Below are 133,139 nucleotides of genomic sequence, written 5' to 3'. Positions count from 1 at the left end.
ACGAACGGCGGTCCGGGTACCAGCTGCGAGTAGACGTCCGAATGCGACGGCTCGACGACGCGAGTCGAGTCGGTCGTCGCGTTCTCGCCCTCGTTCAAATCGACGTGGAACATGTAGAAGATTACGCCGAACATTGCTGGGCCGAGACCGTTGCAAAGACCTCTCATTCCCGTTACCATCCCTACGATTCGAGTGTAACATAACCTCAATCAAATTTAGACTCACCCTGTACAACGCCTTGTCGGTCTGGCGTGCTCAATATCGAGACAAACGCAGATATTGCCGGGTACGTAATCGAACTCAACGATGCCAACATACCGGCGGCCCACATCATCCAAGTGGTTGTACCGAATCCGTACCAAAGCAGTTGCAGCATTTCGAACAGCAAACCGAGCATAATCGTATGCTTGCACCCCAAATTCTTCATCAGCATTCCCAGACAGAGCTGGGACATGACGGCGAGCAGCCCGACCAGACCGACGAAGACCGCCACCATCGACGCGCTCCAACCCATTATCAACTTCAAGTAGACGAATATGCAGCTGTACTGGCCGGCCTCGGGCAGGTACGAGAGGAACACGGCGATGCAAAGCAGCAGAATCGTCGGATCCTGCCCGACATTGCGCAGGGACGAAAACGGATCGGCCTGCTCCCAGCTGATCGGAGAGACGCGGACCTACGGCACTCGATAAATAACGCTCGATCGCTTGGACCACGGAAACATACTACAGATAGCTTTCAGTACGACAGTTAATTAATGGAGCAAACTTATAATTTAATTAACATAGAGTGGGTCCGACTCCCCCCCCCATAATTTAATTAACATAGAGTGGGTCCGCCCCCCCCCCCACCCCCCACGGGATGAAGAGATATGATGGCCCCCCTTTGAGACTTAACTGTCATGAGGGTTCTCAGGAAAAAGATAATCAATTTCTCCTGTGTGCTGAGAGGTATTCCATACCCCCCAGACCCCTGGTACTACACTCCGCCAAAATGTTAGGGAGGGGGGGCAATCAGCATGTTTTTGCTTACTGTGTAGGAAATTTTTCCTTTTCTGGGAGATATTCCATACAGGGAAGTTCTAATGACAACGTTTTGGGGGAGAATGTACCGGGTGACCCAATAAGACTGTACCGTTTGTTGTATGACTTAGGGCTAAAAAGAATTATTTTGTAAATCGGTTATAAAAAATCGCTGAAAAATATTTTCAAGTTCTAAAAATGATCACCAGAGGGCGTAACTGCCAACTTAAATTTTAAAATTGCATTTTCTTTAAATTTTGCATAATAAACTAAGAATTTTTTTCACATTTTTAAAGAGAACCAGTTTATCTATCATTTTTGTAAAAACAAAAACTCAGTTATTTCAAAAACAAAGATGGCGTGGGGCGTTCAATTGTTTTTGCAATAACCTGCTTTAACTTCTTAACCGTTTGACCGATTGTAACAAATTTGATATCGGGCAACAAGAATATAGTTAATTTAGTTGAATCCTTCTCCGCCAGGGGGCTAGTTTTGACACTAAGATCCAATATCCTAAAAAAACCCTAAAAATTAAATGGAATGATATGACTGTTTCAAGAAAAAGTAGCCAAATAACATCCAAAGAGGCCAGTGAAAACTGTTTTTCAAAATCTCGTTCCTAATCTCAAATATTGGGAAAATGAGATTAATTAATCAATTAATTAAAATGCTTAAATTGTAACTTATTTGACGTATTTCCGGTATTTGTCGATGGCGCGAAAGATTGGTTGGAAAAGGACCCTACACTTTTAGGTAGGCCTTGGAAAATTAAACAAATGAAACACAATGCATTATAAAACAATAACAGCCGTAAATTTGTAAATTATTCTGCTGTGTTTACATTTAGAAAGTGCAGTTTTTTGAAATTGTAATCTTTTCTAAAATGCCGATTTCTAACCAAGAAGCATTTAATATGCTGGCGGCGATGGTTTGTGGTCGATTCGGATAACGCAAATAGAAGATGCGGGCAGCGATGGTCCCAGATTTTGGGTCATAGTGTCAAAACTAGCCCCCAGCGGAGAAGGATTCAACTAAATTAACTATATATTGGTTGATTCTCATTGCCCAAGGAATGCTCTTTTCAACCATACCAAATTTGTTAAAATCGGTCAAACGGTTAAGAAGTTAGAGCAGGGTCTTATGCGCATATCCAAACACACCTAGTTATAGACTAGAAACCAAATTCGAAAGAAAATTCAAAAGGCTGTAACTTTTGAACTGGTAGCCCAATCTTCAAACTGTTTGAAATTATGGATTCTACAGGGCACATTCTATAAGAAAATTTTTTTCCCCGGTCGATCTGACCCAATTTTTTTTTCGAGCCTCAAAAAAAGGCAGTGTTAATTACCTTCCTTTTTTCCAAAAATCGACTACACCAAAATTTCTTGGGGAAAAACTCTTTCTTATTAATTTTGGGGCGTAGAATCCAAAACAATTCGTACTTTTTCGATTAGACTTCTCAATCAAAAGTTATAGACTAGAAACCAAATTCGAAAGAAAATTCAAAGGGCTGTAACTTTTGAACTGGTAGCCCAATCTTCAAACTGTTTGAAATTATGGATTCTACAGGGCACATTCTATAAGAAAATGTTTTTTCCCGGTCGATCTCAGACAATTTTTTTTCGAGCCTTCCTTTTTTCCAACGCCATCTTTGTTTTTGAAATAATTGAGTTTTTGTTTTTACGAAAATGATAGATAAACTGGTTCTCTTTAAAAATGTGAAAAAAGAATGTTTAGTTTATTATGCGAAATTGAAAGAAAATATAATTTTAAAAATTAAGTTGGCAGTTACGCCCTCTGGTGGTCATTTTTATAACTTGAAAAGATTTTCCAGCGATTCTTCATGACCGATTTACCCGAGGGACAGTCTTATTGGGTCACCCGGTACCACCACAAGGTATGAAATACCCCCCAGGGACAGTGTCATCAGAAAAATTGCTGACATTCCCTATGAAAATCAAAAGCAGACTATTGTTAACATTTTAGTGGCCAATTTAGCGCCAGGGGGAAGGGGGAATACCCCCAAGAAATAGAGAAATTGATTACCCTCTCTCGAAACTGTCATGATAATTTTCAGGACAGAGTAATCAATTTCGCCTGTGTTGGAGGGTATTCCTGTACCCCTGAGACCGCTTGATGCCACATTCTCCCCTCCCAAAACGTTTAAAGGCTCTTGGAGACTATTGCACACTTCTCAAACCTCAAGCCTCACAGAAGCTTTTTGATACTAAGAGACTTGAGAAGTTTTCAGAATAATCCACGAGCCTTCGGAACCATTCAGGTCCTTAAAATCTTTAAGTGTTTTTAAATTCTGATCCCTGACAGCCTTTACAATTTTTTGAAAGACCTTGACGAGATTTTATGATTCCTTAAAAGCCTCTAAAAGCTTTTAAAAGTTGCCTACAGTTTAAGAAGTTCCCAAGAGCCTTTTAATGTACAGGTTTATCCAAGTGAGGGTTTCCAAAAACCCTCCAATTTGTTTTAGAGTGTTTTAGTAGGCTAAAAAACCCACAATACATGAGTGGGGATGGGGGCAGATCACCCAGCTAGTCACGATCTATCTGTAATATATTTACACGTGCACTTAGAGCCGCATACCTTCTCTGATATACTTTCGGGCACAGCCACCAATATAAAGAACACATCAAGTATGGCAACGGCGGTCGCCAAAGCGACCACCAACGAAATCGACCACCTGCAAACGACAAATATGAGCCAATTACGCGTACGCGACACACGCACTGCACCTACCTCTCCATTAGATACGCTCCGAGCGCCGGCGAGATAACCATACTGGCCGCAAATGTTCCGCTCACCAGGCCGTACGCCAACGAACGCTCCTTCTCGTCCGTTACGTCGGCAACGTAGGCGAACACGACACTAAACGTCACGGCGAACACGCCCGAAATGCTGATCATCGCGAAAAACCAAAACGTGTTGATCGTCATCAGCGGAATCGGCAGGCAGGTGAAGAACACGGTGACGAGCAGGAACAGTTTGCGGCCGCATACGTCGGACAGCGCGCCGACCAGAGGCGCGCTCAGAAACGACAGTATGCCCTTTATGCCCATAATCAGTCCGTTCATTAGGAACGTGTGGTCGGGGAATGTGTTGTTGAGGACCTGTATTAGGGGCATCGTTAGCAGGCCCCACGCGAAGAACTCCAAGAAGATTACGACCAGGGCATGGTAGAGACTCGGTCGTCCGATTCCTGACGTCTGAAATGCAAGGTTGTTTTGTTGTGGTTTTGATAAGGTAATCTGATGATAAGGTAAATTGCGGGCGATAAAGCGTGATAAAATGGTAAGAGTGACGTGGTTCTGCATTTAATTGGAAAAACTTCTGGAAAAACTTACCGTAACTACCCCATCTTTTGCAATTGATTTTCTGGAACGTATAATCATTCCAGCAACCCTTTTTGATGGTTTTGCCTTCATCCTCTCCAGTCTCGTGAACGTTTGTCTTATTTTACCTTAAAAAATATATCCTTTTTGATACGGAAACGCATTTTTCATTGGAAAAACATCAGATTTTACACAACAAACAACACGAAACTGGATTTTGGTACATCGTTAATTACACTGACTTTTGTATCAGCTGTCGCTGTCAGGGTTGAAACTGTCAAATGATTAATAAAATAGAGTACAGCGCGCCCTGCAGTCAAAACAATGAATCATACTACCGATCGCTAATTTACCGGCTACATACAGTGTGACCGATAAGTATTTCATTTCTTTCATATTGCACAAGTTTATGTGTAAACCGTCTGTATCTTGTTAAATACACAATGATAACACTAGTCACTAAATCAACCCCGATAATAATTTTGAGTATTTACAATAGCTAATTTACCAAACTATAAAGGTTCACTTGACACCGTCGGCTTACCCTCCCAATTTGCCCTCTATATGTCGCGACTTTATACCTTTCAGTTCCTATATTCGATTGTCTCTGCCCCGATCGCCCTCTCCTCCTTCAGGGCAGAGAAGTCGTCAATTGCTGAGAGGCGGTTTACTCCCCCAGATACTAAACAATACCTACGATCTGTAAAGTAAGGTTTGCCCTACCTATCGTAGGCATCTATCAGCTCTTAGAACTTCCCTGTATGGAATATCTCCCAGAAATGGAAAAATTGCCTACAAAGTAAGCAAAAACGTGCCGATTGCCCCCGAGGAGTTTAAGTTCTGGGGGTATGGAATACCCCCTATAAGCATACGGGAGAAATCGATTACCTTTTCCTGAAAACTATCATGATATATTAAGTCTCAAAAGAGAGTCATCAAATTCCTTTTTGTCTGAGGGATATTCCACACCCCCAGTGTTATAATCCCCCTCAAAACAATCAGCTCGTGCTGGGGAATATTCCATACCCCCCCAGTGTTACATATCCTCCCTCAAAACTATCAGCTCTTAGTACTTCCCTGTATGGAATATCTATCAGAAAAGGAAAAATTGCCTACAAAGTAAGCAAAAACATGCTGATTGCCCCCTTAAGATTTTAGAGGAGTTTAAGTTCTGGGCCTAGCATACGGGAGAAATCGATTACCTTTTCCTGAAAACTTATCATGATATAGTTAAGTCTGAAAAGAGAGTCATCAAATTCCTTTTTGTCTGGGGGATTTTCCATACTTCCAGTGTTATAATCCCCCTCAAAACGATCAGCTCGTACTGGGGCATATTCCATACCCTCCAGTGTTACATTCTCCCTCAAAACTATCACGGAGATGGATTGCTCACAAATTTGTTGGGTAAATTTAATACGCCCGAGTTTGAGTAGGGGGAAGCTCCCTCAAATCTTACTGAAAACCAGGAGTTCGAGTTTTTCCACACGAAGGAGAAAGAACCATTGATTGCGGCTCCGAAAACCCAGATTGCCGAACAAGGAGCGCAATGTTTAAGACTGGGACAGCAGTCTTTTTGTCTAAGGTATGTGGACGTTCAGAGGAAGCTTCAAGCAGCCCCAGACTCGCTTCAACGACAGAGCATATAGTGAACACGATTTCAAACAATAGGTTAACGGTATCAAACACATGAATCAGCATTAAGGTTAAATTAAGTCAATTTCAACAACAGGTTTTCAAGATTTCTAATAATCCTTGGACAATGTCCAAGATTCTTGATCAGTTTTACGGATTGTAGGAATAGAGGTCCACGTACATTTCCAGTCAACGTTCAAGTACTGTCAACTGTCACTGCCAGAGATATGCCGATTCAACTTTGATGGCGTTTGAAAGCGACAGGTTTCTGCTAAGGATCTTCCCAGGGTATATTCTTGCAGAATAATCCTGAAGTTTTTCTAATTTACTGGAAATTCAAGTGAGAATGTTACAGGATAATTGACCTATTATATACATCGTTAAACCTAGAACCTTAATCTAAATTCACTATTCCGAGTTCGTCCGATCTCGGCCGTACCTCGATTCCTTTAAGTTAGAAACGTTCAATTCGGAAAATTCCCAAGCGCCGGCTCCGTCGAACTGTAAAATATACGTATGGAATTTCCTAGAAAAAAAAAACTTGTCAATATCTCGCGTGCGATTCGAACGATTTACCATAGCGTCGGACGATGGGTTATCGTCAGGAGCGTGATGCCGAGGTTAATGGCGGCCTGGTAGATTTCGCCCTCGACGTCGATTGAGATCGCCGAAGTGCACTCGTCAAGAAGAGCGTACTTTGGTCTAAAAAGGCGTTATTATTTCACGGTCGGTAAAAAGTAGCAAGCAGTGGAGCAGTGAAGTGAATTAATAAAAAGTCCCTTAAAGGATCTGACATGAATTTAGACTCTTCAAGGTTTAAGGTTAAGTTAGGTTAGACTCTCGAGACTCATGAGACTCGGCTCTTAAAACCTCGTTAACCCTTGCATTGAAGCAGATTCTTCAAGTAAATGCTGAAAGGTTCTTAAGAGCTTTGACATACTCTTAAAGACTCGAGACCCTTTGAGTCAATTAACGCTATTAAAAAGAGTGAAAAAAACAGCGCAATCGCAGATGGCGTAACGATCTGGACAATCGCCTCTCACACTTACTTATGGTAGAAGAGTCTCGCGACGGCCATCCTTTGTTTTTCCCCACCGGAAAGGATGTCGGTCCAGTCTCTCACCGTGTAAAACGAATCTCGCTCCACGATGTGGTCCAAGTGCACCATATGCATGATCTTCCGCAGGTCCTCCTCGCTCACCTGCTTATTGATCATGTCCGTGTGCGTGTCCGGATAAATGATCTGATCGCGCAGATTCCCGATCACCATGTACGGACGCTGCGGAATGTAGAACATCGAATTTTTCGGCGCGCGCAGCTCGCCCGCGTAAATCGGCCACAGGCCGGCGAGTATTCGGAACAGGCTCGACTTGCCGCAGCCGTTCGGACCGGTGATCAGTAGGTGCTGTCCGGGATGCAAGACGAGGTTCAGCGAGGCGCAAATCACGTCGCAATTCGGCGTGATGATCGGCACGTTCTGTAGGACGATCTCGTCGGTCGAGTGGACGAGCCTGCCCTTCGGTATCGGCTGGTCTTTCTCGTACTCGAACACGAAGCCGTGCGTGTTGTCCTTTTTCTCGACGAGCGTCTTCTCGTAAACTCCCTCGCTGACCTCCTCTAGGACTGTGAACATGTTGGCGACGCGCGCCGTGTGCCCGGCGAGCTCGACGATGTCTTTGTAGCTCGACATGAGACGCTCGACAGCGTTGCCGCCGGTTAACATGAGATTTTTGGCGGTCGTGAAGTACTGGGTGCGTTCGCCCACGTTATCGACGCTAACGGTGGGCAAGCTCGTGTTTAGCTCGCTCGATTGGGCCAAATATGAGAGTTGCTTCTCTTCTTTGTAAACCTATAAATAGGAAGGAACATTTCTCTTTAAAAACTGTTGGGTCAAGATCAAAAGATGCCCCCCCCCCACCCCCGCACTCCACAATGGTTATAGGTGTTTGTGATCATCTGTCCAAAAAGTAATATAAAAGTCCTGGGTGTTGGTGATAAACATTTTGTGGGGGAAAGCGTTACCGGAGGGGGGGTGTAGGCCCCCCCCCCCTAAGATAACAGTATTGCAATTTCCTGGTCATCGAATTTTTGTATTGCTGTGGGATATTCCCCCAGACCCCCCCGGTATAAAATTCTTTACAATATTTTGTAGAAGAGGAGGATCTGATCATTTGTCCAGCTCTCGCACAGTTCATAATAATAATAATAATAACATTCCCTCACTTACCTCCTTCTTTCGGGACAGAAGAATCGGCAAGCTAACCACGATCAGTCCGGTGCCCGACCACACGTACTTCATCAGGAACTGCTCGAGCATCACGAACCACAGCTTCACGCCGAACATGTGCCGCATGTGGCGCACGAGCACGCGATACGCGCCGCGCAACTGCGACAGCTCCACCTTGTGGCCGCCGTAAAAGGCGATCTCCTCGGAGTTGGTGACGAGCCGCGAGTGTATAAATCGCAGGTATCCCTTCTTCTCGGCCTCCTGGGCGACGAGCACGCCGAATTTGGGCGAGCCGAGCTTGAGAATGAAGGCGGAGAGGCCGACGACGACGGTCACGATCGCCGGGCCGGTTATAACGTTCGCGTTGCGCGATTTCGTGAGGTTCGCGAGCGCGATCACCATCAGCAGTATGTCGAAGAGGGGCTTCGTGATCTGCGAATACAGATGCGAGACCATGTTCGCGACGGTCTCGATGTCGTCGGTGAGGCGCTGCGAGCAGTTCTCGAGACGACCGTCGAGGACGGTCACGCGATAGTAGCTCTGGTTCTTAAAGTACAGCTTGTAGCTGTGCTCGACGAGCCTCGTCCGGAGGCTCAGAGCGATACGACTTTCTAGGTACTTAATTGTGCTATTGATGAATGTGGCGGGTATCGCGATCGCGAACCACTTCAGTATTTGCATGATGAAGTTGCGCGGTTCGTTACGTACGATGTACTTGACTATCGCGCCCTCTAAATTCGCTACGTAGATACTGAGAAACGTGCGCAGAAACAGGAACAGGGTGTGACCGGATAGTAGGACGGTTTCGATACCTGTTAAAAAAGACACAAGTGTTAAAAGACAGTTCGATTACTATGTACCGGGTGACCCAAACTAGCCCCCTGGCGGAGAAAGGTTCAACTAAATTAACTAACTGATTCTCATTGCCCAAGGAATGCTCTTTTCAACGATACCAAATTTGTTACAATCGGTCAAACGGTTAAGTAGGTTATTGCAAAAACAATTGAACGCCCCACGCCATCTTTGTTTTTGAAATAACTGAGTTTTTGTTTTAACGAAAATGATAGATAAACTGGTTCTCTTTAAAAATGTGAAAAAAGAATGTTTAGTTTATTATGCGAAATTGAAAGAAAATGCAATTTTAAAATTCAAGATGGCAGTTACGCCCTCTGGTGGTCATTTTTAGGACGATTCTTCATAACCGATTTACCCAATCATTTTTTTACCCCTAAATCATACGACGAACGGTTCTCGAGATATGGCCGAGGAACAGTCTTATTGGGTTAATTATGAGACGATTAAGAATGTTCCACATATGGTTCCCCCCAACTACCCAAATGAGAGGTGGGAGATGTCCATCAGTCAAACAGTGGAAGCCCAAGTATCCGAAGAAACAGCAGAAAATTTAAGGCACCAGGAAGTTAGCGAGGTGCTGAAGACGTGGGCCGAGAAAAACAAAAGACAGTCACTGTGAAGGCTTAAAACTAGGCAGGGTTGTGTAGCTGGAGGGTAATCAATATCCCCCAGAGGAATGCCCCCCCCCCCCAATAAACTTCTTACACGAGAATTTGGTGGAAAACACCAGCGAACTAACTCAACTCGCGTGGCAGAAAGTAGTAGTGGGGAATCTGGGGGAGTCTGGAATACCCCCCAGCAAACGAAGATTTGATTATCTTTCCCAAAGGTCACCAGGAGAGTGCAAGGAATAAAAAGAACTAGTCCTCCTTTGCAGAGAGCAGTACTGTGTATCCCCAGACCCCCTCGAAGGTATGTTTTCCCCCCACAAACATCTAGTGGTAGCACTTTGTTAATTTGGAAGAAAACGCATTTACTCAACTCTCGTGGCAGAAAGTAGTACCCCCCTGGAATACCCCCCAGCAAACAAAGATTTGATTATCTTTTCCGAAGGGCACCATTAGAGTGCTAGGGATAGGGATAAAAAGATCTAAAGAGTTCTCCTTTGCCAATGGTAGTGTTGTGTAGCTGGGGGGAGCTAAGTTTCCCCCAAAAACATCTGGAATTAAGACTTACACGATAAGTAGGCAGAAACACCAGCGAACTTACTTGACTCTCGTGGTAGAAAAAAGTACGAGGGGGGGGGGGTAATACCTTCCAGCAAAGGAAGATTTGATGATCTTTTCCCAAAGGTCACCACGAGAGTGCTAGGGATAAACAGAATTAATGAGTCCTCCGCTTCTGAAGGCAGTGCTGTATAGCTATACCCCCCAGGCCCCCCTTGTAGTAGGTTTCCCCCACAAACACCTACAACACAAGTTTGGGAGAAAACACCAGCGAACTTACTGAACTCGTATGGCAGAAAGTAGTACCGGGGGTCAATCCCCCCAGTAAACAAACATTTGATTACTTTTATCAAAGGTTACTATGATAGTGCAAGGAATGGGTTTTGAAATCATTTGAAGACTATCACTCTCATACATTAATAAATACCGTTAAGGTTCTTAAAGAGCTTTAAAGAAAGGGGAAAATTGGGGCCTTTTCTAAAAAAACACGCTGGTAACATTTGAAATTGTTCTAAATATTAAAAGGTGGTTTTTCTCATTATTGTACAAGAAAAAAACTGACCTTGGAGATTTTTAAAAGCTCCTAAAAGTCTTGTATACACTCTGTTTGTCTGCCCTACAGTATTTTTCGAGCATTTAGCATTCAGTAGATCAAAGAGCTGGAATCACAATAGAAAAATGTCAAAAATGTACTATCATTTGTTTTGGATGAGCTACACGAAAACTAAATACGTACCTATTTATTTTATTTTATTTCTATTTTTTTTTGCCTTTATTTTTGAGAGGCTGCTCTACCAACCTAATCCACTATACATTTACCAATATCTATGCCCGAACCCGGATTCGAAACAGGGACCCTTAGCATCACAGTTCTGCTTTAACTGAATTGCGCCACACGGGCCGTAAGTAAAACAAAAGCATGTTTCCACTGTAATGGAACCACAGAACGCTGTTAGTCTAACAAGGGGAGAGTATTAGGTGTCCTGGTAGCGTTGCTCCGTCGTTACAATAATAAGAAATAAAAATAATACCGAAAACACTGGGAATCATAATCCGAAACAGCTTGTAGAATTGCAGCACGAACTGCACGTTCAGGCCGGGCACCAGCCGTAGCAGGTACTCGATTTGCGAACACGCCCTAGTCCGTCTCTCGACGCGGACCGGCGCCGGCGGCGGATTCGTCGTCACCAATAGGTTGTTGTTGACGCTGTCCTGCTGCGCGTTGCCCTTGCTGAGGAGATTCTCGATTAGGGGATATCCGACTTTGTAGGTGTACGCCAGGAGACACGCGGCGAGGATTCCGCCGTGCAAGTACGAGCGCGGTATGTTCAGGGATCTTCGCGTCGCCTCGGTCTTGGCGAGGAGCTTCGAGATAACCGACGGCATCGTTTCGCTTTGTAATTAAATCTAAAAAGAAATTAACCGCGACAGTGCTTTCGTCACGAATCCAAGGTATAACTCACCGATTTTGTTATCTTAATTGAATCCATTAGAGCCACTTAACACCGTTTATCACTTGTTATCAATCGCATTATGACCGGAGGAACAAAGCTACTTAATGGGAAAGAAGAAAGTGGTACGGGGAGAGGAAAGGGGGGCCGAAGATCAATCCTGAACACTACCACCATGGCGTGTACAATTTTCGGATTTAATGGCCCGAAACTTTCGGTACGCGAGTGCACAAGGCGCGACGAGGCGGTAATTTTTTTAAATCGAATTGAATCAACAATTAGCATAGATAATGCGCACCATAACCTTGAAAAGTCATTACTGACAGTTTGACGTCACCGTCACCTGGTAATACATAACCTCAATCTTGTTTCTTCGTAATGTTTAAAAAAAGGGAAAGTATTTTTTTCTCCCAAAGAAAGCCAATATTACGCAAGCGGAGTAACGGTTCATTGACCGATATATCACTTTCCTCGCTCTTATGACATTAGTCCACGATATTCCTTTGATAATCATCTACAATAGTCATAGTACGAACCGTGGATTTTATGTTACGTTATCAAACCCTGCCCCTAGAAAATCCATGTTAGGAGGGTCTGGAAAAGTCCTACTCAACTATCAAAGGGGTGTGAACAGTGCTTGCTTTCCAGACCCTCCGCTGCAATGTTCTTTCTTAAAAGCCCCGTGTTAGCAAGTACGATAATTTGACAAAACACCATCAAACTGCCCTAAAAGCGTTTAGAAAGGGCTTTGATAGCCCTGATAAGTGCCTAAAAAGATTTACAATGGAACATTCCACTGAAAAGAAAGATTTATCTGTTCATTTCCAAAAACTAGTGTGCCTTGAAGGCCGAGCACCTATTGTTGAAGATCAGTGTTGAGGGCCCCTTGCATACGAAGATTGGATTAACTTTTCCCCAAGATTACCATGACAGTAATAAGGTAATAGAGAAAGAAAAGGTAAGGTTTGCATATTAGTTTTTGGAATGAATTTTTCTCTCCTGTGGAGGAAGCTAATATAGTAAACGTTTGTCGAGTGTACCTTCAGTCAACAAAAGGACACAATTATTTCTTTCTGTCATTGTAACCTTTGGGTTTTGAGAGAAAGGTATATAGCCCCCCCCCAAACACTCCTGGAATACCACCCAGCCATTTACTGTAATGTAATCCACGAAAATCTTTATTTCAAGTCGCAATTTCAATTTTGGCTATGAACCAAATTTCTATTTTGACTCCCTGCTTCCAACAAACTAGCTACGTGATCTTCCTGCATAAAAAAATATTACAGACAGTAGAACAGTTGCACAAACCATAGAGCCGTTTCGAGAAATGTAAAAAAACAATTAGGAAATGTATCAGCAAGGTAAGGGAAGGATACATGGCATTCTTGAAACTAAAAAGGCATTTGAAACAGTGCTACAGAAAACAGTATATCAGTTATCTGAAATACTTTTTTCCCTGCACTGCCCCTTGTCCTTTAGGTCAAGAGCGTGTCAAATCATTGTCAAGTTAGCGCAATTAATCTTTTATTGCTAACAATAAAATTTATTTAATAGTTTTAACATGCATCATAAAATCGCTATTGAACTCGCTCCGGCAAAGTATAATGCTCCAATCATCAAGATACGACGTTTCTACAACCGCTTCTAAGACATGGTACACGAATATAATCGCAAACAAAAGACCTACATGCAGAAAATAAACACACGACAAATAACAAATTAATAGGCGTGATCCTTAATGAACAATCCCTTGTCTCCGGCCGTTCCGTGAATGCTTCCCGCCTGGTACTTGCCGAGCGCCGACTCGCTGTTCGCCTTGGCGCGCTTCATTAGTTCCGCCTGGCCGGCGCCGATGTTGTCGTCCTTGCCCGCCCACGCTCGCAAGACGGACGCCTGTAGCGCGCGGCCGTAGCTGAACGTTAGCGCCCACGGTCTCTTTAGCTGCACGCTACGGATTTCGTAAGGTTAATTCGAGAATATTTGTTACAATGTAAAGGATAGCTGACTTGTCCGCCATGTTGGAGCCAATATTAACTAATTAGGTCATCTTCCTTTTTTCCCACACCCCTATCACCAACAATTTTTAGGAAAGGACCATTAGACGTTTGAGTCTGGGGGGGGGGGGAGGGAGGCTGAACTTATTTAGAGAGAAGTAACACCAGGCAGGGTAGGAGGTGGAATACCACCCAGCTATTTCTAACACACATAGGAAGAAACGAATTATTCACTTCGGGGGGGGGCACACATCCAGTACTACAACTTGTAGTCTACAAGCCAGGGGTGGGGGAATACTTTTCCGAAAGGAAGATACGATGGTCCTTTATGACAAACTGTCATGGGAGTCCTTAGGGCTGAACATTTTAAGAGAGAATGTAACACCCCCTCCCCCTCCCCCCGGTCTTCCCTCTAGAGCACGAGAATCTGATGATAATACATTGTAGGAAAAGGAACACTGAATCTCCAATTCTATAATACTGCAAGCCTGGGGGGTCCTTTTTACAAAAGGAAAATTCGATGGTCCTTTACAAAAATTATCAGGAGAGTGCTTAGGACTGAACGTTTTTAGAGAGAATGTAACACGGGGAGGGGGGTGTCTGGAATACCTCCCATCCATCCCCCCTAGGACACGATCTGATGATAATTGTAGGAAAAGGAACGCTGAATCTTCTCTACCCCCCCAATTCTACAATACAGCAAGGCTGGGAGGTGGAGATCACTTTTTATAAAAAGAAAATTCTATGGTCCTTTACGAAAATTATCAGGAGAGTCCTTAGGGCTGAACGTTTTTAGAAAGAATGTAACACGGGGGAGGGGGGCGTCTGGAATACCCCCCAACCATCTACTCTAGGACACGATCTGATGATAATTGTAGGAAAAGGAACACTGAATCTTCTCTACCCCCCCAATTCTACAATACTGCAAGGCTGGGGGGGTGGAGATCACTTTTTACAAAAGGAAAATTCGATGGTCTGATGATAATTGTAGGAAAAGGAACACTGAATCTTCTCTACCCCCCCAATTCTACAATACTGCAAGGCTGGGGGGGTGGAGATCACTTTTTACAAAAGGAAAATTCGATGGTCCTGTACAAAAATTATCAGGAGAGTCCTTAGGGCTGAACGTTTTTAGAGAGAATGTAACACGGGGGAGGGGGTTGTCTGGAAGACCCCCCCATCCATCCCCTCTAGGACAGGATCTGATGATAATTGTAGGAAAAGGTACACTGAATCTTCTCTACCCCCCCAATTCTACAATACTACAAGCCTGGGGGGGGTGGAGAATACTTTCTTTTGAAAGGAAAATTCGATTGTTCGTTATAATCGTTATAATCATCATGGGAGTCCGCCCCCCTCCCAAACTCTCCTGTAGTGCGCGAGAATCTTATTTCGGCATAGACAAATCAGCTATCCTTTCGCAGCTAATATTTACCAGTTCATCGCGTTGAGATTCACGGATGCCTCCTCCTCGCTCTGCCCGCCCGACAGGAACGTAACTCCGGGCACGGCGGGTGGAACAGTGCGCGACAAAGCGGTCACGGTCGCGATGGCGACCTGTTCCGGAGTGGCACGGTTCGCGTGCGACTGCCCGGGCGTGACCATGTTCGGTTTCAATAGCGTACCCTCGAGGTAGACGTGGTGGTCGTTGAGCGCCTTGTAGACGGCGGCCAGGACGGTCTCGCTCACCTTCTGGCAGCGTTCGATGTCGTGATCGCCGTCCGGTAGAATTTCCGGCTCGACAATCGGAACGATGCGGTTCGCCTGGCAGATGGAGGCGTAGCGGGCGAGCACGTTGGCGTTCTCCAAAATCGCCTGGTAGGAGGGAGTGTTCTTGCCGATCTTGAGCACGCACCGCCACTTGGCGAAGTGACAGCCGTCCTTCTTGTATTGGGCGCAACGTTTTCCCAAGTCATCCAGTCCTACAAAATTAGTGAGGTTAAGTTCTCAAGAAACAGGTTTCTAGTCTTCCTCTTCCAAGGCTCAATGTCCTTAAAGACCTTTTAAAGCGCCAGACCCGCAAAAGTACCTCGACTCTCCCCTCCTAAAGAGGGAAGGGAATCTCTAAATTTCTACAAGGCCCGAGATAAGGCCAGTGGAACCTCTCTATAAGTGTATTATGGTTTTATGAAAACCTTGAGACTTTCGTCTATTTAGAATCTTAGGAGGCTTTTGAAAGACCTCCTCCTCAAAAGGCACTGAGCACATTCATTTCAAATACGCATACCTTGTGTCGTGCACTCGTCCTCCGACCCGAACAGCGGCACCACCCCCGTGTCGACCTTGATGCCGGGAATGATCCCACGCTGTTTCAGCAGCTCGACGAACGGCGTGCCGTCATCGGCCTTCTGGTACAGCGTCTCGTGGAAGAGGATCACGCCCGAGATGTGGTCGCCTAGGCTCTTGTCGGTGGTGAAGAGCAACTGCCTGTACTTCCTGCGATTGTCGTCGGTGTTCTCGAGACCGATGTCCGCGAGCCTCTTGCCCATGGTGTTGACCGACTCGTCGGCGGCGAGGATGCCCTTGCCGGGGGCGACAATGGCGTTCGCGATTTTGCGAAGCTCATCCTGTAGGGCAGGGGGTGGATAGTTGAAGTAGGTAGTCATGTCGTTCGGATCTAAACCGCTGGAATTAAACAAATTAATTCGAGACGTTCGCGTTGCACTTACGGCAAGAGAAGAGACGAGTGCTGGAATTCTCTCACGGAACGAATTAACAATTAACGATCGCGAGAAGGGCAAACAAGGTCGTTCAAGTCAAAGCTGACAGTCGCTTTACGAGAAATCTGCGCACGTCAGGCGGTGACGTGGGGACACTTTTACGTGGGCACGCGCGCATGATGGTTTGCATAACCAACAGGCGCGATACACACGCAACATTAATCATATCTTGCACAATTTTTTTATCACAAAATTTATGGCTAATGATTAGGTAAGAGCACTAACGGATGTTTATGTTGCAAGACGGAACTACACAAACATGTAATCATAAAATTACATTGAAATTCCACTCAGATTCCCAAGGTGGGACAGATTACGTAACTTGCACACTTTTTAGAGTTACAAGCAACTGTAGCTTAAATCAAATTGAACTTTAGCACCTCGACCTGTGTTTCTTGGATTTTAACAACCAGAAACAAACTACGAAACATGCAGAAAACACCAATCAACAAGAAAATTAAAACTAATTATTAACTTAATTATACCTAATTTACTCTTTCACACACCTAATTAGTTCGAAATTAGCAATGAATGACTAATTTGAGGTATAATTAGCAAATTGTAGACGATCAAGTCAAGTAATTAATTACAGACTCCAAATTAGCCCGGCTTTAAGGTCTTTTATACAATTGCTTTGTAATTACCCGAGCTAGCTTACTGTCAAGTTGCATACAAACAAAAACAATTAGTACTAATTTACCCAGTTAAATTCACGATGAAAATTGATACACCTAATTAGCGAACTACTTAATTAACCTAAAAACACCTTTCAGCAACTTTCTCAGAGTGGTTTGAAATTATGTAAAGGGAAACTAGAGATGAAGTTCAAAATTACTCATAATCTTCCCATAGTTTACTTAATTATTAATTAATTACGAGTAAATTTGGGCTATTTTTGCTGTCAATTAAAAATTTGTTCTGCTCAAAGTTAATCTATTTAATTTTGTGGAGACTTCATGTGCAAAATTATGCCCATAACGACTGCATATAAAAAATCAATCTCAAGGAGCTAATTTCCCGATATCTTAAAAGATTATTTTTTGGCACGTAACATGACAAACACATTTGGATTCAGAGAAGGCCGTGGAAGTCACGTATGAAATTAATTAAGCTGACAGCTCGCGTTCAAAGGTGACAAATGAAGTACCATAAATTACACATGACCGATGCGTCTCTCTCCCTCTTTCAGGGCCAAATCGAGGCACTTTTTTGTTGACGGAACTGTTTTTCATAGGTCGCTTGACACCAAGAAACTTCCTGACATTAGTTTAATCGGGGACCCATTATCATATCTCAACATTAGGCGGTCATTATGCGACACCCTGTATTATGCAATAAGCGAATGAACCAACTTTTTTATCTGAAAAGCGATTTTCTTTAAAATTTGCAAAAACTGAAAATCGCCCCCCCCCCCTCTCCCCAGCCGCAACTTGTGTTTTTTGACATAAAAATGCTGGAGGGAGAGGTACGAAGATGCCGCCGCGGCGAACAGGAAGAATAGGCGCGTCGAATAAGGTAAGGCAATCATTTGTAGCAGTCCGAGAGAGCGCGGGGGGGGGGAGATTTGTAAAAAACAAAGATACAAAGTTATTCGACCTATGGGATTGCTACTTCCTGAATTCGTAACCGTTAGGGGTGCACACTTCTCGGATTTTTTCAGGTCGGCGCGTTCGCCACGGGAGGCAAGGGGCAGGGTGCAAAGTGCGCGTGCAAGGTCGTTTTTAGGTACATTCATGAGTTTGAAAATTTCTAGAGGGCGAGGGAGAGGAGGCTAAACGTTTTGGGGGAGAATACTGGGGGGTATACAATAACCCCCAGCAAATTTGTGCTTCCCAAAGTTAAGAAATTACCATATTTCTGGTAATCAATATATCTATGCAAAATGAATCATTTTCAATCAAACACTAATTCATCTTAGTGACGCGTGAAATGACAAACATATTTTTATCTAAAAAAAAATAATTGTTTTTCATAGGTCACTTGATACCGAGAATTTAAGTGCCCTCTATTATTTAGCGAAAAATCAACTTTTTTGCCTGAAGATCAATTTTCTTTAAAATTTGGACAAAAAATAAGAAAGTCGCTGTCCGTCCGTCCATCCGGTCTGACGTGTTGAACTACATATAGGGGAATTGTCCTACAATCTTGGAACTTTTTGCAACAAGTAGTAGTTTCGCTGTGTGAAAGGGGGGAGACGTTGTTTTTGAAAGTGAACTAGGAACATGGAGGTGGGGGGGGGGGGGGGGAGATATCCTTCATGGTACTCTAATGAGGTCTCAAAGAAGGGAATTAATTTGTACCAACGAAGGGTCCTCCTTCTCGACATCTTATCATGATCGGATATAATTCCTTATATCTCAAGAACAGATTGTCAGAGGTCTCTCGATGTAGTAGAAGCGAATATCTTGAAAACGAACTGTCATAAGAGGGTACTCATAAAGGGCAAGTGAAACGTCAAGACGAGACATCTATTGGTGATGTCAAAACTTTCGGGGCAAATATTCGCAGAACGGAGTGTCGGAGGAGGGTAGTCTCAAAGAGCGGAAAGTAGTCTAGACAAGACACACATAGACTTTGAATGTATGTCAGGCGGCCTTAAAATGTTTCGAAAAAAAATTCGTCCGTAGATTGAAGTTTCGCGGTCGCGCATAGGATATTTGAGGGTTCTTCGCGGGAGAAAAAAATTCGGCGCCACTGGCAGAGACGGCTCGCGGCAGGGGCGGTAAAAATGCGTGTCGTTAGTCGATCGCAATTTTCGGAATTTGAAGCACGCACATCTGATTTTCACAATATGCGATATGTTTGTCTTTAGTAAAAGCATCTGTGATTAAAATTGAAAAAAAAATGTATTAGTTTAGAGCTCAAAAAGTGACATCATTTTTTTGTTTATCTTTCAATTTTCTTTAAACATGCATGCGCAATCCGTTTGGCGTGTGTTTTAAATCCGCATCACTAAAAGCTGGTATTTTACCGCAAATGTTGAAATACTAAAACTAAACTTTTTTTTGGTAAAGAACAGCACGGGGGGCAGGGTCCTAATCCCCTCTCCCAGCTCCCATTTTGATGAGGGGTAACAGGGAGAAAAGGTAATTGGTAGAAAACAGTTCCTTTTGTTGAAACTTTTGATTAGAATATCATAAAAGACAAAACTAATTTCTAGCCCCCCCCCCCCTCTCTGATCTCGAAAAGGAGTCGCGGTGTAGGGGGTAAAAATTCATATCACTCCTCATGGTATTCTAATGAAAGGTCTCATTAGTTTTTCCAACTATAACTTCCCTCTCCGACTACTTTTCAAGATGGTGGGGGGGGGGGGGTTGTAGAAATTGGACGGACGGACTCCTTGACCCATTCACAAAGTGGAAGTTGGGAAGGGGGGGGGCTGGTGTTATCTTTCATGGTATTCTAATGAAATTAGCGTCCAGCGTCCTCTCTCCTCATCCTCATCAAGAGCGAATAGTCAGAGGGGTCAAAGAGCGGTTGCAACGTCTAGACGAGACATATCTATTGCCGATGTGAAAAAATGCTTCTACCCCATTATTTACTAAACTATTTCGGTTTTTAAAAACGGGCTGTGTATAATTTATACTGGCGCCTCCTAAATTGGCATAATTTCTAGTGGGGGAGGAAATTTAATTTGAAATTACTATACGAGGTTAATCTCTTATTCATTGAACATAACATTGAATGTGTCTTAATTAATTACCGAGCACTTTTCGAATCAAAATCCATGCAAAATTACCTTTATGGTGCTAATGTAATTAAACGCCAATTATATAAATTAAATTTGACAGCGCCCAATTACCGAGTGGAATTTCAAGCCGTGTAATTAATTAAATTACTTACAATGTGAGGCGAGCAACTGAAAACCGATTCGCTGTCATTGTCACTTTTGACAGTTACCTACCTCGTTCCTTCAGATGCATCCTCGCCCAGTCCCGATAGACTCGAAGAAATCGATCGGTGGGCTCAACGTCGAGATCGCCCAGCACGAAGATCCGATACGCGTCGTCACCGTACTTTCCGATGCCGTACAGCTCGCGAACGTGCCGCCACTCCTTGTGGACGTAATCGTGCGACATCCGCCAGACCTGGTGCGCTCGCCTCTTCGGCAGGCCGATGTTGACGAAGTACGGCTCGAGGTCGGACGGCCGCCTGCCGATGACCTCGTGCGGATTGCGGAAGTCCTCGAGGAACGCGTCGAGGTTCGGCTTGGCCGCCATGCACGAGGTCTTGTTTAGGAAGATCGTCGCGACGAGCAGCGACCAGGGGTTGCGGTAGAGCGACTCCTCGACGAGGTTGTGCGGGGAACGCGGAGGAATCCACGCGTTCGACTTTCGTTTCGGCGCGAAGCGGAGCAGGTTCGACAGCTTCGGACGGCAGCTTCTGAGAAACGCCCGGTTGACGGCCGTAATTTTGACGTCGTCGTTCTCCGCGTAGCAGGCGGCGCAGACGCCCGCGACGAGCCGGACGTTTTCGTCGAAGTACTTGCTCAAGACAATGGGCATTACGCGCCTGGAGAAAGAAACGCCGGCGTGCATAAATTACTCGAATTATGTGTAACATAAATCGTGCATGGTGCAAGGTTACCTTGGTCTATCAAAAGCAGTCACGGCGCGGTCTTCCCAGGTGAGCAAAGGCTAATCCCATAGGATTACAGTCATTTAGATAAACTCATAATTACGGGCGGAAGTGACGGCGGTAAAATTACAGTAATCAAAGCCAGCTCGACGCGTCGAAAAAAAACGGAACACGTAGCCCAAGGTGACACGGTGATTTACGTTCAATCATTGCAGATGGATCAGTCGCCCCAGGCGAGTTTGGGTCCGAAACGCGGCCGCAATGTGCTACAACGATACAACACGACGTCCGGCGCGACGCCGCCGATTGTCCCCCAGATCAGGATAACGCCGCGCCCCAGGTCGCTCAACTTGCACAACGAAATCGCGCCGCCGAATTTCGCCACCGGCGGCGGCGAATTAACGCTAAGTGTGATATCGCGTGACCGTTCCTCGCCGCACTTCCTGCAGGTGCCCCCGTTACCGTACCAGCCGTCGGAGCGCTCGCAAAGCATCGCGAGCTGTTGCAGATGCGAGCTCGAGGAGACGCCGAAGAACTTGCTCTCGTGGCGGCGTCTGCACATGTCGCGCGCGAAACTAAAGGCGACCTCGACGACATCCGAGCTCCTGTCCGGCTTCGCCATGGTCGCGATGGTCGAGTTGCAAATCAACGAAGGCACCGCGGTGCCCGAATGGCTCTTCGTCATGTTCTCCGTGTGCACGACCGTGCTGGTGGCCGTCCACATTTTCGCCCTCATGATTTCGACGTACATTCTGCCGAATATCGACGCGATCTCGAAGCTGGAGGTGAGCGAGCTCGTCAGCGAGAGCCCGCACGAGCGCATGAAGGGCTTCATCCAACTCGCGTGGGCGTTTTCGACAGTTTTAGGTAACTTAGGTAATTGTAACCGATGCGATTTCGTAGGTCTCTTTCTGTTCTTGGTCGAGGTCGCCATCTTGTGCTGGGTGAAGTTTTGGGATTACTCGTTTACTGCCGCAATTGCGGCGACCGTAATCGTGATACCTGTGCTCGTCATTTTTGTGCTTTTCGTCGTTCACTTCTACCACTCGCTGGTGGCGCACCGATGCGATACGTCGGTCGAGGACCTGGAGGGATTGGAAAATATGAAGAAGCACCTGGATCACGCGTCTAGTCCAGTTTAGATTATTAAACAATGTAATTAAAATAGTATACGACTTCTGGAGTGCCGTATCGGGCCTTGTCTGCGCTGTAGTTGTATAATTTCCTGTTTCAAACGCTCCTCCTCCTTTCGCGCCTTTTCCAGTTCGAGCTCCGTTTCGCTTCGTTCGCGCTTCTTCGCCTCGGCCTCGCGCGTCTTTCGCTCGTTAACCTGGAGCTCGACCTCCTTTTTCCACTGCCGCCTCCTCAGCTCCTCCTCCTCGTTCGTTCTTCGCGCGTCGCCGTCGTACTCCTCGACGAGCTTGAGCGCGCTCTGCCGCTCCTCGAGCACGCGCCTCTGCTCCTCCTTATTCTTGCGCAGTTTTTCGTCGATCTGCCCCCTGACGGTTTCGAGTACGTCGCGTAGAAGAGCGGATCGCGCCTTGTCCTCCTCGAGCCAAATCTCCTTTTGCTTCTCGTAGATGTGCTTCGCCTCCGAATCGAACACGAAGTCGAAGTGCTGCAGGCGCTTCCGCTCCAAATCCTGCTGGTCGCGCGCGTACTTTAAGAACTCCTCCATGGTGCGCTTCACCTCGTCCCTCTTCCTTTCGTTCTCGATTCGCTCGGCCGTCTCCGAGTCGATCAGGCTTTTGACGAACTCCTGTTCGCGCCGTAGATTCTCGCGGACGTCGTCCGCGTTCTGCTTCAGCTTGAGCTTGTGCAGCTTGAGGTTTTCAAGCGCGACGGCGCGCTCTCGCTTGCGAGCGTCGTGCTCGACGCGTCTCTGCTCGAGGAGCTCAACCGCGGACAGCTTAAGCGCGTCCTCCTCTTCCTCCCTCTGCAACCGCTCGCTTTCCTGCTGCTTCAGTTGGAGATTCTCCATTTGCTTCTCCAACTCCTCGCGCAGCTTTCGATTTTTTTCGGCAACCTTACGCTGCAAAAGCTCCTCCTTTTCGTTTTCCTGATCGAGCCACTTCTGACGTTCGGCCAGCAGCCGGCGACACTCCTCCTCCTGCCGCTCCTTGTCGAGACGCTTTTGTATTTGCTGATCTAACCAGCTCAGCTTCATCTCGTTCAGGCCGCGCTTGCGCTCGTGGAGGCGCACCGATGGGTTGTTATTGCGCCATTGGTGGTAGAGGGCCAGTTCGGCCTCGTGGCGGCGCTTCTCCTCGTTGGCAAAGGCCACGGCGGAGTGCACGCTTTTCAGCAGTTCGCTCGGGACCTCACTACGTCTGAGCGTATCGCGATTCTTCACCATCAGCTCGACCTGATAGCTGCGCTCCTCCTCCTCGTGCAGCTTCTTCAGCTTCTCCCGACGCTTCTCCAGGTTCTCCTTGCGCTCTCTACTTTTTTTTATGTCCGCCATCTTGTCATTGGCGGCCTGGTAATAGCGCGGCGACGTCCACTCGTCAAATTTGTTATTGTACTTCTCCCACGACTTATAGTAGCGCACCTGATTGTTCCACTTGACCTGGTGGTCGTGCTCCCGCTCGCGCCGCCTCACAATGCGAGCCTCCGGATTTGGTCGCGCCGAAGATCGGCCCGAAGCTCTAGACGACATCTGCAAGAATTATAACTTCTCATGAATATGTAAAAAGGGGAAATTCGCGAGGGGGTTCCTATTAAAAAAACCGATAAGCGATTACAGAGAGCGGGGAATCACAAAGCGCGCGCGACGTCATCGACACGCACTAAAAAATCGGGTCCCCCGCCACTTTTCAAGTTCATTCATAAAATGTCAAGAGCGAATTTCAAGTGTTGCGGGTAATTAATAAACCGCACGAGGAGATAACGCGATGTTGTCATCATAAGGTTGATAAATGTCGAACGGTTCGCACGATGCAGAGCTGGCTAATTTTTGTTTTTGGTTTAGGCGTCCTCGGTCAGGGCGAAATGTGCGACTTTGAGCTGGTGACCAGGGAGGAGTGGGGCGCGCGACCTCCGACCGACGTCCAGACCATGCAGGATCCGGTGCCCTACGTGATCATCCACCACACCTACCAGCCGCCGGCTTGCTCGTCGAGCGAGGACTGCATTAAGGCGATGCGATGGATGCAGGACTTCCACCAGGTAAACCGTGTCTTCGGCAAGGTTTCCGCTAACTCATTCAATACAGATCGATCGCAAGTGGAACGACATCGGCTACAACTTCGTGATCGGGGGCGACGGCAAGGCATACACCGGTCGAGGCTGGTCGGTCGTCGGAGCACACTCGCCCAGCTACAACAACCAAAGCATCGGCATCTCCCTAATCGGCGACTGGAGAGGTAAGCCATCGAGCCGTCGTACAAAATTGCTAACGTACCCTTCCAGTCGAGCTGCCACCCCCGAAACAGATCGAGACCGCGCGTAAAGTGATCGATTGCGGCGTGCAAACGGGAAAGATACGACCCGACTACAAGCTGTTCGGGCACCAGCAGGTGCGGCAGGGAACCGAGTGCCCCGGCCAACGGTTGCTCGACGAAATTTCGACGTGGGATCATTTCTCGAAGACGCCCCCGTTCGTGTGGGTGCCCAACGAGATACCGACATAATTAGGCAATTTTTTTGTAACGTTAGCAAATACATTTACTTTTATTTCGTGTGCGTTCTTTTTGAGAAGGTACGATTTCGGTATTTCCAAGGGGAACACGCTACTCGCAAGAGCTTGAGGCAGCCAGATTCCTTGCACCATGTCACCTGACATGAATTTCCATTAAAAAAAATATCTACTTACTTTAGACCACTCTACTTCAATTTTTTTGACAAAATTTCATTGGCAAATTTTGGGAGTGAACCTTAAAAATAAAATCCCTAAACCTAGAGACCCTTACTGCATGATGCCTGATCATTAAACGGAAAAAGGGAACAGGAGAACATGAGAAAATTAAGCCAAAAAATTGCAAAGAATATTTTTGGGGGGAAGGGGGAAAGAAGAAAAAAAAAGATTCAGTGTTCCGACAATTACCATACCAGATTTTATTGCGCCAAAGGGAATAATATCCCCCAATCCTACATTCTAAGATCTTCCTTTCCTGAGGAGTATTTTCTTCCCCCATACACTTATTTGGTACATTTTAAAAAATTATGGTGTAAGTGCCAATAATAATTTTTGAAAAAGGTCCATCGAGTGGCCTATGAGTAAGAAAATACTCGTTAGGAAGGGCAGGTCGTAGAATGTAGAATTGGGAGATCTGGGGGGGATAGAATAATAATAATAATAATAATATTCTTTATTTCCATGGACACATGATTGTAGTCCATAGGATGCGTCAAAAAATACCTCCCAGCCATTCACTCCAGTGCAATAAAATCTTATGATAATTGTCGGAAAAGGAACACCTAATCTTTCTTTTTCCATACCCCCCAGACCCCCCGGTTTCGCATTCTTCCCCAAATTTATAGTGCTCTTGGGACTTAAATGAATCATCGAACGTAACACTAGAAGCTTATGGGGCAGAAAATGCTCCTTAGGAACGGAGGATCGTAGAATGTTAGACCGGGGGCCTGGGGGGTATGGAATACCCCCCAGCCCCTCCCTCCAGGACAGTAAAATCTTTGAGTATTTGTCGGAAAAGGAACACCCAACCTTTCTTTTTCCTGGGAGATTTTCCATACCCCCCAGACCCCCCGGTTTCGTAACACTAGAAGCCTACGGAGTAGAAAATGCTCGTTAGGAAAGGAGGATCTTAGAATGTTAGACCGGGGCCTGGGGGGTATGGAATACCCCCCAGCCATTCCCTCCAGGGCAGTAAGTTCTTTGGGTAATTGTCGGATAAGGAACACCCAACCTTTCTTTTTCCTGGGGGGTATTCCATACCCCCCCCAGACCCCCCGGTTTCGCATTCTTCCCCAAAATATTTAGTGCTCTTGGCACTTAAATGAATCATCGAACGTAACACTAGAAGCTTAAGGGGCAGAAAATGCTCCTTAGGAAAGGAGGATCGTAGAATGTTAGACCGGGGGGTCTGGGGGGTATGGAATACCCCCCAGCCATTCCCTCCAGGGCAGTAAGTTCTTTGGGTAATTGTCGGAAAAGGAACATCCAACCTTTCTTTTTCCCGGGGGGTATTTCATACCCCCCAGACCCCCCGGTTTCGCATTCTTCCCCAAAATATTTAGTGCTCTTGGCACTTAAATGGATCATCGAACGTAACACTAGAAGCTTATGGGACAGAAAATGCTCCTTAGGAAAGGAGGATCGTAGAATGTTAGACGGGGGGGTCTGGGGGGTATGGAATACCCCCCAGCCATTACCTCCAGGGCAGTAAGATCTTTGGGTAATTGTCTGAAAAGGAACACCCAACCTTTCTTTTTCTTGGGGGGTATTCCATACCCCCCAGACCCCCCGGTTTCGCATTCTTCCCCAAATTTATAGTGCTCTTGGCACTTAAATGAATCATCGAACGTAAAACTAGAAGCCTATGGAGCAAAACACTCCTGAGGACAGGAGGATCGTAGAATGTTAGACCGGGGGGTCTGGGGGGTATGGAATACCCCTCAGCCATTACCTCCAGGGCAGTAAGATCTTTGGGTAATTGTCTGAAAAGGAACACCCAACCTTTCTTTTTCCTGGGGGGTTCCTGGGGGGTATTCCATACCCCCCCAGACCCCCGGTTTCGCATTTCTCCAAAATATTTACTGTTGTACACCATCATTTTTGAAAATAGACCATCGAATGTAACACGAGGAGCCTATGGGGAGGAAAATACTCCTTAGAAAAGGAAGAAGTCTTGTCTCGAGCTCAGTTTTCCACTTTAAATAACTTTTAAAGGTCCATTTCAGGGCGGCGTTACAAATGAAAGTGGATACAAAAACATACAAGTCATCTAACAAATTCGGTACCTGGACACCCTCAAAAGAACAGGAGAACATAAACGAAATAACGAGAGGAGGTTTATCGCCCATTTGTTTAACCGTCCTGTAAGAAACAAATCTAAAACGTTTTAAGGGCAAAATCGTCTCGAACGGAAATTATCCGTCAACAGATGGCGACACGCGCGCGCTATTTTTAAATTTGAAATAAACGGCGCGCGGTTTGGGTTACGAAAAAGTTTCAAAGCGCCTGAAATTATCGTCGAACTTGCGGAAGGCGATTTTTGGATCGCAGCGAAGTTTGCGCTCCATAAATTTGTGTATTTATAGTAATTTTGCGTTGAAATGAAAACGTCTAAACATTTAAGACGTCACGCGGCGAAAATAGACTCCCTTCTATTTTAGAATCGGCTCCATTATGAAAATATTTATAGTTCGTAAAGTGTGTTTCTTGCGAGCTCGCTGGTAGACGATTTTATTGAATTTTCGCCAGCGAAATGCCGATCGGGAAGGGTGCGAGCACGGAGGAGAGACGGGGCAGCAGTACCGCGAAGCGCGAGACCTTTCGGCCGCCTTGGGTCAAGGAGGGGCCCGACGATCTGCGCCCGAAACCGTCGGAGTTCCTCTCGAAATCGAAACAGATGAGCAAAGATGCTGCGGCCCAAAAAGCGGAAGGTAAGCCGCATCGAATTGGGGCAGTAATCGAGTTTGTATATAACTTGCAGCGGCGAAGAAGGGCGAATCACAAGAGAACGGCGGATCCAAGGAGAGCACGTTCGTACGGCCCCAACTTAAGCCGGTTCCGCCAAAGGAACAGACGAAATTGCAATCACGAGAAGTTAAAGTGCCGATTAAGCTCAACAGTGCGGCAGAACGGAGTTATCCCGAAACAAAACCGCCACTCAAACGGAATAGTATCATAAGCGAAGACACGGAAAAGGTAATTATGTAATGAGTCGATGGTGCGTAGGATGAGCATGTTTTCAGCAGCCTCGCAATCCGATTCCGCGCCAGGACAGTTTGAAGAAGGTGGTCGCCCCGAAGGCGCCCCCGATGCCGCCGCCCGCACCCAAGCTTCCCAAAGCGACCGACCTAAAGCCGCTCAGCGACAAGCAGAAGGCGACGATCGACGCTTTAAAGTAAGTGTACAGAATGCTACTCGTAACCAATTAACATCCTCAGGGCACGACCGAAAGTACGACCCGACTGGACGGCGATGCTCAAGGAGGTCGAGAGCGGACCCAAGCTGAAACACGTCCAGTGTAACGACCGTTCGAAACCGCTACTGCCGAAGACGAAGGACGACGACAAGTCGCAATTTATCTACGAGAGCGAGAAGCCGGAGAAGGACGACTCGCACAATATGTTGCTGAAGGAGGTAAGGCCCGTGTGCTTGTGGGTGGCACATAATCCGTTGGCGCTTTCAGATCCAATTGGGTGTAGCATTGAAGAAGGTCAAGACAAACGATCGCAGTAAGCCCGTGCTGGAGGGGCTGCGTAAGTTCCGAAGACAGATGACCATCGAGGAGCAGATCATCAAATCTCAGTCGATGGCCAGCATACCACCAGTAAGTTTTTCTCACTACAAATTTCCGAAAAAACAAACACATTTACGCATATTACATCTCTAAGCCGTTTTAAGTTGGCTTTGGCTATTGATCACCCCTTCCTGTGGTGAGTGAAGCGTATTCGACCCAAAGCACCGAAGTTAAATAACGGTGCCCCAAAAATTATCGACATATCTCTTCCTTAACCGATTTAGAAGTCGCCTTAGGATGAATTACACCGTTCTGCTGTGACCGATGCTTGCCCAGTCGAAAGAACCCAACGTGGAATTTCAGTTTCCACGAGGATTTGAAATTAATTTAAATTCACGTTATAAAAGACCAAAAAAATGAACTGAGAAAAAAAAATAGTGAGGTTATGGACGAGGAAGTGGCTCACATAGATCATGAGTGACTATAACATGACACAAAACAAACCTTTGCTACAAAAAATTCGGAAAAATGCTAGGGGGTGTAACAAAGTTACGAGGTGGCTAAATTAAATTTTGATTTTAAATCTAATGTCAAGTTAAGTACGTTATCATATTCTCCTGATACATTTTTTTTCCCACCGAGGTATGATCTGATTCCAATTCAGGCGATCACAGAAACGCAAGGAAGTAAATGATTGGCAAAGTCCGTCCTATGTATCATGTTCGCCGCCTGATACAATTTTTTCTCAACGAATTTTCTGATGTAACTATCACGTTCAAAAACAATCGTATCAGGATCACGGGAAGTATTTTATAGACAGTTGACCGCTGAAATGGTTCCTTGTTGGGGCGCATACGTTGAGAAAAAAATTGTATGCCTCCTCTACGTTCTTCTTGCATCTGCTTCACGTTTCTATTGCGCATCTTTCAACTACTTTTACATTAATACCCCCCAGACCCCCCGGTTTCACAATCTCTACCAAAATATGTAGTGCGAGCTTACACATGAATTTTCAGAAGGGGAATCGAATGTGAGTCCCCAGGGATGAATATTTTGTGGGAGAATGTAGCACCGGGGGGAGTCAATACCCCCCGGGCACAAATACGACCCCGCTATACGAAAATCTAGAAAAGGAATATTGAATATTTGTTTCCTGGGGGGTATTCGGTTCCACAATCTCCACCAAAATATGTAGTGCGAGCTTACACATGAATTTTCAGAAGGGGAATCGAATGTGAGTCCCCAGGGATGAACATTTTGTGGGAGAATGTAGCACCGGGGGGAGTCAATACCCCCCGGGCACAAATACGACCCTGCTATACGAAAATCTTGTAATTGTAAGAAAAGGAATATTGAATATTTGTTTCCTGGGGGGTATTCCATACCCCCCAGACCCCCCCATTCCACAATCTCCACCAAAATATGTAGTGCGAGCTTACACATGAATTTTCAGAAGGGGAATCGAATGTGAGTCCCCAGGGATGAACAATTGAACATTTTGCGGGAGAATGTAGCACCGGGGGGAGTCATTACCCCCCCAGGCACAAATACAACCCTGCTATAGGAAAATCTTGTAATTGTAAGAAAAAGAATATTGAATATTTGTTTCCTGGGGGGTATTCGATAACCCCCAGACCCCCCGGTTCCACAATCTCCACCAAAATATGTAGTGCGAGTTTACACATGAATTTTCAGAAGGGGAATCGAATGTGAGTCCCCAGGGATGAACATTTTGTGGGAGAATGTAGCACCGAGGGGGTCAATACCCCCCAGGGCACAAATACGACCCCGCTATACGAAAATCTTGTAATTGTAAGAAAAGGAATATTAAATATTTGTTTCCTGGGGGGTATTCGGTTCCACAATCTCCACCAAAATATGTAGTGCGAGCTTACACATGAATTTTCAGAAGGGGAATCGAATGTGAGTCCCCAGGGATGAACATTTTGTGGGAGAATGTAGCACCGGGGGGAGTCAATACCCCCCGGGCACAAATACGACCCTGCTATACGAAAATCTTGTAATTGTAAGAAAAGGAATATTGAATATTTGTTTCCTGGGGGGTATTCCATATCCCCCAGACTCCTCTGACAATCATAAAATTTTCGTATAGTGGGGTCGTATGTGTGGCTGGGGGGGGGGGGATTCCATTCTCCATCAAATTGCGTAGGAACCTTCACCGAGACGCTGATGCCAACGCCATCTTAAAATGCTTGCTTAAAACGTGATCTTTCGCTGAGCGGATTTTTTTTGTGCTTTTGGCGCCAATTCCGCTCTGATCTTGGCGCAGAAAAAATGTTTCCGACAAGCCTAAAACTTCACTGTTGCATCACTATTCGTAACTTACAGGAAGAAATTGCAGATGAGGTCGACGAATTGGACGACATCGACAAAGTGCGAGACGACCTCCAGAGCACCAAGCAAATGCTCGCCATCGAGCTTCGCAACAAAGAATCGCTCGCACGCGAGAACAAGCGATTGCAGACGCGGCTAGCTCAGCTGGAGGCCGATCTCGAAAGGGAGCACTCAAACAAGAAGGTGTCAGAATCTGCCGAGACCGATGACAAGGTAAGACACGTAGAGCACGATCTCACGCTCACGCGTCAGTTTTCAGATGCTAACCACTCTCAAATCGGAAGCAGCCGACGCACGAAAGACAGCCGAAGACCTCAAGCAGAAGTTCCACGAGGCTTCCAATCAGCTCGACAACACCAAAAGCGAACTGGAAGAGGTACGCAAGCAAAAACAAGTCCTCGAGAAGAAACTGACCGAAACATTGTCGGGCAAACGCGTCTCGATATGCGAGCGTCAGGATAGCATTCGGAGGGATTCGGAAAGCGAGCTGGAGGTCGCGCACGACTCCAACGACGACGACGAGGAAGACGAAGAGAAAAAAGAGCGTAAAATGCAAAAGGAGGTGAAACAGCTCCGCAACAAACTCCGAGGCTGCAAGAACAAGGAGGACAACGCGAAAAAGGAACGCATCGCGCTCAAAACGCAAGGCAAACGGCTACAGCAGGCGATCAAGGACGAACGGAAGAAGTACCGGGGCCTGAAAAAGGAGGTGCACAAAATGGCGGCGCTGCTCAAGGATCCCGACGATAGCGACGAAGAGGAGGAGGAAGCCGACGAGGAGGAGGAAGAGACACAGTCGGAGACGGAAAGCGAGAGCAGCGAAAGCGAGTCGGAGAGCGAGGCCGAGAAGAGCGCCAGCGAGGCAGAGGACGCGCCCGTCGAGAAGAAGCGCGCCAATCTGACGAAACGCACGAAGCGGTACGAGGGACGGCTGACCGCTCTCAAGAAGGCCAACTACCTGCTCAAGACGAACGTCGAGCGACTACAGGACGACCTGAACAAGGCGAAGGAGGAGTCGAGCTCGTTACAGCAGGAGCTCGACTCGGTGCTGGCTGAATTGGGTTAAATTGCTTTTTATTGTCGCGTTAATCTTAACAAAAGCGCTCGCTAATTTAAGTTTTTTTTATATTGTTGTGTATTATAAACGTGACGTTTTCTTTACTTGTATAACCAAATGTACACATAATAAATGTAATTACTCACCAAATTGATCGGTTAATTAACAGGTGCACTTAAAATTGTAAAAACTCACATTTAAACTAGACAGCTACAAGCACAATACAAACAAACATTTTGAGGTTAGAAACTACGACGCGCGCTTGCAACGTATCGACTGTGGCTATTGTACCCACCAGTTACAAATTGTACAGAGGGAACGAAAATATGAGCCAAAGCTACTTTTTTTAGTAAATTCCAAATGCCAGATAGTGGAAGCATCGCGTTTAGGTCACTACCGAGTACGATCACAACACTAACCGCATAAAATAGTTTTAAAATCTACCCTTGAGAATGACAACCATGTGATGGAAGGTACGAAAATACCTAAAATGCCATCATTCATGATTCCATTTCTTCGATTTCAATCAAGGTCAATGTGTGTATATGAAAGAGATACGAAAAAAGTAAAGAAAGTTAACGGAGGCGCGAATGAGATGTAAGAGACGCGATAGGGTGGCGAAAGAGAAGCAAACGAAGCGCATAAGAATGAAATGAGTACGAATGAGACGTGTAAGAAAGACGCGCTAACGAAAGAGGCGAAGGGGCGCAATGAGGACGTAGGGGTGATGCCACACAAGCGCAAAGATGAAGGAAGTGTGAAAAAGACGCAAAATAAACTTGAAGAAGAAGGAGCAAGTAGAATTTGAAGCGGCGAGGAAAGTGAATGAAAAGAGGGAGTGCAATGATTGATAAAGTTGAGAGAGATGCAAAAGAGGTGCTAGGAAAAATTGAAGTAGCCGCAAATGGGGAAGTGAAAAGCGATTAGAAGTGTGGCGCAAGAAAGTGTTAAAAGAGGAGCGAATGACACGTGGAAGACGCAAAAATGAAACCTCGAAGAAGTGTTGCAGGAGCGCGAATGAGACGTAGAACAGACATAAAGGAGACGTGCGAAGAATGAAAGAAATGGGTTTGAAGCGGTGAAAAGAAGTAAAGGAAGCGCGAAAAGTTGAAGGGGACGCGAAATAAACGCAAAGACGTAAGGGAAACGGTAATGTTAAAAAAATATAATTGTGCGTAAAAACACAACATTACAATGTTAATAATATAATCAAATTATTATAAAGTAGGATCACGTCTTTCGGCCTTTGCACGTTCATTTTTCACCCTGAAATAAGTGAGAATTAAGTTAGAAATGGACACCAAGAAACCATACCTCTGTCCGCTATTGGTTAAAGCCTTCTGCTTTATAAAACTGCAGGTGTCTGTAATCTTGTGATTGGAACTGGCAAGTTTGATGACCCTATCGAATTGTTTCAGAAAGTTAGTGTACTTTTCAAATGCAAACTTGGTTGTGTCCTTCTTGGTAGAGGCCCCCGTCCACGAACAAGCGTGCACAAAATCCTTGCTCAACATGAGATCCAGGAGGTAGTACATAAGCTTAGTCGAGTCCAATTGCTTACCCATCTGCTCATAGTGACCGACAAAGTGCTCAACAAAGCCGTTTGCATACGAACTATCCCTTAGCGCCGCTTCTAAATCGTCAAAGGCTTCTTTGGTGGCAATCGGAAATCGTTGGGAAAATTCATCGCCGCCGCCGGCTTGATTGGCAGGGACTACTGCCCGACTTATCTTGTCGACTTTTAGTGTTAAGTCTTTTAGAAGTTTCAGGCAGGACTCGACATCTGCAACTGTCGCATATTGCCGATGGTCACAATTTGGAGGTGCAGGGTTCGATCCAGATCCGGTAGAATTCATATCAGCTAGAAATGAGTCCAATTTTGTAGCGTTCTTACGCAAAGTTAAATGTAATTAAACATTGTTGGATAAGGTGCGGTATGGAGAGTAAATCAACCCCAACATTTTACTCCTGATACACTCGCGATTGTTGAAACTGTTTAGTACAAGAAGATACGTAAATCGTGTCAGCTTACTCTGCATTCTTTTGTAATTTTTAAAAGTTGTCGACAATAAAAAGTTTGGAAATACATTTGCGAATCTGTGATCCTGATTATTTTTATAATAACATTAATTTGCAAAATTGGCAACCAAAAGAAAACAGCATAAACGAAGAAGAGATATTTGTATTAGGGGAACATAATATGTGCCCTCCTCAAAACACGTTTTTACCCCAGTTACTAAAATAATCTAAACACGACACTGGTTTACAATAAGGTGCGTACAGGAAGAGCGGCTTTCTCACGCACTACTTAAACTATTTGGACGCTATTTCGCGAGTCCCCCGTCAACTTGTAACGTAAACGATTCAATAAATATAATAGTTAACTAGGTGGTTCGTTATGTATCTAGTAACTTAAATGTTACATGCAAGTAACACAAAACGCCTAGCACTGTTATGTAACGGTGTAACGTAACGAATACGTCACGCTATGTAACATACATGTATATATATGTTACATGAACGTAATAAGTAACACAACGGAATGTCACAACAAATAACCCAGTTATGTATCGTATATAGGTACAAACATACATTACATTAGAGTAATATGTAATGCAACTGAAGGTTTAAGCAAATATGTAACATATATGTAACATTACGTTGCATGGGGGTTGTATGTAACGCAACTGAAGGTTACAGTAAATATGGTAGTTACGCAACAAATATGTATATGTTAGTATACATGAGAGCCTTGTAACGCAAACGAAGGCTACAGTAATGTAAAAATAACTAACTGCAGCAGTGAAAAAATAAAGATATATTCTTATAAAATAAAACAAAATAACAATTCCTAAAAATGTAGAATATTATCACAATAGATACATTTCAAATATTCATTAATAATATATATAATAAAATTATTGATTTTGGAGAGGTTTTTCTCTTGACTGTCTCAGCGTGCTTAAGCGTAACCACTCACCCACCGTCAATTCAATGGCACTTTCGCTAGTGTCGGGGAAAGTTTGCCGAACGGCATCTGCATAAAAGAAAGTTCTATAAGGCAAACTGCGTTCCCACCAAAACAGTTTTCATTATGTAAAAATAGTGCATCAATTCCAAATGCTTGAACGGAAAATGATTCGTTTTCCCAAGAAGGGAACAGCTAATCCCCAAACAAAAAAAGGTGGAATATAAATTTATACTTACACAAACACTGAACCAAAACAACACCGACTTATTTCCATATAGCGTCAAAAAGAACTTTATCTTTCGCTTGAAGTTGACTGTTGAGGTCGAGGTTGAGGTTATGTGTCCCGCAGCCGTTAACCTTTACTTTTCACTAGAGGTATATGCGTACTTCTTTTCAGATATACTTCACCTAACGAAATAGGTAATAAGAATTAATTGTATTAGAAAATAACGGTTTAACATCAAAAAGAAACAAGTTTTTACCTCTTCCCACAAAAAACCGTAGATAAACACCACAAAAATTCCGTTCATCAACCGCATTCGCGTGTCACATAGGAGATAGTAATGGCGTCTCACGACAGTACGAGACTGCGCAAAGGTGGTGTACCTATTTATGGATAAGAAAAGAAATTTTGCATTAACAACCTTGATGTACCTTCANGACCAAACAAAAGGGAATTTCTCGAACTGTGGGGCACTTTTCGAAAAACTACAGGTAGGGGGTTTTAGGTGGGCCCTTGGGCCTCCACGGTGTACTTATCCTCCGCGTGCAAAACTCACTCAATTTTAATAAATCAATTTTGAATTGCAACTTGCATTATTCGTATACCGCGCCATTGACCAAACAAAAGGGAATTTTTCGAACTGTGGGGTGCTATTCGAAAAACGACAGATAGAGGGTTTTAGGTGGGCCCTTCGGCCTCCACGGCGCCCTTGCTTTCCGCGTGCAAAACTCACTCAATTTTAATAAATCAATTTTGAATTGCAACTTGCATTATTCGTATACCGCGCCATTGACCAAACAAAAGGGAATTTCTCGAACTGTGGGGCACTTTTCGAAAAACTACAGGTAGGGGGTTTTAGGTGGGCCCTTGGGCCTCCACGGTGTACTTATCCTCCGCGTGCAAAACTCACTCAATTTTAATAAATCAATTTTGAATTGCAACTTGCATTATTCGTATACCGCGCCATTGACCAAACAAAAGGGAATTTCTCGAACTGTGGGGCACTTTTCGAAAAACTACAGGTAGGGGGTTTTAGGTGGGCCCTTGGGCCTCCACGGTGTACTTATCCTCCGCGTGCAAAACTCACTCAATTTTAATAAATCAATTTTGAATTGCAACTTGCATTATTCGTATACCGCGCCATTGACCAAACAAAAGGGAATTTCTCGAACTGTGGGGCACTTTTCGAAAAACTACAGGTACGGGGGGTTAAGTGGGCCCTTGGGCCTCCACGGCGTCCTTATCCTCCGCGTGCAAAACTCACTCACTCACACACTTGCGGAATTTGTCAACTTCGGGGACGAATTTGTCGGGGGTTTAGGGCTATTTTCCGAAAAGGGGATGAGAATTGGTCCCGGTGCCATCACTTTCGATGGCCATTGATAAAAAAAAAACAAAAAAAAAAACGAATGTAACTTCAGCCCGGTCCTAGTTATTTTTTGTTTTCCCGTTTAGGTTGGTACTACCCCAAAAGCGAATGTCCTTAAAAAAAAAAGCGAATGTAACTTCAGGCTGGTTATGTGCCCTCCTCAAAACACGTTTTTACCCCAGTTACTAAAATAATCTAAACACGACACTGGTTTACAATAAGGTGCGTACAGGAAGAGCGGCTTTCTCACGCACTACTTAAACTATTTGGACGCTATTTCGCGAGTCGGCAGTTGGTTTACACTTAACTTTGGGGACACTTTACATTTTTAAGTAAACAAACCTTTGAAAGTACTTCTTCAGGGAACGTTTGGAGCGAACACTATATACTGATTTGACTACTCACTTACTCAGAACAAATCGACATCCGCCTGAACTAATCGCCAAGGCCAGCGAAAAAGGTCGTCGGACGTCGGTATGAGTCAGTCCTCGACTTGAACCAGTGGCGTAGCTGCAGGCGCTCCCTCACGACTTGAAACAGCGCAGCCTTTCTGTTTCCCAAAACTGTTACGGGAATTCGTAAGGCATTGCGCTTTTATAGAAGAACGAAGAACTGAGGGTCTAGAGAAATACCCCCCTCCCTCCTTCACCCCGTACTCGGAGATTTGATTACCTTTTTTTAAAGGTTAACAAAGTATGAAACGTGCAGCAGGATTTTTACGAAAAATTATAGCAACGTCGAGGACATGAAAATATGTAAAAACGAGGCAGATCGTGCGACCAGGTCACCCCACCCCCACTCAAACTGTCGTGTTTTTCGACTTAAAAAATTCGTAACTCGAGAACGGCGAAAGCTACGAGTACGCCACCGCGGCCTAGGGGAGTGCGCCGAGGGTGGGCGCGTCGAACCGGGTAGGGTTTAATTTTTTAACGACCCCCCCCCGCGCGGGGGGGGGCTGTCGTAAGAGGTGAAAAAACACTTTTTCGGATCTGGACGGGAAGTTATTGGGCAACGAGGTCGATGCTTTCGAAATCCGTAGCCGTTAGAGGTGGGTAACCCCCCCCTCCCCCATCTCCGGGAGGTAGGGAGAGGGCGCAAAATGAGCTCGTTAGGCTGCTGTTGAGTATATGCGCGACTTTTTAACAATTCGTAGCGGTGGAAGAAGGGGAGATACGAAAAAACTTAACGTTGCGCGCCATTAGGCCGCTCTGTGGCACGAACTAATAGGGCGGTGTGCGAACCGCGTGGGAATTTTTGGGGGTAAAACGGATTGTCCCCCGGGAAAAACAAAAAAGGCGTTAAAGGAAGGCACAGGTGGAGAAACGTACGCGGGACGTCGAGACGCTTAAGACCCGCCGAGGTCGCACCCTCGTTCCTCCATCCCTTCCGCGCGACGTGGGGGGAAAGTCGAAAGGTTGTAGTGTCTTTGTGTATTTTAATATGCGAGGCGAAGCCGAGCAATGTGTCAACGGTCCTGTACAAGCGTGACACAGGGTGGCATTTACAGTGGTGTATACCCCCCCCCCCATTTCCTAGAGAGAGCTCTTTTCAATATTTTGGCGTTTATTCGGAGACGACGAGAGCTAGAACAATGCTGTTTTTTACGTTGGATTCCTATATCAGTTGGTCGCGTTCCAAAATCGACGGCGATTAGACTTCCGCCCCCCCCCCCTGCATTCCTCACCGCTGCGTAAAGGTAAAGTTATGGGCGCCTTAACGGGAGGACCTATATCGATGCTGCGGTTTTGCCTATTGACTTTGCAGTTCGATTGCGCTTGCGAGGCGTCGGGGCGCCCCTCTCTCACCCCACATTGCTTATAGATGGCAATTTTGGTGTTTAATCGGAAACGAGGGGGGCTACAACCATGTTGTTTTTTATGTTAGATCCCAATATCGCTCGGTCGCGTTCTAGAATCGACTGTAAATGCGCGAGGAGAGGCAGCGCAGCCTCCGATTCCGGAAGTGTGTCCTTTGTGTGTTTTAAAGTGCGAGGCGGAGCCGAGCAATGTGTCAGCGGGCCTATTTAAATAAGTGTGAGATTGGGCGTGATTGGGCCTCATCTACATTCGCGTTACTAATATACCTATGCACATGCGCAAATCCAAACTTTCTTATTTATGGAGCAATTTGTGTGATAGGTCCCTCTAATAAAAGAAAACAAAACGGTTAAGCAAAAAGTCGTACTGCGCATGCGCAAAACTCTACATTCTTATTTATGCCAGTAACTAATAAAGATTTGGTGTACAATTAAAACAGAATTAGATGTCATTTATCGTATGGAACAAAACGAGATAGCACACAGTATCCAAAACTGATTAGGTAACGTAAAAATACCCCATTTTCGACGGAATTTATGTGAAATTACCTCACGTTAGCGAAGTCTTAAAATGCCAGGCATTTTTCCCAACCTATGCGTCGAATTTTTATTATATTATTATTAAAAAAAGAATTGGATTAACCAAGAGACTATCGATATATTGGTTCTTTTTTGAGCCGAATCAAAATTCTTTTCCTTTGTTTTTCGTATTTTATAAACTAGCAACGTTATTATAAAATCAACCCCAACTACAATCACACAGCAATCAAGCAAAAAATTGATAAACTGAAAACAATAACAAACGAATCCCACTTTTCTGTGGCGCCCAACTGCTAATGGAAGGGGGGGGGAGGTATATTTGGTGTGGAATGGAGGGAAACTTGCCAAATGTTTAGTGTTAGCATTCATACGATAATTTGAGAGAAAACACCATCAACTTACTCTATACCCTTGTGTGGGAGAAGATAGTACCGGGGAGTCTGAGGGTATGGAATACTCCCAGCATACGAAGATGCGATTACCTTTTCCCAAAGCTTATTACCATAAGAATGCTAGTGGTAATATTGATGCGGTTTCCCATTTTTCCAAAGCATATTCTTTGGAACTTTTAGAGGATGCAAAAGAGGCGCGAATGAGACGTGAAAAAAAGTAATGAGGAAGTAGGGGGGAAGCAATAGAACCGCAAGGAAGTAGCTGGCCCTCCCCCAGACTTGTATCATCATCTAAAGTGTAAATTGTACCAGAACCAAGGAAACTTGTTCTTATTCAAATTTCTGAATCAGGATCACAGAAACATACCTACATCAGGAACCTGTACAAATTATTAAGGGGGCATAATTTCACAAATTGTATGAGAATCACAAAGCTGTGCATTAGGAGAAGGAGGTTTTACAATTGTGGTAGGGGTTGAGGTCTATTTTGTTTATAACTAAATTGTATCTCTCAATCTTAAAAATCGTTTACTATGACAAACTGCAATTGAAAGCAATTGTTTTTGGCCAGTGAAAGGGGGTGGAGTCACTTTTGAGGTTGCTGTAGGGAGGGGATGTCCCATCACCACAAATGTGGCATTAACAAAATACAAAAATCTTAAATATATTTCTAAAATTGCGTAGTTTACATTCACCTTAACATTCATAAAATCTCCCCAAACGAAAACGATACAATATGCGTTGATTGACGATTAAAAACACTAAGAGCCCCCGCAATTACCTGTAGCTGTTGTACTTCTGTAACAGAACTTTCACCTCGCTATCGACCTCGTCGTCCTAAAACCAGACGTTCAGCAAACAAAGCACCCAAAATCGAGATATTTACCAAGCTGTTGTCAACCATGGTGTTGGCGGTGCCCAACGCCTTAACCGCCTCCTTATATCTACCCAACGCGATCAAACACTTGCCGATCAGCAGCTTATTCTCCTTCCAATCGGCGCCCATTAGATTTTCTGCAAGTTGAAAGTGCTCGAGCGCCTCGTCGAACGTCCCGTTGGGAGGCTCGGCGAAAAACGTCGCGGCGACCTTACGCTCGTACCACTTCAAATTCGCCGACTCGTAAGTGAACCGACCGAGCATGTGGTGGAGCGTCGGGTCGCCGGCCTTAAGTCCGATTGCCGTGTCGATGTGCTGCTTGAACAGGTAACCGTCGCTGATCTTGCCCTGAATCGACTGCGTGTTCGAACGCATCCCGATCAGTATGGCGCACCACTTGTGGGCATCGGCTACCTTCGGGTTAAGCTCAATAGAGCTCTCGCACATCTCAATACCTAATAACAATTTAATTGGGGGGAAGACTAGAAGGAAATAATAACGAACATACCCTTTGTGATAAATTCCTGCTTCACGACGGGGTCGCTGACCGTCGAGATCATCTTATAACACGCCTTCCCGAAATGCCACAGTATCTCAGAGTCGCGCGGGTACTTCAGATTTAACTCGCTCAAGTTTTCGTAGGCGTTCTTAACTTTAGCCGCGTCGCCGGAGTTTAAATTTAAATCGATCTCTTGCAGAATCTAAAAGAAACGACAAACACGTTGAAACGATCCATTTATTAACGGGTATACAACAATTTGATCGTCAACAGCGACTCCCAGTGGTTTCTACACACCTGCTCGAGCGGTGTGATGGTGCTTTGCGTCGATTCGTCGTCGCTCAAATCGTAAAACTCCAAGTCGGAGCTGTCCGCCTCGTTAACGCTGTCATACGAGCGTGTGCTGAGCGTGGACGACGACGACACCTTGTGCAAATTGTGCTTTTTCCTAAACCGCTCTTTGCTGCAAGTCGAGTGTTAAACGAGCGACCAAGTGGAGCCGATTACCTTAGCTTTTGGGTGCGCAACTGCTCCAGCTCCGATTGAAGGCCGCAGACCTGCCGATCCAAACGGGCCAACTCCCGGACCATGGAATGTCTGCGACGTTCCTGGCGGAAGTGCTCCACGATGAACATGCCGGCTGCGCCCACGATACCGATAACGGCGGCCCCCAAGACGTAGAGAGCGGAATTGGAAGTCATGTTTGCGGGGTGAATGAGGTTAATCTACAGCTTGGAGGGCACCTGAAACTACACCATAGCGAGAGGCATCTTTAAAATTGCGATTAGACGACACAAACGGACTGGAATACGAAAAAACGAGGAGAATAATACATAAAAGATTGAGGGAAATGATACAAAACAAATCAAATTATCAACAGCGCCACCAAGTGGTCAAACGAGAAAGTCGATATATGTTAAAGGACGGTTTACATGCAGTTAGTATATACAAGATGTGCAGTATTTTATCCAATCTTGGAACTGATTGAAATTATTGATTCTACAGGCCAAATTCTATCAGAAAAACTTTTTTCTCGGTCGATCTCAGACATTTTTTTTCTACGGCCTCAAAAAAAGGCAGTGTATAACCTTCCTTTTTTACCAAAAATCGACTGTTCCAAAATTTCTCGGGAAAACACATTTTCTCACTAATTTTGGTGCGTAGAATCCAAAACGAATCGTACTTTTTCGATCAGACCTCTCAATCAAAAGTTATGGACCAAATTTCGAGAAAAAGTTCAAAGGGCTGTAACTTTTGATCCAGTGGTCCAATCCTGGAACTGTTTGAAATTATGGATTCTACGGGCCAAACTCTATAAGAAAATGTCTTTTCCCGGTCGATCTCAGACAATTTTTTGTGTATATATAACCTTCCTTTTTTTCCAAAAACGACTGCTCCAAAATTTCTCGGAAAAACACTTTTTCGTACTAATTTTGGTGCGTAGAATCCAAAACGAATCGTACTTTTTCGATCAGACCTCTCAATCAAAAGTTATGGACCAAATACAAATTTCGAGAAAAAGTTCAAAGGGCTGTAACTGTTGATCCAGTGGTCTAATCCTGGAACTGTTTGAAATTATGGATTCTACGGGCCAAACTCTATGAGAAAATGTCTTTTCCCAGCCGATCTTAGACAATTTCTTCCTACGGTCTCAAAAAAAGGCAGTGTATAATCTTCCTTTTTTACCAAAAACGACTGCACCAAAATTTCTCGGGAAAACACTTTTTTGTAGTAATTTTGGTGCGTAGAATCCAAAACGAGTCGTACTTTTTCGATTAGACCTCTCAATCAAAAGCCAAATTCAGATCATAAGATAAATCGCAACAAATCTACATTTCTGATTCTAAGGTTATCATGAGAGTGCTAGGAATAAACATAATTAACGAGTCCTTCTTTGCTAAGGGTACTGCTGGGTGATATTCCATACTCCCTAGACCAACCCGTGCTTTGTGCCTCCCAAAAATGTCACCGCTTAGCACTAAGGAACTCACTTTTTTAAACATTTCGGGAGAGAGCGTAGCCCCGGGTGGTTTGGGGAGTATGAGATACCCCCCAGCACACAGAACCTTTTCCCGGAAACCTACCACGACCGTTGTCAACAAATCTCCACTTACTGGGGGGTATTCCATACCCACCGGTGTTACGTTCTCCCCTAATCTTTCAACCCTTCCAACTCGATGTATGAATATCCTCCAGAAAAGAAAAATTCGATGATATTCCCTACAAAAATCATAAGCACTCATTTCCTTAAACATTTCGGGAGAGGGCGTAGCAGCTCCCAGCACACAGAAGGAATCAATTACGTTTTCCCGGAAAACTACCATGACAGATGCCAACAAAAGTCCATTTGCTGATGGGGAGGTACGTTCTCCCCCAAAACGTTCAGCCCTTTACAACTCTATTGTATGAAAGCATAGCACCGGGGGTCTGGGAGGAATTGAATACCACCCAGCACACAAAAAGAATTAATTACCTTTTTTCAGAAAACTGCTATGACAGTTGTCAACAAATGTCGTTACCCCGCTCCCCAGATACTGCCCCACCCCCAGGTCCTCCGGTGCTACGTTCTCCTCCAAACGTTCACCCTTTAGAACTCTCATGTGTGAGATGTCCCTCACAAAAGAAAAAAAATTGAAAAGAACCCCTACAAAAATCAGCATTATTTTTTTAGGTCTTTTTATGTCTTTATTGACTGGGAAGTGTTCTGTACCCCCCCAGACACCCCGGTACTATGTTTCACCCAAAAACGTTTAATATTAACAGTAAGCATACTTTTTCTTACAAATTTCGGGTAAGAGGGTAGCACCGGGGGGTCTGGAGGATATAGAAGGTGCTTTCTTTCGGTGATCCAAACGCGTTTGGATTGTCAAATCACGTTCTTTCGAAGTGTGATCTTATAATCATGATTGCTAAAATCGTGAACAAACTGAACATAAAAGTTTTATGATCACGAATTCCTAACCTATAAATGCAAGGATATTTTTGCTCAAATGTTAGGGGATAGTCAATGTTCGTAACTGAAGAGGAGCATAATCGTGCAAGTACTTCCACTTGTATTTAAATTATTTTCATAATCCAAACAAAAAATACCTAATTCGAATGCAAATGTCTACTTCGTAAACTTTACCATACTTTGATTTAAATTCGCGCGTTCTTTCGTAAAACGTGATCCTACGAATCACGATCTCGAAATCATGATTGCGAAGTAGTCGAAAGAAAGCGCCTAGAATACAATAATCATCTCCTTTTTTAATGTGAAATTTTTTATCATAATATTGTCGCTCCCTGTATAGTATGGAAAAATTGCAACGCGCAACTGACAACACTGTAAAAGTTAAAAGTGACATTTGTTTGATTTTGTGGTTAAGATCCAAAAACCGATTTTTGCGGCCTTCTCTTTTCCCTAATCGTCCAGTAATTCCCGTTAAGAAGCCCGAAATGTCGGTTTACACTCTCCTACTGGACTTTTCGGTCGATCCGAAAAACGTCAAAAACGAATCGCACCTCTCGTTGCTATCCTCGAACATCGAAAACGTTCTTCGCGACTACATCGGCAATCTCAAGTTGATCACGACACTTTCGATCGCCGGCGGTTCTTTAAACATTTACTCCGGCGACATGGGTAGCGTGATAAGTTTAAGAATTTTCGATAACGGCACGATAACCGTTAACATCGAGTATTTAAAGGGGGACGACAGCGACATTAACATACTGACGTTAGAGGTAATGGTTTTCGAGCTTAAAGGCCGTTGAGAGTAATTCGAAACTTTTTCGTAGTGTACAAAACAAATTGAACAGAAAATTTATGTAACAATAAGCTGCTTTCGGTCTAAACAATTCCCTCCGATAAAACGGGGCGGAAGTTTCGATGTTTATCTGACTAGCTCAGGTTCGGTTTACTTAAAACACACGTGTTCTTCTAGTTGTAGTTTTTGTGACACAAATCAGCTTAGCGCCTTTTTTCATATTACATTGTAGTAGTGCGATGCCCCCCGCATGTATTTTTTTCTTTAGCATGAAACATGTTGTAGAAATACAGAAAAATGGAGCACAATCTGAGAGGTTGCGGTATTTTAAACGATACCCGTTATCCGCCGATTCACAGAGGTACATTTTCCCGTTATTTCGTTTCGTCGGGTAGGTACAAGATTTTGCTAGTTCGCGATCGTCGTTCGATCAATTACGATCGGCCCGTTTGATTTTAGACGATCGGCTTTTGGAGTACGACATCGATAGTATACTGTTCGAGGAGCGTTCGCCGTATCAGAAGGTGCAGGTCGTCCATTCGAAAAGTCTAGGGAACATGCTCGTGCTCGACGATTTACAGAGTAAGGCGCGAGCGGTCCACGCCTCTTTATAGACGTCTCTGCTTGCAGATATTTCCGAGGCGGACTTGATCTATACTGAAACGCTAATGCTGCGCGGCAAGGAGGATTATAAGGACAAAGAGATTGTCATTTTGGGTGAGAGGCCTCTATTGGTTCACTTCTGAAGGACTGTCATTTGTAGGTGGCGGCGACGGGGCCTTGCTGTACGAGTTGCTGAAGGAGCAGCCGAAGCATGTGACCATGTTGGAAATTGACGAAGTTGTGATGCGGGCGTGCAAACAGCACATGCGTTCCATTTGCGGGGACGTTCTTGATCAAAAGTCAACTTCTAACTATCAGGTACTTAGATACCGTAACTGTAAGTCCCGGTGTCGGCTTTCAGAGCCTTTAATTAGATTAAGAGTCTTCGAAAGTCCTTAAAAACTAAACTATTGCTGTGGCCCCACGTTGGGCGCCAAACATTAATGCTGTGCGCCCCACGTTGGGCGCCAAATTATAATGATGTGTTTCCCTTTTCCCATTTATCATTACCAGTTGTTTAGTCGCCTTTTACGACACGCAGTGTCCTCTGCGGTAGGGGTATTCTTTCCCGGCCCTACACGGGTAAAACAAATCCTAAATATCGAAACCGTAACCAAATTTCAGGCCAACATTGTGTTTGGATTATTTTTCCCCTCCCCCTATTTTGGAAAAATGTTCACAAAATCGAATGAGACCCTCGGACAGATTTCCACCCTTCTATTTTTTTTTAGTAGATAAGCGTACTCTGGCCTTGAGATTTGCGCATGCGCCAAGCTCAAAATCATTCGATTCGGTTCTGTTTGTTGACTTGACCACTTGACGGACCTGTTTCTGTCGGCAAACAAAACTGAACCTTGAACTTGACGCATGCGCAGACCTCAAGGTCAAAGTTGTCAAAGATGTTTGTTTCGAATTTACGCATTACAGATCATAGTGGGCGATTGCATGAAATCGCTGGACCAATTCGTGAAGGAGGATCGCAAATTCGACTACGTCTTCGGCGACCTGACCGACGTGCCGATCGCCGATGATTCCGAGAGCGAAATATGGAACTTCGTCAAGAAATACCTCAGCCTCTCCTTCAAAATCCTAAAACCGACGGGCAAATTCATGTCGCACGTGCGTATACCGCTAGCGTCTCGATCGCCGTAATCCTCCCGCCCTTTATTTTCTAGGGTAACGGCGCCTGTTGCAGTCTGGCCCTCGAGAAGTACGAAAACTACCTGGCGACCATCGATCCGCCTCTGGTCGTCAACAAGTGTCAGGCCTTCATTCCGTCATTCATGGAATTCTGGGTCTTTTATCAAATTCACTTCGCCAACAAGGGATAACGATCGCTAAACGTGCTCGTGTAGTCAATTTGTAATTTAGGAAGGGTGTACAAAACAAATGGCGATGTCACGGCCGCTGCTCGGAATCGCAACGCACCTGCTAATTGTTTGCGTTGCCATTTCGAAAGTACCACACCCGCACCACTTACTCGGTATTGGGGGAAAGAGGTTGATTGGTGTATTCTTATAAGTATTAATTGTTATTTCTGCACGTTTGGTTCGTTACCGCAATCCGGCAAATTAAAAGCTTCTGAAAGCAACGCTTGTTTTATTCTCAAACACATTTTGTTAAAAAAAGCGATAATCAAATTCGGTTTGGGCCAAGACTGTAATTAAAACAACCATAAATTGGAGCAAACAAGACTGAAAAGTATCAAAAACATGAAATGTATACTGAACAAGTAAATTATAAAGAGAGAAATAAGTCAAAAATACAACAAACGTGAACTACACGATGCTATCTTGGCGACCGCTCAAATCAAGATGGCCACAACGTTAGATCGCGCGGTTGCCAGCTTTACAAAAATGTGTGAATCATCGAAGGTTGTATATATATATACACAGGGTGGAACCGCTCAAGATGGTTGTGCCTTTATATTGTTTTATTAAGTATTCATGTCGGATGACATTTTACCACCTGTTTCTTGCAAACAAATAATGCCAGATTTATGTCGAACTCGCCTTCGGCTTGCTTGGTAATTAGATACGATAGTGACTTGTTGACGCAGTTTTGATGCCATTTCTCTTCCGGTTTGGTCGCATTTTTTGACAACACAATGCCGGGAGAGCAGAAGAGGCGAGTTCGGCATAAATTTTACCACTATTTCTTCCAAAAAACGCGACATAAACGATAGTTACTAAAAGTTGACGCAGCTTATTTGATGACACTATCATCAGGTTTGACACAAGAGACAGTCCTTTTGGCCCCGGTTGTTAACCTAATGCCGAGCGAGCCGAAGGCAGAAATTTCACCACCTATCTATCCCAAAAGTAACTGTCCTGGTAGCTCTTAGGACATGGTAATCGATTTTGTCTGTATGGGACCCCCCCCCCTTCTATGGTCTCCCCCAAAATGTTTAGGGACCAAAGGATCGGAGGAGGGAGAGGGTTATGGAATACTGCCCAGCTATAAGGGGAATTGATGACCCTATCCCAAAAGCAACTGTCCTTGTAGCTTTTAGGAATCGATTGCTTCTGTGTGCTGGGGGGTATTCCATACTCCCCAGACCCCCCGGTCTGTGCTCACCCCCAAAATGTTTATACTGAACAAGTAAATTATAAAGAAAGAAATAAATCAAAATACAACAAACGTAAGGCAGAAATTTCACCACCTATCTATCCCAAAAATAACTGTCCTGATAGCTCTTGGAAAAAGGTAATCGATTTTGTCTGTGTGCGACCCCCCTCCCCCTTCTATGGTCCCTCCCAAAATGTTTAGGAACCGAAGGATCGAAGGGGGGGAGAGAGTTATGGAATACTACCCAGCTATAAGGAGCATTGTTGACCCTATCCCAAAAGCGACTGTCCTTGTAGCTTTTAGGAACAGATAATCGATTTCTTCTGTGTGCTGGGGGGTATTCCAGACCCCCCCGGTCTGTGTCCACCACCAAAATGTTTAGGAAATCGAGATGCTTATGATTTTTGTAGGGAGTAGTAGACGTCCCATACATGAAGGGTTGAAAGTAATGAGGCAGAATGTAGCACCGAGGGGTCTGGGGGGGTATGGAATACCCCTCAGTTCAGCTACAAGAGGAATTGATGACCCTATCCCAAAAGTGACTGTTCTTGTTGCTTTTACGAAAAGCGATTGCTTCTGTGTGCTGGGGGGTATTCCATACCCCCCAGACCCCCCGGTCTGTGCCCACCCCCAAAATGTTTAGGAAATCGAGATGCTTCAGACCCTTCAGTTCAGCTACAAGAGGAATATTGATGGCCCTATCCCAAAAGCGACTGTTCTTGTAGCTTTTAGGAACAGGTAATCGATTTCTTCTGTGTCATAGACCCCCCGGTCTATGCCCACCCCCAAAATGTGTAGGAAATCTAGATGCTTATGATTTTTGTAGGGAGTAGTAGATGTCCCATACATGACATGAAACCCATCGATATATAATTAATAAATGGACTGCGCGTGCCAATGCTAAGCACGGATACTGCAGATGAGAGAGAAGGGAAAATTAAGAGGCCAAGCTGTCTCTTACGCTTACGCATCTGATTGGTTCTTTCAGCAGAAGCGATCACGATCGCATTCAAATTAAATTGAAGGAACCAATCAGTTGCATAACCGTAAGGGACAGATTGCCCTATTAATTTTCCCTTCTCTCTCACCTGCAGCATCCGCGCTTATTATTGGCACGCCCAGTCCATTTATAATGATGATTATGTCGATGGTCCCTATGATCATTACATTATTACCGATAAAATATTATATATAAGATATAGCCCTGCTCGTGATAAAGAAAGGTCATTGTGTAAACTTTGTTAGGGTAACATATCAAATATTTTAAAGTGACCATAATATACCGAAAATAAAGATCGCTTCAAAAACAACAAGAACGTTAATGAATGTGTGAAGAAAGCAACAGTTGAAACATACTGCTGAAGAAAAGGAAAGTAGAAAAAGAGAGGCAGCTGACAGAGATGAAACGAGCGTGCAAGTTGAAAGTTTCAGTGAAAGATAGGTACGTTTAGCGCTATAGCATAATGTTTATGTCGGAACCCTTAAAAAAACTGGAACCGGAACCGGTCGCAGAACGAGAACCCTTAACAAATAATTCTACCTAAGTAATGCGGAACCGGTTCCTATAATTCGTAAAAGGCGGAAAGGAAGGTGCGAATGTGACGTGAAAAACGCGCAAAATGTGTGGAGAGCAGTCGCCAAAAGAATGAAAAGGCCGGTTTAGGAACAATGGAACAAAGGAAGAGGTTATAACTGAAAAGTTCTACAAAGTTACGGGTAAGACCTAAACAGATCCTGAATAACTCAAGAAAATCCCGCAAATATGCGTAAGAACATGTTCTGACCAGGTTCGTTCTTGTTTTATTCAACTGTTTTTGTTAGGTAATCCACAACCAACTTTGCAAAAGTAAGGATTGTTATATGGGTCAGTGAAATTCATAAATGTCAGGATTTTTAGTGGATCGGACCGAAAAGGCGTTCTGAGTTTTTAAGGGGGTTTATTTAAAACGTTTAAAAATGTACAAATAACATAACAAAATTGGTACTAACTAAACAAACCATATCTATTTGGACTTAAGACTACACCAAAAATTGAACTAAAACGTAAAATAAAAAAAACAGAAACCAAAAAGATCTAAACTATTTACAAATGGAGCAAGTACAGTCACAGATTCTTCATGGAAGACTAAGAGATTCGTCGCGCGCGGAAACTAATGCCTATTTACGTTGTTCATCTGAACGTCTTTCGATTGCTGAGGTCCGATGTGACCGGTCGCCAGCTGGAGCGAGCTCAGGCGATTCGCCCCCCTCACTAATCTCCACACGGCGATTATTAGCAGGACGCCGCCTAGGGCGAAGAGTACGCCAGTGATGGAGGCGTGAGCGACTGGAGGCACTTGGTTCGCCAATCGCATCAGGTTCGTTATTTCCTCCGGGAGTCCGTCGACCGCCTGCGAAAAATTGCGTGTATACCACACCGCCCACGCGAACGCGATACGTACCTCCTCGAACCAGAGAATCGGAAAGATGATATCGGGGAAGGTCGCCACCTGCTTAATGTCGACGACCTGGGAGACGGCCAGGTTTATCTGGACGCGCGCTCGCGCCGCCAACGCTGTGCCCATCATCTATCAAAATGTCTAAGTGCAACGAGTCCAAAAATCTAAAGACACTCACCGGCTGAACGTCCAGGTATAGGCGATGCTTTTCGGGATCGGGAGGCGAGATACCTTCCAGCGCGGTCCGATAGGTGTCGTCGGCGAGGTAGAAGTGGGGAAACGAAAGGAGAACCGGCGAGTCTGGCGAGTACAGGAGTTACGGCGGAAACGCCCCCGATCACCTTCTACTTACCGAACTGACAGAGAGACACGTTGAAAAATCCCGAAGGCGCGCAAGGCGGTCCGTGGGGGCAGAAGCACATGTTTTCCGGGTTTTCGTCGGCGTTGGCAAATACGTCCAACGGAGGGCTGAAGCGATACGCCGGGACGCCGTCTTTGCGCTCGACCTCCTTCTGAAATCTACACAAACTCGTTAGGCGCGCACGGTGCGGCGCGTCTCGCGGAACTCACTTCAAGGGTAGACGCCGGCACAGATCCTTGTCGAAGATATACAGGGTGGTGTTCGGCGTTATACCGGGTGGAAAGATCGAACCGTCCGACGCGAGCAGGCTGTTGCACTCGTCCGTCAGCCAGTGCGAGTAGTGCGACATTCCGTTCCACTTGTTGATCAGTCCGAACTTGGTGATGTCGGTGGCGCCGGTGAACACCGTGAGGGTATCCGGCGAGGTGCGGTTTTTCTGAAATCTCGACAATTCAAGTTCGTCTCGCGCGATCTCGCGAATACTCACGTTGTACATCAGGCCGAACTCCTCGTAGGGCAGCTTTTGCTCTTTCGGGACGACGTCCTTCGCGAGCTTCAGGAGCGGATCCTCGTAGCCCCAGAGGAGCTGCCCGACGGAAACTTCGACGAACGGTTTTATCTTGAGTATGTCCATTATGCTAGCCATCGCGAGACGCAGAAAGCGGGCGGCGTGTTTCGATTGCGATGTTGCGCTCTTAAAACAAAATTTGAGTTAAGGAAAGACCTCGAAGCTCGACGCAAATAATTCAAATAGAATTTTATATCAGGGCACAGAAGGACAAAAAAATAAGAAAATTAGATAAGCCATAAGGTAATTTGGTAGAAATTCTGAAGAAGGGGAAGCAGAACTTGAGAGAAATTCAAAAGGAATTTGGCAAGAGCTTGAGGCACTTTATGAGGAAATTTAAAAACTTAAAAATAAAGGCCACAAATACAAAACAAAAAACTCAGTGAAAGTATGAGAAGAAATTAACTTGAGGAGAATTTGAGGGAAACGAGAGAGGGCGCACTCGAGGGAAAATTGGTATGAACGTCAAAGGAATTTGATAGCAAGTGTATTAAAAGACAATTAAGAAATTTGAGGTGCAAAACAATTTTTAGGGACAATTTTGAGCCATGTTTCACTTTTCTGCAATGAAGTATTTGTCAAAACTCATAAAAAGTAAAGAGAAGTATTGAATAACCCCCCCCCCCACACACACCCAGCAACAGAAGATTCTATGAAATTTCCGGAAAACCATAAACCATCAGATCGCTTGTTGACATTTTCTCCCTGACTCTCATAATAGTTTAGGGGAAGAACATAAGATCCTTTTCTCCTAAGAAATACTGCAGAGAACACGACACCGGGATGGGAGAGGGGGGAGGTCTGGAATACCCTCCCAGCAAAGGAAGATTCAATGATCTTTTCCAAACAAAAACGCAAACTTCCTAGAAACAGACTTGATAATTTCTGTTATAATATACAGTGGGGGAGGGGGGGGGCGGTATTTACTAGGGAGGAGGGGTATTTACGACTTTTCAAAAAATACAAACTTCCTAGAAAATCCTCTTCTTCTAAGAAGCATTACAGGGAAAGTGGCATCTGGGGTCTTGACTCTCATAATAGTTTAAGGGAAGAACATAAGATCCTTTTTTCCTAAGAAATACTGCAGAGAACACGGCACCGGGGGGCGGGGGACGTCTGGAATACCTTCCCAGCAAAGGAAGATTCAATGATCTTTTCCAAACAAAAACGCAAACTTCCTAGTAGAAGCAGACTTGATAATTTCTGTTATAATATACAGTGGAGGAAGGGGGGAGGGGGGTATTTACTGGGGAGGAGAGGTATTTACGACTTTTCAAAAAATACAAACTTCCTAGAAAATTCTCTTCTTCTAAGAAGCATTACAAGGAAAGTGGCATCTGGGGTCTTGACTCTCATAATAGTTTAGGGGAAGAACATAAGATCCTTTTCTCCTAAGAAATACTGCAGAGAACACGGCACCGGGGTGGGGCGGGGTGGGGAGGGACGTCTGGAATACTTTCCCAGCAAAGGAAGATTCAATGATCTTTTCCAAACAAAAACGCAAACTTCCTAGGAGAAGCAGACTTGATAATTTCTGTTATAATACACAGTGGGGGAAGGAGGAGGGGTATTTACTGGGGAGGAGGGGTATTTACGACTTTTCAAAAAATACAAACTTCCTAGAAAATCCTCTTCTACTAAGAAGCATTACAGGGAGTGGCATCTGGGGTCTTGGGGGTCATAATATGCACGGGGGGGGGTATTCCTTCATACTATATACTTAAAAAAACACAACTTCTTAGGAAAATCAAATTTGATAATATCCATCATAATATACCGAGGGGAGGGGGAGTGGGATTTACTGGGCGGTATTTTATTATAATATACTTTTCCAAAAGAAAATACAAACTCCCCAAGAAAAACAGATTTGATAACTTCCATCATAATATGCACTAGGGAGTATTCCATACCCCCCAAACCCCCCGATGCTACGTTTCCCCTACAAATCATTTAGCCCTCAAGAAAAACCTAATCGTGTTTGGGAAGATCTTCTAAGAAGTATTGGAGAGAACATGGCACCGGGTTTGGGAGGTATGGTATCCCCCCCCCCCCAACAGAAACAGATTCCACGAAATTTTCCAAAAACACACAAACTTCCTAGGAGACCCACACTTAATTTCCATCCTAATATACACTGGAGGTATTTGCTAAGGGGTATCCCATATAAACTTTACCACAAAAAAGACAAACTTCCTAGAAAAACAGCCCTTATAATTTTGGAGGGTTACTTACTGAGCGGTATTCCATTGTAATATATACTTTTCCAAAACTCCCTAGGAAAAGCAGACTTACTAACTTCCTAATCCTAATCCTATACACGAGGGGGGGGGCATGCGCCCAGACCTCTCGGTCCCTGCGCTTTCCCCCACAAATCGTTTACCCCTCAAGAGTGAAGACTTTCATAATAGTGTTTGGTTTTTGGGAAGATCACCAGATCCTCTTCTCCTAAGACCCCCCCCCCCCCCGAGAAAAGGAAGATTTCATGCTCTTTTACCCAAAATCGTCCTAAAATCTTCATTTTCATACCTACTTTCTGTCAGGAACGCACCGTCACTTTACCTGACACCTGTCATCACTGACAGATTGACATTCATTACAAGCTATATATAAAAATTGAAATTTTGTATTAAAAGACGATTTCGGGTAAAATTTAATGCAAAACTCGTCAGTAAAATTTCATTATCTGACTCGCAAATTTAAGTATTCGGCCCCAAAGGGGCCTCGCACTTCAATATTTCCTCGTCAGTAATGTATCATTTTTCTGACATTTATGTCGGTAAAAACTATTAAAAAAACATAAAATTCCTACAAGACACATCATAATATACACTGGTGGTATTTATACTGGGGGGGGGTATTTACTGAGGGTGTGAAAAACAGGTACTGGGGGGTGATACCCCCAGAACCAACTGGTGCTATGCTGGCCCCACAAACCCCCAAATCATTTAGCCCTCAAGAATTTCATAATAGTTCTTGGGAATAAACTTCTCGTTAGAAGTATTGCAGAGAACGTGGCACCGGGGGTCTACGCATCCCCCTACAAATCGTTTAGCATTCAAAACCTTCACACCCCTTTGTCCTAAGACGTATTGGAGAGAACGCGGCACGGAAGGGTATGGAATCCCCCCCTCCAACACATCCAGATTCAATGATCGATTCCAAAGAAACACAAACTTCCTAGCGAAAGATGACCATTTCCATCATAATGAGTACTGGGGGCTACGGCCCAGGCCTCCCGGTAGTACGCTGTTCCTAAAAAACGTTTAGCCGTCAAGGCTTTCATAATAGTGTTTGGGAAGATGATCAAATCCTTGCTCCAAACCCCCGGCGCTATGTTCTGTGCAAAAAGGTATTGCACAGAACGTGGCGCCGGGAGTTTGGGGGGTTTTTAAATAACGGGCGATCAAAAATGAGTTGCTGTCGAGTCACCTTTGGAAGTTCAAGTTAAATACGATTTCTTATGTAAACAAAAAGTTCCAAAGGTGACTCGATAGAAGCTCATTTTTGATCGCATAGTACCCCCCAGTAAATGAGGATTCAATGATCGCTTCCAAAGAAACGCAAACTTCCTAGCAAAGGAAGACTTGACTTGATCATTTCCATTGCAACCCCCCTCCCTCTTGTGGCACGCTGACCCTCACAGAACGTTTAATCCTCAACGCTTTCGTAATTGTGTTTGGAAATATGATCACATCCTTTCCTCCAGAAACTATTGCGTACGTAGCATTTCAATTTCCGAAAAATCCCCCCCCCCCCCCACAGTAAAGCTTTCCCCATAAAACTTCCAACCCTTAAGACTAACATTCCCGGAAAATTAGACACCGCCCGATAAAGGAGGATTCGATAACTCCTTTTCGTATAATCCCCTCATGAGAGTTTTTTGGAAATGGCAATGAACCATCTTATCGCCTCCCCCCAGACCCCCCGGTAACATTCTTCCCCAAAAAACGTTTGCCATGACGGCTTTTAGGAAGATTATCAAATCCTCAGAAAACCCTCATGGGGAAAATGAGTTATCGAGTCTTTCTCTCTTTGTCGATGGTACTGCTGGGGGTTATTCCCCCCCCCCCCCCACCGTGTCGTTGCCAAAAATATTGCACTAAATCTTCTTGCCACCTAGAAATGTGCTTCCTTCCACCATAACTGCGGCCTTCTTAGAAAGCGATCAGAAATAAGTGACCGTCTAGTCACCTTTGGAAATTTACATGAATCGAAAGCGACTCGACTGTTACTCATTTTTGTTCGCCCGTCTACCTCTGGCAGGAAGTATGACTAGAAAATTTCGCGGAAACCTTAAAAGTTCGCCTCCTAGAAGCCGTAGCGACTCTTGGAAATGTTGATTCACTGATCATTCCACGTATTCTTCCCTATTCACTAACCATTTCCCACGCCCCTGTGTTCTAGGCCATTGAAACTACTCAAAACTTGGACATTGGAACTAATAATCAAATTCGCGCGGTATAATTAATTCGACGTGTAGTTCCGCGTAGCGCCAAACTGGGTCGCTACCGTGCCGAAGACACTCACCAGCATCGGAATGTTGGGAACGACGACTACGTCGTCCTCCGAGCCGACGGACAGCTCCTCGCTGAAGAAGTAGAGCTTCTGCAGGTTGTACGATACGGTGCCGTTGTCGTTGAACGTCACGTTCATCCTCTCCCATGCCTCCCTGAAATTGGAACGCGAATCTCAGTCTCATCTTTTGACGACGATAGAAAGCCGCCGCGCGTTTCGTAATCTAATTATGATAATGTACGGCGTTGTGTGTGCGTGTGAGTTATATAAGAACGGAAAGTGAAATTTTGTAATATAAGTAAATAGAGAAAGTCGCCGAGTGATCGCGTTTTGTTGATACCCGCATTGTTGATCGGTTACGCAATATACGTACGTGTAGACGTAGGGGCCGAGCTCTTCGACGATCGGCTTGGAGCCGTTGTTTAAGAAGTCATCGGCGTTCGTCACGTTGTAGACGTAGATCGAGATCCGCGGCGTGACCGGCGGCTTCCTCCACCAGCCGAACGCCTGCGAGCCGTTCTTCAGGACGATTTGCTGCAAAGGGAACGTTTTAACGGACGTCGTCGCGCGCGCCTGGTACTTACGTGCTGCACGACGAGGTTGACCCATGTCATGAAGAAGATCGCGACGATTATGCCTAGGATTACGAATAGGAGCGCGATTGCCGCCACGATCCCTGCAAGAGAGTGAAGGTGTTTACGCAATGACCTAAATAGTTAGCGCGATTACGTAAAGTTATAGGCAGTTCTTCCAAGGAAGTTATTGTTTAAAAGTCACCTTGTACTTTCGTACCTGCCACACGGTCGATGTGACTAATTAAGAAATTGATATGCGTAAACTACTGTCACCGAGAAGATATTATGCATAAATTCACGATGACGCGCGAATACTTACACCATTTACGTAGAAACGCGCTGGAGAGTTTCGCGCAAATCTTCTCTCTGCCGCCCTTCATTTTCGTAAACTAATCTCGCGGAGGATTTAGAATGTTGCGTTCTCTTTAGGGGGCGATTGTCATTCCAGGCACTGAGAGCGGCAACTGGTTGCACATTCTTCAATACACAATCCGAGCTCGGAGAAGTTCCCACACCTTGTTATACTAATTCCAAAGGTTTCAGGATAGATAAACAAGTTAATTAAAAACGCTTTTTTGTGCACACGTAACTAAATATTAATAATGTTAAAGCGAACGAACAAGGTAACCCGGTTTAACAGCCACTTTTAATTGTAATTAACAATAGAAATCGCATTAATATAAAACTCGACCTTTAGAAATTTTTCAGCGCGCGCGTTTCGTTATAGCCGCACTTTCACTTCAAACCGTGTAGGTCGGTATTTTCGGTATTAATTCACAAATAAATCGCGACGAAGAAAAATAGGCCGCGCTATTTAGAAAGCGGCTACGCGGATGCTAGGCGACCGTGGCACCCGAAGAAGTGGAAGGCGCCCGAGTTGAAGTTAACGGTTGGGTCACACCTGATCAACTCCGCGTTTTCCCCCCTTGGCCGCGTTACTTGTTTGCATTCCCCACCGCCCGATTCGATTACTAAATTGCACATAAAACTTGCACTCGGAAATCGTACAGGTAATCAGTTTCCCGCGCAATTTGCGAAACGGCGCGCGCGCGCTCTTTTTTTTCCCGCGACGAACCCGCCATCCTTGTAAAACGGGTCGCGGACCGCCCCCCCCTGTAATTACAACCTTTCAGTAATTAATTATCGGTTCAATTATTTTTCGAACAGCACGCGCGGCAAGGCCGAAAATTCCAAAGAGGTAATAAGGTCGAATTCCCTGAAGGTACTTACCCAAACAGGCTCGATTGCTGAGGGCGGACGAGATTTTCGACATTTTTGGGAAAATGTCCGCTCGATACTGGCCTTTTGTTTGGTGGAGCGTGCACGGAGCCGTTCGATATAATTATAAAAATGATACCTGTCGTTCTTGGCAAAGGTGGGGAATCATTCTTATAGTTGCAATTATGTTGTTTTATTTGAAACACGCCACTCGTTAAACATTGTATTTTGTACCCGTTAGTATTTGAATAATGACCGTATCAATGGTAATTGTTTCTTAAGTACGTTCGCGTGTAAAACAGATACAGCTTTAGCACCATTTATAAAGACATCTGGGTGCTCCCAAAATGTCCGGTCGTTCCAAAATTCCCAATTTAAATCGATTCGATAAAAATGTGACATGAGCACATGACGATATTATTTTCTTGTTCTTCTGACACAAACAATCTCCAGAAGTTTATGGTCCTCTTCGTAGGTGTCCAGTTTCCTTACCCGAACTCGCTTTGGTGGTCTTCTCACCGCCGTTGCTCACGAATCCGACGGGTTCTTTGGGTGCAATATCCACGTCAAACGTCGCGACGGTCCAGAACGACACCAAGATCTCAACCTTGGCTAAGGCTCAACATCTTCCAGCATCCCTCGGAGACGTCCAAAAAAACTGAACCCGTGTACTGGCCCGGTTTCTGTAACATAACTACGGCACCGTCACGCCTTCCTCGGATTGGTTGTCCTCTAGGTCGCAGACCGCATCGACTCGACGCAGGAATCTTATCTCGGTTCCGTAGTCGCGAGAAAACTGACGTTCCCTGCAAAGACATCGGCCTTCTCGGCGTCCCGTATATCGAGCAACGGGAGCGATTGCGGAAGAGAGTGGCGCATCCCCTTCGCCATATCGTAGGGGTTGTCCTGATACAACCACTTTTGTAGCACAGGAGATGCTGACGAACTTTCTTCAAATGCAAATTTTTCGTTTGTAGAAACGATTGTATCAGGATCGCATAAGGGCGATGAGTATTTATACAATTTATTGTTCTCCTATCGGGGTTACAAAAGTGCGAGTAGATATAGGTGTTGCTGGCGGATATTTGGTCACTTATTACTACACATATTTCATCTTGTTGTATTATATCGGGCGCACAGAAGGACAAGAAAGTGTAGGATCAATTGCCAGACACCTTTTTCGTCGTTATGTTGTAATGATGTAACTTTTAAATTGTTTCTGAATCCCAGGATTGCAGAAACAAGTATAAATTGTGCACAACTGCTGTGCAGATAAAGCGCATTTTTTTAACCGAAATAGCTTTTGTTTTGGTATAAGGGAATATACCCGATGACGATAAGAGGGATACGGTTGGTAAAAATTAATTCCTTTCGTTGAGACCTTTCATTAGAGTACCATGAAGGATAAAACTAGTTCCACCCCCCTCTTGCCCCTCCGCCCCGTACTTTGATAAGAGAACAGAAAGAAGGGCAGTAGTTGGTAGAGACCTTTAATTAGAATACAATGAGAGATTAAATTATTTTTTAACAGCCCCCCCCCCCCCCCTAAAGTTTAACTTGGCACCACTGAAGGCATGCGTACGCAAAATCTGAGACCAATTGGTTGTCATATGTAACAGTTATGCACGTTTTACTTTCAAAAACAGCATCTCAGGAAATAATTAGTGGGGGGGGGGGGGGTTAGACAGCGAAATTTGATGGTCGTCTGGCACACCTTCAAGGTATAGACTACCTACTGCAAAAAATTCCAGGACTCTAGGACCATTCCCCTAGAAGTAGTTCAAAACGGCAGAAGTGGGTCCGGACGGACGGACGGACAAAACGCAAACAATAGCACATTTTTTTAATTCTTAAAAAATGCGCTAAAAATATAAGTGTTTGCAGACAGACTTTATCGCTTATTTCCTTATAATACACATTTTTCATCTAGAAATGATTGTAGTAGGGTCCCAGAAGAGCAAGGAGAACTTATTATCAGACCCCTTCCTCCCAATTATGTTTTTCTGATACTATTATGGTTCAATCGTATCGGGCGCAAGTGGATGTAGAAGTTACTGCCGGACAAGTACATGTCCGGGATTCCCATAGAATTTGAAAGTGATCGTATCAGGAGAACATAATGGCAAAAAACGCGTCTGACAACAATTCCTTCACCTTATCCTACTTCTGCAATCCTGATACAGCGATTTGTAGACAAAATTTGCATCAGAAGAAATCGATACGAGATTAAATGCTAGCGATTGTATCAGGAGATACATAATGGTGATCAAGGTGTCTGACAATTTCTGATCCTTCTGTAATCCTGATATTCCATACATCTCAGACGGTGCTACGTTTTGTGCAATATTTTTTTGGAGAAAAGGATCGGGGGGGGGGGGGGTATACAATCCTCCCGAGATATACTATGACGGAAATTATCAAGTCTTCATTTGGTAGGAAGTTTGTGGGTTTTTTGGAAACGATCATTGAATCTTCCTTTACGCGGGGGGGGGGGGGGAGGTATTGCCTACCCTCCAGACCCCCCGGTGCTACGTTTTGTGCAATACATTTTTGGAGAAAATGATGTGATCATCTTCTCAAAAACCATTAACAAAGTCTTGAGGGCCAAAGGTTGGTGAAAGCCTTGAAGGCTGAAGGTGTTCTGGAGGACAACATAGCACCAGGGAGGAGGGGGGGGTGTCTAAGGCGTATGGAATACCCCCCAGATATATTATAATGGAAATTATCAAGTCTTCCTTTGCTGGTGTGTATTCCATACCCTCGAGCCCCCCCCCCCCGCGCTACGTTTTAAGCAATACTCTTTGGGAGAAAAGAACCCTTCCAAAAACTATGAAAGCCTTCAGTGCTAAAGGCACCGGGGGATCTGAGGGGTATGGCTTGTGACGCACCCTTTTCGTCAATTTGTTCTCTGGATACAACCACTTTTAAATCGTATCGGGATCACAGGAATGCAAGAAGGCGTGAGAGTTGCTGACAGATACTATCACGCCTCATTTCCTTCTAACACAAATTTTTCTTCTGAAAATGGTTTGCACTATCAGGATCACAATACACAAAAAGTGTATATTACCAGACACCTTCTTCGTCATTATGTTCGCCTGATACAATTACAAGTTACATAATGCAAGACCCTATTATTGTTGTATTAAGATCACAAAAGCACAATAAGGTGACTGACCTCACATCTTATACCTTCTTACTGTTATAATAAATTATAACCTAAACCTTCTTGTTCGTCAGTGATTCTGATACATCTAATCCTAGACAACGCATTTTTATCAGAAGGATATGATACGTGATGAAATGCCGCATCTTCGTACATGGATCAGGGGATCAGAATGGCAAAGGATGTGTCTGAGACAACATTCATACCCCTTCTTCTGCAATCCTGATACAGCCATTTGTCGAAAAAAATCTTTTAATCAAAAGACAATAATACGAGATAAGCGCAAGTCATTGTATCAGGAGACGAAGAATCCTTCTGTAATCCTCATACCACTATTACTACAAAAAAATTTACAAAAAGAAACTGATGACTCAATAAATTCTACATCCGCTTGCATTCTTACAATTCCGATACAATTTAAAAGTGAAGAAGGATAAGAATGACGAAAAAAGTGTTTAACAATAACCTTCTTGCGCTTCTGTGAACCTGGTACACCCATTTCGAGACATCAAATTTGTATTACAAGAAAACGATAAAATAATCTTTGTGTTTCCGTAATCCTATTACAATTTGTAAAATATTATTGTGCCAGGAAAACATAATGGTAGCAGGAGAACAGGAGAACATCGAACGAGAAGAATAAACCGTATTATTAACCCTCTACCTTCTTGCCGTGGTATGATATTGATGCGACAAATTTGAAATAGAATTTTCTATTAGGAGAACAGAAATCGTCTGATCTGTGTTCCTAATACAACTTAAAATAATTCCATCGGGAAAATATATTTCACAATAATACGTCTAAAGTGTTCAGAAATTAGGAGAAAACAATACGTCTTTCTGTGATCCTAATAGGAAGATCAAAGGAACATGAAAAGGTACCTTTTACTACGAAGAGTATTGCTATCAGGAGACTAGAAATGGTAAGGTAGTTTTGGTGAGAGGACCAAATCTGGTACCAGGGCAAGTTTCATTGTTTCCGGTTGCTGCCTACGTCATTTAAATGAAAGTAGCAGGCGCGTTGCTGTCAAAACTAATCCTGTTCTGTCAACAAGTGGCCTGCATCGAGCCAGAATGGTTCGACACCAATGTGCTCGTCAACAGGTCGTACAGATGGACGGAGGGCGTCGTCCCATACGAAATGGACGGAAGCCACGGATTCGTCAACGAGTGGTACATATGGCGAGCGATGGCCGTCTACCACCGAAACACGTGCGTTCGGTTCGCGCAACGTCGGACCAGCGATCGCGACTGGGTTCACATCACCTCCAAGGGGCGCGGTTGCTTTTCGAAGGTGGGGCGTGTCGGCGGGCGGCAGACCCTGAATTTGGCTCGGGCGGGATGCACGAGCGCGGGCGTCGTGCTACACGAACTTATGCACGTGATCGGCTTCCTACACGAACACAATCGACCGGATCGCGACGAGTACGTCCGAGTGTACCAGGAGAACATCTTAGACGGTACTCTAACTCGATTGGCATTTCCCCGCTCACGTGCCTTTTTTTACAGGGGCCCAAGAAAACTTCCTCAAGCTGGCTCGAAACGTGACGTTCGAATTCCCGTACGATTTCGACTCGATTATGCATTATGGGCAGTTCACGTTTAGCAAAAATGGAAACGCGACGATGAGAGCGAAGGGACCTACTACGAAAAATGGGCGAAAGGATTTCTTCAGCGAAACTGATCTGGCGAAAATTCGCCTAGTTTACAACTGCACTGGTTACCAGGCGCTCTCCCCTAATTCGCGCTACGTTTTCGCTGGGATTGCGTTTGCTGGTACCTATCGAATGTGGATACCGTAGCCGTATTCCTTTCACTACTCTAAGCGCCAAAGTTCTTTCAAGTTATGATTTGAATCAGGAGCCCAGTTATAAAACGTATCATGTTCTCCTGGTACAAAGCTATTTATTGTAATAAAAAGGTTTATACCCTCCCGATACCGTACCCATATTTCTTTCTCGTAGCTCGGTCGATATTATGATTCCGATCAGGAGCACATGTTGTACATTTTCGCAGAAAATAGCAAATTTTAAAAAATAAACACCAATTATGCGAATGACGACTGCGAACGCGTTCAACATTCCGAAGTTTGTACAGGTAACAAGCGCGCGCGATTAAGTTAATACCTGAACGAACCTTGAAAACATTCCCAATCTCAATTTACAGTGCAATTAAACACCTCATTTATTATCGTTACAATGCGGTTAATTATTCCCGTGATTAGGCGACGGTAATTGTAGACGAAAATTCCGATACTTGGACTTTCTTAATCGGAACGTGGAAATTTGAACCCAAAATTACATTATATATAGGCGATAAAATGCGATGGATTAATGATTACTCGGATCGTAATCGAAGTAAAGGCGTCCAAGGGAATGACAAGCAATTTATCGATTATTATACTTTGCTGATATCAAATAGCAGAATGACTATACATTTTTGATATCAAGTGAAAGAAACTCTATGGAATTTATTGGGCCCATTCACTAAGACCCCCCCAAATCCCCCGATGCTACGCTCTCACACAAAACGTTCACTCCTAAGAACTCAATCTGATGGTGTTTTCTAAAAAAAAGGCTAAGTCCACCACACGTTTTGGGGAAGAATGTAGATCCCGGGGGGGGGGGGAGAATCCGCATTCTTGAGGAGGGTGGGGCGTCTAGGGAGTATCGAATAAACCCCAGAAAAAAGAAAGATTCCTTTTCCTACAATTATCATAAGACTTTCATGCGCTAGAGAGAATAGCTGGGGGGGTACTCTATGTCCCCAGTCTCCTCCCGGAATAAAAAAAGCTGCTCGCTCACTGGACTCTCCTACTACGCAAAGTAAAAAGGGAGCCTTAAGGTATCAAAAATTTCCCGAAAATTCTTTAAATTGAAAGCAAATGTACCTCCCCATTAATTCAATTAATAAAGCGGCCACGTTATGTTCTCCTGATAAGCAAATCTTTTCGCTCGCTAATACTAAAACCAAGGCAAATCGTGTCAGCGCGTGTTAAATCTACTCGAAAAGAAAATTATTGGCTTAGTTAATTTTGAGTCGTACTACTGGCGACTTTTTTCCAACCCATCCTGCTATTAAGAACTGTTATCAGTTATTATGTTCTCCTGATAGTTCTTTAAATTAGGAACAAAAATCCGAAGGAAAAGTTTTTGATCATACTCTCTAAAATGAAAAAGAAAGCTTTTTGACTACCATAAGTAAGTAAACTCTTCTATCAGCTCTGTAAATTAGGAGTCAAAGTACGTGCTCGATCATTTTGCTTTCGTATATGCCATTTGCAAAAATGAGGGGTTAAAAAGAAATCTTGACATATAAAAAAAATGGAAAATCAAAATTAGCAATTTCGTACGTAAAGAGCACCCTGTATATACACTGTTGTAATAACAACCACAGCCGACTTTAAACATGTTATGTTACATAACCTCACTTTCATTTATTAAAAACCCCCAAATTCAAATATGGATTTAGAACATGAAGACCTAACTTTGGCCCCCTGTAAATACGAGTGTAAGTCTTCGTCTCGCCCCCCCGTTACCCCAAAATTAACGTAGCTCAATTCTAGATCTCGACCACACTGCCGACGTACAGTAAGTACTCGTGTATGACGCTAGCGCGGTTTAACGATTTGTACAGATTGCACGCGTGGGGCGATACCTTGAAGGAGGCGTTCGAGCAATGCGGCATGGCGATGTTCGGCTACATGACGACGCTGTCGACGGTCGAAATCCGGGACGTGCACACGATCGAGGCGAGCGGTCACGATCTCGAAAGTTTACTGTTTCACTTTCTCGACGAGCTGCTCTTCCTGTTCAGCTGCGATCCGTTTTTGATCTGCAGCAAGCTCGTGATAACCGAATTCAAGACGGAAGGCGAGGAGCTTTCCGTAAGCTGCAAGTGCTACGGGGAGGAGTTTACGTTGGGGAAGCATCCTCAGGGTACCGAGGTGAAGGCGATCACTTATTCCGCAATGCAAATTGTCGCCGAACCCGAGCGGAATGAATACGAGGTGTTTGTTATAATTGATATTTAGTGTAATTCGAGTTTTTAATCTGTGATACACACAGGCTCTGCTTGGATGTGATTAAAGTAACTTTTATTTTTATTTTGATCATTTGACCTTAACCTGATCTTGAATATCACTTATCGCGTCACTTGATATAACCTCCACCATTCACATTGCCCCTTCGCATTTCTTTTTAATTCCTTTCTATATAAGCAGCTAATTAGTTGAGTGAATTACATAACACGAGCCCAAGCCAACATAAACAAAACAATGGGAGGTAAATATTCAACTCTCGACCCAATGCAGGTCGACGTTCCAAAACTGAACGAAATGCTAGAGAGGGACCCCTACCTGAGACCCTACGAGCGAGAATTCAGACGCCGGTACGTAAAGCGAACAATTCGCGCGCCGAAACAGTAAACGACCGTTTGCAGGTACGCCTGCTTCAAAGACGCCATCGATAAGATTAACGAAAGCGGCGGCGGCATTGGCGAGTTCACGCAGGCATACAAGTCGTTCGGCGTCAACGTGCAGCCCGACAATTCGGTGGTGTGTCGCGAGTGGGCGCCGGGCGCGAGGCAGCTATTTCTCGCCGGAGAATTTAGTAAAGAATTCCGTCCCCCTTCCCGTTTCAATTTGTGCGATAATTCGTATTGCAGATAATTGGAATCGCGACAGTCACCCGTACAACAAGTCCGAGTACGGGAAGTGGGAGTTGCACATTCCCGCCAATCCGGACGGATCGTGTCCCATTCCGCACAATTCAGAATTAAAGGTAAGGTTTTCTTGTGCCACGAACGTTAAACAAAAGATCCAAATACTCAAACCCCCTCGTTTCTCCACTTAAAAAAGGTGGCATTGGAATTATTGTGTAAAGTGGGCCAATTAAACTTTCAATTAAGGCATTTAATTAGCCGTTTTTGTTTTATGGGAGTGCGGAATAATGACAATACGATTCATTAATTTTAATTGGTTGCACTTAATTTTCCCATATCAACAGTGGCTGAGTAATGTTCGGTACTTTCTTAAATTAATTAGCAATTAATAGTCATCATTTCTAAATCAATTCATAAAATTACAATTGGCTGCTAATTAATTTAATTAATAATTGTGGAGGAATTAATATAATTTCAATTGGTTGCTAATTAAACGCTCCAATGAATTTTTTGACTGTTGTACCGGGTACACCTGAGCCCTAATTTATTAAAAAAAAAGGGGTACGCAATTCTTAATTGGATCATTTAGTTAGCATTTAATTAATAATTGTGGAGGAATTACTGCAATTACAATTGGCTGCTAATTAAATGCTCCTATGAATTTTTGGACTGTTGTACCGAGTACGTCTGAGTCCTAATTTAGTAAAAAAAAAGCGCACGAAATTCTAAATTAAGTCATTTAGTTGGCATTTAATTAGTAATTGTGTAGGAATTACTAGAATTACAATTGGCTGCTAATTAAATGCTCCAATGAATTTCTAGACACTTGGACCGAGTATGCATGAGCCCTAATTTATTCAAAAAAAACGGACACGGAATTCTTAATTGGTTCATTTAGTTAGCATTTAATTAATAATTGTGGAGGAATTACTACAATTACAATTGGCTGCTAATTAAATGCTCCAATAAATGTTTGGACTGTTGTAACGAGTACGTCTGAGTCCTAATTTAGTAAAAAAAAGCGCACGAAATTCTAAATTAAGTCATTTAGTTGGCATTTAACTAATAATTGTGTAGGAATTAAATCAATTATTGCTGGCTAATTAAATGCTCCAATGAATGTTTCCACTGTTGTATCAAGTACGCCTGAGCCCTAATTTATTAAAAAAAGGGGCACGCAATTCTTAAATGGGTCATTTAGTTAGCATTTAATTAATAATTGTGGAGGAATTAAATCAATTGTAGTTGGCTGCTAATTAAATGCTCCAAAGAATGTTTCCACCAGGGGCGGACTGGGTAACTGCGGGCCAGGTGGAATTGCATAGGTTACGGGCCATTACAGTATTAGTGTAGTAATAATGGTGGCGGGGGGGTTAGCTCTGAGGTGCACCACAAAAACATTTTAAAGTACACCTTTCTCGAAAATAAATTACCATACAGTTTTTTTTAAATTGCAGCTAATTAAAAGTAACAAAATATACAATCCACACGAGGTGCGTCACCTATCATTGTATTTCAGCACCCCCCCCCCCCCCCCCCCGGTGCCAGTCCGCCCCTGGTTTCCACTGTTGTATCAAGTACGCCTGAGCCCTAATTTATTAAAAAGGAGACACGCAATTCTTAATTGGGTCATTTAGTTAGCATTTAATTAATAATTGTGGAGGAATTACTACAATTACAATTAGCTGCTAATTAAATGCGCCAATGAATTTTTGGACTGTTGTACCGAGTACGTCTGAGTCCTAATTTAGTAAAAAAAAGCGCACGAAATTCTAAATTAAGTCATTTAGTTGGCATTTAATTAGTAATTGTGTAGGAATTACTACAATTACAATTGGCTGCTAATTAAATGCTCCAATGAATTTCTAGACACTTGGACCGAGTATGCATGAGCCCTAATTTATTCAAAAAAATGGACACGCAATTCTTAATTGGATCATTTAGTTAGCATTTAATTAATAATTGTGGAGGAATTACGACTATTACAATTGGCTGCTAATTAAATGCTCCAATGAATTTTTCAACTGTTGTATCGAGTACGTCTGAGCCCTAATGTATTAAAAAAAGGCGCACGCAATTCTTAATTGAGTCATTTAGTTGGCATTTAATTAATAATCATGGAGGAATTACTACAATTACAAATGGCTGCTTATTATATAAATGCTCCAACGAATTGTTCCACTGTTGTACGGAGTACGTCAGCCCTAATTTATTAAAAAAAAAGACGCGCACGCAATTCTTAATGAAGTCATTTAATTAGTAATTATGTAATAATGAAATCAATTATTGTTGGCAAATTAAATGCTCCAATGAATTTTTCCACTGTTGTACCGAGTACGCCTAGGCCCTAATTGATTTAAAAAAAAAGGGGCACGCAATTCTTAATTGGGCCATTCACTTAGCATTTAATTAATAATTGTGGAGGAATTACTACAATTACAATTGGCTGCTAATTAAATGCGCCAATGAATTTTTCTACTGTTGTGCTGAGTACGCCTGATTATTAAAAAAAGGCGCACGAAATTCTTAATTAATTAATACAATTAAAATTGACTGCTAATTAAATGCTCCAAATTTGTAATCAATTTTTCGAGTATTAAACCTGAGTACGGCTGGAGCTTAATTTAAAAAGACTGCGAACCATTCTTAATTAATTAATAATTGGTAATGCCGGTTCGGTTGACCCCCCCCCCCCCCCCCCTCCCGCGCTCTCGGCTAATCATAGCGCATCTTGCCATATTAAAAAATTCCGGTAAACATCCGTTATAAAATAGCGGAAACGGAAGTGAACAAATAAAGCGATTGCGGAAGTGGAAGCAGAGGTGTATTGCGTCACTAGCTCGAGCCGTAATTTGTTTAAAAACGATAATAATAATAATATCTGAAAGGACGGTTTGCTTTGTTTTTCCCTCTATCCCCTTTTGTTTGCAGGTGGTGGTCGAAACGGCAAGCGGCAGCAGAGAAGATCGCCTCTCACCGTGGGCAACCTACGTGGTCGAACCGCCCAAATCCGAGGGCACGATCTACCGGCACAAATTTTGGAACCCCCCGTACTCCGAGAGGCACCTCTTCAAAAACGCCAAGGTCAAGCGTCCGAAAAGCTTGCGCATTTACGAGTGTCACGTCGGCATCGCGACCTCCGAACTCAAGGTGGGCACCTACGTCGAGTTCGCCGACAACATTCTGCCTCGCATCGTTCGACAGGGGTACAACACGATCCAGCTGATGGCGATCATGGAGCACGCGTATTACGCGAGCTTCGGCTACCAGGTGACGAGCTTTTACGGCGCGTCGAGCCGATACGGCACCCCCGAGGAGCTGAAGTACCTGGTGGACAAGGCGCACGAGCTCGGCCTCTTCGTGCTGCTCGACGTCGTCCACTCGCACGCCAGCAAGAACGTGATGGACGGGCTCAATATGTTCGACGGTACCGATTCGTGCTTCTTCCATTCGGGCGCGCGCGGCACTCACTCGCTGTGGGACTCGCGCCTCTTCAACTACTCCGAGTTCGAGGTCCAGCGCTTCCTACTGTCAAATCTGCGCTTCTGGCTGGAGCAGTACCAGTTCGACGGTTTCCGCTTCGACGGCGTCACCTCGATGTTGTACCACTCGCGCGGGATCGGCGAAGGGTTCAGCGGAAATTACGACGAGTACTTCGGCCTTAACGTCGATACGGAGGCGATTATATATCTAACCGTCGCCAACTACATATGCCACACGCTGTATCCCGAAGTGGTGACGATCGCCGAGGACGTTTCCGGCATGCCGGGCTCGTGCAGGCCGGTCGAGGAGGGCGGATTGGGTTTTGATTATCGATTGGCCATGGCGATTCCGGATAAATGGATCGAGCTGCTGAAGGAGGTGAGCGATGACGACTGGAATATCGGCAACATTATCCATACGTTATCGAACAGGAGGTGGATGGAGCCGAACGTCGCGTACGCGGAGTCGCACGATCAGGCGTTAGTCGGCGACAAAACGATCGCGTTCTGGCTGATGGACAAAGAGATGTACACTCACATGAGTACCGTATCCGATCCGTCTGCGATTATAGACCGTGGAATCGCCTTGCACAAGATGATCCGGTTACTCACGCACAGCCTGGGCGGGGAGGCGTATCTCAACTTCATGGGCAACGAGTTCGGCCACCCCGAGTGGTTAGATTTCCCGCGCGCCGGCAATAACGTCTCCTATCACTACGCCCGCCGCCAGTGGCATCTGGTGGACGACGAACTTTTAAAGTACAAGTACCTGAACAGGTTCGACGCGGACATGAATCACCTGGAGCAGAGGTACGGGTGGCTGCACGCGCATCCCGGCTACGTCAGCTGGAAGCACGAGGACGACAAGGTTATCGCGCACGAAAGGGCCGGATTAGTGTTCGTGTTCAACTTCCACACGCACAAGAGCTTCCCCGATTATCCGGTGGGCGTACACGAGCCCGGTCGTTACAAGGTGGTCTTGTCGTCCGACGACTCCCAATACGGCGGACAAGAGAGAATCGATAAGAACGTGTCATATTTAACGAGAGACGAGGGATTTGCCGGCCGCCGACACTCCTTCTTGGTAAGCCAAAGTGTGCTATGGAATCAATTTTTAAGTGACCTGTTTTAGGTGTATATACCCTGTCGAACTGCAATCGTTTTAGCCAAAGAATGAACTAGGAGCAATTCACTTTGTTATATATGCAAATACTCGTTATTAAATACAACTATTTTCTTTTGTTTTCCTTTACTTATTTGTGAACCAAAACCTTAAACGCACATATACCGCTTTACATTAAACGTGAACGAAAGTATGTTTGGAGATAAAGAGCGATTGTTTTTATTCCTGTGCATAAACAAGACCTCGATTCATGCTTTCGAGATAATAATAATGCAGACAATAATTATTTATATTGAAATTTCCATACAACCGATATCACCTGGGGGGGCAAAATTTTTGCCAGTGCCTTAGAAATCAATTTTATTTAACACAAATAAGGGTTTTTAACGCTTGTAAATGTAACTAAGCCTTCACAACAGAAAGCGAAAATTACTGCTTTAATACGATGATCATATTCATGGATAAAATACCGCAAATCAAGGATTCAGTAAATCATTTCGCTATACTGGAGAGTATTCCCTTGAAGAAATTAGTGGAAATCCCAGGAGGAAATTTAGGAAACGCTGGGAAAATATATGGAATTTAAGAAAATAAAATACTTCCTTTACATACAAAAACCACGTTTTATTTTCGCCCTTTCCCCTTGTTTTTTCCCTTGCTCGACGACGCCTGTTGCTGATCGCCGCCCCCCTTCGTCTGCCTAACTTTCAACTTCGGAATCATCTCGCCTAAATGGCACATCAGGCTTTCGCGCGACGTAAACCTACCATCGCACGGCGATCCGTCGTCGTTCTTCAACTGCACGCGTAAACGTCCCCGGTAAAGCAGCTCCTTGCTCTTCTCCCTGCTGTACAGTTTGTTTTCGACGCCGATCTTTAAACCGGCGGCGACGAGCACGTCGCGCATCTCCTGGTGCGTCGGATTCTCCACGCACTTCTCCTTGGCTATCTTCCTTCCTTGCGCCAGCGTCTTTTTGCTGTTAATGTACGCGGGATAAATGCAAATCCACCTGCAATGAGCTCGGTTAAAAACGGGGAGCAATTTTAGGTTAGGACACTGTTCACCTTTCCTTGTCGCTATGTTTTGAATCCAAAGTGTACGGGCTGGATCCCTTTATTAAATTAGAGGCCATTTTTAAACAGAATTACTGAAAATTCACGAAATATGATTCAATTAAATTCCATATGGAAATAAACATTGGCCATGTGATATTGACAGCTGAGCAGTGTTGCCAATCCTCACCAAAATAGAATAATATATACCTGGTAAGTAGTATTCAATCTTCATTAAATCTACGGGCTACCTTTGTTTAAATTAAATGAATAAACAAAGGCACATTTCTTTACAAAATGCGCTATTTCACCAACGCCATGGACTACCTTAGGCTCGTTTATTCCCTCAACAAAGGTCAAAGATTCGAAAGCGTCCAATCAGGTGGTACCAACTCTAAGAAAAAAAAACAAATTACATAACATAACCAAACCAAAGTGACAATATTTCCAAAATTTTGTCTGCATTTTTTGAAAGTTACCTCCAAACGACAGCAATCAGGTAGCGAGCATCCGACTGACCGGGTGCAATATTCACGAATCCATCTTAATCGATGAACTTTTTTAGCCGACGATGTGGTACGAAATTCTACCGTCCGCCGCAGTTATCTTCGTCGCGCTGGCAATTCCGCATTATTCGGCGTATGTAATCAATAAGCTTGCGCTTGGGAATTGCTATCGAAGATCGCTGATGGAGAGGATGGATCGTTTCCACTACCTGAGGGATAGGGAGTTGACCAACAGCCCGTATAAGGTTAACGGGCTCGAAGTGATACCCGACGAGTAGTTAGTTGTATCTAGTAGCCGGTCACTTTAATCTATAGTTAATAAATTACTTTTACTCTGTACACGATACCGATTTTTTTGGTGGCTAGAATTATTCATACCGGGTCATTCAATATAATTTTTTGTGGTCGCTTTAGACAAGCTGTAAACACAGAATAGCCGAGCATGCTTTTAAGTGGATTTAGAAAGGATTGAAGGAGATATGAAAGTGGATCTAGAGAACTCTGGGTTGACTTCAAGGGTCCTGGATGAGTAGGTATACCTATCAAAGGCAGTGGAATGAGAGAAAATTTTAAAGTAGAAGCCGATTGAACCTTTATAAAGGGTTCAGAAGCTTTTGAGTGTGCTTCATTGAACATAGAAGAGCCTAGCACACTTTAAAGTAAGTTAAAAAACGTTGAAAGATTATTTATAAGGTCCTTGAGTGGATATGGAAAATTCTAGAGGGACCCAAAAGGTTCTGGGGGACTTTTAAAAGTAGAAGGTTTCGACAATGCTTTTGGAAGAGTATTAAAACTGGAAAGACCTAGGAAGCTTCGGAGGGTCCTACTGTGAACGTATCTAGAAGTACCAAGCATACAAAATGAGTTTACAAAGTCTTTGAAGTGGTGATGTAGATGTGAAAAATTAAGGATGGATCCAATCAGTTCTGGAAGAGTTCAAAAAGCTGCGGGCGTACGGTTTTGGGACTGGTTTAGGACGTTTTGGAAAAGCGTACTTACACAAACTTTGGAACGGCTTACGCATTCGAGTGTTCTTATACCTACCATAATTCCAAAAAAGCCGAGCACAATTTGAAGTGAATTTAGAAAGTTTTAAAAAGGATTATAAGGTTCTGCAGCGGGTCTGAAAAATTCTACATCAATGGAACGAACTAGAGGGGTTTGAAATAGGTTTGGAACACTTTAGTTGATCCGGCAGTGGAATATTTAAGGCTGGACAGTACACCCGTTCCGTTGCCCGAAAACGCTTGATTTCGTTCCACGATATCTTAATTCTGAGTGAAGATGAAGAAGGGGTCGAATATTCCTGTGAAAGGTGAATGCTTTAGCTAGACAATGACGCCGGGGTTTACTAAAATAATCTTTTTTTTAAGGGCAACGTCGAGGGCTGTTAGGGTGTCATATTTTGGAAAAGAAAAAAGGAAATAAATTTACCTGGCGTTATTGCCTAGATATTAAGTTTACGAACGTATCTTAATTTTGGAAATTGTTCTAACTTCATTTATAGATAAGTTATCTTGGAAAAACAACTTAAAAGTTTTCCTCAAAAGCGCGAAAAGATAGCTTCCGCCGCGTGGCTGGTTTTATACAGATAGAAAATGGACTAAGTTTATGTTTTTACCATCGAACACAAATTAATATTATAAATAACCAAATTTGGGGATTGACAATAGGCAACTTTACATACTCCGTTCTGTATGTACTGTCCAGCCTTTAAAGGAAGCTTTGGAATTGACTGTTGTATGAGAAAAATAATGACAGTGTATGAAAATTGATTTGTATGACGACCACCACCGCAGTAATTGAACTTTGGTTGAGGTTATGTTTTTGTTTATTTACTTTGGGGCCCCTCGTATTTTTGGTGTGTTAAACCATGAGCTTCGGATTAGTCCCGAGCAAGAGCACCGTTTATGTGGGCAACTTGCCCTACCAATTAAGGAATAACGATCTGCACAAAATATTCGAAAAGTACGGCAAAATTGTAAAGTAAGTCGTTCGCGAGGTCTTCGTCCCACTTTCAAGTTTCTCGTAGGGTGACCGTCGTGAAGGACAAACAGACGAGACGCAGCAAAGGTATAGCTTTCGTTTTGTACCTGAACAAGGACGACGCCAGACGATGCGTTCAAGAGACTAATCAACAGGAGGTCGGTTCGGCATTAAACGTGCCTCACCCTTTTTTTTTGTTAAGCGCGGTCTTTTCCAGATGTTTGGACGCGTGCTCAAGTCAAGCATAGCAAAAGATAACGGACGCAGTGTCGAGTTTATACGTCGCAAGGTAATCGCGCTTCGTGTCCTTTTGTTACCTAAACTCTTAACTCGTAGAATTACCCCGATAAATCGTTTTGTTACGAGTGCGGCGAGACCGGTCACTTGAGCTACAAGTGCGATAGGAACCTGTTGGGCGAACGTAATCCGCCTCCGAAAAAGGTGCGCAAGAAAAAGGCCAAGGAGAAAGTGGCCGAAGAGGAGGAGGACGAAATTGATAATGATGACGATTGTGAGACTTTAAGTGTCGCGATTGCGATGGAGGTGAGTGGCTGCACTTTTGAGAGTTGTTTGATTTTCCGTGTGTTTTCAGCAAACTAAATACGAGTCGTTGGACGATAAAAAAATCGAAGTTGTGCCAAGGAAGAGAATTAAGCGAAGTAATTACTTTAGTGACGAGGAGGAGAGCGATTGATTTATGTATTCTGCGATAAAAGTTTCGTCTTTATAATAAACATTTATTTATTTCGTTTCAATATAATTTTAAGAACAAAATCTAGCCGTTATCAGTAACAGTTGTCCTGATAATCTGGACTGACCCTTTCTATGGGTTTTAGCCCCTTAAATATACTTGACTGGAACGCGCCGAGAGAGATAACTGCAAGGGGGATTTCTGTCACTGTCGCTCCATTGGGCAATTAATCACTAATATAAATTCAAAACATATGAAATAGGCTAGTCTATGCATGCGCGACAGTAGGACAGAGATCCCCCTTGTGGCCCTCTCTCTCGGATCGCACGTTCTAGTATAATTATAGTTCAGTGGTTGTAGAGGTTCTTCCAGCCCTTATCAAAAGCTTTCTAGATTCTTTAAAAAAAAATTCGAGCTGTTCAAACCTAACAAGCGTAGAAATGTTTGTCGGAGTCAAAGATTTGTTTTCTGGGGGGTATTCTCTGCGCGAGAGTTCAAAATGGCTGAACGTTTTGGGTAAGAATATAGCACGGAAGGAGGGGGGGGGGGGAGTTATCCCAAACAAAGAGATTTGATGACCCCTATCCTGGAAAACAACTATCATATGGTATATATAGTTTTTAGGAAAAGGCAATCAATTTTTTCTGTGTGCTAGAGGGGGGTGGGTATCTTGGGGGGGGGGGGTATGGAATACCCTACAGAAAAAGGAGATTTGATGGTCCTATCCATAAGCAACTGTCATGGTAGTTTTCAGGAAAATGTAATCCATTGTTTCTGTGTTGCTGGAGGGTATTCCAGACCCCCCGGTGTTATGCCCTCCCCCAAAATGTCTAGGAAAATGATAGTTTGTTCATGAATGTTATAATACGGAGTCAAAGATTTGTTATCTGAGGGCTATTCTCTACACGTGAGTTCAGAGGGCTGAACGTTTTGGGTAAAAATATATCACGGGAGGGGGGGGGATTATCCCCAGCAAAGAGTTTTGACGACCCCTATCCTGAAAACAACTGCCATATGGTAGGTATATGGTTTTTAGGAAAAGGCAATTTTTTCTGTGTCCTAGAGGGGGTGGGTGTCGGGGGTGGACCCTATCCATAAGCAACTGTCATGATAGTTTACAGAAAAAAGCCTGGGAAAAGGTAATCAATTTTTCCTATTTGCTGTGGGGTATTCCACACCCCCCGGTATTATGCCCACCCCCGAAATGTCTCGGAAGATGAGTTTGTTCATGAATGTAATATGGAGTCAAAGTTTTGTTTTCTGCGGGGTATTCTCTACACGAGAGTTCAAAGGGCTGAACGTTTTGGGTAAGAATATAGTACGGGAGGAGGGGGGTGACCCCTATCCTGGAAAACAACTATCAATGGTATATATAGTTTTTAGGAAAAGGTAATCAATTTTTTCTGTGTGCCAGAGGGGGGTGGGTGTCTGGGGGGGTATGGAATACCCTCCAGAAAAAAGAGATTTGATGGCCCTATCCATAAGCAACTGTCATGGTAGTTTTCAGGAAAATGTATTCCATTTCAAAGTAAATACTCGTAAGTACTCCTTCACACTGGGTGACTTAGCAGCGCTTCTAAGCAGAAGGACAGGACGCAGTGCAGCGCTGCTAAACCACGCTAAACAGACCAGTATGAAGGGGCAGTTACGAGTATTTACTTTGAATTTTGCAAGTATAAGCATTTGCTTACTTTTATTCATACGGCCCCATACCTCCCGGTGCTACGCCCTCCCCCGAAATGTCTAGCAAAGTTCAGTTTGTTTAGGAATGTGACAAGAAGTATAATCAAAGTGTTGTTTTATCTGGGGGGTATTCATATTCTCTACACGAGAGTTCAAAGGGCTTAACGTTTTGGGGAAGAACATAGCACAGGGGGTCTGGGAGGTATCTGTATACCCTCCAGTAAAAAGTAATAGGGAGTGAAAGTTTTGTTTTCATGGGAGTAGTCTCTACACGAGACAGACAGACATTCACATAATATAGTGAAGTAGTAGGAAAAGCGAGGTCAGTTTGAGCGCACTTTGATCTTGAGATCTGCGCATGCGCCAAGCTGTCTACGGAAACAGGTCTGTTTATCGGAAACAGGTCGGTTGGGCAGAAACTCGAGTCTGTACCAAAAGCAGATCAGGTAAAAAGACACAAAGTCTTTTCAGTAGAAATCCGTTTCACTGACAGCTGTTTCGACGACAAACAGAACCGAATCGCGTGACCTTGAACTTGGCGCATGCGCAGATCTCAATATCAAAGTGCGCCCATACCGGCCTTGCTGATCTACAAAATACGAGTACGTTTTAAATACCTACAATGTTTAGAAAAAGTGCGAGACTGATTGCATCACCACAAGATAATGGGCGATGGGGTCGTCACGTCCCGACGCCGGAATTTATAATGTGCTCTAATAACAGAAGAATGCTCCGGAATACTTGTCCAAAGCACTCTAATTCTTTCTGGAACCGTTCAAAGCATTTTCCAGAAGGTTCTAGAAATTTTCCGCAAGCGAGATTCATTTAGAATCGCTTATAGAGGAGTCTTACAAGTACTTTTAAAGGTATTTAACCATTTCGGTGTCTTTCCAAGCGTCCCGGACTCCTGTACACCTTCGTGGACTTTGTCTGTTCCTTTTTTTGTCTCAAAAAAGTCCAGGAAAGCACTATAGAAACCCTGGAAAGCACCCTGAGATGGTGTCTGACTATTATATTTTTGAATTAACATGTATATAAAAAAGTACAGATAATTTCTCATTTGTTAATTTAAATTTAAACCAGTTAGGCGGTATTTTCGGTGATCAAGAACGAGTGCGCGCATTCGAAAATAAGAGAGACGCGTGAGAACGTTGGCGCAACACGCGCGTGAGTTATTTTTAAGTGGCGTTTAATAAATATTTAGTGGAAAAAGTGCTAAATATTGTTACACAAGCGCTTTGTGCCAAGGTTTTGCAATGAGGAACGTTAAAACAACCCCCAACGTTACACAATTTTCGAAAGTTTCCCCGGAGTCTACAATTTCACAATTTTAAGACTCAAGTAAAATGATCAACCAGTGGCGTACCGACGTAGAGGATAATACTTTCAACCCTATACAGGCCTCGAAAAACGAAAGGAGATTCTGGAGTTTTTTTAACTCTAGCAAGTGTAGAAAAGGGTTGAAAAATACCTGAAACAGAAGAAATACGTTAAAACTGCGATCTGACATCTGGAAAACAATACTTTAACGACTTGGTAGATTCGTGCGCGAAATAAGACAACGTTTTTATAAAATATTTATTTTTTCATTAATAAAACACTTAAAATAAACAAATATAATAAATGAAGTGATGGATTAGTTCTCAGCCTTTTTGTCCGGCGGTTTTCTGCACAAAAACGTATTTAGCGCGTCGAAATACGCAAACGACCGACACTTACCGTTACCTCGTTTGCGTTGACAATTTTACAAACGTTCTGAGCCTCAAAGAGCGACACCAGCCGGCACTCGCAGTCCAGATCGTACTCCACGCTCGTCATGTGCTCGGCGATGTTGTGCGACGCGACCTGCACGAATTGCTTGCGTACGGGCGGCTTGGCCGGCACGAAGTTGTTGACGACGAAGACGTTACCGCGCCGTTTCAGGGAGACGTCGACGCAGTCGTCGCTGTAGTCCAATTCGGAGTGCTTGTCCGAGCTGCCTTCTAGTTTCTTCTTCGAGTCGGTCGTCGAGAAGACGTTGTCGGAGTTGAAACCGATGACGTTCTTGGTGAACTTCGGATCGCCCACGGAGAACTTGTCGATCGGCGTGATGAGATTGAACGACACCTGCTCGTCGATGTTAAACAGGCCTTTCAGTTTCTGAAGCTGAAACGATCGATTAGTTACTCGTTGTGGACGGTGCACGGCGGCTTACCCCGATGACGACACCCTCCTCGCACGGCTTTCCGGTCAACGCGATTATCGTCTTCGCGGCCTGTGCCCTGAACGGATGACGCAGCGCTTCGTCGAAGGCGCGTTGCTGTGCCGTCTCGCCGGAGAGCGTTTTGAGCTTCTTGCACGCGTCTCTCAGTACTTCCAAAAAGTGTTCGGTCGATTTCGGTTTCGGCTCCTCGGTGAATTTCAGGTTGGGCAGCTTCCCCTTGAACTGCAGCTTTCCGCCGATCGTGTGGTGCGAGGGCCACTCCTCGAATTCACCGCCGTACGTTATTAAATGCATCTCGATGTCACTAAAATTGGTATTATAGCGCGCTATTGGTCAGCGACGCGGCTTACGTTATTCCTTTGCCGTTCAGGTCGGTTAACAGTTGAGCGACGGCGGGTTGCAGCAGCTCCTTATAGACGACTTCGTTTGATTTGATTTGATCGACTATGACAACAATGTCCGCGGCTTTCGAGGGCGTTTTGACGCTAAAGATGTCGCCGATGTCGCGTGGTTGGTCGCCATTTGTGCATTTCACTGCAATGAATTTTATTTATTCTCAAAAACCAGCAGTCCCAGCGAACTCAAGTCTCTTTTCGAATGTAAAACCTAAAATACTGATTTTTCCTGTTCCCGTTCCCGTGGGAATTTCGGAAAGTACTAATTCAGAAACTTTCGCGGGCATACGTACAACCATTACCCAAAGTTTCATCGCAATCGGATTTAGGGTTTAGACAGGAACAAGGGACAGACGGGCAGACAAACATTCGTTTTTATTTATATAGTTAATAGCAGACCTGATTTTAAATCTTTTGAGGTTTTATGATGCCGTTTCACATGTAATACAAAATCACACTGTTCACATTTTAAATCCTTTGAAGAGATGTCAAAATTGCAATGTGCACAATTTAAAATGGCAGTATAGATTTTTGTCTTATAAATTAAAGTCATGGTTGGTAAGAGTTACTTACTGTAGTCGTTGGGCAGGCGAATGGGAATGAACTTCTCGTGACAGCGCGAGAGATATCCCCTCACGATCGCCTTTTCGGTATCCTTAACGCCTGCGGCTATTCCGTGATCGCAGGCGGTCTTGTAGTTTTCGGGATTGACGAACGGATAGCAAAGACGCAGCGAGGAGTCGTCGCCGAAGACCGCATTGCAGATCGGATTGTGATTGTGCACACTGTGATCGACGGTTTTGACCGGCGCGCAGTTGGCGTTCATCTTGTAACTGTTACCGAACTCGCTCTCCGACGTGACAATTTTCCCGTTGGGTATCATGTAGTCGTCGAACGGCTCCATGTTACCGTTACCTTTAAACAACCAACCTTAGCTCGGCGCGCAGATTTCGCGCGAAATATTTACCCAAAAGTCCTCGGAGCTGTCCGTGGTAGAAACCGGAAACTTTCACCTTGCATACGACCAAATCGGAATCGCACTCAATCCGCACGCCGACCTTCGAGACAATTTGCATCAAATTGTTGGCCCAAAACACCTCCAATCCGGGGAAGCGCGCGGGAAGCTCGTGGACAGCTGCATCGGAAAGGTTTACATCAGTCCGACCGTTCCGTAAAACTCACCGTTGTTAACAAAGACGGCGTTGCCTTTCTTCAAGGTCACCATGCGGTTCTTGTCGGCGAAAGTAATTCCCTCAAGCAGACCTTGCTTCAGCGTGCCGACGATCGAGAAGTTGCCGTTGAGCGAGTCACGTGACAGGAGGTAGCTGCAATCGCCGGGGAATGTGAGATGCTTTCCGTCGAAGGTGAACAGGTGCTGGCCTTGCACGATGACCGCGTCCACTATAAACGGAGCATTTCACGTTCAGTTTAAGTCAGAGAAAAACTTTGAAGTTGGCTCGGAGATTGTTCAATTTTTTTGACACCTTAATCCAATTTTTGGTCCTTCAAATTTAGGCCAACTGCTTCACAATTGATTTTTGAGATTTTGTGAGGCATTGCAAAATTGAACGATTGCCTTACCAACTTCAGGGATAGCAAAACTCACGCTGATAAGGCGGCACCCAATGACGTGGATTCAGCGAGAACGAGTACAACAAATCGCGAAGGTTGGGCAGAGGCTCCTCTTTCAGGTAGTTAATTGAGGAGAGACGCAGGAAGCCCATCCTGGACCAGTTCCTTATGATATCGGTCGGTAACAGCGACAGCTAAAAGATTCGCATTTGAAAAAAAGCGTTTTGACGAAGAATGTAGCGGGGGGATGACGTCCCATACATGAGGCCTCTATGGACTGAAAGTTAGGGGCAGAATGTAGCACCTGGGAGGGGGGGAGGGGGTATGGAATATCTCTCAGTTCAGCTACAAGGGGAATTGATGACCCTATCCCAAAAGATACTGTCCTTGTAGCTTCTGGGGGGAGGGGGGGTATAGAATACTACCCAGTTACAAGGGGAATTGATGGCCCTATCCCAAAAGCAACTTTCCTTGTAGCTTTTAGGAATAGGTAGTCGATTTCTTCTGTGTGCTGGGGGGTGTTCCATACCCCCCAGACCCCCCGGTCTATGTTTAGGAAAACGAGATGCTTATGATTTTTGTAGGGAGTAGTAGACGTCCCATACATAAGAGCTCTATGGGCTGAAAGTTATGGGGCAGAATGTAGCACTGGGGGGTCTGGGGGGAGGTATGGAATACCCCTCAGTTCAGCTACAAGGGGAATTGATGACCCTATCTCAAAAGCGACTGTTCTTGTAGCTTTTGGGAAAAGGTATTCGATTTCTTCTGTGTGCTGGGGGGGTGTTCCATACCCCCCGGTCTAGACTCACCCCCAAAATGTGTAGGATTTTTGTAGGGAGTAGTAGACGTCTCATACATGAGCTCTATGGGCTGAATGTTATGGGGCATAATGTAACACCGAAGGATCGGAGGGGGGGGGGGTTATAGAATACTACCCATCTATAAGGGGAATTGATGACCCTATCCCAAAAGTAACTGTCCTGGTAGCTTTTAGGAAAAGGTAATCGATTTTTTCTGTGTGCGACCCCCCCCCCCTCTATGGTTTCCCCCAAACACCCGGTGGCGATGTTGCCTCTAGGTGAACTTCGCCCTTTACATCAACAGCTAATAATGACGTTATTATTATTATTATAAATGTTTATGAAAACGAGATGTTTATGATTTTTGTAAAGAGTAGCTCTAAGGGCTCAATGTTATGGGGCAGAATGTAGCACTGATCGATTCCTTCCATGTGCTGCTAAATTGCTAAACTTACCGAACCATCAGTAGAGGGCAACATCTTATCCGTACTGATCGCACTGAACACCCTATCGATAGCCGAAATTAAAATGCTGATCATATTCTGTACCGCAGATAAGTCGTCGATCTTCTCGCGCTTCAGTTTCTAAATCGACACAAATTAGAAAGTGGAATCGGTGTCAACCTGGCGTTTACCTTCTCGACGTAGTCGCCGAACGCGGCGACGAGCTTCTTCAGTTCCTGGGTCGGCATGAGGTCCTTAATGGTCATGATCGCCTCCTTGATCGTGTTGATCAGCACCGGAGGAATGTCGACGCCGTTCATGAGCTGCTCGTACCTCATCTTGAGCTCTTCGACGACGGGGAACTTCGCGAGTCCCTGCGCGAACTCGTTCCATTCCTTCGCGACAACGATCTGCGCGTGCTTGCCGACTTTGTAAAGCGCGCGGGCGAGATCCTGAATGACGGCCGAGCCGGTCACCATGAATCGACTGATTTCCTCCTGGTGGGCGTCGACCATCGACACGATTTTCGCTATGTACGTGAAAGCGAGGTCGCAGAATTCGTTGAGGACCTTAACGGACACCTGGGTGACGGTCTTCATTATCTCGGCCAGTTTCGGAATTAGCTCCTTGTTCATAATTTCAATGGTCTTCGCAGTCTGCTGCTGAACGGTTACGACGACGTGATCGACGATTTCGCTGATGCGGCTGAAGACCTCCTGGGCGGAGGCGGCGAACGCGCCGAAGAGCGATTTGAGGAAGTCCTCGATTTCTTTCAGGGTTTTGTCGCTGGTCACCTCGTCGTGCAGCTTCTGCAGCTCGGTGTGGTAATAGTCGCTTAGAGGTTTCAAACTGGGCGCGCTGTTCTTGAGGGCTTCCGCCACGGTCGCAACCTCAATGCTGCAGTCTTTGACTGCGGCGTCGGTTACGGCCTGGATTTCCCTTACAAAACGACCGAAGTCGTTTGTGATCCGCGAAACAACGTGCTTCTTGATGTTCTCGCCGTTAATTTTCCCGTCGCTCTTGAAGAAGTTCTTCTCGTCCAGTTTAACGTAGCCATTTGCTAGAGGTATTTTCGCTCCGCCTTGTTGAAACTCCACGTTAACTTCGGCAATCTGGTGGGGCACAAACGCGGCGCGCACGCTGTACTTGTCATTCGGCGTCGCCTTGTTGTTGAAGGTGTATTGCAGCGTGCCTGGTTTCGTAAGCTCTAGGTGACTCTCCATGGGCGACATCCCCACGATGTCGATGTTCGTGTTCGCGATCACCTGGTTGTCGCTGATTTGCAGACGCGACTGCGCGTTGATTAGGCTCTTATCGCACACCTTTACACTCAGCGATGCCTGCTGACGGTTGAGCACGAGCTCCATGCCCGTCACTTGCCTCCGGCTGCCAACGGTAACGGTCGTGAGCTCTATTAACTTACCCTCAAACGTACGATAGTCGAAACTAATTTCCTCGTCGTGTTTAATATGCAGGTTCAAGCCCTTAAAGGAGAAAATTAACGGATTAATTACGCCAACTACAAGGCTTATGGCCAGAGCTGGACTGGATTGATGAGGTACCGGAAAATTCCTCCTCTCCGGCACTCAACCCAAAAGTGATCAAAAACAACTTGCATAAAGACAGCAACCAAAGATAGTGACTGTTTCTCCGAAGATGCTCGAATACCACAGAAATACAAAAAAAATGTAGATGGCGTCCACCTTTACAAACAAGCAATGCGCGAGTAGTTATCACTTTCTAGTTTGTGCAGAAAAATACTATAATATCACTGTGAGGGTGGATTTCTATGTGAGGCAAGGGGTTGCAAGAAATTATTTTTGCATTTGTTTATTGGATATGTATAGCAGTATTTTTCTGCACAAACTAGAAAGTGATAACTACTCGCGCATTGTTTGTTTGTAAAGGTGGACGCAAATACCACAGAAATACAAAAAAATGTAGATTGTATTTCTGTGGTATTCGGGCATCTTCGGAGAATCGGTCGCTACCTTTGGTTGCTGTCTTCACGCAGGTCAAAGGCTCTAGAAAACCTTAGAAGGCTCAAAGAATACCATTTTTTATTTAACAAAAAATTATTATTATTATCATCACAAATTTTGGCCGATAACTCATAAGCAAGTCCGGCTCCGCCCAGGGCGGGAGTGTAGGGGAGGGGGTGAAGACTCACCTGACTCTTAACCTCGTACAACCCCTTATACTCGAAATTACTCTCACCGACGCGAGCGCCCCGCGCGTCGACGGACATAACGATTTGCTGTTGCGGATTCGCGAACACGTCAATGACGACGTTCTGCTCGAGCGACAGCCTCTCTAGATCGTACTTGGACGAGTACTTGACAGTCAGATCCTTGCTCGTGCTCGGATTGGTAAATCTGAGCTCGGCATTGCAGTTGTTCGCCTTGCCGTCGACGCAGTTGAACGACGCGGAGACGGCCGACTTTTGGTCCGGCCGATTGCGCTTGTCCAGGTAGAAGGCGAGTTCGGCTTTGAAGGCCTTTTTGTCCTGCGCGGACCTGCGAAACAAGGTTAGTTCGGTTTTCGATAATTGCGCGCTCGTACCTCGGTATCTGCACCGTTCCCTCAAGCGAGACGATCCGTTTCGGGGTGGTGAGCTGGGCGCCGGCTTCGTTCGGATGAACGCGCACGCTGTACTGGTACTTATTCGCCTTGTCTTGGAAGTAGATGTCGACATTGTGATCGAGAACGAACCCTTTTCGCATGGTCACACCTTTCAGGCCGAACTCGTGGGACAGCCCGATATTGCGCAGATCCAGCGCCACCTCCAGCTCGTTGTTGTACTCGCCCAGCGTTGCAATGTTAGTCTTCGAGTCAATTTCAATGTGAGCGCATTGCTGTTTCTCTTCGCAGTACGAGCTCATAATTCTGAATTGCTTGTCGGTCGCCTTAAACTCGGCGTCGATGGCCTGCGAGCCCACGGCGGCGTTGAACGAGATCTCGGAGCCCTCTTCCCCGCTCCTTCCACTCAACAGCCTCTGCCGGATGAACTTGAAGTTGGACTGCTTCGACACGTCTCGTATTTTGAACGTTCCCGAGCCTTCGACTATGTACTTGTCCCCCTCCTCGCGTACCTTGTATGTGGTGCTAAAACGTCAAAAAGGTTAGTAGGCTCCCAACGGAACGGAACACCTACGTTCCAGTCAGCAAGTTCTTTCCCGCCGACGTCGCTGTAACCTGGATCTTCTTCCCGGCCTTTCCCCCAGGCTTATTCGAGACTAGCAAGTTGACGTTGTCCAGCTTTAAGGGCGGCGAGTGCACTTTGAGTTTGACGACGAAGTTGTCGATGTTATCGAGGTTGGCGTCCCAATCGCTCGTCAGCTCGAAGTTGTTGTAGCTCACCGCCACCTTTAATTCGCCGCTAACGTGTTGGGGGCTGATTTTGTTGAACTTCGCCGCGAAGTGGTCGCTCTTGCCGCTCGGGTAGGTCAGCTTGATGTCGAACGCGGGCGCGATTTCGGACAGCACCAGCTCGTTAACCAAACTGAACTTCTTTTTGTTCGCCGTCAGCGTGATGTCGTTCTTTAAGGTCTTTCCGTCGGGGGATTCCCTGCTCTTGATCTCGAGACGCGTTCCAGGCGCGTCGGGCGAGTCCAACTTTAAGTCCACGTTGTACTCGTGCTCGTTGGGCTTCGTTAGGGTCAGGTCGAGCTTCACGGTCTTATCCTTTTTGTAGTTCATCGTCCACTGACCGTTCAGCTTGTTGTTCGACGTCTCGTAGGTTAAGGTTCCGCTGATGGGATCGATCTTCTGCAGTTGAGCCGTCCCCTTAAGCGTTCCGGACGTAATTCCAATGCTACCTTCGCCTGACAGCTTCACGTCAACTATCGGATCGGTTTTCGCCTGAAATTGTAATGAGAAAGCTCCAGAAAATTGCACGCTGTGATGTGGTAACAGGAATTTTGGGAAAAAGATTCCGGTTGGGCATAACAAAAGTACACAAATTTCGAGAAAAAGATTCCGGTTGGGCATAACAAAAGTACACAAATTTCGAGAAAAAGATTCCGGTTGGGCATAACAAAAGTACACAAATTTCGAGAAAAAGATTCCGGTTGGGCATAACAAAAGTACACAAATTTCGAGAAAAAGATTCCGGTTGGGCATAACAAAAGTACACAAATTTCGAGAAAAAGATTCCGGTTGGGCATAACAAAAGTACACAAATTTCGAGAAAAAGATTCCGGTTGGGCATAACAAAAGTACACAAATTTCGAGAAAAAGATTCCGGTTGGGCATAACAAAAGTACACAAATTTCGAGAAAAAGATTCCGGTTGGGCATAACAAAAGCACACAAATTTCGGGAAAAAGATTCCGATTGAGCATAACAAAAGTACAGAAATTTCGGGAAAAAGCTTCCGGTTGGGCATAACAAAAGCACACAAATTTCTGGAAAAAGCTTCAGGGTGGGCGTTTTACGTACATCACTGTCATCCATGAAAAGGAACACGTTGCCGTCAAGTTTCAGCTGTTCGGCCTGCTCGATCGATCCCATGCACCCGAATTTGGCCGACTGTAGCATGCTACTTCCGGTTTTCAGTTCGATACCCGCCTCGGCCATCATCTTGCGATCGCCGTTGTCCAAGTCCACCTTGCCTGCAACGAAAAACGGGTTAGAGCGCATACAGAGCGGCGGCTCGTCGACGTACCGTTCACGTTCAACATGTTGTTCTGTCCGTATCTCGAATTAACGGCGTAGCTTCCCACGAGACCCTTGTACAGAAGGTTGCTGTTAATCACCAGTTCGTCGGTGATCGCCGAACCGGAGAGCCTCGCGTTGCCGTCGACGTAATACTGATCGCCCTGCTGTTGGCGCTTGGTTCCGACTTGAAGAATGAGGTTCTTGCCCTTCGCGCTTTCGGCGTTGATCACGTAGGACAGATCGTAGAAGCCCTTGGCGCGGTTCGCGTCCTTCAGCGTGCCGCTAATGTCCAGCTTGTCGCCGGGCGAGTTTTTATCGTTGCGCTTCTCCAAGACAAGGTGCATGTTTCCGTTTCCGTTCTCGTCCTTACGTTCGCGATCCAACTTGGCGCAGAAGTAGTGGTTTGTCGGTAGCGTGATCTCCAATTCGCCGTTCTGCTTGCCGTTTTTAAACGTGCCATCGGACGACCCCTTCAGGTTGGCCTCCAGCTTTTTGCCGGCGATCTCGATGAAGTTCCTGAAAGGCTTACGTTGTGTAACTTGTTACGTATTGACGCACTCACTTTGAATCGAAGAAGTTGGGCTTGACTTGGTTCTGCGTCGAAATCACCATTTTGCTGTTGTCCTTCTCGAAGTTGGGGTAGAAGGTGAAGAGCATGTCGAACTGTGGGGCTGCGAGCGTGAAGCTGCTGTCCAGTTTTAATTTACGATGGAATTTGGTGAAGTCGAACACGACAAAGGCGTTTCCCGTCCCTTTGGTTACCTTCAGCTGCCCGTTACCAGATAAAAAGTCCTTGAGTGTGATCTAAAAACATGCGTTTAGTAAGGGAGGGGGTTTATCGACTTGAAACCTTCAAATTTCCGTTGGCGTTTCCGGCCCGGTTGCCCTTAAGCGTGATGTCGACATATGTGTTGGCACCGGACTCAATTTTCAAAGAGGTGTCGAGATTATTCGGCTTGAGAACATAGCCGTATAGTAACCTGGAACAGTTTCATTTACACAAGGGGATTGGGGGCGTGTTTTACTCACTTGAAGCTATCGCTTGCACCCGGAATTCTAATGACCAAATCCGCTCCGACGTTGATATCCTCGCGCTTGATGTGATGCGTGATCATGCCGTCCACTTGGAACTTGTTGCCGTTGATCGCGAGCAAGTTGGTTATCTTCGACTTGTCTCCGGTCACCTCCCTCGTGGAGTGCCCTTCGATTTTGTTGTCGAGACCGTAGCCTTTAAAGTTCAAGTTGAAGTCGTGCTTGGATTTTCCGCCCCATTTCAGTTTGAGCTCCGTGCCGGTTTTCAGCGCGCCGTAATGCAGCTTCGCGTCGTACTCGATTTTTTTGGCCTGGACCTGAAGATTGAACTCGGACTCGGTGCCGATGGCGGGATAGGCGAATTTATTTTTCGTGACGAAATTTTTGCCGGCTCCCGATTCGTGTTTGAAGGAGATCTTGTTGTTGAGCGTGAGTCGATTGGTCTGAGAGGAGAGATCGCGTCCGTGCACGAACTGAAGGTTACTGTCGAAACCGCTGAAGACCACCGAGTACTGTAGTTTAAAGTTGGCGTCCGGGCTGAAGGAGTTCTTCATTTCGGCGTCGAGCGCTAAGGTACTGCGATCCACGGCGATTTTTCCAATGAGCGAGCCGGAGTTGCGATCGTCCGATACGGTCAGATCTGTACTCAAACTAGCCGAAGGCCCATGAACGACATTTCCCTGTACGTTAATGACCTTTTGATTCGCACCAATGACGCGCACGTTATTAAACACGTATTTGACGACGTCCCCTGTACGTTCCGCATCGATTGTTCCTTCGACCTTAAGCGGCATTTCTCTTCCTTTGATTCCCGGACCGTTGTACTGAATGAGGGGTTTGTAGACGCTTCTCTTTTCATCGCCCTGGATCGTAAAACCGAGCTTGGCCAAGTACTGCTTGCTACCTCTGTCGACCTGGGCCGATATGGACTTCTCCGTGTTGGAATAGGTCACTCGTCCCTCCACCGTTAGCGGCCCTATCGGCGAATTCGGATTCGTTGGCGTTATCAGCTGTGCTCGAACATAAGCCGTGTCGGCCAGCGCCAACGCTTCGAGCTTCAAGCCGATTTTCTTATCGTTCTTAGCGCCGATTGTTTCGATCAAGTATTCCTCGCCCACTTTGTTTACCTCTGAAATTTGAGCGAGTGTAGCGCCACCTTTTGGCGGTTTCGACAAACACTTACCGTTATATCTTTTAGCGTTGAAATGAATGTGGGATAAGTCCTCGCGCTGTATGCCGATGGAGAACTTTGCGTTTCCGGCCAGTGGATAAGGTAGCACGACTCCGTGAGCTGTATGAGCCGGAGGGCTGTTAATGTCCGCGCAGAACACAACGCCAATAAACGGCGAGAGCTGATCGATACACACCGCGAAGTCCTTATTCTGGCCGAACTTGAGCGGGTGGTTCTGCTCGGGCTTGCCCAACTCGCGCGTGTTGAACACGATATCGTGACTAACCGAGACGAGCTTCTGCTCCTGAACCGGCAACGAGTACTCAACGTCAAGTGTCTGCCCATTGTCCGACGTAACAATATTCAACGCACTACCGGTGGCAGTATACAGGGTAGAGCTAAACTTGAGCCCACCTTCAACGACCTGCGCGTCGATTGTCAAACTTCCCGAAACCTCGATGTTCGCACTGGGTATAAACGACAGCTTAATCAGATTAGACTGACCGTCACTCAGTAAAGCCCGCACGTCAAGCTTACTCGCCACCTTCATCTGCCACGACGTGGTCCCCTCGACACTCACCCTCAACGGAAAACCAAGCGCCGTCGGATAGCTAAACTCGGAATCGATAAAGATACAATTCGACTGAATCGACTTCTCCAAACTCTTCACCTCGTTGATCCCCTCATCCAACCGATCGAAGATCTGGTCGAGCAGACTATCCGGCGACATATTCCCAACCTGATCGTTCATGCTCAGGAACATCAATTCGGACCCGAACATTTTCACACTAAAATCGATGTCGAGGTCCTTGTTCAGATCGTGCGTCTTGATCTGGGTCTGCTTGCCGATCGCCTCGATGTCGCCCTTCGCGACGTCTCGCTTGCCGCGACTCTTCGCGAGGCGCTGCTGAAAGTGCTTCGCCAATTTCTCGAGTGACGTTTTGCCGGTGTTGACGAGATCTTCGGGCTTGTCGACGTTAAGCGCGCCCAGCGGGCCGACGTAGTGCTCGAGCAGGTGTCCGAGATTTTCCTGGCGGAAACCGACCTCGAGGAAGTTGTACGACGCGCCGAACACCTCGGCGGTGACGTTGAAGTCGATGGACGTCGGTAGGAAGGATTCCTGCGAGTAGATCACGTTCGCCTCGAGCGCTCCCCCAAGTCCGTACGAGGAGAGCGAGCCTGATTGTTCGGCGTGGAAGGAGAACTTGCGGACGTCGAACGGAAACTGCCTGTTCGTGTTGATCATGCCGAGGAAGTGCTTCGCGAGGTTCTTGTCCGGATTGACCGACGCCTTTAAGCTGCGAATGTGAGTGAGAATAAAACCTCCGACTTGATAGCTGGGTTCCTTGTCGAGCAGAGCCTTGATGGTGTTTGCGGTTTTACCGGTGGGGCATTTCGCGACAACCAAATAGGCTTTGATGCGAAACTCGCTGTCTTGCTGTATGTCCTTCAGGATGTTAATTGCGCTGTCTCTGATCGGATCCTTGCATGCATTCGCCATGTACGCTTGAAGGGCGGCGACGCGCAGACGGGACGGAGCTTTCTTATCTTGAGCGATTGCGGTGACCTTAGGAATTGCGGTGTCGGTTATCACCCCCATGTTGCTCAGCGCCTTCAAAGCGTTAATCATTTCATTTTCGTCCTTGCGGGCCCTCGGTTTTCCAGTTCCCAGTTTGGCGACGAGCTTTTCGACAAGTTGGCCGACAGCGGCGACCTTATCGCAAGAATGCTGCCCGCAGAAGCGCCGCGCGAGCGTTCCTATACCTAGGTACGCCTCGCGGGGAATATCTTGGTCCAATAGTGTGGTGGCTGCCGACAGTGATTCTGCGGTCGCATGTTTCACAAACGCCAAGCTCAGATAGACCATTTTTTGCTCGATGACGCCCAACTCCTTACTCTTGAGTAGCTCGATACCAACCTCAATGCACTCACCGGTACCTGCGCGTAAAACCGCGTCCAAAAACACCTTCCGCGTACCCTCCTTGTCCTTGAAACCTGCGCCGCTCTTGACCTGTCGGAATACCGTCAGTATGTCGTCCTTCTTGGATGCTCTCAGAATTTTAAACAGATTCATGAACGCTCTGGCGGAGTTCTCCTTAACCGTAACGTCGATGGTGCCCTTCGCGTCCTTGAGCGCGGTTAAGATGGCGTCCACGTTATTCTGATCGGCCGTGATCAAGTGGGGATTTTCGAAAATAATCGAACGAGGCGTGTTCGTCGTGTCCTGCGGCGATTCCTTGACGCTGCCCGCGAACTGAATCTTCGTGAAGGCGGTCGCTTTCGCGCCATTTTTACCGACCGAGAACGGCATGTGTAGGTAATTTTCGGTGATCGACGCGTAGTCCAAAATTCCATTCTTGATTCGCTGCTCCGACATGTAATCTCCATTCAATATCGGCGTCGATTTTATGTCGCTGTCCAAGTTGAACGCCGTAGCTGTGAAATCCTGAAAACACAACCGTGGTCGCGTTTACACAATGTGGTGGTGGTGGAGGGAGGGGGAATGGCAAAGACTACACTTTGTGGGCCCATGTGTGTGTAGAGGGGGGGGGGGCCTTTTTTGAATCGATAACCCAACAAAGAAAGAGTCCACGCACAACATTTTCCCTATACACATCAGCAGTCTCATGGTCCTTTTTTGGAGATGGCACCCCTACTGGGGGGTGGGAGGTGGGTGGGTTATTAACACTCTCACGATAGTGACGAAAGACGAAGATTTACAACTCACCAGCAAACGGAAAATTCAATAACCGTTCACCAAAAAAAATACTAACAATTCTGACACCCCGTTTAGAGGGGTAGAATATTTTCTGCGTTGAGATTTCCACTTAAAACCCTAAAAAGGGAGTTCACAAAGGGGTGTAACACAGTTTTAAGAGTGTAGAGGGTACAAAAGTCTAGGGAAGTGCGTGCGGGAAATATTTGAAAATTTAAAAAAAAAACACTAACAATTCTGACGCCCCATTTAGAGGGGCAGAATATTTTCTACGATGAGATTTCCACTTAAAACACTAAAAGGGGAGTTCACATAGGGGTGTAAAGGAGATTTAAGAGTGTAGAGGGTACAAAAGTCTAAGGAAGTGCGCGTGGAAAACTGAAAATTCAAAAAAAAAATACTAACAATCCCGTCTAGAGGGGAAAATATTTTTTGCGTTGAGATTTCCACTTAAAACACTAAAAGGGGAGTTCACGCAGGGGTGTAAAGGAGTTTTAAGAGTGTAGAGGGTACAAAAGTCTAAGGAAGTGCGCGTGGAAAACTGAAAATTCAAAAAAAAAATACTAACAATCCCGTCTAGAGGGGAAAATATTTTTTGCGTTGAGATTTCCACTTAAAACACTAAAAGGGGAGTTCACGCAGGGGTGTAAAGGAGTTTTAAGAGTGTAGAGGGTACAAAAGTCTAAGGAAGTGCGCGTGGAAAACTGAAAATTCAAAAAAAAAATACTAACAATCCCGTCTAGAGGGGAAAATATTTTTTGCGTTGAGATTTCCACTTAAAACACTAAAAGGGGAGTTCACGCAGGGGTGTAAAGGAGTTTTAAGAGTGTAGAGGGTACAAAAGTCTAAGGAAGTGCGCGTGGAAAACTGAAAATTCAAAAAAAAAATACTAACAATCCCGTCTAGAGGGGAAAATATTTTTTGCGTTGAGATTTCCACTTAAAACACTAAAAGGGGAGTTCACGCAGGGGTGTAAAGGAGTTTTAAGAGTGTAGAGGGTACAAAAGTCTAGGGAAGTGCGCGCGGAAAATATCTTGAAAAGTTAGTGAAAAGGAAAGAGGGTACAAAGGTCTAGGGAAGTGCGCGCGGAAAATATTTGAAAATTCAAAAAAAAATACTAACAATTCTGACACCCCGTTTAGAGGGGCAGAATATTTTCTGCGTTGAGATTTCCCGTAAAACACTACAAGGGGAGGTCACGCAGGGGTGTAAAGGAGTTTTAACAGTGTAGAGGGTACAAAAGTCTAGGGAAGTGCGAGCGGAAAATATTTGAAAATTTAAAAAAAATACTAACCATTTTGACACCCCGTTTAGAGGAGCAAAATATTTTCTGCGTCGAGATTGCCATTTAAAACGAGTTCAAGCAGGGATGTAAAGGAGTTTTAAGAGTGTAGAGGGCACAAAAGCCTTGGGAAGTGCGCGCGGAAAATATTTGAAAATTAAAAAAAAAATTCTAACAATTCTGACACCCCGTTTAGAGGGGCAGAATATTTTATGCGTTGAGATATCCACTTAAAACACTAAAAGGGGAGTTCACGCAGGAGTGTAAAGGAGTTTTAAGAGTGTAGAGGGTACAAAAGTCTAGGGAAGTGCGTGCGGGAAATATTTGAAAATTAAAAAAAAAACACTAACCATTCTGACACCCCATTTAGAGGGGCAGAATATTTTCTACGATGAGATTTCCACTTAAAACACTAAAAGGGGAGTTCACATAGGGGTGTAAAGGAGTTTTAAGAGTGTAGAAGGCACAAAAGCCTTGGGAAGTGCGCGCGGAAAATATTTGAAAATTAAAAAAAAAATTCTAACAATTCTGACACCCCGTTTAGAGGGGCAGAATATTTTATGCGTTGAGATATCCACTTAAAACACTAAAAGGGGAGTTCACGCAGGAGTGTAAAGGAGTTTTAAGAGTGTAGAGGGTACAAAAGTCTAGGGAAGTGCGTGCGGGAAATATTTGAAAATTAAAAAAAAAACACTAACCATTCTGACACCCCATTTAGAGGGGCAGAATATTTTCTACGATGAGATTTCCACTTAAAACACTAAAAGGGGAGTTCACATAGGGGTGTAAAGGAGTTTTAAGAGTGTAGAAGGCACAAAAACCTTGGGAAGTGCGCGCGGAAAATATTTGAAAATTAAAAAAAAAATTCTAACAATTCTGACACCCCGTTTAGAGGGGCAGAATATTTTATGCGTCGAGATATCCACTTAAAACACTAAAAGGGGAGTTCACGCAGGAGTGTAAAGGAGTTTTAAGAGTGTAGAGGGCACAAAAGCCTTGGGAAGTGCGCGCGGAAAATATTTGAAAATTAAAAAAAAAATTCTAACAATTCTGACACCCCGTTTAGAGGGGCAGAATATTTTCTGCGTTGAGATTTCCACTTAAAACACTAAAAGGGGAGTTCACGCAGGGGTGAAAAGGAGTTTTAAGAGTGTAGAGGGTACAAAAGTCTAGAGAAGTGCGTGCAGAAAATATTTAAAAATTCAAAAGAAAATACTAACAATTCTGACACCCCATTTAGAGGGGCAGAATATTTTCTACGTTGAGATTTCCACTTAAAACCCTAAAAAGGGAGTTCACAAAGGGGTGTAACAGAGTTTTAGGAGTGTAGAGGGTAGAAAAGTCTAGGGAAGTGCGGGAAATATTTGAAAATAAAAAAATACTAACAATTTTAACACCCCACCCCATTTAGAGGGGCAAAATATTTTCTACGAAGAGATTTTCACTTAAAACACTAAATGGGGAGTTTACGCAGAGGTGTAAAGGAATTTTAAGAGTGTAGAGGGTACAAAAGTCTAAGGAAGTGCGCGAGGAAAATATTTGAAAATTAAAGAAAAACACTATCAATTCTGACACCCCGTTTAGAGGGTCAAAATATTTTTTGCGTTGAGATTTCCACTTAAAACACTAAAAGGGGAGTTCACGCAGGGGTGTAAAGGAGTTTTAAGAGTGTAGAAGGTACAAAAGTCTAGGGAAGTGCGCGCGGAAAATATTTGAAAATTAAAAAAAAATACTAACAATTCTGACACCCCGTTTAGAGGGACAGAATAATTTCTGCGTTGAGATGTCCACTTAAAACACTAAAAGGGGAGTTCGCGCAGGGGTGTAAGTGCGCGCGTGCGTCCGGAAAGTATTTCAAAAAAGTTGATACAAAAGAAAGAAATATTGGCACCCAGTTACAAAAGTGACTCACTACAACGCTTCGAGTGCAATAGCTGGAATGCTAATTTTTTTCAAGGTTAGCGGAAGTAAGCGCCATCTATTAAATTTACCTGACTGATAGTTTCGCGGTGCCCACACCGATTCAAATGGCGACTCTTCTGCACGATCAAAAACGCCCCATCTTTGCGCGTGTTTATATCGACCGGGCACACGCCGAAAACGTCAGTCTCGTAATGCTCCTTAATCGCCGCCTGGAACAGCGACGCGACGGCCCGCTTGATGTTGAGCGAGTTCTGATTGTCGTCCGCATTCGTGCAGATGCTATCCTCGATCTGGCCGTCGTTGAAGTTGACACGTATCGGCTTCTCGATGCCCGCCAGGTTGCCATATTTCTGCAAGGCGTCAAACGCGAAAGTCTCGCCGTTGCGTCGCCGCACCTCGACTCACCTTCGCGTCCGGTCCGATCACCTGCACGTTCTGCAGCCTCAACAGTTGATTGCACTGGCTCAACTGCGTCAACAGCACCGTCGCCTTCAATTTCGTATTGCTGATCTGTCCTTCGGCCGACGACAACGAAATGTCGACGTTTCCCTCCAAATTGTACTTGTACGTCGTACCTTCCGCATACTTAAACGTCTTTGCCGCACCCCCCTTACATCCCGATCGGCATTTACCCTCTAAAAAGTTGATTGAACACGAATTTTAAAATAAACAAATTAATCATTGAACTCTGTCAAGTTCAACTAACAATGCGATATGAGATTGCTGATCTCAGTGGCCATGTCAAAGTTCAAACAACAATTTTTTCATTGACCAAGGTGAGGGAATACAGAAAGCAAAACAATGAAGGGGTACTCACCCTCGCCCGTGCCAACGTTAGCAGTAATTAACACTAGAAACGCAACGCCCAACGTGAATGTCTTCAGTCGCTTCATTGCGCACTCGTACTTACATTGGAGTACCTAGAGTCTGCCTTTATAACCTCCCCCACCTCGTCATTTAACTTATCAGTCCCGAGTTGATTACTCTGCACAACCAAGTTTCTGAGAAAGATTTCTTCCGATAATTTCCCGTCTTTTTCCCTCTAAGACTTCTAAGCCACATAGACGGACGGTGCGGAAACTGTTTTTTAGCGCGCGCGTCTTTTTTCGGGAAAAGATATCAATTTCCACATCTTATCCAAATTTCGATGTACTTAAACAATTCGTCTAAAGTTCACGTTTGAAAGTCTAATAATTGTTTTAGATAAAAGTGTACACAAATACAGAAATTATGACCCGAAAGAAGTTAATGTAATCGTGCCGGCATCAGGCTAATTTTCCAATTAGGGCCCTTATTTTAGTTTAATGTGCGTACAGGATGTACGAATGACATTCAAACGTAACAAAGCTCCAATTTAGCTATCTTAATTCTTCTCGAGCCAAGAAAATATTTTCCGGTCACAGTTCATTTCCATCGACTTGACCGTTGTCAATATATGTGATGTATATTTAAACAAATAACTTTATCACAGATAATAACAAAACAAAAATAAGCGTACACTGTCGCTGTAAATTATTCCACGGGTGCTATATCGCAATTCCTCTTTGTGCTAGGTACTTAAATGCTCTGCTGGCTTCCGATCGGGAAGATAAACTATGAGATCAAGGCGGCGAGGTCAATTTGTTTACAAATTGTGCTGCGTTTGCTTTTCTAAAAACTTAATTAGTTACAATTGCTTGTGGCAGCATAGATTTAGATTAAAAATATAAACGATAATCTTTTGTGTCTACGAATTCTCCTTCGTCGGCAACCTCCAAGGCAACTACTATTTGTATAGAATGGTGCTGTCCACTGCAATTAGATGCATTTTCCACAGTACAATTTGAAGTAGGGCCAAACGCTTAATAAAAAATTGCCACTCGACTGTGGCGTGCCAAATAACTATCAATGTGGAATGCGCACATTCCCAGTGCATAAAATAGTAATGAATTTCGAAAATCACAAAGCGATACGATATGTCTCACAATCAAGTCGTTCTCACTCCCTTAAGACAAGTGTAAATTTGACTTCCCTACTTAATGAAGATCTAATTAGTCAAGTCAGGGTTTGAAATTAAATTAAATAAGCGAATGCCGACATAAATCCATCTCACTCTCTTAAAACAGAGTAGAAATTTGACTTTCCTACTCCCTCATTCCCACCGCTTAGAAAATGCAGCAGTGGTTTTTCTTACACGGAAATTAATGAACTTTCAGATGAACTTTGGTCTGTTAAGGAGATCGATGATACTAGATACCTAGGTACGAGGCGTCGCTTATCGCTGACACTGATACGGTCGCCAATCAGGGAGGGCTTGCAGCACTGCATTATCGTATAGTCTTACCCCTCCCCTGTTTCGAGGAACAAACGAAACTTTGGTAGTCGTATCTTTCCAGGATTTTTTAATTAAAAAAAATAGCGTTGCCCGGTTTTTTGCAATGCAGCATCGCAATCTCGTGATCCCCCATTTGTGACTAATTATATTTCACCTGGTAGTGAGCAAACACCAACAAAACTTACTCCACTCTTGTGGGAGAACATAGTACTTATGGAATAGTCGTATCTTTCCAGGATTTTTTAATTAAAAAAAATAGCGTTGCCCGGTTTTTTGCAATGCAGCATCGCAATCTCGTGATCCCCCATTTGTGACTAATTATATTTCACCTGGTAGTGAGCAAACACCAACAAAACTTACTCCACTCTTGTGGGAGAACATAGTACCGGGGGTCTGAGGAATATGGAATACCCCCCAGCCAACACCCCTCAACATACGACGACTTTTAGAAAGGTTACCATGATAGTGTAAGAGGTAATATAAAAAAAACAAGTCCTCCTTTGCTGAGAGTATTGCTGGGGAGTATTCCATACCCTCCAGACCCCCCGGTCCTACGTTCTTTCACAAACAGTGCAATGTTTAGTACTTATACGATAATTGGCGAGAAAAAACCACCAAACTTACTCTACTCTCGTGGGAGAACACAGTACCGGGGGGTCCGGGGAGTATGGAATCCCCCCCAGCCAATACCTCTCAACATACGACGATTTGATTACTTTTCAAAAAGTTTACCATGATAGTGCAAGAGGTAATATAAAAAAAACAAGTTCTCCTTTGCTGAGAATATTGCTGGGGGGGGGGGGGATTCCTGTACCCCCCAGACCGCCGGTCCTATGTTCTTTCACAAAAAAGTGTAATGTTTAGCACTTATACGATAATTTGCGGGAAAACACCACCACACTGAATCTACTATTGTGAGAGAAGGTAGTACCGGGAGGTCTGGGGGGTATGGGTATGGAATACCCCCCAGCCAATACTCCTCAACTTAGAACGATTTGATTACTTTTCAAAAAGGTTACCATACCCCCCAGACCCCCCGGTCCTACGTTCTTTCACAAAAAGTGTAATGTTTAGCACTTATAACATAATTAGCGAGAAAAAAACCACCAAACTTAATCTACTCTCGTGAGAGAACATAGTACCGGGGGGTCTGGGGGGTATGGAATACCCCCCAGCCAATACCCCTCAACATACGACGATTTGATTACTTTTCAAAAAGTTTACCATGATAGTGCAAGAGATAATATTAAAAAAAACAAGTCCTCCCTTGCTGAGAGTATTGCTGGGGGGGTATTCCATACTAAGGGGCTAAAAGTCAGTTCAGCATAAAACAATTTTCGTACCCGGCGCAACTACCAATTAATAAAAATGTGTTTAAAGTGACAATAAAATCGTCAAAGAAAATATTATTACAACCGCACTCGCGCTTGTCTCACTCTGAACTAAAATATGTAGGGGAAAATCAACCTCCCTTCATCTTTAAGTCAGGGTGAGTCGCTGATACATCAAAATAGTCAAACAAACGAGGGTTTATGTCGGAAGAATCAAAGTAGGCTAGCACATTTTTCCTCCATAATCGATTCTTTCTAATTAAAGCAACGTGAGGTCATTATAGACACTTAAAAAATCAAAGTTACATACCCCACACTGCAAAATCGCTGTCAAATTCGGAAATTTCCGCACTTCCACGACTAACACAAATTCTATTGGCAATAAATCGATAACGGCTACACTACAAAAAATCTACTATCAAACACAAATTAGACACGTGTTAAGTTTATATTAAAAAAATAGGAAACAACAACTTTAACATTTCGCCAACTGCATTCTTTGCAGCAACTTAAACGCCCCGGTGCCCGAGTGACACGGTTTACCCAGCACGAGGCAGCTCGACGGATTCTGCAGGTTATCCCGTTTCGCTAAAAAACAATTCGCACATAAAACCACGAAAAGGAGCGGAAGTCGAACGAACCGTTCACGGTGGCCAACTTGAGAAAGTTTAGGGACGCCTCGAACGACATCTGCTGGAAGGGCGACGCGCTGCTGCTCATACCTCGCCGACTGAGCGGCTCGAACGTCCCGTTGAACATCATGTAGTCGGCGATTAGGAGGAGATGGCGGGGGTCGACCGTGATGCCGTAAACCTTAAAGACCTCCTGAACTTCTTTGACCACGACTTTCGTCGCGGCTTCGATGCCGTACGTTTCGCCGAATTTGTGTATGTCATTCGAGTACAGCTTGTTCAAGTCGAGCAGGTCGTTGTACTTGAACATTTCCGTGATATTGATGCCATCCGTGCGTAGTATCAACGTATTGTCCTTGATGTAAGTGATCGCCCGTTTGATGTTGGGCGTTTCAAAGATGACCGACTTGTTAGCCACATCCCTCAGAATGCTGGTCATGTCTAATTTTTTGTGAGTCAAAGGTAGCTACAAGGACGGGTTTACGAAATTGACAACTGTAAATTTTGGCGCACTTACGGCAAAAGTCAATTCGCACCATAAGTACTTCTTTTTGTCGAACACGTAATTTTGAGCGTACACGTACGAGTCTACAACTTCTTGATGATCGGCGACGGCATCATCGGGCTCACTTACTTCCTCGTCTGCAATGATAATTTTGTTACGTTCTTCCCCAAAGCAAAGTTGAAATTGATGCAGTAATTAATGTGTGGAATACCCCCCAGCCATAAGGGCGACGAAGGTTTATAAAACCACCCAACAAACCTCTCCCTATAGGCCTCATTAACCTCACCGTGGTTTTTTTAAAGATGACAATAGAACTGTTTTCGCCTGGGGGGTATTCCATACCCCCCAGACCCCCCCGTAGTAATTCCTTACACAAAACTAAACCTTCAGAACTTTTATGATACTTTTTGAGAAAGAATTCTCAGATTTTTGGGGGAGGACGTAGCACCGGGGGGTCTGGGGGGTATGGAATACCCCCCAGCACAAGGAAGACAAAGGTTTAATACCACCCAACAAAGAAATACTCCACAACCCTCTCCCTATGGGCCTCAGTAACCTCATAGTGGTTTTTTTAGAGATGACAATAACACTGTTGTCGCCGGGGGGGGGGGTATTCCATACCCCCCAGTAGTAATTCCTTACACAAAACTGAACTTTCAGGACTTTTATGATACTTTTTGGGAAAGAATTCTCAGATTTTTGGGGGAGGACGTAGCACCGGGGGTCTGGGGGGTATGGAATACCCCCCAGCACAAGGAAGACAAAGGTTTAATACCACCCAACAAAGAAATACTCCACAACCCTCTCCCTATGGGCCTCAGTAACCTCATAGTGGTTTTTTAAGAGTTGACAATAGAACTGTTGTCGCCTGGGGGGTATTGGAGACCCCCCGGTAGTAATACCTTTCACAAAACTGAACCTTCAAAACTTTTATGATACTTTTTGAGAAAGAATTCTCAGATTTTTGGGGGAGGACATAGCACCGGGGGGTCTGGGGGGGTATGGAATATCCCCCACGACTAGGAAGACGAAGGTTTAAAACCATCCTACAAAGAAATACTCCACAACACTCTCCCTATAGGCCTCAGTGGTTTTTTAAGAGTTGACAATAGGAATACCCCCCAGACCCCCCGGTAGTAATACCTTTCACAAAACTGAACCTTCAGAACTTTTATGATACTTTTGAGAAAGAATTCTCAGATTTTTGGGGGAGGGCGTAGCACCGGGAGGTCTGGGGGGTATAGAATACCCCCCAGCACAAGGAAGACGAAGGTTTAAAACCATCCAACAAAAAAATACTCCACAACCCTCTCCCTATGGGCCTCAGTAACCTCATAGTGATTTTTTAAGAGTTGACAATAGAACTGTTGTCGCCTGGGGGGTTTTCCATACCCCCCAGACTCCTCGATAGTAATTCCTCACACAAAACTGAACCTTCAGAACTCTTATGATACATTTTGAGAAAGAATTCTCAAATTCTCAGAAGTACTGCAAAGATCGTACCACCAAGGGGTCTGGGGGGGTATGGCCAGCACAAGGAAGACGAAGGTTTAAAACCACCCAACACAGAAATACTCCATTTCCCTGTTCTCAATAACCACACGGTGGGTTTTTTTTGGAGACGACAATGAAACTACCCCCCCCCCCTTTCATTCTTTAACAAAACTCTTGACCTTCAGAACTCTCACAATACTTTTTGAGGAAGAATGATCAAAATTACTGTAAAGAACACAGCGGCAAGAGGGTACGGGGGTATACCCCCCCCCCCCCCACTAAAAGAACTCGGGTTCAAAACCACCCGACAAAGAAAGCCTCCACAACCTTCAGTAGTCTCCATGTTAGTAACAGGAAATATGAAACAGTAACAAACCATCATCCGACTTGACCTCCTCTTCGTTCTCTTGATCGTCATTAGCTTGCTCATATTTAGTGACCAACTTGGCATCCTCCGTGTCTTCAGGCTCATCGCCCGAATCATCACTGTCCTCAACCTTGGGTTGCGTCGGCTCCGGCACGTCGTCATCATCGTCGTCGTCCTTGTTTCTACTCCCCTTATCCTTCCCCATCACCACCCTGTCGAGTGAATTAGATCGACCGACCACAGACAGAAACACACTTACACATTAGTGACCATCTTTGTTTGCCGTTTCAGTAACGTGAACATTTGGGCGAAATACTTCTTCGTCATGTGTTTCAAAACTCCTTTCGGTTTGATGTTGTACTTGCTGCTGTAGAGCTCGTGCGGCAGGAAGTTGAATCGCAGCCGGTACTTCATCTGCCTGACCGGCTCGGTTTCCTGCCGCACGACCACCTCGATCTTCTCCAAGACGTCCGCGACCGTAACCCTCGTCAGTATTCGCCTCAAGTGCTCGGCGCGCTTCTCCTGATTGGGAACGTTCAGAAACGGAACTTCCATCGACGGCGTCTTCGGGTTTTTCGACGCCATCATTAAAATTTCGCGCAGGCGCGGTATTCCCAGCGTGACGTTCATTTCGCCTCTACCGGCAAAATGAAACGTGTTCAAGGTCATTTGGGTGGACGGCTCGCCGATGGACTAGAAACGAGGTTATTACGAGACGGTAATTGCGGCGAGGTTTTGCGTTACTTGCGCCGCCAGAAGTCCGACGGGCTCGCCGGGTGCGCACAGAGACTGCATGGCCTTGTATCTGACCATCCTTTGGAACTCCTTGTCTTTTTTCTTGTTGTAGTACGAGTGTTTGGCGATCAACGACTGTAATTGTTCGGATAACGCCCCGAAGGTGGCGTCGGGCTGTTCTATACTGTTCAAGGGGTCAGGCGAACGTTCACAGTACTTTTTAAATCTACAAGGGTAAGACAATTAGAAGACATTTCCAAAATATTGAATTTACCCAAATTTTAATTCCTCATCGGCGTTTTCCCACAACTTTACGATATTCTTGCTTAATTTGGACCGTCCAGTGCGACGGCTGCACTTATTCTCGTTGCTCACGTTAATCTTATCCTTCACCGTAGTCGAGAATATCGTGAACGGAGAGCGGCGTCGCTTCTGCAAGACGTCGCCGTTGCTGGTCCGCCAGAGCGTTTGCTGCTCGATCAGATCGTTCACTTTCGCGATTTCCTTTTCCATCTGTTTCACCACCCCTCTATTAATGATGGCGCCACAGTTCTCCTTGAGAAACTCGATTTGTTTGCTATTCAAAAATTGGGTCTTGGTCACGTCCATTCCGTCTTCCCCATACAGAAACTGCTCAACTATTACGAGCCGGCCGACTCTCTCGAACACTTACCTGAATTACCGACTGATCACTATCGCGCACGGTCAAGTCGTAGCCGACCGTTAGACCCTCGAGATGCTTAATAAGGCAACGCTGCAAGTAACCACTGCGACTGGTCTTGACCGCTGTATCGATTAGACCCTGCAATGCGATTATTAATGGGGCAACGAGAGCAATGGTCGTACCTCACGACCGGCCATGCAGTGAAAGAAAAATTCCTGCGGTTGTATGCCGGTCATAAAGCGGCCGTCGATGAAACCGCCCGCGCGAGGGCTGAACTCGAAGATTGGAAAGCTGGGTAGGCTCTTTCCCGAAATCATTACGGGCGGACGTTTCCCCTCCAGCTCGATCTGCCCGAGCAGGCACGAGATCTGCATCGTATTGACGGTGGACCCTTTCGCTCCCGACTGGACCATTAGCTGCAGGTTGTTGTAGGGAAACTTGCATATTAAACCTGCGGGCAAACAGGCCCTGCGCAATGACGTCATTAGTTTCGCAAACGTTCCTGGTTTGCACTTACTTATTGATGTCGTTGGTGAAGGGATCCAAAACCGCCTTGTACTCGCGATCGACTATCGCCTTTATGTTCACGTTACCGGCGCTCGCCCGCGCCGCCGTCTCGAGGATGTCGTCCGTTTCGGCGTTCTTCGGCAGATCCAGCGCGACCGTCATCACGGAGTTGCCCAGCTTGCGCAGCCGTTTGATTACCTTGCGACGCTTTTTGTCGGCGTCGGGCAGTATGAGAATGTCGTGAACGCCCAAGGTGAAACCGTCGTGCTGCAGGAAGGAGGTGAACAGCTTCGCGAACGAACTGAGCAGCTTGGTCGCGTACGTTCCGCCGTAAAGCTGCGGAGAAAGTTGCGAATCGATCAATGGGGCCTGAATCTGATTGCCATTCAATTATAAACATGTCGCTATAAACTATAGTTAACAGCTGCATCGCGAGGTGGATAAAACCAGCCCCCTCCCCCACGTCTTTGAAATCAGAAACAAATAAACGCATTTTTTTAACCGAAATAGCTTTTGTTTTGACATCACCAATGGATATATTTCTTGCAGACGTTTCAATCGCCCTTTGTGAGTACCCTACAATCCGTTCTTGTTCATAATACAATAAGCAAATAGGCAACTTTTTTACCCGCAAAAAAGAAAGAATTTTCCCATTTTTCCCCATAAAACACCCTCCGGAGGACGGACGGTCAGAGTCACGCGGACACCGCCGCGGCCCGGGGGGGTGCCGAGGACGGGCGCGCCGAACCGTGTAGGGTAGAATTTTTTTGCCGTAAGACGTGAAAAAACCCGAAAAACACCTTTTCGGACCTGGAGGAAAAGTTATTCGACCTACGGGCTCGGTACTTTCGGAATCCGTAGCCGTTAGGGGTGGCCACTTTTACAAATTTTTTCGATCCGCCTCGACCACCGAGGGAGGTGGGAGTAGGATCTACACTAAACGTAAACTATCGTAACCTCGCCGTCGAGACCTTCCCGGCGATACCTCTCATACCCTCCTACGACTTTCCGTTACCGAGATTCGCATTTTGGCGACGCCTGGCGACGTCACCCGACGCCGCCGTCGCGAATCGTCCAAATTGTATTCTTCCCTCATCGACAACAAACGGGTCGCGAAACGTCGATATATATATATATACCCATTTTTAAAAATACACTCGTACGCGATCGATCTCCGAAGTCCACGCGCAAGGATGCGTCTTAAAGGGCCGCGCATCTCTTAATATCTCTCTTATTTACCGGCCGATCTGGACCAAATTTGAACTATATCTGCGCCCGTCCGGATGCTCGAAACAGGATTTTCATATCGACGCATCTCTGGCGTCTTTCGACCTGCGACCTCGATACTTCGGAATTACGCGTTTCGCAACATTTCTAGACGATCTACGCAATAATCGTTTTTTGGATTCTTTATCAAAAACTTAAATCGCGATATCTCGAAAACGGACCGTCGTAGGTATGGGTTCATGGGTGTTTTTAAATAGGTCTCGACTTAATCTAACCGATGGGAGGGTCGGAATTTCGGAACGGAGATAAAAGCTCAGAAATGGCGGGAACGGATGCCCCGAGTTACTGAACCCCACAATACCAAATTTCGTCGAGATCGGATGGTAAATAACGGAGATATAGCGATTTGTAATTTGATACCACAAAAACACTTAAATCATGACATGTCTTTAGAAAGCTCTCGATCTAACCTAACTGATGAGAGGACAAATTTTGAAATGCAAAAGGAAACCAATTTTAAAAGATTCGTGAACGTGAACGATTAAGTTGAGTTAGTGTTAAGTTACGTTTGGTTAGGTTAGGTTAGGTTAAGTTCAAAGTTCAATATCAAGTTCAAAGTAAAATGGTTAGGTTAGGTTAAGTTCAAAGTTCAAGATCAAGTTCAAAGTAAAAAAATTCGATTTAACTCAATAACACATCTCGACCTAACCTAACTGCCCATTTCGACCTAACCTAATTTCCATCACCTCGACCTAACCTAACTGCAATCTACTACACATTTCGACCTAACCTAACCGCCGTCTCTAATAAAAAAATAAACAGAATACATACGCAGAAAGTCGTACTACAAATGCGCAAAACTTTCTTATTTATATCAATAGATGATAAAGAATTGGTATACAGTTAAAACAGAATCGTATGTTACCTATAGCATGGAACGAAACGAAATAGCATACAATATCCAAAACCCAATAGGTTTATATTACAACGAAAAAATACAAACACAAACGTAAAAATGCCCCATTTTCAGGGGAATTAGGGGGAAATCAACTCACGCTAGCGAAGTCTTAAAATGCGTAGCATTTTTATAAACACATACGCCGAGTTTGACTAAAAAAAAAGACTATCGATATATTGGTGCTTTTTTGAGCCGAATCAAAATTTTTTTCCTTTGTTTTTCGCATTTTATAAAATTCCAACGTCACTTAAAAACAACCCAAACTACAATCGCACAACGGTCGAGCTAAAAAAAAATTTACAAACGGAAAACCACAAAAAACGGCGTGTGATAACAAAACGCCGTNGAACCCCACAATACCAAATTTCGTCGAGATCGGATGGTAAATAACGGAGATATAGCGATTTGTAATTTGATACCACAAAAACACTTAAATCATGACATGTCTTTAGAAAGCTCTCGATCTAACCTAACTGATGAGAGGACAAATTTTGAAATGCAAAAGGAAACCAATTAAATTTCAAAGTTCAAGATCAAATTCAAAGTAAAAAGTAAATTTTGATTTAACCCAATTTAACACATCTCGACCTAACCTAACCTAACTGCCCATTTCCACCTAACCTAATTTCCATCATCTCGACCTAACCTAACCGCCGTCTCTAATAAAAAAATAAACAGAATACATACGCAGAAAGTCGTACTACAAATGCGCAAAACTCAACCTTCTTATTTATATCAATAGATGATAAAGAATTGGTATACAGTTAAAACAGAATCGTATGTTACCTATAGCATGGAACGAAACGAAATAGCACACAATATCCAAAATCCAATAGGTTTATATTACAACGAAAAAATACAAGCACAAACGTAAAAATGCCCCATTTTCAGGGGAATTAGGGGGAAATAAACTCACGCTAGCGAAGTCTTAAAATGCGTAGCATTTTTAATAAACACATACGCCGAGTCTGACTAAAAAAAGACTATCAATATATTGGTGCTTTTTTGAGCCCAATCAAAATTCTTTTCCTTTGTTTTTCGCATTTAAAAAAGTCCAACGTCACTTAAAAACAACCCAAACTACAATCGCACAACGGTCGAGCTAAAAAAAAATTTACAAACGGAAAACCACAAAAAACGGCGTGTGANCCCCCCCTCCCTCAGACCCCGTTGTTCACTGATATAAAAAAAAGTCGTACGGGAAAGTTATAGTTTGTACAAACCAATTTATTTCGATGAGACCTTTCATTAGAATACTATGAAAGGTAGAACATGTGTTTATCCCCCCCACCCCCATTTTCTGAAGTTTAACTCAGCACCACTAAAGGCATGCGTATACAAAAGCTGAGACCTATTGGTTGTCTTATGTAAAAGGTACACACGTTTTACTTACAACAGTATCTCAGACAAACATTCCTGCCCCCCCCCCCCCCCCCCATGACATCAAAATTTGATTTTCAAGGTATAGGCTACCTATTGCAAAAATTCCAAACGTAGGCAGAATTTTAAGCACACCAAACTTACCTCATAGATGCAGTGAACCAGCCCGAAAGGGGTGGCGCCATAGTGAGTCTTATCGAGCACGCCCACCAATAGCTCACCGCCGCGTATCACCACCTCCGCCTCGGACATATCCGAATCGTTCACGAACGGCGTTCCCCCTCCTCTCCAAGCTCGCGGCGTCGCGTTCTGCCACGCCTGCAAATTCGAAATTAAAATCCGAGCCGTACGGAAGGGTAAATGGTTGACCTTCGGGCTAATCTTCGCGACCGACTTCAGGTTAATCGCCTGACGATCGCGCGGAATCACGTTGAGAATTACGGTCGAGAGGACCTGTTTCCCCGACCAGAGCGGCGTCGGTTTAAGGATCGCGGGCGGCAGCGTGACGATGTCGTCGGTTCTGAACGAGACGGCCTGGAAGACGAGCTGCTGGTAGTCGTGCTTGGCGAAGAAGCGGCCGCGCAGGGAAAGTCTCACGCCGGATATCACGTGATCTTGGATTAGGCCGCTGAGGGGCGTCCCGTCTTTCGGTACCAGATATTGATTGCAGACGTGAGCTGAAGGGGGCGTTAGTTGCGAGCGATCGCGAGGCGACGATACGTACCGATGTTGTAACCTTCGCTGCGCGCGAGCTCGTTCTGCGGGAAGTGCGCGTTCATTTCGTCACCGTCGAAATCGGCGTTGTACGCCTTGCAGTTGGCGTAGTGCAGCCTTAGAGTTTTCTCGCCTTTGAGAATGCGGGCGGTGTGCGCCATGATACTCGGTTTGTGTAAAGTCGGCTGACGATTCAAGAGCAAGACGTCGCCATTGCAGAGATGTCGGTGGACCTTTTTCACACCGGTAAAACCCGTCCCCTTATCGTCCGGTGTAAGAAGACGCTTTACAATACTCTCCTGCTGGCTCGCGTCACGCGGATTGATTTTTCTAATCGTTCCGTCTTCGAACTCCACCTGTACAGCTCTACGAGACGTAGTGAAATTGATGGGCCTTTGGACGACTTACCCAGGATGTACGTTCGGGCCATTGCTGATCATCTTTCGCATCTCCGTGACGTTCCACGGGGTGACCGGTACCGGATAGGTCAGGTGCTTGGCGAACGCTTCGGGCACGCCGATCTCGTCGATGTTCAAGTTGGGATCGGGCGTGATGACCGAACGCGCCGAAAAGTTGACCCTCTTCCCCATCATGTGCATGCGAATTAAACCCTCCTTCTTCTCGATGATCTGCTTCAGGCCCTCGCCCGAGCCCTTCTCCCTCGTATGGTCGATTAGCGAGTCGACGTTCATCTGCAGACTCTCCCAGGAGTTGTTCAGCTTCTCGATGGGAGACGACCCGTACGCGGTGGTGTACATTCCCTTCGCTTCGACCGAGAGCACGTCGACATCACCCTTGTGTTGCACGACCTGTATGATTATCCGGAGGAGTAACGAGGTGTTTAAGATGTCCTTGTAGATTTGCGACTGCGTGCTTTCGACCACGCGACCTTGAAGTACGTTCGCCTGAAACAACGTATGACTATGTATCAGGGTTGGACTGTGACCCAGTAACAATGCAGCTCATATTGTGAACTTTTGCTGGAAAACCGCTTTAAACTTAAACCCTTTAAAATTCTTAAAAGCTCTCAAAAGTTCTTCAAAGAGATCGTAAAAAAACAGACAATCTTAAGGCCTTCTAGCCTTCTGGAAACAGTCTCTTAAAGACTGTGGGTTTTAATGAGCTTTAAGAACATATCAAAGAAAGACCTTTAAAAACTCATGAGGACATGCATTCCTTAAGGGCTAAACAGTATGGAAAACTCTACACGAAAGAAAGACTTGGTGATCCTTTTTTAATTACCTTTTCACAAAGACTACCATGATAGTGCTAGGGGTAATATAAACAAAAGCAATCAAATTCTCTTTCACTAAGTGTATGGCTGGGGGGTATTCCTTATCCCCCAGACTACCATGATAGTGCTAGGGGTAATATAAACAAAAATAATCAAATTCGCCTTCACTGAGTGTATGGCTGGGGGGTATTCCGTACCCCTCAAACTATCATGATAGTGCTAGGGGTAATATAAACAAAAATAATCAAATTCTCCTTCACTCAGTGTTTGACTGGGGGGTATTCCGTACCCCTCAGACTACCATGATAGTGCTAGGGGTACTATAAACAAAAATAATCAAATTCTCCTTCACAAAGTGTATGGCTGGGGGGTATTCCATACCCCCCAGACTACCATCGTGTTTTCTTAATCTATGCCCAGTACATTACTTAGAAGTCAGATTTCCTCTACTACTAGTATCCCAACATAAGTCACGTACCGGCCTGGTATTCGGCGGCGTTACCGGAATAACGGTAAAATAAAAGGTATCGGTCGGATACGGAATGGTCAAGCCAGACAGGGCGGGGACGATCTCACGCACGAAATCCTTCTCGTGGTCCCAGATTTTTCGCAGGTAACTCCTTGACTCCTCGGGCGCCATGTACTTCGGCCGGTTCGACTTGACACCGCTGCAAGGTGAAAAACTCAGACCTCGCTCGTCCCTCAAAATGTGTCGCACTCACCCGCCTACCGACGTCGAGATTACGATACGGTTTCGGGCCACTTGTAGTTTCGTTATGGGTTGGTGACAGTGCATGCACTTTTTCCCGATTGGCATTTTCATTTTCGAATTTATGAAGTCGTTTCGTAAACCCTCCATGTTCTTGTTGTTCAGGACACGATCGTGGAGTTGCACTAAAAAAAAGTTGTTCGTTTATTTTTCGTGCGTCTCAGAGGAATCAAGACGGTAGAATCAAACCAACTCACCCGAACTGTTTTCAATTAACTTTTCGTACTCCTTAATCTGCTCCATATGCGCGGTACCATCCTTGCCAATCGGGTTCAAAAAAACATCCTGAAACTTTATCTCGATCTCGATCGCCTCTGTCGTAAATCCGTAGTTGAGCAGCTTAATCTGCAACCACAGGCAGTATTTGACTTGCGCTAAAAAAGATTGAACGTGACACACTGTTACACTAGCACTGGCAAACTCACGTGAAATCTGTACGTGAAAGCAATGGAGACAGGCGATCTTCAGAATGGAAGCGAGCACTTTGTGGAAGACCGGATTTACGACGGGTAACGGCAGGTCGATGTAACCGAAGTGACCCGGGCAGTAGTTGAAGTTCTTGCAGCACGTTTTGCACTGCTCGCTGTTCGAGTTGACGGGTCCTGCAAGATCGAGATGACGTACAGGAGAAACGGGAAGCGCGTAAGCTCACCCATCAGACGGTCGTAAAGGCCTCCCGGTAAGGGGTAACCTAGGGCATCGAAGGTGAGCGGTGAGGCAATTTTGGTAACGGAAAGCTTCTTTATGTCGTCATCTGTGAAGAGGGAGAATTCCAACCGATCCGGATCGTAGTGCTTGACACGCATCATGTCGTTTTTACTAAATTGAAACATTTTCAGGTTTGTGTGAATCACATTTAAAATTTGAGGTTATGTACAACAAGACTGTTTAGTGTTTTGAAGGTTATGCGACTGCGCCGGAATTCTAACAGTGGCGTCGAATACGGGAGCGAAAAGGTAGACAAAAGTGACAAACACTGGAGGGTCTCGAAATGCCCACATAGGCATCCCGAAAAAGTTGCAGCGGTGATTGTGGTTTTAGCAAAATTGAGGATGGCTAAATTCAGTTGCTTTTGGGAAAGGGTAATTTTTCTGGGGATATCCCATATTCGTAAATAGACCATTTTCGGATTTTGCTCTTTCTAGCGGGTCCGAAGTGGCGTAGTCACTGCGATGGTATCAACCGCATCCATGAAAATTCTGTCAAAGGATTCATAAGTTAACACAGAAACAGCACACTGACTAAATTGAAAAAAAAATGGAGGTGGGGCGTTGGCCATCCGCAAGTGGCCACCCCCGAAAATTCACTTACCTTTAGAATAACCACCAGCACTATTTCACTACAACACTATTCCCGAAACAGTTTACTGCGCAAATAATTTTGTTATAAATACTAGATTTTCCCTCGAGCAATTGACGGATATATGAGAGCAGAATCCCAGCGTACAGAATGTAAAGACATCGACCCAGTCCGAAGGAAGTGAGTTGACGTGTGTATCGATCGAAACGCGATATAGCAGAGTGCGACATCAACGAAAACTAATTTATACTTGCCTTATTCTTTTAAAAACCAATAACTGATCTTCGTGAAGTAATAATTGAGGTATAGCAATCCCCGAAGCCATTCTCCATGGGAATGGAATTATTGACCACAATACTTCTTCATAGTCTCGTTGGCATTGAAAGTCCGTTTAGTTAGCAAAAGTGGTATGGGTATGAATTCATAGTCATACCGATAGTCATTGCAGACAATCTTGCGTTACCAAGAGGAAAAGCTGTGAAAAAGGCCACAACTCACTTAATACCACAATACGAAGATCAGCCTAGTCCAATCTTCTGTCACTATATGCACTATTCACATTTTCCCCACTTTTCACACAAAATGAAATAGACCCATGCATAAAAAAAGAAAAATCCTACCTTTATAAGGCTGCTCTTCTGGAACCTGTAACAAAGAAGAAACTTATGTTAAAAACGAGACAAAAAAGATTTAAAAATTTGTTGTGGTTAGACTCAAACCATACCTTCACAAGGAAAACTTTCCATAAAAGAAAGCGGTCCGTTATTTTTGATCAATGAAAATTAACAGTGAACATTTACCCTTTAGCCTTATTAGTTCAGACTCGCCTGGGGACTGCTCACTGCGCAACCGCACTCGCTCAAATTCACGGGCTACTGGCAAAGGTATAATTCTAGCCATTACCAGTACCTGAAAAATGAAATATAAATTACAAAACACATCTAATGTTACAAACAAATTTGGATTGCAATACGACATACAAAAAAATGGTTCATATGAAAGACAGTGGCGTGCGTACTCACCGCGTTCGTTTGAGCGGCATGCAAATAATTTTGGAACAGGGAACATGTGATGTGGCCATGACGTCATGATCGTATACGATAGGGATAAGTTCAAGTTTAGCTGCATTCCCGAATCGTGGACAAACTTTATGAGCTAACCAATCACAGACAAGAATTGAACTGTCATTTGTCAGTTTTGTATTTTGTTTTGTTTTTGCATTATGGATACTGTTTTTAATAACCAGAAAATCCTCGAACAATTCCATGTTTTATTTCACAGAAAATATGCGAATGTATAAGTTAGGGCACTGTATTAATAACGGGACGGATCTTTCAGCTGTTTTGCTAGGGGTTATTCAGTGCCCTAACCTATACATTCACAAATTATCTGTGAAATAAAACATGGAATTGTTCCGAGGATTTTCTGGTTATTAATAACAGTAGGTATCCATAATGCAAAAACAAAACAAAATACAAAACTGACAAATGACAGTTCAATTCTTGTCTGTGATTGGTTAACGCATAAAGTTTGTCCACGATTCGGGAATGCAGCTAAACTTGAACTTATCCCTATCGTATACGATCATGACGTCATGGCAGCCGGTCACATCACGTAGCATATCGACTAACTTCGGGAATCGATGCCGTGGTAGGTTCGAGAACGCAGTCACATTCACGTTCACATCAAGGTCAGTCGATGTGAACCAAGCACATCTTCGGGAATCGACGCCGATCTTCGCCGGTAGTTGCAGGTCTCGCGGAAGGATGGTAGGTGGCGCTGCAAACATTCGGAAAAAATTAGTGATTAGGCCAATCAGTAGGCGTTTTCGTTTATTAAATTATCTCATCATTTACTCGGCTCTAAACTCAGAGATTATAGAATAAACAAATCGCTCATGTTGTTTCACCGCACTTACCTTACTCTAAGCTGATCTTTGTGCGGTAATAAATGAGATATAGCTATCCTCAATGTCACTCGGCTTGAAAACGAAAGAATTGGCTGCGATGAGTCTTCTGGTTTGCAAAGGAAACCAGTTCACTTCACAAAATCGGTATGGCCATAAAGTCATAGTCATACTGCATTAAATGAAGTCAAAACAGTCAGTCCTACATGACCAAGTGAATGAGAAGATAGCCATAACTCACTACAACAGTACCAAGAACGGCTAAATTACTACCTACCTGACATTCCATTTAGTCACAATGTACACTACTCACTCCCCCCTGCTGAAATACATAAAAAAATGCCATCCACCCATGCAAGAAAAAGAAAATCCTACCTTGGTAAGGCTGCCCTTCTGGAATCTGAAACAAAAAGAAAACGTTTCAAAATCAAGTTACATGAGCTACATTCCTAAACGTAAATTTTTAATAAAAAGGTTCACAAAAAGCATTTCCCTAAATATTTTGGGGGAGAAAATAGCACCGGGGGGTGTGGGGGGACCATGACAGTTGCTTCTGGAATACGGTCCACCGCAGGGGGGGGGGGCACCCAGTACATGGAAAAACTGGAGCAGAACGCATTTTACTAAACATGTTTGGGGAGAATATAGCACCAGGGGGTATACTCTCCCCCCCCCCCCCCCCGAAGCAAAAATCCAATCATCTTTTTTCAAACATTACCATGAACAGTTGCTTCGGATAGGGTTACCAAATCTCATTTATCCTGCTACATTCCCCCAAAAAGTTCAGCCCTTAAATTTAACCACAGTACCCCAGGGTCTGGGGGCTATGGAATACTGCGCCCAGCACACAGAAGCAATCCATGATTCTTTTCCCAATCAGTACCATGCGAGGTACCATGGACAGTGACTTCTGGTATAACGATCTCCGGAGGGGGGGGGAGTCACCCAAGTACACGAATGGATTATCGATTATTTTTCCCAAAAAACTACCATGACAGTTGCTGCGGAAGTTGTTACCAAATCTCATTTTTCCGACCCCCGCGTGCTCATTCCTCCTAAAACGTTCAGCCCTTAGAAATATGACCATTTATTACAAAAAAACATAAAACATACTCATTTTTCCTAAATATTGAGAATTGACACGGGGGGGGGGGGTATGGGAAAAATACCCCCATATCAGAAGCAACCAATATATTTTCCAATAAACATTACCAGGACAGTGCTTGAACTGTCATCGAATGTCATTTTGCTTGGGCCCGCCACTATATTGTTCCTCAAAAAACGTTAGTGAGACATAGCTTGTAAAAAAAAGAACAAATTCGAATTCAATGTTAAAAATGAATTTTCTTGTCCTTTCTAAAAAAATACTATAAGAGTCTTAAGGCTGAGGGGAGCACATGTTCACCTTCATGGTATTCTAATGAAAGGTCTCATCGAAATAAAATGTTTGTACCCAAACTATAACTTGCCTTGCGAATCTTTTTCGAATCAGAGTGACGGTTCTGAGAGTGGGGGGGCGGGGTTAAACATTAATGTTATCTTTCCATTTAGTCTCAACGAAAGGGAACCGTTGTCTACCAACTATTGCCCTTCTTTCTTCTTCTGTATCAAAGTACGGTGGAGGGGACGGGGGGAACTAGTTTTACCCTTCCATGGTACTCTATTGAAAGTTCAGCGAAAGGAACCGTTTTCTACCAACTACTGCGCCTTCTTTCTGTCCTCTTATCAAATACTATAGACTAGAAGTGTAAGGGGAGTGGAAACTGAGTTTTATCCTTCATGGTACTCTAATGAAAGGTCTCAACGAAATGAATTAATTTCTACCAACCATAGCCCTCCTCCTCCACCTTTTATCGTGATCGGGTATATTATTCCCTTATACCTCAAGAAGAGGGTACTCACAAAGGGCGATTGACACGTCTGCAAGAAATATATCCATTGGTGATGTCAAAACAAAAGCTATTTCGCTTTAAAAAATGCGCTTTATCTGTGCAAGAGTTGTGCACAATATATTCTCCCTCTCTCTCTATAGGCTCTTACGGGTCCTTGACTTTTGCTTACTTACGAAAAGTATCGAAGAACTTTAGACGATCTTCTAAAAGCTCTAAAAAGGTTAAAGGCTTTCTTTTAGAAGGGAAACCTTTGAAGAGGTTTGGAGGCTTTTGAACACTTTAGAAACCCATATGGTTTTATAGACTTTCCGAGGTTCAGATGACTCTTAAAACGCTCTTAAAAAATTAGACATTAACTTTAAGATAATTACTGGCTCTTAAAGACGCTTAACGACTCTCAAAAACTCTTAAAGTCTTGTGACCAAATTGTGACGACTTTTGAACCTTGGATGTTTCTTAAAAACCTGTAGAAATACTTGGAGGCTCTAGAACGCTCCTAAAAGCTCTTGAATCCCCTTAAATCCTCCTTAAATCCTATCAGTGACTGTGAAAGACTCCTCTAGAAAACCCCAGAAATGTCTTAAAAAATAACAGACGAGCTCTTTACAGACCTTGGGGGCCGTTGGAGACTGTTAAGGGCACTAAAAAGCCATACGAGCTTTCAGGTTTTCCAAGAAAGTGTGTTAAACACTTTTGAAACGCGTTAAGGCTTTCTAAAGGCTTTTAAAAGCTCTAAGGGAAATCTGATAGTGTACAGGGATTATCGTAGACTTCAAAGACCGGACATTTTTTGTTAGGTTAATGTAGCGGAATTCACAGAATCATCACTTTTTTAGATTCCAGATTGCAGTTACGCCCCCTAGCGGCCATTTCAGAAACTTAAAAATATTTTCCCGGTTTTTCTCGTGGCCGTTTTAGTAATGACTTTCTTTACCGCAAGCCTCTACGATGGATAGGTTCCCACATACAGCACCTCGCATTCTTAGTTGGCCACCCTGTACATAGAAGAGCCTTTTGGAGGTTNCGAGGTACTGTATCTGGGAACCTATCCATCGTAGAGGCTTGCGGTAAAAAAATTTATTACTAAAACGGCAACGAGAAAAACCTGGAAAATATTTTGAGTTTCTGCAATGGCCGCTAGGGGGCGTAACTGCAATCTGGAATCTAAAAAAATGATTTTTCTGTGAATTCCGCTATATTAACCTAACAAAAAAATGTCCGGTCTTTGAAGTTGACGATAATCTGAACAATTTTTGTTTGACAATTTTTCCTGTATCTCTAAAAATGAAGTGGTGGGGGGTATTGAAAGGTTTCCGTAACGAACACCCTGTATCTTCGAACGGCTGAGGCCGATTAAACAAACTCGCGGTAGATTCAAAAGAGCTAGTCTTCATACAAATATATTTTTTTCAAACAAAAAATTGGTTCAGATTATCGTAGACTTCAAAGACCGGACATTTTTTGTTAGGTTAATGTAGCGGAATTCACAGAATCATCACTTTTTTAGATTCCAGATTGCAGTTACGCCCCCTAGCGGCCATTTCAGAAACTTAAAAATATTTTCCCGGTTTTTCTCGTGGCCGTTTTAGTAATGACTTTCTTTACCGCAAGCCTCTACGATGGATAGGTTCCCACATACAGCACCTCGCATTCTTAGTTGGCCACCCTGTACATAGAAGAGCCTTTTGGAGGTTATTAGAAACTTTTAGAGATGACTCTTAGACGAACGATTTTCAAAGATCAGATGTGAGATTTTTTCAAAACTCTTGGAAAACCCAGAAAGGTTTTTTTGCGATAACAAACGAGCACGGCTCGCAGGAGTCGTGGTTTCTACACGTGTTTAAAGGCTTTAGAACACTAGAAATAGCTAGAAGACAGGATCTCATAAAGTCATAAAGCGTTATTAAACCCTGAAAGATCCTTAAACGCCCGTTAACACTGTTAAACCTTTTCCAGGGTTGATAAAAAGACCTTGAAAAGGTTTCAAAGACACACAATTTCTGAAACGTGCGACTTTTACAGACGTGTCAGCATTTCAAAGACCCGTGACGAGTTTTAAAAGTTTCTATGGGTCTTTATAAGAGCCCTTAAGGATCCCAAAGGCCTCCCAAGATTATTAGAGAGTCAGGTTCCTTAAAATTCTCGCACCTTTTTCAAAAAGACTGGAATGTACATTAAAAACACCAAAACGCTTCAAAGTGTTTCTAAGACTCGGAAGCATTTTGGACATTTACTAAAGCTCTTGGACGCCTTTCAGTCTCTTAAGTGCATTTAGTGCAAGCGAAGGCTTTCCAATGCCTGCTATCGGTAAATTCATAGACTTTTTAAAGCGCTGTGAGAATCTAACAAGTTTTAAAAATCAACCCATATTATGTAATTATATCATTCCATTTGAAATTTTCAAAAAAAAAACCTGCAATGTTTATGTTAATATCACATCGCGCCCTCTACCACTCATCACATTTACTAAGAAGACTCTATTCAAGCAAAATCTGATTCCACGAAGAGAGCTCTTTCCAACAAGTGTGAAAATATGTTAACCTAATCCGAAGTTACATTCAATTCCTTACAGAGATGTTCCCCTTCCCCCACCCCTCACATTTTATGAGCTAGAGCAATATGTGCTGCATCAAAATGATGCAAAATTGATACAAGATTGCTATGCATGTATTTTTTATAAATGTTTGTTGGGTATATTTTAGAAAAATTTTTTTTTACTTAATAATGAATCGTGCGCCTTCTAGCGGCGAAGCTAGAAACTTAAAAATTTTCAGCAATTTATCTTGGCCCCTTATGTTAACAATTTTTTCCCGTAGCTGTGCAATTAACGGTTCCATAGAAATGGCCTGTGACCATTATCAATGGGACACCCTGTACATCCTTAAAGAAGTACAAGCAAATACGGTGGCTATGGTAGCGGTACGGTACCGGTAGGTTGATTGATTTGTCAACCTAAAATTTGAGTTGAGGGGCGTATAATCAATACTGCTTACGACAATTGTGCTACAATGACCGATTCAAAATACTTTACAACAACAAAAAAGGGCGAAATATTCGAGCTCAAGTCCGAGCTTAACAATGACAAGAAGGAAAAGAAGAAGGAGGCTGTGAAAAAAGTCATCGCAAGCATGACCGTCGGAAAGGACGTCTCTGCCCTATTCCCCGACGTGGTAAACTGCATGCAGACCGACAATCTCGAGCTGAAGAAGCTCGTCTACCTATACCTGATGAACTACGCGAAATCGCAACCGGACATGGCCATAATGGCTGTGAACACGTTCGTTAAGGACTGCGAGGATCCGAACCCGTTAATTCGCGCGCTCGCCGTGCGAACGATGGGCTGCATTCGCGTCGATAAGATCACCGAGTATCTGTGCGAGCCGCTACGCAAATGCCTCAAAGACGAGGACCCTTACGTACGAAAGACGGCCGCCGTCTGCGTCGCCAAGCTCTACGATATATCGTCGAGTAAGTCGAGGTTCAACTCAGCACGGCGTCCAATTTGCTTTCGTTCCAGGCCTGGTCGAAGATCAGGGCTTTTTGGATCAGCTGAAGGACCTGCTGAGCGATTCCAATCCGATGGTGGTCGCGAACGCGGTCGCCGCGCTGTCCGAGATAAACGAGAGCAGTCCGACTGGTCAACCGCTCGTCGGTACGTCTCCCCCCGTGTTTAGTTTAACCGTGTCGACTTGAAGTTTTGCAGAGTTCAACACGAACACGATCAACAAGCTGCTAACGGCGTTGAACGAGTGCACCGAATGGGGTCAGGTTTTTATTTTAGATTCGCTCGCCAATTATAATCCGAAGGACGATCGCGAGGCCCAGAGCATCTGCGAACGTATCACGCCGCGTTTGGCCCACGCGAATGCGGCGGTCGTCCTCTCCGCCATTAAGGTAGGCCATTTTGTTAGGAGGAAACTACTTTGAATTTTTGGTGTACACCCCTTTAAATTAATTTGAATTAACCCGAATTCATTTGAATTAACGCGAATTCATTTGAATTTGTTTGCATTTCTATATCACTTCCAAGGAACACTAACTTTCAAAATTACGAACCGTTTTTTGACCAAACTTTGATTGGATTTCTCATAAATATCTTGGTCAAGTTTGTGAATTTACACCTTTTGGAACAAAATGATAGCCACTTTTATATTAGCGACCTTTTTTGTATCCCGAATAACATGCATATCAATTTTCAAAGTGATTGGACATCTCTACACAAAGTTATCGTGCGCACGGACAGACAGACAGCAATACAAAATTATAAACGATTTCGAGGACCTTGAATTTACGTGAATTATTTTGAATTAACGTATATTAATGTAAACTAATATGAATTAACGTGAATTCACTTGAATTACCGTGAATTAATTTGAATTAACGTGCATTCCGAGGTGCATTCATTTGAATTCACGTATATTAATTTGACTTAATGTATATTAATGTAAACTAATTCTAATTAACGCGAAATAATTTGAATTAACGTGAAATAATTTGAATTAACGTGAATTAATTTGATAAATGGTACTTGTTTCCCCCTAGCCATCTTATATCAGACTCGAAACCGAACTCTGCGTTATAGGTTTTAATGAAGCTGATGGAAATTCTCGCCGGAGATAACGACTTTTGCTCCACGCTAACGAAGAAGCTCGCGCCGCCGCTAGTGACGCTGCTGTCGTCCGAGCCCGAGGTGCAGTACGTCGCGCTGCGCAACATCAACTTGATCGTCCAGAAGCGGCCCGACATTCTCAAGCACGAGATGAAGGTGTTCTTCGTCAAGTACAACGATCCGATCTACGTCAAATTGGAAAAGCTCGACATCATGATCAGGCTGGCGTCGCAGGCGAACATCGCGCAGGTGCTCAGCGAGCTGAAGGAGTACGCGACCGAGGTGGACGTCGATTTCGTTCGAAAGGCGGTGCGCGCGATCGGGAGGTGCGCGATCAAGGTGGAGCCGTCGGCGGAACGCTGCGTTTCGACCCTTCTCGATTTGATACAGACGAAAGTCAATTACGTCGTGCAGGAGGCGATCGTCGTGATCAAAGATATTTTCCGGAAGTACCCGAACAAGTACGAGAGCATTATAAGCACGCTGTGCGAAAACTTGGACACGTTAGACGAACCGGAGGCGCGCGCGAGCATGGTGTGGATTATCGGAGAGTACGCCGAGCGCATCGATAACGCTGACGAACTTCTCGATAGTTTCCTCGAGGGTTTCGCCGACGAGAATGCGCAAGTGCAACTTCAGCTGTTGACCGCCGTCGTCAAACTGTTCCTGAAACGGCCCGCCCATACACAAGCGCTCGTGCAGCACGTTCTCAGTTTGGCCACGCAAGATTCGGACAATCCGGACTTGAGAGATCGCGGTTTTATTTATTGGCGGTAAGTGAACATAATTGAATGCGTTTCTGCGGTCCTGATATCAAGAATTATTTTTAAAATCAATTTTTGAAGCACGGGAGTAGGTTTTCATGAACATATCAGGAGAACATAATATTTGCATTTCTGAACTCCTGGTATTCGTAATTATTATTAAAGATCAGGAGAATAAACCTGACAATTACAAAACCAAGAGGAATAAACAAAGATGAAAGAAGTTATATAAACTATTTTACTGTCATCCTGATACACTAACATCTGCAAAAATGTGTACCAGGAGAACTAGGTGCGTTAGAGGGTGGCAATCAATTTTGTATTTTCCTGTAACACTGAAACTATCATCTTTAGTGTTGCGTTCCTGTTACCCTAATACCATTACTTTCAGAATCAAAATATTTTCATCAGATGTATCGGAGGCACATAAGACGTTAGAAGCTTAGGTAGTGTTTTGCCTTTTTGTGTTTTCCTGCAATTCTAATACGTTGATCATTTTTATTAAGTGAAAATAAACACCTAAGGGTGATATTACCAGGAGAATGTTTGAATAAGTGGCGTTCAATAAATGATTCCTGTACCTTCCTGTCATCACGGCAAGAGGGGTTGACCTCGCTGGTGTATAAGTTTGGGGAATTCTCTGGGAAGTCTTAGGAATTCCCAGGAATTCTTTGGGAAGTCTTGGGAATTCGCTGGAATTCTTTGGGAAGTCTCAGGAATTGTTTGGGAATTCCTGGGAAGTCTTGAGAATTCACAGGAATTCTTTGGGAAGCCTCAGGAATTTCAAGGAATTGTTTGGGAAGTCTTGGAAATTCCTGGGAAGTATTTGTGAATTCCTGGGAATTCGCGGGAAGTCTCTGGGAATTCCCAGGAAATCAGTTGTTTGGGAATTTTGGTGTATTATGCAATTTAACATATAAAAATGCGTGGCACTGATGCCCTAACTTCTGGAAAAACTGTGTTTCAGGAAAGAGGGTTAGAGGGCGGAAGTGAACCCCCCAGTGAAAATGAGTATTATGATGTTTGTAGGGAGTGTGGTCAAAGTTTTCTTTGGAGGGGGGGGGGGTATTCCTTGCACAAGAGTTCTAAGGGATGGACGTTTTGGGAAAAAAGTAACACCAGGGGTCTGGGGGTTTTCCCGGGGGGGGGGGGGTCATCAGAGTCGTCCTTAGAGTGGAGCGACTGCTCCAGGCGAGGTCTTACTCTCGCTAAAAAATAAATATAAGTTGTGGTTGAATGAAAATAATATAATATTTTAATATATAAATATGTTAGCGGACACCCGGTATGGATGATGTCATCCGGTATGGATGATGTCATGTTCTGCAGGACGGCCGAGTGTGGATCCTACGGGGAACGACGCACAGGCGGAGGACGGTGGCGGTAACAGCATAAGAGGCTGCGGAGGTCGGCACTGAACACAGTACACAGCACAGTGAGCAATCGAGTAACGGAGAAATGCGTTGTATTAAAGCGAATAAAAGTTGAGTCAGGAAACCTTGCGTTTTATTAAGGGTATTTCACCCCGGAACGTTAACATCAGAAGTGGGATGATCCTGTGCACCTGTGCATCCTGTGTTTAATCAAAGTAAAAACAATATAAGACTTAGGTGAAAATGGCTGACAAAGAAAGTGATAATCGTGACGTTCCCGTAGAAGAACAGAGTGGGTTGCAGGATTCGGAGGGAGAAGAAGTGTTACCCAGTCCAAAACGTGCAAGGGTGCAGTGGCAAGAGAAATTAATAGATTTGTTAGCTACCCAGCAACAACAGCTTGACGAACTGACGCGACAATCCAAGATGGCAATCACAGCATCGCCAACGCCTAGTGTTGTTGAAACGGAGAGTTTAAGTGCGCATGCGACAGCATCATGCCATGTGAGGTCCATGTTTAAGTTGACGAGCTACGATCCCGATGCGAGCGCATATTCAATAGAGGAGTGGTTAGCTGACGCCACAAAATTGAAACATGAGCTGAATGTAAGCGATCTTCTCATGATAGCCAAAGCAGGTGAGGCTTTAAAAAATCGCGGACAACGATATTTTTGTGACTGGAGACCACTTTGCCGAAATTGGGAGAACTTTTGTGGTGATCTAATCATCGCTTTCCCCGATCGCGAGACACCAGGTTCCCGCGCATATCGTGCAGCAACGCTCCGAAGTAGAGAATGTGATTCGTTATGCGAGTACGGCAATCAGAAATTGCGGAGCATAGCTAGATTTTATGACAACTTGCCATGGACTACGATCCTTAGCATGGTTGCATTTGGTTTGGACCGTGAGGACGTACGTTCTGCTCTGCATATTCAGAAACCAACATCAGATCGCGAGCTGATGAAGGTTCTAAGCGAATTCGATGCTCGACTCAATACACCTTCAAATATACGAAAACATTCGGAAGTAGCAAAAGGGTCCGGGTGGAAATCCGATCGTCATACAAGGGAGGACCACCCAGACATGACACATGGAAAAGCAAAACTAAAATTTCAAGGGCTTTGTTTTAAATGCGGTCGTCAGGGTCATCGACAGGCTCTATGCCGTAGTTACCAGACAAAGGCGTCATCAAAGGAAGAACCACCGAAGATAGTTCCTATCGACACCGAACCCGGAGGTATCCCTTCTTGCACGTATTGCAAGAAAATGGGACATACCGAACCCAAGTGTTACTTCAAACACGGAAAGAAGGCCTTCATATTAAAAAAATGACGCCACTTAAATATCACGCCGATAGCCACATTATTTTGCAAAGGTCAGGCCCTTTCATTTAAGTGTCTTGTGGATAGTGGTGCTGACGTGTCCATTATTAAAAATTCTGTAGTTAAAATATTAAATGGTGTCATAAAATCGAACGAAAGTGCACGTGCTTTTGCAGGATTTGGGACTCAAATTGTTTACGCTATCGGAATGTGCGATTTAATGGTTGTTTTGCCGACATTGACTTTAGAAGTGTCCTTCACAGTCGTTCCGGATGAAGTCGTTCCGGGCAATATTGATGTTATTCTTGGGTGGGACATTATCAGCCGACCTTGCTTACGAGTGGAGAAAAGTGTCAACGGTCTTGAATTACATCATAATGTGGTCAACATAAATAAAGTGCTTGCTCTAAAGGACGCATGTGATTTTCAAGTAAACATTCCGGGATTAAATGACAATAATTTAAAGTTGAAAATACACACCTTATTGATGGAGAGTAAAAGACAGACACCAGATCGCATTACCACAGGAAAAATGACAATAAAGTTAAAAGACAATACTCCAGTAGCTTATCACCCGCGGCGGTTAGCATACGAGGAAAGGAATCAAGTAAAAAGAATAGTGAGTGAACTTTTATGTGACAATATAATCCGCGAAAGTCACTCAGAGTATGCCAGCCCCATTGTTTTAGTAAAGAAAAAGAATGGTGAACTGCGAATGTGCGTAGACTATCGTGATATTAACAAAAAAGTGGTAAAGGAAAGATATCCCCTACCCCTTATTCAAGACCAAATTAATGCCCTATGTCATGCAAAATATTTTACAACCTTAGATATGAAATCTGGTTTTTACCAGATGGAGATAGAGGAAAGCTCAAAGCACATCACCGCTTTTATAACACCGGACGGACATTGGGAATTCAATCGTATGCCATTCGGATATGTGAACTCACCATCGATATACCAACGGGCAATTGACAAAGCATTGGGTGACCTGAAGGGCAGCAGAGCATTTGTTTACCTAGATGACGTCCTTGTGCCTTCTTCGAGTATTTCAGAAGGACTAAAAACCTTAGAGGAAGTATTAAGTGCTTTATCCAAATCTGGTTTTTCACTGAACTATGAAAAGTGTATATTCTTTGCGACAGAAACTGAATACCTTGGTGTAATTCTAAGCGAGGGGTCTATACGTCCTAGCCCGCGAAAAGTGAGTGCTCTGACCAAGGCGCCTTCTCCTTCAGATGTGAGAGGTGTGCGTCAATTAATGGGACTTGCTGGATATTTCCGCCGATTTATCAAGGGATTTTCCCAAATAACTGCGCCAATATCGGCATTGTTGCGGAAGAATCGTACATTTGAGTGGACTCCGGCGTGTGAAAGTGCTCGGCAAGTAATTATAAACAAACTAACTGAGGAACCCGTATTACGTATTTACAACCCGGATTTAGATTGTGAATTGCATACTGACGCGAGTTCCGTCGGAATTGGTGCTGCGTTGCTTCAGAAAGAAAATGGTGTTGTTCAACCTGTGGCTTATTATAGTCGTAGAACTACTGATTACGAGTCTAGGTACCATTCCTATGACTTAGAAACATTGGCTATAGTGGAAGCAGTCGAACATTTTCGCGTGTACCTGTACGGTGTCCATTTTACGGTGTATACAGACTGTAATTCGGTGCGAGCAACAGCTCTAAAAAAAGATTTACATCCACGCGTAGCGCGCTGGTGGATTAAGTTACAAGATTACGATTTTACGATCGAATATCGACCCGGATGTAAAATGTCTCATGTGGACTATTTAAGCCGTAACCCTGTCGATAGTGAGTATAATGAGCGTGTTTTGAAAACGTGTGTTTTGAAAACCATAAACATCAATAAAATGTCAGACATAAAAACACTAAAGGAATTTCAAAACAATGACGCGTTTTGTCAAGAAATATTTAATAATCCGGATAGTAACCCAAACTTCAAAATAATAAACAATGTGGTTGTTACCAAAACAGCAGCTCCAAAGTGTTTTGTACCCGTCGCTGCTCGTTTATTGACAATGAAATTATACCACGATGAATCATCTCATATAGGGTGGGACAAATGCATCGCAAAAATGAGAGAAGATTTATTTTGGACAAAAATGGGACAATGTTTGAAAAAGTATATTAGGAATTGTAGCGCATGTGTCATGGGGAAATCACACACCGGTCGTCGCCAAGGATTATGGCAACAGGGTGAGAAGCCAGACGACATACTGGATACATGGCACATTGATCACGCAGGACCCTTAGTAAGATCTAATGGCTGCACACAGATTTTGGTGATAATTGATGGATTTTCGAAACTTTGTCAATTACAACCGATACCAAAGAAAACATCTGAGCATACAATTCGAGCATTATTACCTGTATTTGAAGAATTAGGAAGACCCAGACGGATCGTGGCCGATAGGGCAGCAGCCTTCACGTCAGTTATGTTTAAAAACTTTCTTGACGAACAGGGTATTCAACTTCATCACATTGCAACGGGTGTGCCGCGCGGAAATGGACAAGTTGAGCGTGTCATGCGAACCGTTTTTAATTTGTTGCGGGCAACACTCACTGCGGATAAGGAAAGTACTTGGACGGTTGAGATACCTGCGATAGAGGATAATTTAAACTCTACCGTACATTCGGTGACTGGTTATGCGCCGGCAGTACTGCAGTTTGGAAGAAACCCAAGACTGGCTGCTACGTTACAGTTTTTGGCGGACGCATCGCCGAGTGATAATTTTATAGACCCAGACAAGGCCGTCGCCGAAGCTCGAGTTCGAATGAAAAAGAGTGCATATAAGCGAGCCCAGCAATTTAACGTGACGCGCTATTGCACTAACTTATTCAATGTGGGAGACATCGTGGCCATTGAAGACTCTCAGCTGGCCGGTGGAGGAAAATTGAAGCCAAAATACAAGGGGCCGTATACCATCCGTAATGTATTGCCAAATGAGAGGTATGTGCTGCAAAAGAGAGGTCGCACCACAGTTGCTGCCCAGGAGCAGTTGAGACGTTGGCCTTCCAGGGACTAGAAAACAAAGCAAAGGTATTTGTAAAATTTCAATATGTTTTGTAAACAGTGTTGTATCTGAAAAATAGAATTTTACAAGCATTTGAATCTCGATTTGAATAGAGTATTTGGATAGCGGGAGTACCGTTATCTAAGAAGGAGAGAGTATCTCCTTGCAGCATTAAATTGTTAATACCTCCTTGCGTGTATCATGCGGGGAGAGGATACGGATAGTGGGAGTACCACTGTCTAAGAAGAAGAGAGTATCTTCTTGTAAAAGTGGGAGAGAGTATCTCCTTGAAAGGAGAGAGTATCTCCTTGCAAAATAAAATTGAGGATACGGATAGTGGGAGTACCACTGTCTAAGAAGAAGAGAGTATCTTCTTGTAAAAGTGTATGAAAGGAGAGAGTATCTCCTTGCAAAATAAAAATGTGAAGTTGCGTGATATGAATGTGTGCATTAAACTAATGTTCAAGTGGGAGTACCACTAACACATTATTTACAAAATAATTGCGAGCTGAGCGTTTGTCGTTTGTTTAAGGTCAGCATGTCAATAAATTTAAATGTCTTTGAGACAGGTCAGTTTTAGCGATAAAAATGTTTGTATAAACGAAAAGCGACACCAGAATTTTTTCTGGCAACAAAATAACGCCGAAATGAGTTACGATCGTCCCTGTCGTCAGTTTTTGTTACAGTGCCTCGTTCGACCGAGGTCGGCCGAAATACAGGATGGCCGTGTTAGCGGACACCCGGTATGGATGATGTCATGTTCTGCAGGACGGCCGAGTGTGGATCCTACGGGGAACGACGCACAGGCGGAGGACGGTGGCGGTAACAGCATAAGAGGCTGCGGAGGTCGGCACGGCACTGAACACAGTACACAGCACAGTGAGCAATCGAGTAACGGAGAAATGCGTTGTATTAAAGCGAATAAAAGTTGAGTCAGGAAACCTTGCGTTTTATTAAGGGTATTTCACCCCGGAACGTTAACAAATATACAGGGTACCCATTATGTATGGAATATATAGTATATATCTTGGTAAAGATTTTTCTATATGAAAGTTGTTTAACATTTTATCTCCCATAATAAGGCAGCGTTCCATTGTTTTTATTTCAGAAAACAAATGAATAACGAAAAATAATTGATTTTTTTTCTCTTTTCAATGACATAACATGTTAGCACCCGTGTAGAAGAAATTAATTTTTCTTTATTTCAAGTTTTTTAGGTTATGCCACTGCCTTGCAGTTAATGGTGAACATTCATTGCGATGAAAACCATAATTACTGCTCATTTCGTTTTGTCTTCAAGGTTTAATAAGCAACGTACACGTTTATTTGTTTTATTTTGATGTAGGATATCTGGATTAATTTATTCATCTAATTATCATAGATTTTTTTGAAAAATTTTCTTGAATAAGGGTACCAACATATCATCGAAAAAGAAAAAAAAATCTCTATCAAATGAGCCTAATGAAAAGGTGCATTGCCATTTAAAAAAATTCAATTGTTTTTCGTTACTTATTTATTTTCTGAAATAAAAACAAGTGAATGCTGCTTAAAATAACGACTTTGCATGTATAATTTTGCAAAAATTTCCGGGGAGGACCCTCGGACCCCCCTTCCTCGGGTGTATTCCATACCCCCCTCGGCAATCATTGTTAAAAAAGGCTTCACAAAAATATTTTGTATTTTCAGCAAAGGATAACTCCTTTTCCTATAACCCGAAGTGGGCTTTTTTGGAAATGGCAATACAACCCTCGCATGCTCCCCCCAGTGTTATATTCGCTGTAAAACTTTTTAGGAGAAGATGATTTGATATAATCTTCCCAAAAACCATTATGACCGTCCTGAGGGCTAAATGTCTGATAGGGGAGACCAACAGCAAATAGCTGTTGTCACTCTTTTGCATTTAATTTTTGGAAAGCGTGTAGTATCAGGAGAACATAAATCTAAATCATAAAAACAGGTAGCAATGGTATTTGCTTTTCCCACTTTTTGTACCAGTAATTATTCTTAAAATCAACACATCACTACGCTCCGGATCATTATGCCTAAAAGGAACTTCTGGAACAGAAGAACAATTTTTAAGCGCTTGGCGTATCAGGGGAACATAAACCACGAATAGATATTTTGCCTTAATTTACAGACTCTTGGTTTTCTGGTCTCCTAATACCAACGACCAACATAAAATCAACTGTTTGGATCACAGAACCTCGATATGGTACCAGGAGAGCATGAATAACAAACTACTGTTTAGGAGCAGAGTAATTTTTCAAGAATTTGTACTATCAGGAGAATTAAATTATAAGATATTTGGCGTAATTTCTGTGGTATTGATGATTATTAATCGTTGGATTGGATCAGAAGAGTAACATTTCGGGAACTTGTGTTATCAGGAGAACATAAAACACGAACAGATATTGGTCTACATTAACAAATTATTGCATTCCTGTGCTTCTGATGTCAATATTTACCTTTTTGGTATAGGGAGCACATAAATCACAAAATATTTGGCTAAATATCCCAATTTTTCCGATATGAATTTTTTTGGATCAGGAGAGTTTATTTTTTCATTTGTTTTAGATTGTTGAGCACCGACCCCGCAGCAGCTAAAGAGGTAGTACTCGCCGATAAACCTCTGATATCCGAAGAGACCGATTTACTCGAGCCGACCCTTCTCGACGAACTCATCTGCCACATTTCATCGTTGGCGAGTGTCTATCACAAACCGCCCACTGCCTTTGTCGAGGGCCGCAGCGCGGGCGTTCGAAAATCTCTACCCGCGCGCCAGGGCTCCGTCGAAGACACGACCGTTCATGCCGAAGCCACCGTAATTCCCAACCAGGAATCGCTGATCGGAGATCTACTGTCCATGGATATCGGAAGCACAATTCCCACGGCCACCACGATCACGGCACCTCAAAGCAATGTCGATTTACTCGGCGGCGGATTGGACTCCCTGCTGGGAGGCGGCGGCGCCGAAGCTCCGAACGTATCGGCACCGAGCACGACCGGCCTCCTCGGCGACATATTCGGCATGCCCACCACCTCATCCATGTACGTTCCGCCGAAAGGATGTTGGCTTCCGGCCGAAAAGGGCAAAGGACTCGAAATCTGGGGCACATTTTCGAGGCGCAACGGTCAAATTTCGATGGATCTTACGTTCACGAATAAAGCAATGCAGGCGATGAACGGCTTCGCGATTCAATTCAACAAGAACAGCTTCGGTATCTCGCCGGCCGCACCGCTCAGCATAGGCACGATTCAGCCGGGGCAAAGTTTAGAGGCCAGCCTAGGCCTGAGCACGACCGGACCCATACAACGCATGGAACCCCTCACCACCCTACAGGTCGCAGTGAAAAATAACGTCGACATATTCTACTACGCCTGCCAGATTCCCATACAGATCCTATTCACCGACGACGGCCAGCTGGACAAACGCGTATTCCTCACAACGTGGAAGGACATTCCCGCCGCCAACGAGGTCCAGTACACGCTGAACGAAATCAAAGGTACGTCGGACACTTTGGCGGCGAAAATGGCTCAGAACAACATTTTCACGATCGCCAAACGTAACGTCGAGGGCCAGGACATGCTGTACCAGTCGCTCAAGCTGACGAACAACATTTGGGTGCTGCTCGAACTGAAGTTACAACCCGGCATCACGCACGCCACCCTCAGTCTCAAATCTAGATCCGTCGAGGTCGCGACTCCAATCTTTCAGGCTTACGAGGCCATATTAAAATCAGCTTAATTGTTTATTTTACATGTAAGATATTGCTCATTATAGAGATATTGTCAATTCTAGTTTTTTGTTTCTGTTGGTCGATAAAATAGGGCTTCGGCTTCTTAGAACAATTTTTTAGGATCTAATACTCTACAATACCATCTGCGCATGCGCCCATTTTATTTTTACATACTATATCTGATGAGAGACACAAAACACCCCTGTACCTCTCCTTTGCTACGTTCCTGAATATGGGAAATGATAATTTTCGTTTTGTTCTTTTTGAAAGCATAAAAATAATTATTGCATTCAGATTAACCCAAAGACGTAGGAAGATCATGACAAAATTTAAATAGAATTTTCTTAGAACAGGGACGCCACTGGTAGGTACAAGGCCAGTTACATCGATCCTACAATTCATTACTTATACTCTCTGAATCGTTCATGACAGTTTCCCTACTTTGAAAAAGTCACCTGTTGATGTGAAAAGGAACAACAGAGATTGTGGGAGAAATAGTTGGGATGCGAATCCTGGTGGCCGGTGTGGACCCCCCTCATTCTGTGAAATGTTTACAATGGGAGTAACCGGTTACTTGGTTTGCCTATGACATGATCTTCATTTATCAATATCGCAGGTATCGGTGAAGAATCAAGATGTGAACGACAACAATGTTTATGGTTTCCGTTGCTTGGCAGCAAGACGAAATTTGAAATTTATGTTCTGACCTGCTGGGGAAATATTCCATGTACAAAGTTATCTAGTATCTAGAGCACAGCGAATAAAAGTAACGCAGAATTGACAGAGTCTCGACCGTAATATACCACGATTTCAATGAAATTGTCACAATCGGAGCACAGTACTCTGCAAGTCTGATTATTCCACTGTATTAACACGTTGGCCGCCACATGTACAGCTGGTTGTCGTAGACTTGTAAGGAGATGCTATTTTTCCAAATCAGTGGTACACACGCCATGTGGCCGTGATACATCAGCGAGACAGCCGGCTGCCATAGGAGATAGTATTTCACCACGCAGGCAGTACACAAGGCGCGACCGTTTACCGTAAGTGTGACAGAGTCGGCTGACATGCGATAACTGTTGTAGAACTAGTGCATAAGACCTCTCTGGCAGTTAACGTTTAAAAGGCAACTTAAATGCTTGGGACATTATAACCTATTTCATCGGATTAATGTGAAGGGTAGCGAAATATTAATTAGAGTGCGGTTATCGTACAGTGCATCAAGAAAATTTTCCTTCGTTACTGTTCAGCCCTACGTTTTGCGGCTGATAAATGAATTCTGGCCTTAGCATTTATACCGAACACTTCGAACAGATTGCTACCGTCGATACTAGCTACGTCACATCTTAAGGCTAGCGCAAGGCATTATTGTAACCGTTACCATGCAACTTGTAAAGGTCTACAAACTTACCCCAAATCAACATATCCATGAAATCATAGGCATCTTTATTCCAAACACGAAAAAGGGGCACAAAACGGTAAGTTTTAAACACAAACAAGTGAATTTAAAATCGGACGCCATTTTATTCTTAATTCGATAATCTTTAGACGACACTGAAACTACCGATTTGCGAACACTTCCCCGTCGGTTTTTATTAATTTAAGGGTTGAATTTAACAACAAAATCAAAATGTACGTGATCGCGTCCCGAGAGCCGACACGCAAACGCCGATTTAAATTCGAACTAAAAAGTAGTTGCTAGGGACGCCATAACTTTTCGTACCTTAAATTACGTTTATACACCGATTTACGTATTACCGACCAAAACTAACGACGTCGAACACTTTTCCGCGTCTTTTATTTGCCTTTTCTTAAGTTTATTTTAATATCGCACTTCGCAAATTAACCGAAAACGGACAAAATACAACAGGCTCAGCACGCAGTAACGACATACTGAATCACGTGACGGAACTTGTGATAATGACGTCACGACTGCGAGAGTCTTCACGATTCGCCCATTTGAAAAAATGGTCCAATCAAATGCATCCGACTTTTTGTTTATTAATTATTCTTCGAATTCTAAATGTACTATTGGTATTGCAAATTAACTACTCGGCGTCCCATTTATCGTTTTAGGTACCCACCTTACGTGACCTGCTGGACATGTCTTTTAATCCAAAACGTAAATAAACCTTATGATCCATCACACCCCACTCGATTTCTTCCTCGGACTGCTCAACTTGTTCGGTCCTCCTCAGACCTATTTTTTCAGTCGTTAGACTTTCCTGACCTCATCTTCGATCCCTCACACTTTTGAGTCGGTTAAAGAATTTATAAATGCTTCTGGATGGTCGTAAAGGCTTCTCAAGGTTCGCCTTACAAACACGAGGCAATCCATTTTGGAGGTGGTCAGCGACATGACAGCAGAATCGTTTTTGGCAGCCCTAAACGGGTTCGAGCACGAAGAGGCCGGTGTTAGCGCATGTACAACGACAATGGAACAAACTTCGTAGGAGCCAGAGCAAGATGTGCTCAAGATATTACAAAGCAAGGAGATCCAAGACGTTTCATCTACAGTGTGATTGAGTTTGTGTGTTTAAATCGGATTTTCAACTACGTATCTATGTATTTTTTATTTCAAAATTGTATTTTTATTTTAAATATAAAAACTACATGTATTTTGGATTTTCATCGAAAGTATAAAAAGTGTTTTGTATCTTGTATTTCAAATACTTTGCCCCCGATACTTTGTATACCAAATACACTAGTAGATGTATTTTGCCAAGCCCTGGCCGTCACTTATTTTTGGCTCATGATCAGTCAATCACAGTTTACAACCAGTATACTTGCAATAACAATTAATCCACAAACAGATCCGGCTCGAAAGACAAAAATGTCAGGGGCGCAGTCCTCAACGCTTTCAAAGGACCACGCACCTGAAAGGGAGTGCTCAGGACAGTAAATAAAATTCTTTTGGAGGGCAGCATGTTCTATACCCCCCCCCCCTTCTCAGCACAGAGAAGGAATCGATATTATCTTCTTCCAAAAACTATCATTACAGTTAGTTATCAAATCTTCCTTTGGTGGGTGTTCCATACCACCAGGCCCCCCGGTGCTACGTTCTCCCCACAAAACGTTCAGCCCTTAGAACTCTCGTGTTTGGTGGAATATCTTCCGTGAAAGAAAAATTGGACTACACTTCTTACAAGCATACTCATTTTTCTAAACAGTTTGGGGGAGAGCACAGGACCGGGGGGTATGGAATACCCCCCAGTACACAGAAGGAATCGATATTATCATTCCTCAAAAACTATACCATATGAGTTGTCATCAAATCTCCCTTTGCTGGGGGCTATTCTATACCCCCCTGTCCTAAGTTCTCCCCCAGAACGTTCAGCTCTTAGAACTCTCGTGTTTGGAATATCTTCCGGAAAAGAAAAATTTGACTACACTTCTTACAAAAAGTATACTCATTTTCCTAAACAGTTTGGGGAAGAGCACAGGACCGGGGGGTCTGGAGGACCCCCCAGTGTACAGAAGGAATCAATATTATCACAGTTGTCATCACATCTCCCTTTGCTGGGGGGTATTCTATACCCCCCGTCCTAAGTTCTCTCCCAGAACGTTCAGCTCTTAGAACTCTCGTGTTTGGAATGTCTTCCGGAAAAGAAAAATTTGACTACACTTCTTACAAAAAGCATACTCATTTTCCTAAACAGTTTGGGGAGAGCATAGGACCGGGGGGTCTGGAGGACCCCCCCCCCGTGTACAGAAGGAATCAATAATATCACAGTTGTCATCACATCTCCCTTTGCTGGGGGGTATTCTATACCCCCCGGTCCTAAGTTCTCCCCCAGAACGTTCAGCTCTTAGAACTCTCGTGTTTGGAATATCTTCCGGAAAAGAAAAATTTGACTACACTTCTTACAAAAAGCATACTCATTTTCCTAAACAGTTTGGGGAAGAGCACAGTGGGGGGTCTGGAGGACCCCTCAGTGTACAGAAGGAATCAATATTATCACAGTTGTCATCAAATCTCCCTTTGCTGGGGGGTATTCTATACCCCCCGTCCTAAGTTCTCTCCCAGAACGTTCAGCTCTTAGAACTCTCGTGTTTGGAATGTCTTCCGGAAAAGAAAAATTTGACTACACTTCTTACAAAAAGCATACTCATTTTCCTAAACAGTTTGGGGAAGAGCACAGGACCGGGGGGTCTGGAGGACCCCCCAGTGTACAGAAGGAATCAATAGGGGGGTATTCTATACCCCCCGGTCCTAAGTTCTCCCCCAGAACGTTTAGCTCTTAGAACTCTCGTGTTTGGAATATCTTCCGGAAAAGAAAAATTTGACTACACTTCTTACAAAAAGTATACTCATTTTCCTAAACAGTTTGGGGAAGAGCACAGGACCGGGGGGTCTGGAGGACCCCCCAGTGTACAGAAGGAATCAATATTATCACAGTTGTCATCACATCTCCCTTTGCTGGGGGGTATTCCATACCCCCCGGTCCTAATTGTTCTCCCCCAGAACGTTACAGCAGGGACTATCTATGTTCCTTTATTAAAATAAGTTATTTATTTTGAAAAATGACAGCCATAAATAGGATATTATAAAAATAACTTAAAAAATAAATGTGTATTATTATGGGATAGTGGGGAGGGCGGCTCCATCTTCATATAGGCATATGTACGCTTCCATTTGTGGCGGGTACCACGGATACACATGCTGGTGGCTCTAATTATAGCTATGCTGATTCTAGCACGTAGCCAACCCATATGATGGTGTTTGCTAGTTTCCATAGGTTCTCCCTGCTTGATGCCTACCAGACTGCA

General features: G+C 44.3%; 20 protein-coding genes and 2 long non-coding RNA genes across 34 annotated transcripts in view; 10 read left to right on the top strand and 12 right to left on the bottom strand.

Annotated features, from left to right (window-relative positions):
* The window catches only part of LOC116161216 (hippocampus abundant transcript 1 protein), a 5,127-nt gene extending 492 nt beyond the window's left edge, over positions 1–4,635 (bottom strand). The window contains exons 1-5 of the mRNA XM_031474488.1: positions 4,379–4,635; positions 3,774–4,240; positions 3,621–3,717; positions 226–676; positions 1–181 (exon numbers count right to left, since the gene is read on the bottom strand). The exon at positions 1–181 is cut by the window's left edge and continues 492 nt beyond it. Of these exons, the coding sequence (XP_031330348.1) occupies positions 1–181; positions 226–676; positions 3,621–3,717; positions 3,774–4,240; positions 4,379–4,459 (1,277 nt within the window). The 5' untranslated portion in view covers positions 4,460–4,635. The remainder of the gene's footprint in view (positions 182–225; positions 677–3,620; positions 3,718–3,773; positions 4,241–4,378) is intronic.
* A 1,667-nt stretch (positions 4,636–6,302) lies between these two features.
* Positions 6,303–12,774, bottom strand: LOC116161208 (ATP-binding cassette sub-family D member). Its single transcript, XM_031474477.1, has 6 exons — positions 11,710–12,774; positions 11,278–11,653; positions 8,226–9,037; positions 7,048–7,847; positions 6,575–6,700; positions 6,303–6,524 (listed from the first exon to the last, which is right to left on the bottom strand). The coding sequence occupies exons 2-6, from the start codon at positions 11,630–11,632 to the stop codon at positions 6,407–6,409; spliced, it is 2,211 nt and encodes a 736-aa protein (XP_031330337.1). The 5' UTR covers positions 11,633–11,653; positions 11,710–12,774; the 3' UTR covers positions 6,303–6,406.
* A 430-nt stretch (positions 12,775–13,204) lies between these two features.
* Positions 13,205–16,508, bottom strand: LOC116161224 (fructose-bisphosphate aldolase-like). Of its 2 annotated transcripts, none has more exons than XM_031474497.1 (4): positions 16,361–16,508; positions 15,919–16,308; positions 15,127–15,613; positions 13,205–13,645 (listed from the first exon to the last, which is right to left on the bottom strand). In XM_031474497.1, exons 2-4 carry the CDS (start codon positions 16,295–16,297, stop codon positions 13,417–13,419), a joined length of 1,095 nt encoding a protein of 364 aa, XP_031330357.1. In that variant the 5' UTR covers positions 16,298–16,308; positions 16,361–16,508; the 3' UTR covers positions 13,205–13,416. The 2 variants fall into 2 exon arrangements, with proteins under 2 accessions (XP_031330357.1, XP_031330359.1); XM_031474499.1 differs by having other exon boundaries at positions 15,919–16,316; positions 16,361–16,476.
* A 22-nt stretch (positions 16,509–16,530) lies between these two features.
* Positions 16,531–27,182, bottom strand: LOC116161233 (methyl-CpG-binding domain protein 4-like). 2 transcript variants are annotated; one of them, XM_031474514.1, is made up of 3 exons: positions 24,804–27,182; positions 20,316–20,923; positions 16,531–16,660 (listed from the first exon to the last, which is right to left on the bottom strand). In XM_031474514.1, the coding sequence occupies exons 2-3, from the start codon at positions 20,914–20,916 to the stop codon at positions 16,632–16,634; spliced, it is 630 nt and encodes a 209-aa protein (XP_031330374.1). In that variant the 5' UTR covers positions 20,917–20,923; positions 24,804–27,182; the 3' UTR covers positions 16,531–16,631. The 2 variants fall into 2 exon arrangements, with proteins under 2 accessions (XP_031330374.1, XP_031330373.1); XM_031474513.1 differs by lacking the exon at positions 24,804–27,182 and having other exon boundaries at positions 20,316–20,978.
* Positions 20,923–22,177, top strand: LOC116161225 (calcium release-activated calcium channel protein 1-like). Of its 3 annotated transcripts, XM_031474502.1 has the most exons (3): positions 20,953–21,035; positions 21,202–21,856; positions 21,893–22,177. In XM_031474502.1, the coding sequence occupies exons 1-3, from the start codon at positions 20,964–20,966 to the stop codon at positions 22,129–22,131; spliced, it is 966 nt and encodes a 321-aa protein (XP_031330362.1). In that variant the 5' UTR covers positions 20,953–20,963; the 3' UTR covers positions 22,132–22,177. The 3 variants fall into 3 exon arrangements, with proteins under 3 accessions (XP_031330361.1, XP_031330362.1, XP_031330360.1); XM_031474501.1 differs by having other exon boundaries at positions 20,923–21,037; positions 21,205–22,177; XM_031474500.1 differs by having other exon boundaries at positions 21,202–22,177.
* Positions 21,739–32,041, bottom strand: LOC116161215 (trichoplein keratin filament-binding protein-like). The gene is made up of 2 exons (XM_031474487.1): positions 31,918–32,041; positions 21,739–23,648 (listed from the first exon to the last, which is right to left on the bottom strand). The coding sequence occupies exon 2, from the start codon at positions 23,646–23,648 to the stop codon at positions 22,149–22,151; it is 1,500 nt and encodes a 499-aa protein (XP_031330347.1). The 5' UTR covers positions 31,918–32,041; the 3' UTR covers positions 21,739–22,148.
* On the top strand, positions 23,747–24,671 carry LOC116161236 (peptidoglycan-recognition protein LB-like). Of its 2 annotated transcripts, XM_031474518.1 has the most exons (4): positions 23,747–23,899; positions 23,961–24,157; positions 24,204–24,354; positions 24,401–24,671. In XM_031474518.1, exons 2-4 carry the CDS (start codon positions 23,981–23,983, stop codon positions 24,619–24,621), a joined length of 549 nt encoding a protein of 182 aa, XP_031330378.1. In that variant the 5' UTR covers positions 23,747–23,899; positions 23,961–23,980; the 3' UTR covers positions 24,622–24,671. The 2 variants fall into 2 exon arrangements, with proteins under 2 accessions (XP_031330378.1, XP_031330377.1); XM_031474517.1 differs by lacking the exon at positions 23,747–23,899 and having other exon boundaries at positions 23,906–24,157.
* On the top strand, positions 27,269–31,921 carry LOC116161209 (DNA ligase 1-like). Of its 2 annotated transcripts, none has more exons than XM_031474478.1 (7): positions 27,269–27,556; positions 27,607–27,821; positions 27,869–28,020; positions 28,064–28,259; positions 28,309–28,449; positions 30,709–30,927; positions 30,974–31,921. In XM_031474478.1, the coding sequence occupies exons 1-7, from the start codon at positions 27,379–27,381 to the stop codon at positions 31,778–31,780; spliced, it is 1,908 nt and encodes a 635-aa protein (XP_031330338.1). In that variant the 5' UTR covers positions 27,269–27,378; the 3' UTR covers positions 31,781–31,921. The 2 variants fall into 2 exon arrangements, with proteins under 2 accessions (XP_031330338.1, XP_031330339.1); XM_031474479.1 differs by having other exon boundaries at positions 27,270–27,556; positions 27,872–28,020.
* Positions 32,042–32,907: 866 nt separating the features above from the next.
* On the bottom strand, positions 32,908–36,895 carry LOC116162020. 4 transcript variants are annotated; one of them, XM_031475533.1, is made up of 3 exons: positions 36,744–36,895; positions 33,086–33,632; positions 32,908–33,037 (listed from the first exon to the last, which is right to left on the bottom strand). In XM_031475533.1, exons 2-3 carry the CDS (start codon positions 33,625–33,627, stop codon positions 32,989–32,991), a joined length of 591 nt encoding a protein of 196 aa, XP_031331393.1. In that variant the 5' UTR covers positions 33,628–33,632; positions 36,744–36,895; the 3' UTR covers positions 32,908–32,988. The 4 variants fall into 4 exon arrangements, with proteins under 4 accessions (XP_031331393.1, XP_031331396.1, XP_031331391.1 ...); XM_031475536.1 differs by having other exon boundaries at positions 36,740–36,888; XM_031475531.1 differs by having other exon boundaries at positions 36,677–36,886.
* A 2,835-nt stretch (positions 36,896–39,730) lies between these two features.
* Positions 39,731–41,482, bottom strand: LOC116162169 (regulator of microtubule dynamics protein 1-like). Its single transcript, XM_031475715.1, has 5 exons — positions 40,966–41,482; positions 40,756–40,921; positions 40,468–40,660; positions 39,969–40,414; positions 39,731–39,919 (listed from the first exon to the last, which is right to left on the bottom strand). Exons 1-5 carry the CDS (start codon positions 41,157–41,159, stop codon positions 39,860–39,862), a joined length of 1,059 nt encoding a protein of 352 aa, XP_031331575.1. The 5' UTR covers positions 41,160–41,482; the 3' UTR covers positions 39,731–39,859.
* Positions 41,483–43,676: 2,194 nt separating this feature from the next.
* On the top strand, positions 43,677–46,398 carry LOC116161871 (spermine synthase). 2 transcript variants are annotated; one of them, XM_031475349.1, is made up of 7 exons: positions 43,677–44,181; positions 44,236–44,347; positions 44,664–44,786; positions 44,835–44,921; positions 44,968–45,125; positions 45,735–45,926; positions 45,983–46,398. In XM_031475349.1, exons 1-7 carry the CDS (start codon positions 43,753–43,755, stop codon positions 46,136–46,138), a joined length of 1,257 nt encoding a protein of 418 aa, XP_031331209.1. In that variant the 5' UTR covers positions 43,677–43,752; the 3' UTR covers positions 46,139–46,398. The 2 variants fall into 2 exon arrangements, with proteins under 2 accessions (XP_031331209.1, XP_031331211.1); XM_031475351.1 differs by lacking the exon at positions 44,236–44,347 and adding an exon at positions 44,490–44,595 and having other exon boundaries at positions 43,688–44,181.
* A 2,897-nt stretch (positions 46,399–49,295) lies between these two features.
* LOC116161123 (scavenger receptor class B member 1) lies at positions 49,296–58,325 on the bottom strand. Of its 3 annotated transcripts, XM_031474355.1 has the most exons (11): positions 57,063–58,324; positions 56,152–56,356; positions 55,842–55,933; positions 55,631–55,791; positions 55,270–55,411; positions 50,662–50,868; positions 50,384–50,610; positions 50,166–50,332; positions 49,992–50,113; positions 49,817–49,942; positions 49,296–49,765 (listed from the first exon to the last, which is right to left on the bottom strand). In XM_031474355.1, the coding sequence occupies exons 2-11, from the start codon at positions 56,210–56,212 to the stop codon at positions 49,526–49,528; spliced, it is 1,545 nt and encodes a 514-aa protein (XP_031330215.1). In that variant the 5' UTR covers positions 56,213–56,356; positions 57,063–58,324; the 3' UTR covers positions 49,296–49,525. The 3 variants fall into 3 exon arrangements, with proteins under 3 accessions (XP_031330215.1, XP_031330216.1, XP_031330214.1); XM_031474356.1 differs by lacking the exon at positions 56,152–56,356 and having other exon boundaries at positions 57,063–58,325; XM_031474354.1 differs by lacking the exon at positions 57,063–58,324 and having other exon boundaries at positions 56,152–57,042.
* A 2,887-nt stretch (positions 58,326–61,212) lies between these two features.
* LOC116162463 (astacin-like metalloprotease toxin 5) lies at positions 61,213–62,145 on the top strand. The gene is made up of 2 exons (XM_031476081.1): positions 61,213–61,676; positions 61,726–62,145. The coding sequence occupies exons 1-2, from the start codon at positions 61,220–61,222 to the stop codon at positions 62,016–62,018; spliced, it is 750 nt and encodes a 249-aa protein (XP_031331941.1). The 5' UTR covers positions 61,213–61,219; the 3' UTR covers positions 62,019–62,145.
* A 1,317-nt stretch (positions 62,146–63,462) lies between these two features.
* LOC116162465 (protein archease-like) lies at positions 63,463–64,321 on the top strand. Its single transcript, XM_031476082.1, has 3 exons — positions 63,463–63,726; positions 63,782–63,806; positions 63,853–64,321. Exons 1-3 carry the CDS (start codon positions 63,678–63,680, stop codon positions 64,247–64,249), a joined length of 471 nt encoding a protein of 156 aa, XP_031331942.1. The 5' UTR covers positions 63,463–63,677; the 3' UTR covers positions 64,250–64,321.
* A 20-nt stretch (positions 64,322–64,341) lies between these two features.
* LOC116162462 (1,4-alpha-glucan-branching enzyme) lies at positions 64,342–69,604 on the top strand. The gene is made up of 5 exons (XM_031476080.1): positions 64,342–64,605; positions 64,657–64,826; positions 64,882–64,997; positions 67,810–69,444; positions 69,493–69,604. Exons 1-5 carry the CDS (start codon positions 64,493–64,495, stop codon positions 69,535–69,537), a joined length of 2,079 nt encoding a protein of 692 aa, XP_031331940.1. The 5' UTR covers positions 64,342–64,492; the 3' UTR covers positions 69,538–69,604.
* A 482-nt stretch (positions 69,605–70,086) lies between these two features.
* On the bottom strand, positions 70,087–72,324 carry LOC116162466 (signal recognition particle 19 kDa protein). Its single transcript, XM_031476083.1, has 4 exons — positions 71,015–72,324; positions 70,746–70,929; positions 70,548–70,630; positions 70,087–70,492 (listed from the first exon to the last, which is right to left on the bottom strand). The coding sequence occupies exons 3-4, from the start codon at positions 70,613–70,615 to the stop codon at positions 70,108–70,110; spliced, it is 453 nt and encodes a 150-aa protein (XP_031331943.1). The 5' UTR covers positions 70,616–70,630; positions 70,746–70,929; positions 71,015–72,324; the 3' UTR covers positions 70,087–70,107.
* A 345-nt stretch (positions 72,325–72,669) lies between these two features.
* LOC116162460 (zinc finger CCHC-type and RNA-binding motif-containing protein 1) lies at positions 72,670–73,801 on the top strand. Its single transcript, XM_031476079.1, has 5 exons — positions 72,670–73,027; positions 73,074–73,185; positions 73,245–73,316; positions 73,364–73,570; positions 73,620–73,801. Exons 1-5 carry the CDS (start codon positions 72,915–72,917, stop codon positions 73,719–73,721), a joined length of 606 nt encoding a protein of 201 aa, XP_031331939.1. The 5' UTR covers positions 72,670–72,914; the 3' UTR covers positions 73,722–73,801.
* Positions 73,802–76,965: 3,164 nt separating this feature from the next.
* Positions 76,966–94,560, bottom strand: LOC116162458 (apolipophorins). Its single transcript, XM_031476077.1, has 22 exons — positions 94,414–94,560; positions 94,002–94,231; positions 93,665–93,946; positions 87,688–90,121; positions 86,502–87,633; positions 86,323–86,452; positions 86,035–86,276; positions 85,480–85,988; positions 85,254–85,426; positions 83,969–84,675; positions 83,377–83,919; positions 82,985–83,330; positions 81,006–82,298; positions 80,827–80,955; positions 79,606–79,765; positions 79,182–79,400; positions 78,967–79,134; positions 78,573–78,914; positions 77,955–78,138; positions 77,596–77,908; positions 77,121–77,546; positions 76,966–77,068 (listed from the first exon to the last, which is right to left on the bottom strand). Exons 1-22 carry the CDS (start codon positions 94,487–94,489, stop codon positions 77,045–77,047), a joined length of 10,062 nt encoding a protein of 3,353 aa, XP_031331937.1. The 5' UTR covers positions 94,490–94,560; the 3' UTR covers positions 76,966–77,044.
* Positions 91,344–91,496, top strand: LOC116162461. Its single transcript, XR_004143545.1, has 2 exons — positions 91,344–91,397; positions 91,461–91,496. It is a non-coding gene; the product is annotated as an uncharacterized LOC116162461 (long non-coding RNA).
* Positions 94,561–97,670: 3,110 nt separating the features above from the next.
* On the bottom strand, positions 97,671–109,384 carry LOC116162459 (DNA-directed RNA polymerase I subunit RPA1). Its single transcript, XM_031476078.1, has 19 exons — positions 109,080–109,384; positions 108,853–109,029; positions 108,625–108,801; positions 108,381–108,552; positions 108,137–108,326; positions 106,833–107,329; positions 106,435–106,790; positions 106,080–106,387; positions 105,855–106,028; positions 102,156–102,481; positions 101,821–102,106; positions 101,648–101,776; positions 101,249–101,604; positions 100,984–101,200; positions 100,499–100,932; positions 100,249–100,451; positions 98,391–98,515; positions 97,883–98,339; positions 97,671–97,829 (listed from the first exon to the last, which is right to left on the bottom strand). The coding sequence occupies exons 1-19, from the start codon at positions 109,258–109,260 to the stop codon at positions 97,717–97,719; spliced, it is 4,878 nt and encodes a 1,625-aa protein (XP_031331938.1). The 5' UTR covers positions 109,261–109,384; the 3' UTR covers positions 97,671–97,716.
* A 36-nt stretch (positions 109,385–109,420) lies between these two features.
* LOC116162457 lies at positions 109,421–110,833 on the bottom strand. Its single transcript, XR_004143544.1, has 3 exons — positions 110,749–110,833; positions 110,527–110,635; positions 109,421–110,371 (listed from the first exon to the last, which is right to left on the bottom strand). It is a non-coding gene; the product is annotated as an uncharacterized LOC116162457 (long non-coding RNA).
* Positions 110,834–116,454: 5,621 nt separating this feature from the next.
* Positions 116,455–128,425, top strand: LOC116161063 (AP-1 complex subunit beta-1). Its single transcript, XM_031474262.1, has 5 exons — positions 116,455–116,992; positions 117,042–117,176; positions 117,228–117,418; positions 118,107–118,906; positions 127,207–128,425. The coding sequence occupies exons 1-5, from the start codon at positions 116,533–116,535 to the stop codon at positions 128,375–128,377; spliced, it is 2,757 nt and encodes a 918-aa protein (XP_031330122.1). The 5' UTR covers positions 116,455–116,532; the 3' UTR covers positions 128,378–128,425.
* The last annotated feature ends 4,714 nt before the right edge of the window (positions 128,426–133,139 follow it).

This window comes from Photinus pyralis, unplaced genomic scaffold, assembly GCF_008802855.1.
Source record: "Photinus pyralis isolate 1611_PpyrPB1 unplaced genomic scaffold, Ppyr1.3 Ppyr1.4_LG10, whole genome shotgun sequence".
NCBI classification, from domain to species: domain Eukaryota; kingdom Metazoa; phylum Arthropoda; class Insecta; order Coleoptera; family Lampyridae; genus Photinus; species Photinus pyralis.
This window is presented reverse-complemented; position numbering and strand designations above follow the sequence as displayed.

Coding starts and splice junctions, on each gene's coding strand:
- LOC116161208 (XM_031474477.1), bottom strand. CDS start 11,632: ATGCCGTCGGTTATCTCGAAGCTCCTCGCCAAGACCGAGGCGACGCGA. Junction 7,848..8,225: donor TTCTGTCCCGAAAGAAGGAG/GTAAGTGAGGGA, acceptor TCCTATTTATAG/GTTTACAAAGAAGAGAAGCA. Junction 6,701..7,047: donor GCGAGACTCTTCTACCATAA/GTAAGTGTGAGA, acceptor ACGCCTTTTTAG/ACCAAAGTACGCTCTTCTTG.
- LOC116161224 (XM_031474497.1), bottom strand. CDS start 16,297: ATGACTACCTACTTCAACTATCCACCCCCTGCCCTACAGGATGAGCTT. Junction 15,614..15,918: donor GGACGAGTGCACGACACAAG/GTATGCGTATTT, acceptor CTAATTTTGTAG/GACTGGATGACTTGGGAAAA. Junction 13,646..15,126: donor AATCTCAACGCGATGAACTG/GTAAATATTAGC, acceptor CGAAATCCGTAG/CGTGCAGCTAAAGAGACCGT.
- LOC116161233 (XM_031474513.1), bottom strand. CDS start 20,949: ATGCACGCCGGCGTTTCTTTCTCCAGGCGCGTAATGCCCATTGTCTTG. Junction 16,661..20,315: donor GATGCATCTGAAGGAACGAG/GTAGGTAACTGT, acceptor ATGTTTGTGTAG/TTCCGTCTTGCAACATAAAC.
- LOC116161225 (XM_031474500.1), top strand. CDS start 20,964: ATGTGTAACATAAATCGTGCATGGTGCAAGGTTACCTTGGTCTATCAA. Junction 21,036..21,201: donor AGTCACGGCGCGGTCTTCCC/AGGTGAGCAAAG, acceptor GTTCAATCATTG/CAGATGGATCAGTCGCCCCA.
- LOC116161215 (XM_031474487.1), bottom strand. CDS start 23,648: ATGTCGTCTAGAGCTTCGGGCCGATCTTCGGCGCGACCAAATCCGGAG.
- LOC116161236 (XM_031474517.1), top strand. CDS start 23,927: ATGCAGAGCTGGCTAATTTTTGTTTTTGGTTTAGGCGTCCTCGGTCAG. Junction 24,158..24,203: donor GGATGCAGGACTTCCACCAG/GTAAACCGTGTC, acceptor CATTCAATACAG/ATCGATCGCAAGTGGAACGA. Junction 24,355..24,400: donor CCTAATCGGCGACTGGAGAG/GTAAGCCATCGA, acceptor GTACCCTTCCAG/TCGAGCTGCCACCCCCGAAA.
- LOC116161209 (XM_031474478.1), top strand. CDS start 27,379: ATGCCGATCGGGAAGGGTGCGAGCACGGAGGAGAGACGGGGCAGCAGT. Junction 28,260..28,308: donor ACAATATGTTGCTGAAGGAG/GTAAGGCCCGTG, acceptor TGGCGCTTTCAG/ATCCAATTGGGTGTAGCATT. Junction 28,450..30,708: donor CGATGGCCAGCATACCACCA/GTAAGTTTTTCT, acceptor CGTAACTTACAG/GAAGAAATTGCAGATGAGGT.
- LOC116162020 (XM_031475533.1), bottom strand. CDS start 33,627: ATGAATTCTACCGGATCTGGATCGAACCCTGCACCTCCAAATTGTGAC. Junction 33,038..33,085: donor TTAACCAATAGCGGACAGAG/GTATGGTTTCTT, acceptor CACTTATTTCAG/GGTGAAAAATGAACGTGCAA.
- LOC116162169 (XM_031475715.1), bottom strand. CDS start 41,159: ATGACTTCCAATTCCGCTCTCTACGTCTTGGGGGCCGCCGTTATCGGT. Junction 40,922..40,965: donor TTGCGCACCCAAAAGCTAAG/GTAATCGGCTCC, acceptor CTCGACTTGCAG/CAAAGAGCGGTTTAGGAAAA. Junction 39,920..39,968: donor CCATGGTTGACAACAGCTTG/GTAAATATCTCG, acceptor GTCTGGTTTTAG/GACGACGAGGTCGATAGCGA.
- LOC116161871 (XM_031475349.1), top strand. CDS start 43,753: ATGGAAAAATTGCAACGCGCAACTGACAACACTGTAAAAGTTAAAAGT. Junction 44,787..44,834: donor CGTGCTCGACGATTTACAGA/GTAAGGCGCGAG, acceptor CTCTGCTTGCAG/ATATTTCCGAGGCGGACTTG. Junction 44,922..44,967: donor CAAAGAGATTGTCATTTTGG/GTGAGAGGCCTC, acceptor TGTCATTTGTAG/GTGGCGGCGACGGGGCCTTG.
- LOC116161123 (XM_031474355.1), bottom strand. CDS start 56,212: ATGAAGGGCGGCAGAGAGAAGATTTGCGCGAAACTCTCCAGCGCGTTT. Junction 55,934..56,151: donor CGCGTTTCTACGTAAATGGT/GTAAGTATTCGC, acceptor ACTCTCTTGCAG/GGATCGTGGCGGCAATCGCG. Junction 50,333..50,383: donor TGCCGGCGTCTACCCTTGAA/GTGAGTTCCGCG, acceptor GAGTTTGTGTAG/ATTTCAGAAGGAGGTCGAGC.
- LOC116162463 (XM_031476081.1), top strand. CDS start 61,220: ATGAAAGTAGCAGGCGCGTTGCTGTCAAAACTAATCCTGTTCTGTCAA. Junction 61,677..61,725: donor CCAGGAGAACATCTTAGACG/GTACTCTAACTC, acceptor CTTTTTTTACAG/GGGCCCAAGAAAACTTCCTC.
- LOC116162465 (XM_031476082.1), top strand. CDS start 63,678: ATGGATTTAGAACATGAAGACCTAACTTTGGCCCCCTGTAAATACGAG. Junction 63,727..63,781: donor GGCCCCCTGTAAATACGAGT/GTAAGTCTTCGT, acceptor GCTCAATTCTAG/ATCTCGACCACACTGCCGAC. Junction 63,807..63,852: donor GACCACACTGCCGACGTACA/GTAAGTACTCGT, acceptor CGATTTGTACAG/ATTGCACGCGTGGGGCGATA.
- LOC116162462 (XM_031476080.1), top strand. CDS start 64,493: ATGGGAGGTAAATATTCAACTCTCGACCCAATGCAGGTCGACGTTCCA. Junction 64,606..64,656: donor GAGCGAGAATTCAGACGCCG/GTACGTAAAGCG, acceptor GACCGTTTGCAG/GTACGCCTGCTTCAAAGACG. Junction 69,445..69,492: donor GCCGCCGACACTCCTTCTTG/GTAAGCCAAAGT, acceptor GACCTGTTTTAG/GTGTATATACCCTGTCGAAC.
- LOC116162466 (XM_031476083.1), bottom strand. CDS start 70,615: ATGGCCTCTAATTTAATAAAGGGATCCAGCCCGTACACTTTGGATTCA. Junction 70,493..70,547: donor AAACATAGCGACAAGGAAAG/GTGAACAGTGTC, acceptor AGCTCATTGCAG/GTGGATTTGCATTTATCCCG.
- LOC116162460 (XM_031476079.1), top strand. CDS start 72,915: ATGAGCTTCGGATTAGTCCCGAGCAAGAGCACCGTTTATGTGGGCAAC. Junction 73,317..73,363: donor TCGAGTTTATACGTCGCAAG/GTAATCGCGCTT, acceptor CTTAACTCGTAG/AATTACCCCGATAAATCGTT. Junction 73,571..73,619: donor GTGTCGCGATTGCGATGGAG/GTGAGTGGCTGC, acceptor GTGTGTTTTCAG/CAAACTAAATACGAGTCGTT.
- LOC116162458 (XM_031476077.1), bottom strand. CDS start 94,489: ATGAAGCGACTGAAGACATTCACGTTGGGCGTTGCGTTTCTAGTGTTA. Junction 93,947..94,001: donor TGATCGGACCGGACGCGAAG/GTGAGTCGAGGT, acceptor GACGCCTTGCAG/AAATATGGCAACCTGGCGGG. Junction 87,634..87,687: donor CAACGCTAAAAGATATAACG/GTAAGTGTTTGT, acceptor CTCAAATTTCAG/AGGTAAACAAAGTGGGCGAG.
- LOC116162459 (XM_031476078.1), bottom strand. CDS start 109,260: ATGTTTCAATTTAGTAAAAACGACATGATGCGTGTCAAGCACTACGAT. Junction 106,029..106,079: donor TCGCGAAGATTAGCCCGAAG/GTCAACCATTTA, acceptor TCGAATTTGCAG/GCGTGGCAGAACGCGACGCC. Junction 98,340..98,390: donor GGTGCGAATTGACTTTTGCC/GTAAGTGCGCCA, acceptor CCGTCCTTGTAG/CTACCTTTGACTCACAAAAA.
- LOC116161063 (XM_031474262.1), top strand. CDS start 116,533: ATGACCGATTCAAAATACTTTACAACAACAAAAAAGGGCGAAATATTC. Junction 117,177..117,227: donor GACTGGTCAACCGCTCGTCG/GTACGTCTCCCC, acceptor GAAGTTTTGCAG/AGTTCAACACGAACACGATC. Junction 117,419..118,106: donor TCGTCCTCTCCGCCATTAAG/GTAGGCCATTTT, acceptor TCTGCGTTATAG/GTTTTAATGAAGCTGATGGA.